Consider the following 144,179-nt stretch of genomic DNA (forward strand, 5'->3'; position numbering starts at 1 on the left):
ATTGGGGTGCAGCACAGGAGCAGTAACACTGGGGAGCAGTGATTGGGGTGCAGCACAGGAGCAGTAACACTGGGGAGCAGTGATCGGGGTGCAGCACAGGAGCAGTAACACTGGGGAGCAGTGATCGGGGTGCAGCACAGGAGCAGTAACACCGGGGAGCAGTGATCGGGGCGCAGCACAGGAGCAGTAACACTGGGGAGCAGTGATCGGGGCGCAGCACAGGAGCAGTAACTCTGGGGAGCAGTGATTGGGGCGCAGCACAGGAGCAGTAACACTGGGGAGCAGTTATCGGGGTGCAGCACAGGAGCAGTAACACTGGGGAGCAGTGATCAGGTCGCAGCACAGGAGCAGTAACACTGGGGCGCAGTGATCGGGGTGCAGCAGAAGAGCAGTAACACTGGGACGCAGTGATCGGGGCACAGGAGCAGTAACACTGGGGATCAGTGATCGGGGCGCAGCACAGGAGCAGTAACACTGGGAGCAGTGATCGGGGCGCAGCACAGGAGCAGTAACACTGGGGAGCAGTGATCGGGGCGCAGCACAGGAGCAGTAACACTGGGGAGCAGTGATCGGGGCACAGCACAGGAGCAGTAACACTGGGGAGCAGTGGTCGGGGCGCAGCACAGGAGCAGTAACACCGGGGAGCAGTAACACTGGGGAGCAGTGATCGAGGCACAGCACAGGATCAGTAACACTGGGGAGCAGTGATCGGGGCGCAGGAGAGGAGCAGTAACACTGGGGAGCAGTAACACTGGGGAGCAGTGATCGGGGCGCAGCAGAGGAGCATTAACACTGGGGAGCAGTGATCGAGGAGCAGTAACACTGGGGAGCAGTGATCGGGGCGCAGCAGAGGAGCAGTAACACAGGGGAGCAGTGATCGGTGTGCAGCAGATGAGCACTAACACTGGGGCGCAGTGATCGGGGCGCAGCAGAGGAGCAGTAACACTGGGGAGCAGTGATCGGGGCGCAGCAGAGGAGCAGTAACACTGGGGAGCAGTGATCGAGGAGAAGTAACACTGGGGAGCAGTGATCCGGGCGCAGCAGAGAAACAGTAACACTGGGGAGCAGTGACACTGGAGCGCAGCACAGGAGCAGTAACACTGGGGCGCAGTGATCGGGGGCGCAGCACAGGAGCAGTAACACTGGGGAACAGTGATCGGGGCGCACCACAGGAGCAGTAACACTGGGGAGCAGAGATCGGGGTGCAGCACAGGAGCAGTAACACTGGGGAGCAGTGATCGAGGAGCAGTAACACTGGGGCGCAGCACAGGAGCAGTAACACTGGGGAGCAGTGATCGGGGCGCAGCAGAGGAGCAGTAACACTGGGGAGCAGTGATCGAGGAGCAGTAACACTGGGGAGCAGTGATCGGGGCGCAGCAGAGGAGCAGTAACACTGGGGAGCAGTGATCGGGGCGCAGCAGAGGAGCAGTAACTCTTGGGCGCAGTGATCGGAGCGCAGCACAGGAGCAGTAACACTGGGGAGCAGTGATCGGGGCGCAGCACAGAAGCAGTAACTCTGGGGAGCAGTGATCGGGGCACAGCACAGTAGCAGTAACACTGGGGAGCAGTGATCGGGGCACAGCACAGGAGCAGTAACACTGGGGAGCAGTGATCGGGGCACAGCAAAGGAGCAGTAACACTGGGGAGCAGTGATCGAGGAGCAGTAACACTGGGGAGCAGTGATCGAGGAGCAGTAACACTGGGGAGCAGTGATCGAGGAGCAGTAACACTGTGGAGCAGTGATCGGGGCGCAGCAGAGGAGCAGTAACACTGGGGAGCAGTGATCGGGGCGCAGCACAGGAGCAGTAACACTGGGGAGCAGTGATCGGGGCGCAGCACAGGAGCAGTAACACTGGGAGCAGTGATCGGGGCGCAGCACAGGAGCAGTAACACTGGGGAGCAGTTATCGGGGTGCAGCACAGGAGCAGTAACACTGGGGAGCAGTGATCAGGTCGCAGCACAGGAGCAGTAACACTGGGGAGCAGTGATCGGGGCGCAGCAGAGGAGCAGTAACATTGGGGAGCAGTGATCGGGGCGCAGCAGAGTAGCAGTAACACTGGGGAGCAGTGATCAAGGAGCAGTAACACTGGGGAGCAGTGATCGGGGTGCAGCAGAGGAGCAGTAACACTGGGGAGCAGCACAGGAGCAGTAACACTGGGGCGCAGTGATCGGGGGCAAAGCACAGGAGCAGTAACACTGGGGAGCAGTGATCGGGGAGCACCACAGGAGCAGTAACACTGGGGAGCAGTGATCGGGGTGCAGCACAGGAGCAATAACACTGGTGAGCAGTGATCGAGGAGCAGTAACACTGGGGCGCAGTGATCGGGGCGCAGCACAGGAGCAGTAACACTGGGGAGCAGTGATCGGGGCGCAGCACAGGAGCAGTAACACTGGGGAGCAGCAGAGGAGCAGGAACACTCGGGAGCAGCACAGGAGCAGTAACACTGGGGAGCAGCACAGGAGCAGTAACACTGGGGAGCAGCACAGGAGCAGTAACACTGGGGAGCAGCACAGGAGCAGTAACACTGGGGAGCAGCACAGGAGCAGTAACACTGGGGAGCAGCACAGGAGCAGTAACACTGGGGAGCAGCACAGGAGCAGTACCACTGGGGAGCAGTGATCGGGGAGCAGCACAGGAGCAGTACCACTGGGGAGCAGTGATCGGGGCGCAGCACAGGAGCAGTATCACTGGGGAGCAGTGATCGGGGCGCAGCACAGGAGCAGTATCACTGGGGAGCAGTGATCGGGGAGCAGCAGAGGAGCAGTAACACTGGGAGCAGTCATCTGCAGTGATCGAGGAGCAGAAACACTGGGGAGCAGTGATCGGGGCGCAGCACAGGAGCAGTAACACTGGGGAGCAGTAACACTGGGGAGCAGTGATCGGGGCGCAGCACAGGAGCAGTAACACTGGGGAGCAGTGATCGGGGAGCAGCACAGGAGCAGTAACACTGGGGAGCAGTCATCGGGGCGCAGCAGAGGAGCAGTAACACTAGGGAGCAGTCATCGGGGCGCATCACAGGAGCAGTAACACTGGGGAGCAGTCATCGGGGCGCAGCAGAGGAACAGTATAACTGGGGAGCAGTCATCTGGGCGCAACACAGGAGCAGTAACACTGGGGAGCAGTCATCGGGGCGCAGCACAGGAGCAGGAACACTGGGGAGCAGCACAGGAGCAGGAACACTGGGGAGCAGCACAGGAGCAGGAACACTGGGGAGCAGCACAGGAGCAGTAACACTGGGGAGCAGTCATCGGGGCGCAGCAGAGGAGCAGTAACACTAGGGAGCAGTCATCGGGGCGCATCACAGGAGCAGTAACACTGGGGAGCAGTCATCGGGGCGCAGCAGAGGAACAGTATAACTGGGGAGCAGTCATCTGGGCGCAACACAGGAGCAGTAACACTGGGGAGCAGTCATCGGGGCGCAGCACAGGAGCAGGAACACTGGGGTGCAGCACAGGAGCAGGAACACTGGGGAGCAGGAACACTGGGGAGCAGGAACACTGGGGAGCAGGAACATGTAGTAGTGATCGGGGTGCAGCACAGGAGCGGTAACACTGGGGAGCAGTGATCGGGGCGCAGCACAGGAGCAGTAACTCTGGGGAGCAGTGATCGGGGCGCAGCACAGGAGCAGTAACACTAGGGAGCAGTGATCGGGGCGCAGCACAGGAGCAGTAACTCTGGGGAGCAGTGATCGGTGCGCAGCACAGGAGCAGTAACACTGGGGAGCAGTGATCGGGGCGTAGCACAGGAGCAGTAAAACTGGGGAGCAGTGATCGGGGCGCAGCACAGGAGCAGTAACTCTGGGGAGCAGTGATCGGGGCGCAGCACAGGAGCAGGAACACTGGGGAGCAGTGATCGGGGTGCAGCACAGGAGCAGTAACACTGGGGAGCAGTGATTGGGGTGCAGCACAGGAGCAGTAACACTGGGGAGCAGTGATTGGGGTGCAGCACAGGAGCAGTACCACTGGGGAGCAGTGATTGGGGAGCAGTGATTGGGGTGCAGCACAGGAGCAGTAACACTGGGGAGCAGTGATCGGGGTGCAGCAGAGGAGCAGTAACACTGGGGAGCAGTGATCGGGGTGCAGCACAGGAGCAGTAACTCTGAGGAGCAGTGACCGGGGCGCAGCACAGGAGCAGTAACACTGGGAGCAGTGATCGGGGCGCAGCACAGGAGCAGTAACTCTGGGGAGCAGTGATCGGGGTGCAGCACAGGAGCAGTAACTCTGGGGAGCAGTGATCGGGGTGCAGCACAGGAGCAGGAACACTGGGGAGCAGTGATCGGGGCGCAGCACAGGAGCAGTAACACTGGGGAGCAGTGATCGGGGTGCAGCAGAGGAGCAGTAACACTGGGGAGCAGTGATCGGAGTGCAGCAGAGGAGCAGTAACTCTGGGGAGCAGTGATTGGGGTGCAGCACAGGAGCAGGAACACTGGGGAGCAGTGATCGGGGTGCAGCACAGGAGCAGGAACACTGGGGAGCAGTGATTGGGGTGCAGCAGAGGAGCAGGAACACTGGGGAGCAGTGATCGGGGTGCAGCACAGGAGCAGTAACTCTGGGGAGCAGTGATTGGGGTGCAGCAGAGGAGCAGTAACACTGGGGAGCAGTGATCGGGGTGCAGCACAGGAGCAGTAACTCTGGGGAGCAGTGATTGGGGTGCAGCACAGGAGCAGGAACACTGGGGAGCAGTGATTGGGGTGCAGCAGAGGAGCAGTAACACTGGGGAGCAGTGATCGGGGTGCAGCACAGGAGCAGTAACTCTGGGGAGCAGTGATCGGGGTGCAGCACAGGAGCAGTAACTCTGGGGAGCAGTGATCGGGGCGCAGCACAGGAGCAGTAACACTGGAGAGCAGTGATCGGGGCGCAGCAGAGGAGCAGTAACACTGGGGCGCAGTGATCGGGGCGCAGCAGAGGAGCTGTAACACTTGGGAGCAGTGATCGCGGCGCAGCAGAGGAGCAGTAACACTGGGACGCAGTGATCGGGGTGCAGCACAGGAGCAGTAACACTGGGGAGCAGTGATCGGGGCGCAACAGAGAAGCAGTAACTCTGGGACGCAGTGATCGGGGTGCAGCACAGGAGCAGTAACACTGGGGCGCAGTGATCGGGGTGCAGCAGAAGCGCAGTAACACTGGGACGCAGTGATCGGGGTGCAGCACAGGAGCAGTAACTCTGGGGAGCAGTGATGGGGGCACAGCACAGGAGCAGTAACACTGGGGATCAGTGATCGGGGCGCAGCACAGGAGCAGTAACACTGGGAGCAGTGATCGGGGCGAAGCACAGGAGCAGTAACACTGGGGATCAGTGATCGGGGCGCAGCACAGGAGCAGTAACACTGGGGAGCAGTGATCGGGGAGCAGCACAGGAGCAGTAACACTGGGGAGCAGTGATCGGGGCGCAGCACAGGAGCAGTAACACTGGGAAGCAGTGATCGGGGCGCAGCACAGGAGCAGTAACACTGGGGAGCAGTGATCGGGGAGCAGCACAGGAGCAGTAACACTGGGGAGCAGTGATCGGGGAGCAGCACAGGAGCAGGAACACTGGGGAGCAGTGATCGGGGTGCAGCACAGGAGCAGTAACACTGGGGAGCAGTGATCGGGGCGCAGCACAGGAGCAGTAACACTGGGGAGCAGTGATCGGGGCGCAGCAGAGGAGCAGTAACACTGGGAGCAGTGATCGGGGTGCAGCACAGGAGCAGTAACACTGGGGAGCAGTGATCGGGGCGCAGCACAGGAGCAGTAACACTGGGAGCAGTGATCGGGGCGCAGCAGAGGAGCAGTAACACTGGGGCGCAGTGATCGGGGCGCAGCACAGGAGCAGTAACACTGGGAGCAGTGATCGGGGCGCAGCAGAGGAGCAGTAACACTGGGGCGCAGTGATCGGGGTGCAGCACAGGAGCAGTAACACTGGGGAGCAGTGATCGGGGCGCAGCACAGGAGCAGTAACACTGGGAGCAGTGATCGGGGCGCAGCACAGGAGCAGTAACACTGGGGAGCAGTGATCGGGGTGCAGCACAGGAGCAGTAACACTGGGGAGCAGTGATCGGGGCGCAGCACAGGAGCAGTAACACTGGGGATCAGTGATCGGGGCGCAGCACAGGAGCAGTAACACTGGGGAGCAGTGATCGGGGCGCAGCACAGGAGCAGTAACACTGGGGAGCAGTGATCGGGGCGAAGCACAGGAGCAGTAACACTGGGGATCAGTGATCGGGGCGCAGCACAGGAGCAGTAACACTGGGGAGCAGTGATCGGGGCGAAGCACAGGAGCAGTAACACTGGGGAGCAGTGATCGGGGAGCAGCACAGGAGCAGTAACACTGGGGAGCAGTGATCGGGGAGCAGCACAGGAGCAGTAACACTGGGGAGCAGTGATCGGGGCGAAGCACAGGAGCAGTAACACTGGGGAGCAGTGATCGGGGCGCAGCACAGGAGCAGTAACACTGGGGAGCAGTGATCGGGGCGAAGCACAGGAGCAGTAACACTGGGGAGCAGTGATCGGGGAGCAGCACAGGAGCAGTAACACTGGGGAGCAGTGATCGGGGAGCAGCACAGGAGCAGTAACACTGGGGAGCAGTGATCGGGGCGCAGCACAGGAGCAGTAACACTGGGGAGCAGTGATCGGGGCGCAGCACAGGAGCAGTAACACTGGGGAGCAGTGATCGGGGAGCAGCACAGGAGCAGTAACACTGGGGAGCAGTGATCGGGGCGCAGCACAGGAGCAGTAACACTGGGGAGCAGTGATCGGGGCGCAGCACAGGAGCAGTAACACTGGGGAGCAGTGATCGGGGAGCAGCACAGGAGCAGGAACACTGGGGAGCAGTGATCGGGGCGCAGCACAGGAGCAGTAACACTGGGGAGCAGTGATCGGGGCGCAGCACAGGAGCAGTAACACTGGGGAGCAGTGATCGGGGCGCAGCAGAGGAGCAGTAACACTGGGAGCAGTGATCGGGGTGCAGCACAGGAGCAGTAACACTGGGGAGCAGTGATCGGGGCGCAGCACAGGAGCAGTAACACTGGGAGCAGTGATCGGGGTGCAGCAGAGGAGCAGTAACACTGGGGAGCAGTGATCGGGGCGAAGCACAGGAGCAGTAACACTGGGAGCAGTGATCGGGGTGCAGCACAGGAGCAGTAACACTGGGGAGCAGTGATCGGGGCGAAGCACAGGAGCAGTAACACTGGGGAGCAGTGATCGGGGCGAAGCACAGGAGCAGTAACACTGGGGAGCAGTGATCGGGGAGCAGCACAGGAGCAGTAACACTGGGGATCAGTGATCGGGGCGCAGCACAGGAGCAGTAACACTGGGGATCAGTGATCGGGGCGCAGCAGAGGAGCAGTAACACTGGGAGCAGTGATCGGGGTGCAGCACAGGAGCAGTAACACTGGGGAGCAGTGATCGGGGTGCAGCACAGGAGCAGTAACACTGGGGATCAGTGATCGGGGCGCAGCACAGGAGCAGTAACACTGGGGAGCAGTGATCGGGGCGCAGCACAGGAGCAGTAACACTGGGGAGCAGTGATCGGGGCGCAGCACAGGAGCAGTAACACTGGGGAGCAGTGGTCGGGGCGCAGCACAGGAGCAGTAACACTGGGGAGCAGTGATCGGGGCGCAGCAGAGGAGCAGTAACACTGGGGCGCAGTGATCGAGGAGCAGGAACACTGGGGATCAGTGATCGAGGAGCAGTAACACTGGGGAGCAGTGATCGAGGAGCAGAAACACTGGGGATCAGTGATCGGGGCGCAGCAGAGGAGCAGGAACACTGCGGGGTGTCGGGAGGGATCAGGGGGGTAGATGTTCTGGGGGACACACAATGATGGTGATCGGGGGGGACGGTGATTCGGGGCGCACACTCGGGGCACCGGGGTCTCTCACCTGCGCTCAGCAGCCCCCAGCAGGTCGCACACAGCAGCGGGATCCACATGCTCCGCTCCCTCCGCTCACACGTCCATAATCCTCCCGGCCGCTCCGCTCTCCGACTATCGAGGTCTCCGCTGTCAGCCGCATCTCAGCTCTGCCGGTCCCGCCCCCCACGTCACAGGTGGGCGGAGCCTTCGGTGTCTGCATCTGACAACATGAAGAGAGCGAGTGACAACTCCCGATCAAACCGCTGCAGCCAATCATCACTATGCGGACCGGAAATTTCCCACACAAAGGTGTCTGGTGTCAGGGTTACATTATTTGGGGTCTGGTGTCGGGGTTACATTATTTGGGGTCTGGTGTCAGTGTTACATTATTTGGGGTCTGGTGTCAGTGTTACATTATTTGGGGTCTGGTGTCAGTGTTACATTATTGGGGGTCTGGTGTCAGTGTTACATTATTTGGGGTCTGGTGTCGGGGTTACATTATTTGGGGTCTGGTGTCAGTGTTACATTATTTGGGGTCTGGTGTCAGTGTTACATTATTTGGGGTCTGGTGTCAGTGTTACATTATTGGGGGTCTGGTGTCAGTGTTACATTATTTGGGGTCTGGTGTCGGGGTTACATTATTTGGGGTCTGGTGTCGGGGTTACATTATTTGGGGTCTGGTGTCAGTGTTACATTATTTGGGGTCTGGTGTCGGGGTTACATTATTTGGGGTCTGGTGTCAGTGTTACATTATTTGGGGTCTGGTGTCAGTGTTACATTATTTGGGGTCTGGTGTCAGTGTTACATTATTGGGGGTCTGGTGTCAGTGTTACATTATTTGGAGTCTGGTGTCGAGGTTACATTATTTGGGGTCTGGTGTCGGGGTTACATTATTTGGGGTCTGGTGTCGGGTTACATTATTTGGAGTCTGGTGTCGGGGTTACATTATTTGGGGTCTGGTGTCGGGGTTACATTATTTGGGGTCTGGTGTCAGTGTTACATTATTTGGGGTCTGGTGTCAGTGTTACATTATTTGGGGTCTGGTGTCAGTGTTACATTATTGGGGGTCTGGTGTCAGTGTTACATTATTTGGAGTCTGGTGTCGAGGTTACATTATTTGGGGTCTGGTGTCGGGGTTACATTATTTGGGGTCTGGTGTCGGGTTACATTATTTGGAGTCTGGTGTCGGGGTTACATTATTTGGGGTCTGGTGTCGGTGTTACATTATTAGGGGTCTGGTGTCAGGGTTACATTATTGGGGGTCTGGTGTCGGGGTTACATTATTTGGTGTCTGGTGTCAGGGTTACATTATTTGGGGTCTGGTGTCGGGGTTACATTATTTGGGGTCTGGTGTCAGTGTTACATTATTTGGGGTCTGGTGTCGGGGTTACATTATTTGGGGTCTGGTGTCAGTGTTACATTATTTGGGGTCTGGTGTCAGTGTTACATTATTTGGAGTCTGGTGTCGGGGTTACATTATTTGGGGTCTGGTGTCAGTGTTACATTATTTGGGGTCTGGTGTCGGGGTTACATTATTTGGGGTCTGGTGTCAGTGTTACATTATTTGGGGTCTGGTGTCAGTGTTACATTATTTGGGGTCTGGTGTCAGTGTTACATTATTGGGGGTCTGGTGTCAGTGTTACATTATTTGGGGTCTGGTGTCGGGGTTACATTATTTGGGGTCTGGTGTCAGTGTTACATTATTTGGGGTCTGGTGTCAGTGTTACATTATTTGGGGTCTGGTGTCAGTGTTACATTATTGGGGGTCTGGTGTCAGTGTTACATTATTTGGAGTCTGGTGTCGAGGTTACATTATTTGGGGTCTGGTGTCGGGGTTACATTATTTGGGGTCTGGTGTCAGTGTTACATTATTTGGGGTCTGGTGTCAGTGTTACATTATTTGGGGTCTGGTGTCAGTGTTACATTATTGGGGGTCTGGTGTCAGTGTTACATTATTTGGAGTCTGGTGTCGAGGTTACATTATTTGGGGTCTGGTGTCGGGTTACATTATTTGGAGTCTGGTGTCGGGGTTACATTATTTGGGGTCTGGTGTCGGTGTTACATTATTAGGGGTCTGGTGTCAGGGTTACATTATTGGGGGTCTGGTGTCGGGGTTACATTATTTGGGGTCTGGTGTCGGGGTTACATTATTTGGAGTCTGGTGTCGGGGTTACATTATTTGGGGTCTGGTGTCGGTGTTACATTATTAGGGGTCTGGTGTCAGGGTTACATTATTGGGGGTCTGGTGTCGGGGTTACATTATTTGGAGTCTGGTGTCGAGGTTACATTATTTGGGGTCTGGTGTCAGTGTTACATTATTTGGGGTCTGGTGTCAGTGTTACATTATTTGGGGTCTGGTGTCAGTGTTACATTATTGGGGGTCTGGTGTCAGTGTTACATTATTTGGAGTCTGGTGTCGAGGTTACATTATTTGGGGTCTGGTGTCGGGTTACATTATTTGGAGTCTGGTGTCGGGGTTACATTATTTGGGGTCTGGTGTCGGTGTTACATTATTAGGGGTCTGGTGTCAGGGTTACATTATTGGGGGTCTGGTGTCGGGGTTACATTATTTGGGGTCTGGTGTCGGGGTTACATTATTTGGAGTCTGGTGTCGGGGTTACATTATTTGGGGTCTGGTGTCGGGGTTACATTATTTGGAGTCTGGTGTCGGGGTTACATTATTTGGAGTCTGGTGTCGGGGTTACATTATTTGGGGTCTGGTGTCGGGGTTACATTATTTGGGGTCTGGTGTCAGGGTTACATTATTGGGGGTCTGGTGTCGGGGTTACATTATTTGGGGTCTGGTGTCGGTGTTACATTATTAGGGGTCTGGTGTCAGTGTTACATTATTTGGAGTCTGGTGTCGGGGTTACATTATTTGGGGTCTGGTGTCGGGGTTACATTATTTGGTGTCTGGTGTCAGTGTTACATTATTGGGGGTCTGGTGTCGGGGTTACATTATTTGGGGTCTGGTGTCAGTGTTACATTATTAGGGGTCTGGTGTCAGTGTTACATTATTTGGAGTCTGGTGTCGGGGTTACATTATTTGGGGTCTGGTGTCGGGGTTACATTATTTGGTGTCTGGTGTCAGTGTTACATTATTTGGGGTCTGGTGTCAGTGTTACATTATTGGGGGTCTGGTGTCAGTGTTACATTATTTGGGGTCTGGTGTCAGTGTTACATTATTGGGGGTCTGGTGTCGGGTTACATTATTTGGGGTCTGGTGTCGGGGGTTACATTATTTGGGGTCTGGTGTCAGTGTTACATTATTTGGGGTCTGGTGTCAGTGTTACATTATTGGGGGTCTGGTGTCAGTGTTACATTATTTGGGGTCTGGTGTCGGGGTTACATTATTTGGGGTCTGGTGTCGGGTTACATTATTTGGGGTCTGGTGTCGGGGTTACATTATTTGGAGTCTGGTGTCGGGGTTACATTATTTGGAGTCTGGTGTCGGGGTTCATAGAATCATAGAATCATAGAATCGTAGAGTTGGAAGGGACCTCCTGGGCCATCTGGTCCAACCCCCTGCTCAAAGCAGGATTCGCTAAATCATCCCAGTCAGATGTCTGTCCAGCCTCTGTTTGAAGACTTCCATTGAAGGAGAACTCACCACTTCTCGTGGCAGCCTGTTCCACTCATTGATCACTCTAACTGTCAAAAAGTTTTTTCTAATATCTAATCTGTGTTTCCTCCCATTCAGTTTCATCCCATTGCTTCTAGTCTTTCCTTGTGCAAATGAGAATAAAGTTGATCCTTCTACAATGTGACAGCCCTTTAGATATTTGTAGACAGCTATTAAGTCTCCTCTCAGTCTTCTCTTTTGCAAACTAAACATTCCCAAATCCTGCAACCTTTCCTCATAAGACAGGGTTTGCAGACCGGTCACCATTCTGGTCGCTCTTTTCGGAACTTGCTCCAGTTTGTTGATGTCTTTTTTAAAATGTGGTGCCCAAAACTGGACACAATATTCCAGATGAGGTCGGACCAAAGAGGAGTAGAGGGAAATAATGACTTCACGTGATCTAGACTGTATGCTTCTGTTAATACATCCTAGAATTGCATTTGCCTTTTTTGCTGCTGCATCACACTGTTGACTCATATTCAGTCTGTGATCTATTAGTATACCCAAGTCTTTTTCACATGTGCTGTCACTTAGCCCTATTCCTCCCATTCTATATATGCTTTTTCCATTTTTATTGCCCAGATGTAGTACTTTGCATTTCTCCCTGTTAAAAACCATTCTGTTAGTTGCTGCCCACTTCTCCAGTTTATTTAAATCTTTTTGAATCCTCTCTCTTCTCTAGTATTAGCTATCCCTCCTAGCTTTGTGTCATCAGCAAATTTAATCAGTTTACCCTCAATTCCTTCATCTAAATCGTTGATAAAGATGTTGAACAATACAGGGCCCAGGACAGAGCCCTGTGGTACCCCACTTGAGACATTCTTCCAACTGGATGTGCAGCCATTTACGACCACTCTTTGGGTCCGATCACTAAGCCAGTTATGAATCCACCTAACAGTTGCCTTGTCCATTCCATACTTAATCATTTTTTCAATAAGGATTGTATGAGAGACTTTGTCAAATGCTTTGCTGAAGTCAAGATATACTATATCTACAGCATTTCCTTGATCTACCCAATCAGTGATACCGTCATAGAAGGAAATTAAGTTAGTCTGACATGACTTATTAGTTACAAACCCATGCTGACTCTGTTTAATCACTTCATTCTTATCCAGGTATTGACATATATGTTGTTTAATAATTTGTTCAAAGATCTTTCCTGGTATAGAAGTCAGACTCACCGGCCTATAGTTGCCTGGGTCCACCTTCTTCCCCTTTTTGAAGATAGGAACAACATTTGCTCTTCTCCAGTCTTCTGGCACTTCTCCTGTTCTCCAAGAATTTTCAAAGATTATAGAGAGGGGTTCAAAAATTTCTTCTGCTATCTCCTTCAGTACTCTGGGGTGTAATTCATCTGGACCTGGAGACTTGAATTCATTTAGGTTAGCTAAGTGTTTCCTCACTATCTTTCTGTTTATAGATATCCTGGATTCTTCTATTCCCTTAATAGGACAGTGAATAACAGTTGATGTTACATTTCCTTTCTGAGAGAAAACAGATGCAAAATAGGAATTTAAAAGTTCAGCCTTCTCAACATCCTGTCTTACCATTTCATCATTTTCATCCTGTAAAAATCCTATAGCATCTTTGACTTTTCTTTTACTTTTGACATATCCCCAAAATCCTTTATTATTGCTTTTGACATCTCTTGCAAGCCTCAATTCATTTTCAGCTTTAGATAATCTGATTTGTGTCCTGCAGGTTCTGCAGACAGCATTATATTCTTCTTTAGATATGCCTCCCTCTTTCCATTTTATAAACATTTTTTTCTTCCTTTTTAGCATGTGCTTAAGTTCTGTGTTCATCCATCCTGGTTTCCTTAACTGCTTCCTATTCTTCCCTCTTTTCGGAATTAACAACTGTGCTTTGAGAATTTCATTTTTCAAGATTTCCCATCCTTCCTGGACATTTTTGTCTTTAAGGATATCCAGCCATTGGATCCCTCCAATTCTCTTTCTGAATGTCGGGGGGGTCTGGTGTCGGGGTTACATTATTTGGGGTCTGGTGTCGGGGTTACATTATTTGGAGTCTGGTGTCGGGGTTACATTATTTGGAGTCTGGTGTCGGGGTTACATTATTTGGGGTCTGGTGTCGGGGTTACATTATTGGGGGTCTGGTGTCGGGGTTACATTATTTGGGGTCTGGTGTCGGGGTTACATTATTTGGGGTCTGGTGTCAGGGTTACATTATTTGGGGTCTGGTGTCAGGGTTACATTATTTGGGGTCTGGTGTCAGTGTTACATTATTGGGGGTCTGGTGTCGGGTTACATTATTTGGGGTCTGGTGTCAGGGTTACATTATTTGGGGTCTGGTGTCAGTGTTACATTATTTGGGGTCTGGTGTCAGTGTTACATTATTGGGGGTCTGGTGTCAGTGTTACATTATTTGGGGTCTGGTGTCGGGGTTACATTATTTGGGGTCTGGTGTCAGGGTTACATTATTTGGGGTCTGGTGTCAGTGTTACATTATTTGGGGTCTGGTGTCAGTGTTACATTATTTGGGGTCTGGTGTCAGGGTTACATTATTTGGGGTCTGGTGTCGGGGTTACATTATTGGGGGTCTGGTGTCGGGGTTACATTATTGGGGGTCTGGTGTCGGGGTTACATTATTTGGGGTCTGGTGTCGGGGTTACATTATTGGGGGTCTGGTGTCGGGGTTACATTATTTGGGGTCTGGTGTCGGGGTTACATTATTTGGGGTCTGGTGTCGGGGTTACATTATTTGGGGTCTGGTGTCGGGGTTACATTATTGGGGGTCTGGTGTCGGGGTTACATTATTGGGGGTCTGGTGTCGGGGTTACATTATTGGGGGTCTGGTGTCGGGGTTACATTATTGGGGGTCTGGTGTCGGGGTTACATTATTTGGGGTCTGGTGTCGGGGTTACATTATTTGGGGTCTGGTGTCGGGGTTACATTATTTGGGGTCTGGTGTCGGGGTTACATTATTGGGGGTCTGGTGTCGGGGTTACATTATTTGGGGTCTGGTGTCGGGGTTACATTATTGGGGGTCTGGTGTCGGGGTTACATTATTGGGGGTCTGGTGTCGGGGTTACATTATTTGGGGTCTGGTGTCAGTGTTACATTATTTGGGGTCTGGTGTCAGTGTTACATTATTTGGGGTCTGGTGTCGGGGTTACATTATTTGGGGTCTGGTGTCGGGTTACATTATTTGGGGTCTGGTGTCGGGGTTACATTATTTGGAGTCTGGTGTCGGGGTTACATTATTTGGAGTCTGGTGTCGGGGTTACATTATTTGGAGTCTGGTGTCGGGGTTACATTATTTGGGGTCTGGTGTCGGGGTTACATTATTTGGAGTCTGGTGTCGGGGTTACATTATTTGGAGTCTGGTGTCGGGGTTACATTATTTGGGGTCTGGTGTCGGGGTTACATTATTGGGGGTCTGGTGTCGGGGTTACATTATTTGGGGTCTGGTGTCGGGGTTACATTATTTGGGGTCTGGTGTCAGGGTTACATTATTTGGGGTCTGGTGTCAGTGTTACATTATTTGGGGTCTGGTGTCAGTGTTACATTATTGGGGGTCTGGTGTCGGGTTACATTATTTGGGGTCTGGTGTCAGGGTTACATTATTTGGGGTCTGGTGTCAGTGTTACATTATTTGGGGTCTGGTGTCAGTGTTACATTATTGGGGGTCTGGTGTCAGTGTTACATTATTTGGGGTCTGGTGTCGGGGTTACATTATTTGGGGTCTGGTGTCAGGGTTACATTATTTGGGGTCTGGTGTCAGTGTTACATTATTTGGAGTCTGGTGTCGGGGTTACATTATTTGGGGTCTGGTGTCAGGGTTACATTATTTGGGGTCTGGTGTCAGTGTTACATTATTTGGGGTCTGGTGTCAGTGTTACATTATTGGGGGTCTGGTGTCGGGTTACATTATTTGGGGTCTGGTGTCAGGGTTACATTATTTGGGGTCTGGTGTCAGTGTTACATTATTTGGGGTCTGGTGTCAGTGTTACATTATTGGGGGTCTGGTGTCAGTGTTACATTATTTGGGGTCTGGTGTCGGGGTTACATTATTTGGGGTCTGGTGTCAGGGTTACATTATTTGGGGTCTGGTGTCAGTGTTACATTATTAGGGGTCTGGTGTCAGTGTTACATTATTTGGAGTCTGGTGTCGGGGTTACATTATTTGGGGTCTGGTGTCGGGGTTACATTATTTGGTGTCTGGTGTCAGTGTTACATTATTTGGGGTCTGGTGTCGGGGTTACATTATTTGGGGTCTGGTGTCGGGGTTACATTATTTGGAGTCTGGTGTCGGGGTTACATTATTTGGGGTCTGGTGTCGGGGTTACATTATTTGGAGTCTGGTGTCGGGGTTACATTATTTGGAGTCTGGTGTCGGGGTTACATTATTTGGGGTCTGGTGTCGGGGTTACATTATTTGGAGTCTGGTGTCGGGGTTACATTATTTGGGGTCTGGTGTCGGGGTTACATTATTTGGAGTCTGGTGTCGGGGTTACATTATTTGGGGTCTGGTGTCGGGGTTACATTATTTGGAGTCTGGTGTCGGGGTTACATTATTTGGAGTCTGGTGTCGGGGTTACATTATTTGGTGTCTGGTGTCAGGGTTACATTATTTGGGGTCTGGTGTCGGGGTTACATTATTTGGGGTCTGGTGTCGGGGTTACATTATTTGGAGTCTGGTGTCGGGGTTACATTATTTGGAGTCTGGTGTCGGGGTTACATTATTTGGGGTCTGGTGTCGGGGTTACATTATTTGGAGTCTGGTGTCGGGGTTACATTATTTGGAGTCTGGTGTCGGGGTTACATTATTTGGGGTCTGGTGTCGGGGTTACATTATTGGGGGTCTGGTGTCGGGGTTACATTATTTGGGGTCTGGTGTCGGGGTTACATTATTTGGGGTCTGGTGTCAGGGTTACATTATTGGGGGTCTGGTGTCGGGGTTACATTATTTGGGGTCTGGTGTCAGTGTTACATTATTAGGGGTCTGGTGTCAGTGTTACATTATTTGGAGTCTGGTGTCGGGGTTACATTATTTGGGGTCTGGTGTCGGGGTTACATTATTTGGTGTCTGGTGTCAGTGTTACATTATTGGGGGTCTGGTGTCGGGGTTACATTATTTGGGGTCTGGTGTCAGTGTTACATTATTAGGGGTCTGGTGTCAGTGTTACATTATTTGGAGTCTGGTGTCGGGGTTACATTATTTGGGGTCTGGTGTCGGGGTTACATTATTTGGTGTCTGGTGTCAGTGTTACATTATTTGGGGTCTGGTGTCAGTGTTACATTATTGGGGGTCTGGTGTCAGTGTTACATTATTTGGGGTCTGGTGTCAGTGTTACATTATTGGGGGTCTGGTGTCGGGTTACATTATTTGGGGTCTGGTGTCAGGGTTACATTATTTGGGGTCTGGTGTCAGTGTTACATTATTTGGGGTCTGGTGTCAGTGTTACATTATTGGGGGTCTGGTGTCAGTGTTACATTATTTGGGGTCTGGTGTCGGGGTTACATTATTTGGGGTCTGGTGTCGGGTTACATTATTTGGGGTCTGGTGTCGGGGTTACATTATTTGGAGTCTGGTGTCGGGGTTACATTATTTGGAGTCTGGTGTCGGGGTTACATTATTTGGGGTCTGGTGTCGGGGTTACATTATTTGGAGTCTGGTGTCGGGGTTACATTATTTGGAGTCTGGTGTCGGGGTTACATTATTTGGGGTCTGGTGTCGGGGTTACATTATTTGGGGTCTGGTGTCAGGGTTACATTATTGGGGGTCTGGTGTCGGGGTTACATTATTTGGGGTCTGGTGTCAGTGTTACATTATTAGGGGTCTGGTGTCAGTGTTACATTATTTGGGGTCTGGTGTCGGGGTTACATTATTTGGGGTCTGGTGTCGGGGTTACATTATTTGGTGTCTGGTGTCAGTGTTACATTATTGGGGGTCTGGTGTCGGGGTTACATTATTTGGGGTCTGGTGTCGGGGTTACATTATTTGGGGTCTGGTGTCGGGGTTACATTATTAGGGGTCTGGTGTCGGGGTTACATTATTGGGGGTCTGGTGTCGGGGTTACATTATTTGGGGTCTGGTGTCAGTGTTACATTATTTTGGGGTCTGGTGTCGGGGTTACATTATTGGGGGTCTGGTGTCGGGGTTACATTATTGGGGGTCTGGTGTCGGGGTTACATTATTTGGGGTCTGGTGTCGGTGTTACATTATTTGGGGTCTGGTGTCGGGGTTACATTATTGGGGGTCTGGTGTCGGGGTTACATTATTTGGGGTCTGGTGTCGGGGTTACATTATTTGGGGTCTGGTGTCAGGGTTACATTATTGGGGGTCTGGTGTCGGGGTTACATTATTTGGGGTCTGGTGTCAGTGTTACATTATTAGGGGTCTGGTGTCGGGGTTACATTATTAGGGGTCTGGTGTCGGGGTTACATTATTTGGGGTCTGGTGTCAGGGTTACATTATTGGGGGTCTGGTGTCAGTGTTACATTATTAGGGGTCTGGTGTCGGGGTTACATTATTTGGGGTCTGGTGTCGGGGTTACATTATTGGGGGTCTGGTGTCGGGGTTACATTATTTGGAGTCTGGTGTCGGGGTTACATTATTTGGGGTCTGGTGTCGGGGTTACATTATTTGGGGTCTGGTGTCGGGGTTACATTATTTGGAGTCTGGTGTCGGGGTTACATTATTTGGAGTCTGGTGTCGGGGTTACATTATTTGGGGTCTGGTGTCGGGGTTACATTATTGGGGGTCTGGTGTCGGGGTTACATTATTTGGGGTCTGGTGTCAGTGTTACATTATTTGGGGTCTGGTGTCGGGGTTACATTATTTGGGGTCTGGTGTCGGGGTTACATTATTGGGGGTCTGGTGTCGGGGTTACATTATTTGGGGTCTGGTGTCAGTGTTACATTATTTGGGGTCTGGTGTCGGGGTTACATTATTGGGGGTCTGGTGTCGGGGTTACATTATTTGGGGTCTGGTGTCGGGGTTACATTATTTGGGGTCTGGTGTCAGTGTTACATTATTGGGGGTCTGGTGTCGGGGTTACATTATTTGGGGTCTGGTGTCAGTGTTACATTATTAGGGGTCTGGTGTCGGGGTTACATTATTAGGGGTCTGGTGTCGGGGTTACATTATTTGGGGTCTGGTGTCAGGGTTACATTATTGGGGGTCTGGTGTCAGTGTTACATTATTAGGGGTCTGGTGTCGGGGTTACATTATTTGGGGTCTGGTGTCGGGGTTACATTATTGGGGGTCTGGTGTCGGGGTTACATTATTGGGGGTCTGGTGTCGGGGTTACATTATTTGGGGTCTGGTGTCAGGGTTACATTATTTGGGGTCTGGTGTCGGGGTTACATTATTGGGGGTCTGGTGTCGGGGTTACATTATTGGGGGTCTGGTGTCGGGGTTACATTATTTGGGGTCTGGTGTCGGGGTTACATTATTTGGGGTCTGGTGTCGGGGTTACATTATTTGGGGTCTGGTGTCAGGGTTACATTATTTGGGGTCTGGTGTCGGGGTTACATTATTTGGGGTCTGGTGTCGGGGTTACATTATTGGGGGTCTGGTGTCGGGGTTACATTATTTGGAGTCTGGTGTCGGGGTTACATTATTGGGGGTCTGGTGTCGGGGTTACATTATTTGGGGTCTGGTGTCGGGGTTACATTATTTGGGGTCTGGTGTCAGGGTTACATTATTTGGGGTCTGGTGTCAGGGTTACATTATTTGGGGTCTGGTGTCGGGGTTACATTATTTGGGGTCTGGTGTCAGTTTTATATTATTTGATGTCTGGTGTCGGGGTTACATTATTTGGGGTCTGGTGTCAGTGTTACATTATTTGGGGTCTGGTGTCGGGGTTACATTATTTGGAGTCTGGTGTCGGGGTTACATTATTTGGGGTCTGGTGTCGGGGTTACATTATTTGGAGTCTGGTGTCGGGGTTACATTATTGGGGGTCTGGTGTCCGGGTTACATTATTTGGGGTGTGGTGTTGGGTTTACATTATTTGGGGTCTGGTGTCGGGGTTACATTATTTGGGGTGTGGTGTTGGGTTTACATTATTTGGGGTCTGGTGTCGGGGTTACAATATTTGGAGTCTGGTGTCGGGGTTACATTATTTGGGGTCTGGTGTCGGGGTTACATTATTTGGAGTCTGGTGTCGGGGTTACATTATTTGGTGTCTGGTGTAGGGTTACATTATTTGGAGTCTGGTGTCGGGTTACATTATTTGGGGTCTGGTGTAGGGTTACATTATTTGGGGTCTGGTGTCGGGGTTACATTATTTGGGGTGTGGTGTTGGGTTTACATTATTTGGGGTGTGGTGTTGGGTTTACATTATTTGGAGTCTGGTGTCGGGTTACATTATTTGGGGTCTGGTGTCGGGGTTACATTATTTGGGGTGTGGTGTTGGGTTTACATTATTTGGGGTCTGGTGTCGGGATTACATTATTTGGGGTCTGGTGTCGGGTTACATTATTTGGAGTCTGGTGTCGGGGTTACATTATTTGGTGTCTGGTGTCGGGGTTACATTATTTGGTGTCTGGTGTCAGTGTTACATTATTTGGAGTCTGGTGTCGGGGTTACATTATTTGGGGTCTGTGTCGGGTTACATTATTTGGAGTCTGGTGTCGGGGTTACATTATTTGGAGTCTGGTGTCGGGGTTACATTATTTGGTGTCTGGTGTCAGTGTTACATTATTGGGGGTCTGGTGTCGGGGTTACATTATTTGGAGTCTGGTGTCGGGGTTACATTATTTGGGGTCTGGTGTCGGGGTTACATTATTTGGTGTCTGGTGTCAGTGTTACATTATTGGGGGTCTGGTGTCGGGGTTACATTATTTGGAGTCTGGTGTCGGGGTTACATTATTTGGAGTCTGGTGTCGGGGTTACATTATTTGGGGTCTGGTGTCAGTTTTATATTATTTGATGTCTGGTGTCGGGATTACATTATTTGGGGTCTGGTGTCAGTGTTACATTATTTGGTGTCTGGTGTCGGGGTTACATTATTGGGGTCTGGTGTCGGGGTTACATTATTTGGAGTCTGGTGTCGGGGTTACATTATTTGGAGTCTGGTGTCGGGGTTACATTATTTGGTGTCTGGTGTAGGGTTACATTATTTGGGGTCTGGTGCCGGGGTTACATTATTTGGGGTCTGGTGTCGGGGTTACATTATTTGGAGTCTGGTGTCGGGGTTACATTATTGGGGGTCTGGTGTCGGGGTTACATTATTTGGGGTCTGGTGTCGGGGTTACATTATTTGGGGTCTGGTGTCGGGGTTACATTATTTGGGGTCTGGTGTCAGTGTTACATTATTGGGGGTCTGGTGTCGGGGTTACATTATTGGGGGTCTGGTGTCGGGGTTACATTATTTGGGGTCTGGTGTCGGGGTTACATTATTTGGGGTCTGGTGTCGAGGTTACATTATTTGGTGTCTGGTGTCGGGGTTACATTATTTGGGGTCTGGTGTCAGTGTTACATTATTTGGGGTCTGGTGTAGGGTTACATTATTTGGGGTCTGGTGTCAGTGTTACATTATTTGGGGTCTGGTGTCAGTGTTACATTATTGGGGGTCTGGTGTCGGGGTTACATTATTGGGGGTCTGGTGTCGGGGTTACATTATTGGGGGTCTGGTGTCGGGGTTACATTATTGGGGGTCTGGTGTCGGGGTTACATTATTTGGGGTCTGGTGTAGGGTTACATTATTTGGGGTCTGGTGTCGGGGTTACATTATTTGGGGTCTGGTGTCGGGGTTACATTATTTGGGGTCTGGTGTCGGGGTTACATTATTTGGTGTCTGGTGTCGGGGTTACATTATTGGGGGTCTGGTGTCGGGGTTACATTATTGGGGGTCTGGTGTCGGGGTTACATTATTTGGGGTCTGGTGTAGGGTTACATTATTTGGGGTCTGGTGTCGGGGTTACATTATTTGGGGTCTGGTGTCGGGGTTACATTATTTGGGGTCTGGTGTAAGGTTACATTATTTGGGGTCTGGTGTCGGGGTTACATTATTGGGGGTCTGGTGTCGGGGTTACATTATTTGGGGTCTGGTGTCGGGGTTACATTATTGGGGGTCTGGTGTAGGGTTACATTATTGGGGGTCTGGTGTCGGGGTTACATTATTTGGTGTCTGGTGTCGGGGTTACATTATTTGGTGTCTGGTGTCGGTGTTACATTATTTGGGGTCTGGTGTCGGGGTTACATTATTTGGGGTCTGGTGTCGGGGTTACATTATTTGGGGTCTGTTGTCATGGTTACATTATTTGGGGTCTGGTGTCGGGGTTACATTATTTGGTGTCTGGTGTCGGTGTTACATTATTTGGGGTCTGGTGTCGGGGTTATATTATTTGGTGTCTGGTGTAGAGTTACATTATTTGGGGTCTGGTGTTGGGGTTACATTATTTGGGGTCTGGTGTCGGGTTATATTATTTGGTGTCTGGTGTAGGGTTACATTATTTGGGGTCTGGTGTCAGTGTTACATTATTTGGGGTCTGGTGTCGGGGTTACATTATTTGGGGTCTGGTGTCGGGGTTACATTATTTGGGGTCTGGTGTCGGGGTTACATTATTTGGGGTCTGGTGTCGGGGTTACATTATTGGGGGTCTGGTGTAGTGTTACATTATTTGGGGTCTGGTGTCGGGATTACATTATTTGGGGTCTGGTGTCGGGATTACATTATTTGGGGTCTGGTGTCGGGGTTACATTATTTGGGGTCTGGTGTCGGGGTTACATTATTTGGGGTCTGGTGTCGGGGTTACATTATTTGGAGTCTGGTGTCGGGGTTACATTATTTGGAGTCTGGTGTCGGGGTTACATTATTTGGAGTCTGGTGTCGGGTTACATTATTTGGAGTCTGGTGTCGGGGTACATTATTTGGAGTCTGGTGTCGGGGTTACATTATTTGTGGTCTGGTGTCGGGGTTACATTATTTGGGGTCTGGTGTCGGGGTTACATTATTTGGAGTCTGGTGTCGGGGTTACATTATTTGGGGTCTGGTGTCGGGGTTACATTATTTGGGGTCTGGTGTCGGGGTTACATTATTTGGAGTCTGGTGTCGGGTTACATTATTTGGGGTCTGGTGTCGGGGTTACATTATTTGGGGTCTGGTGTCGGGGTTACATTATTTGGAGTCTGGTGTCGGGGTTACATTATTTGGAGTCTGGTGTCGGGGTTACATTATTTGGGGTCTGGTGTCGGGGTTACATTATTTGGGGTCTGGTGTCGGGGTTACATTATTTGGAGTCTGGTGTCGGGGTTACATTATTTGGAGTCTGGTGTCGGGTTACATTATTTGGAGTCTGGTGTCGGGTTACATTATTTGGAGTCTGGTGTCGGGGTTACATTATTTGTGGTCTGGTGTCGGGGTTACATTATTTGGGGTCTGGTGTCGGGGTTACATTATTTGGAGTCTGGTGTCGGGGGTTACATTATTTGGGGTCTGGTGTCGGGGTTACATTATTTGGGGTCTGGTGTCGGGGTTACATTATTTGGAGTCTGGTGTCGGGGTTACATTATTTGGAGTCTGGTGTCGGGGTTACATTATTTGGTGTCTGGTGTCAGTCTTACATTATTGGGGGGTCTGGTGTCGGGGTTACATTATTTGGGGTCTGGTGTCGGGGTTACATTATTTGGTGTCTGGTGTCAGTGTTACATTATTGGGGGTCTGGTGTCGGGGTTACATTATTTGGAGTCTGGTGTCGGGGTTACATTATTTGGGGTCTGGTGTCGGGGTTACATTATTTGGTGTCTGGTGTCAGTGTTACATTATTGGGGGTCTGGTGTCGGGGTTACATTATTTGGAGTCTGGTGTCGGGGTTACATTATTTGGGGTCTGGTGTCGGGGTTACATTATTTGGGGTCTGGTGTCGGGGTTACATTATTTGGAGTCTGGTGTCGGGGTTACATTATTAGGGGTCTGGTGTCGGGGTTACATTATTTGGAGTCTGGTGTCGGGGTTACATTATTAGGGGTCTGGTGTCGGGGTTACATTATTTGGGGTCTGGTGTCGGGGTTACATTATTTGGGGTCTGGTGTCGGGGTTACATTATTTGGGGTCTGGTGTCGGGGTTACATTATTTGGGGTCTGGTGTCGGGGTTACATTATTTGGGGTCTGGTGTCGGGTTACATTATTTGGAGTCTGGTGTCGGGGTTACATTATTTGGTGTCTGGTGTCGGGGTTACATTATTTGGTGTCTGGTGTCTGTGTTACATTATTTGGAGTCTGGTGTCGGGGTTACATTATTTGGGGTCTGGTGTCGGGTTACATTATTTGGAGTCTGGTGTCGGGGTTACATTATTTGGGGTCTGGTGTCGGGGTTACATTATTTGGGGTCTGGTGTCAGTGTTACATTATTGGGGGTCTGGTGTCGGGGTTACATTATTTGGAGTCTGGTGTCGGGATTACATTATTTGGGGTCTGGTGTCGGGGTTACATTATTTGGTGTCTGGTGTCAGTGTTACATTATTGGGGGTCTGGTGTCGGGGTTACATTATTTGGAGTCTGGTGTCGGGGTTACATTATTTGGAGTCTGGTGTCGGGGTTACATTATTTGGGGTCTGGTGTCAGTTTTATATTATTTGATGTCTGGTGTCGGGGTTACATTATTGGGGGTCTGGTGTAGGGTTACATTATTTGGGGTCTGGTGTCGGGGTTACATTATTGGGGGTCTGGTGTCGGGGTTACATTATTTGGGGTCTGGTGTCGGGGTTACATTATTTGGGGTCTGGTGTCAGTGTTACATTATGTGGGGTCTGGTGTCGGGGTTACATTATTTGGGGTCTGGTGTCGGGGTTACATTATTGGGGGTCTGGTGTCGGGGTTACATTATTTGGAGTCTGGTGTAGGGGTTACATTATTTGGTGTCTGGTGTAGGGTTACATTATTTGGGGTCTGGTGTCGGGGTTACATTATTTGGGGTCTGGTGTCGGGGTTACATTATTTGGAGTCTGGTGTCGGGGTTACATTATTGGGGGTCTGGTGTCGGGGTTACATTATTGGGGGTCTGGTGTCGGGGTTACATTATTGGGGGTCTGGTGTCGGGGTTACATTATTGGGGGTCTGGTGTCGGGGTTACATTATTTGGGGTCTGGTGTCAGTGTTACATTATTTGGGGTCTGGTGTCAGTGTTACATTATTTGGGGTCTGGTGTCGGGGTTACATTATTTGGGGTCTGGTGTCGGGGTTACATTATTTGGGGTCTGGTGTCGGGGTTACATTATTTGGGGTCTGGTGTCGGTGTTACATTATTTGGGGTCTGGTGTCAGGGTTACATTATTTGGGGTCTGGTGTCGGGGTTACATTATTTGGGGTCTGGTGTCGGGGTTACATTATTTGGGGTCTGGTGTCGGGGTTACATTATTTGGGGTCTGGTGTCGGGGTTACATTATTTGGGGTCTAGTGTCAGTGTTACATTATTGGGGGTCTGGTGTAGTGTTACATTATTTGGGGTCTGGTGTCGGGATTACATTATTTGGGGTCTGGTGTCGGGGTTACATTATTTGGGGTCTGGTGTCGGGGTTACATTATTTGGGGTCTGGTGTCGGGGTTACATTATTTGGAGTCTGGTGTCGGGGTTACATTATTTGGAGTCTGGTGTCGGGGTTACATTATTTGGTGTCTGGTGTAGGGTTACATTATTTGGAGTCTGGTGTCGGGTTACATTATTTGGAGTCTGGTGTCGGGGTTACATTATTTGTGGTCTGGTGTCGGGGTTACATTATTTGGGGTCTGGTGTCGGGGTTACATTATTTGGAGTCTGGCGTCGGGGTTACATTATTTGGGGTCTGGCGTCGGGGTTACATTATTTGGGGTCTGGTGTCGGGGTTACATTATTTGGAGTCTGGTGTCGGGTTACATTATTTGGGGTCTGGTGTCGGGGTTACATTATTTGGGGTCTGGTGTCGGGGTTACATTATTTGGAGTCTGGTGTCGGGGTTACATTATTTGGAGTCTGGTGTCGGGGTTACATTATTTGGGGTCTGGTGTCGGGGTTACATTATTTGGAGTCTGGTGTCGGGGTTACATTATTTGGGGTCTGGTGTCGGGGTTACATTATTTGGAGTCTGGTGTCGGGGTTACATTATTTGGAGTCTGGTGTCGGGGTTACATTATTTGTGGTCTGGTGTCGGGGTTACATTATTTGGGGTCTGGTGTCGGGGTTACATTATTTGGGGTCTGGTGTCGGGGTTACATTATTTGGGGTCTGGTGTCGGGGTTACATTATTTGGGGTCTGGTGTCGGGGTTACATTATTTGGGGTCTGGTGTCGGGGTTACATTATTTGGAGTCTGGTGTCGGGGTTACATTATTTGGAGTCTGGTGTCGGGGTTACATTATTTGGTGTCTGGTGTCAGTGTTACATTATTGGGGGGTCTGGTGTCGGGGTTACATTATTTGGGGTCTGGTGTCGGGGTTACATTATTTGGTGTCTGGTGTCAGTGTTACATTATTGGGGGTCTGGTGTCGGGGTTACATTATTTGGAGTCTGGTGTCGGGGTTACATTATTTGGGGTCTGGTGTCGGGGTTACATTATTTGGTGTCTGGTGTCAGTGTTACATTATTGGGGGTCTGGTGTCGGGGTTACATTATTTGGAGTCTGGTGTCGGGGTTACATTATTTGGGGTCTGGTGTCGGGGTTACATTATTTGGGGTCTGGTGTCGGGGTTACATTATTTGGAGTCTGGTGTCGGGGTTACATTATTAGGGGTCTGGTGTCGGGGTTACATTATTTGGAGTCTGGTGTCGGGGTTACATTATTAGGGGTCTGGTGTCGGGGTTACATTATTTGGGGTCTGGTGTCGGGGTTACATTATTTGGGGTCTGGTGTCGGGGTTACATTATTTGGGGTCTGGTGTCGGGGTTACATTATTTGGTGTCTGGTGTCGGGGTTACATTATTTGGGGTCTGGTGTCGGGTTACATTATTTGGAGTCTGGTGTCGGGGTTACATTATTTGGTGTCTGGTGTCGGGGTTACATTATTTGGTGTCTGGTGTCAGTGTTACATTATTTGGAGTCTGGTGTCGGGGTTACATTATTTGGGGTCTGGTGTCGGGTTACATTATTTGGAGTCTGGTGTCGGGGTTACATTATTTGGGGTCTGGTGTCGGGGTTACATTATTTGGTGTCTGGTGTCAGTGTTACATTATTGGGGGTCTGGTGTCGGGGTTACATTATTTGGAGTCTGGTGTCGGGGTTACATTATTGGGGGTCTGGTGTCGGGGTTACATTATTTGGAGTCTGGTGTCGGGGTTACATTATTTGGGGTCTGGTGTCGGGGTTACATTATTTGGTGTCTGGTGTCAGTGTTACATTATTGGGGGTCTGGTGTCGGGGTTACATTATTTGGAGTCTGGTGTCGGGGTTACATTATTTGGGGTCTGGTGTCGGGGTTACATTATTTGGGGTCTGGTGTCGGGGTTACATTATTTGGAGTCTGGTGTCGGGGTTACATTATTAGGGGTCTGGTGTCGGGGTTACATTATTTGGAGTCTGGTGTCGGGGTTACATTATTAGGGGTCTGGTGTCGGGGTTACATTATTTGGGGTCTGGTGTCGGGGTTACATTATTTGGGGTCTGGTGTCGGGGTTACATTATTGGGGGTCTGGTGTCGGGGTTACATTATTGGGGGTCTGGTGTCGGGGTTACATTATTTGGGGTCTGGTGTCGGGGTTACATTATTTGGGGTCTGGTGTCAGGGTTACATTATTTGGGGTCTGGTGTCAGGGTTACATTATTTGGGGTCTGGTGTCGGGGTTACATTATTGGGGGTCTGGTGTCGGGGTTACATTATTGGGGGTCTGGTGTCGGGGTTACATTATTGGGGGTCTGGTGTCGGGGTTACATTATTGGGGGTCTGGTGTCGGGGTTACATTATTTGGGGTCTGGTGTCAGGGTTACATTATTTGGGGTCTGGTGTCAGGGTTACATTATTTGGGGTCTGGTGTCAGTGTTACATTATTTGGGGTCTGGTGTCGGGGTTACATTATTGGGGGTCTGGTGTCGGGGTTACATTATTGGGGGTCTGGTGTCGGGGTTACATTATTGGGGGTCTGGTGTCGGGGTTACATTATTGGGGGTCTGGTGTCGGGGTTACATTATTGGGGGTCTGGTGTCAGTGTTACATTATTTGGGGTCTGGTGTCGGGGTTACATTATTGGGGGTCTGGTGTCGGGGTTACATTATTGGGGGTCTGGTGTCGGGGTTACATTATTGGGGGTCTGGTGTCGGGGTTACATTATTTGGGGTCTGGTGTCGCGTTACATTATTGGGGGTCTGGTGTCGCGTTACATTATTGGGGGTCTGGTGTCGCGTTACATTATTGGGGGTCTAGTGTCAGGGTTACATTATTTGGGGTCTGGTGTCGGGGTTACATTATTGGGGGTCTGGTGTCAGTGTTACATTATTGGGGGTCTGGTGTCGCGTTACATTATTGGGGGTCTAGTGTCAGGGTTACATTATTTGGGGTCTGGTGTCGGGATTACATTATTGGGGGTCTGGTGTCAGTGTTACATTATTTGGTGTCTGGTGTCGGGGTTACATTATTTGGGGTCTGGTGTCGGGGTTACATTATTTGGGGTCTGGTGTCGGGGTTACATTATTTGGGGTCTGGTGTCGGGGTTACATTATTGGGGGTCTGGTGTCGGGGTTACATTATTGGGGGTCTGGTGTCGGGGTTACATTATTGGGGGTCTGGTGTCGGGGTTACATTATTTGGGGTCTGGTGTCGGGGTTACATTATTTGGGGTCTGGTGTCGGGGTTACATTATTGGGGGTCTGGTGTCGGGGTTACATTATTTGGGGTCTGGTGTCGGGGTTACATTATTTGGGGTCTGGTGTCGGGGTTACATTATTTGGGGTCTGGTGTCGGGGTTACATTATTGGGGGTCTGGTGTCGGGGTTACATTATTGGGGGTCTGGTGTCGGGGTTACATTATTGGGGGTCTGGTGTCGGGGTTACATTATTTGGGGTCTGGTGTCGGGGTTACATTATTTGGAGTCTGGTGTCGGGGTTACATTATTGGGGGTCTGGTGTCAGTGTTACATTATTTGGGGTCTGGTGTCGGGGTTACATTATTTGGAGTCTGGTGTCGGGGTTACATTATTGGGGGTCTGGTGTCGGGGTTACATTATTGGGGGTCTGGTGTCAGTGTTACATTATTTGGGGTCTGGTGTCGGGGTTACATTATTTGGTGTCTGGTGTCGGGGTTACATTATTTGGGGTCTGGTGTCGGGGTTACATTATTTGGGGTCTGGTGTCAGTGTTACATTATTGGGGGTCTGGTGTCAGTGTTACATTATTTGGGGTCTGGTGTCGGGGTTTCATTATTGGGGGTCTGGTGTCGGGGTTACATTATTTGGGGTCTGGTGTCAGTGTTACATTATTGGGGGTCTGGTGTCAGTGTTACATTATTTGGGGTCTGGTGTCGGGGTTACATTATTGGGGGTCTGGTGTCGGGGTTACATTATTTGGAGTCTGGTGTCGGGGTTACATTATTGGGGGTCTGGTGTCAGTGTTACATTATTTGGTGTCTGGTGTCGGGGTTACATTATTGGGGGTCTGGTGTCGGGGTTACATTATTGGGGGTCTGGTGTCGGGGTTACATTATTGGGGGTCTGGTGTCGGGGTTACATTATTGGGGGTCTGGTGTCAGTGTTACATTATTTGGGGTCTGGTGTCGGGGTTACATTATTGGGGGTCTGGTGTCGGGGTTACATTATTTGGTGTCTGGTGTCGGGGTTACATTATTGGGGGTCTGGTGTCGGTGTTACATTATTTGGGGTCTGGTGTCGGGGTTACATTATTGGGGGTCTGGTGTCGGGGTTACATTATTTGGAGTCTGGTGTCGGGGTTACATTATTGGGGGTCTGGTGTCGGGGTTACATTATTGGGGGTCTGGTGTCGGGGTTACATTATTGGGGGTCTGGTGTCGGGGTTACATTATTTGGGGTCTGGTGTCAGGGTTACATTATTTGGGGTCTGGTGTCAGGGTTACATTATTTGGGGTCTGGTGTCAGGGTTACATTATTTGGGGTCTGGTGTCGGGGTTACATTATTTGGAGTGTGGTGTCGGGGTTACATTATTGGGGGTCTGGTGTCGGGGTTACATTATTGGGGGTCTGGTGTCGGGGTTACATTATTTGGGGTCTGGTGTCGGGGTTACATTATTTGGGGTCTGGTGTCAGGGTTACATTATTTGGGGTCTGGTGTCAGGGTTACATTATTTGGGGTCTGGTGTCGGGGTTACATTATTTGGGGTCTGGTGTCGGGGTTACATTATTGGGGGTCTGGTGTCGGGGTTACATTATTTGGAGTCTGGTGTCGGGGTTACATTATTGGGGGTCTGGTGTCGGGGTTACATTATTTGGGGTCTGGTGTCGGGGTTACATTATTTGGGGTCTGGTGTCAGGGTTACATTATTTGGGGTCTGGTGTCAGGGTTACATTATTTGGGGTCTGGTGTCGGGGTTACATTATTTGGGGTCTGGTGTCAGTTTTATATTATTTGATGTCTGGTGTCGGGGTTACATTATTTGGGGTCTGGTGTCAGTGTTACATTATTTGGGGTCTGGTGTCGGGGTTACATTATTTGGAGTCTGGTGTCGGGGTTACATTATTTGGGGTCTGGTGTCGGGGTTACATTATTTGGAGTCTGGTGTCGGGGTTACATTATTGGGGGTCTGGTGTCGGGGTTACATTATTTGGGGTGTGGTGTTGGGTTTACATTATTTGGGGTCTGGTGTCGGGGTTACATTATTTGGGGTGTGGTGTTGGGTTTACATTATTTGGGGTCTGGTGTCGGGGTTACAATATTTGGAGTCTGGTGTCGGGGTTACATTATTTGGGGTCTGGTGTCGGGGTTACATTATTTGGAGTCTGGTGTCGGGGTTACATTATTTGGTGTCTGGTGTAGGGTTACATTATTTGGAGTCTGGTGTCGGGTTACATTATTTGGGGTCTGGTGTAGGGTTACATTATTTGGGGTCTGGTGTCGGGGTTACATTATTTGGGGTGTGGTGTTGGGTTTACATTATTTGGGGTGTGGTGTTGGGTTTACATTATTTGGAGTCTGGTGTCGGGTTACATTATTTGGGGTCTGGTGTCGGGGTTACATTATTTGGGGTGTGGTGTTGGGTTTACATTATTTGGGGTGTGGTGTTGGGTTTACATTATTTGGGGTCTGGTGTCGGGATTACATTATTTGGGGTCTGGTGTCGGGTTACATTATTTGGAGTCTGGTGTCGGGGTTACATTATTTGGTGTCTGGTGTCGGGGTTACATTATTTGGTGTCTGGTGTCAGTGTTACATTATTTGGAGTCTGGTGTCGGGGTTACATTATTTGGGGTCTGTGTCGGGTTACATTATTTGGAGTCTGGTGTCGGGGTTACATTATTTGGAGTCTGGTGTCGGGGTTACATTATTGGGGGTCTGGTGTCGGGGTTACATTATTGGGGGTCTGGTGTCGGGGTTACATTATTGGGGGTCTGGTGTCGGGGTTACATTATTTGGGGTCTGTGTCGGGGTTACATTATTGGGGGTCTGGTGTCGGGGTTACATTATTTGGAGTCTGGTGTCGGGGTTACATTATTGGGGGTCTGGTGTCGGGGTTACATTATTGGGGGTCTGGTGTCGGGGTTACATTATTGGGGGTCTGGTGTCGGGGTTACATTATTTGGGGTCTGGTGTCGGGGTTACATTATTTGGGGTCTGGTGTCAGGGTTACATTATTTGGGGTCTGGTGTCAGGGTTACATTATTTGGAGTCTGGTGTCGGGGTTACATTATTGGGGGTCTGGTGTCAGGGTTACATTATTTGGGGTCTGGTGTCAGGGTTACATTATTTGGGGTCTGTGTCGGGGTTACATTATTGGGGGTCTGGTGTCGGGGTTACATTATTTGGAGTCTGGTGTCGGGGTTACATTATTGGGGGTCTGGTGTCGGGGTTACATTATTGGGGGTCTGGTGTCGGGGTTACATTATTGGGGGTCTGGTGTCGGGGTTACATTATTTGGGGTCTGGTGTCGGGGTTACATTATTTGGGGTCTGGTGTCGGGGTTACATTATTTGGGGTCTGGTGTCAGGGTTACATTATTTGGGGTCTGGTGTCGGGGTTACATTATTTGGGGTCTGGTGTCGGGGTTACATTATTGGGGGTCTGGTGTCGGGGTTACATTATTTGGAGTCTGGTGTCGGGGTTACATTATTGGGGGTCTGGTGTCGGGGTTACATTATTTGGGGTCTGGTGTCGGGGTTACATTATTTGGGGTCTGGTGTCAGGGTTACATTATTTGGGGTCTGGTGTCAGGGTTACATTATTTGGGGTCTGGTGTCGGGGTTACATTATTTGGGGTCTGGTGTCAGTTTTATATTATTTGATGTCTGGTGTCGGGGTTACATTATTTGGGGTCTGGTGTCAGTGTTACATTATTTGGGGTCTGGTGTCGGGGTTACATTATTTGGAGTCTGGTGTCGGGGTTACATTATTTGGGGTCTGGTGTCGGGGTTACATTATTTGGAGTCTGGTGTCGGGGTTACATTATTGGGGGTCTGGTGTCCGGGTTACATTATTTGGGGTGTGGTGTTGGGTTTACATTATTTGGGGTCTGGTGTCGGGGTTACATTATTTGGGGTGTGGTGTTGGGTTTACATTATTTGGGGTCTGGTGTCGGGGTTACAATATTTGGAGTCTGGTGTCGGGGTTACATTATTTGGGGTCTGGTGTCGGGGTTACATTATTTGGAGTCTGGTGTCGGGGTTACATTATTTGGTGTCTGGTGTAGGGTTACATTATTTGGAGTCTGGTGTCGGGTTACATTATTTGGGGTCTGGTGTAGGGTTACATTATTTGGGGTCTGGTGTCGGGGTTACATTATTTGGGGTGTGGTGTTGGGTTTACATTATTTGGGGTGTGGTGTTGGGTTTACATTATTTGGAGTCTGGTGTCGGGTTACATTATTTGGGGTCTGGTGTCGGGGTTACATTATTTGGGGTGTGGTGTTGGGTTTACATTATTTGGGGTCTGGTGTCGGGATTACATTATTTGGGGTCTGGTGTCGGGATTACATTATTTGGGGTCTGGTGTCGGGTTACATTATTTGGAGTCTGGTGTCGGGGTTACATTATTTGGTGTCTGGTGTCGGGGTTACATTATTTGGTGTCTGGTGTCAGTGTTACATTATTTGGAGTCTGGTGTCGGGGTTACATTATTTGGGGTCTGTGTCGGGTTACATTATTTGGAGTCTGGTGTCGGGGTTACATTATTTGGAGTCTGGTGTCAGTGTTACATTATTGGGGGTCTGGTGTCGGGGTTACATTATTTGGAGTCTGGTGTCGGGGTTACATTATTTGGGGTCTGGTGTCGGGGTTACATTATTTGGTGTCTGGTGTCAGTGTTACATTATTGGGGGTCTGGTGTCGGGGTTACATTATTTGGAGTCTGGTGTCGGGGTTACATTATTTGGGGTCTGGTGTCGGGGTTACATTATTTGGTGTCTGGTGTCAGTGTTACATTATTGGGGGTCTGGTGTCGGGGTTACATTATTTGGAGTCTGGTGTCGGGGTTACATTATTTGGAGTCTGGTGTCGGGGTTACATTATTTGGGGTCTGGTGTCAGTTTTATATTATTTGATGTCTGGTGTCGGGGTTACATTATTTGGGGTCTGGTGTCAGTGTTACATTATTTGGTGTCTGGTGTCGGGGTTACATTATTGGGGTCTGGTGTCGGGGTTACATTATTTGGAGTCTGGTGTCGGGGTTACATTATTTGGAGTCTGGTGTCGGGGTTACATTATTTGGTGTCTGGTGCCAGGGTTACATTATTTGGGGTCTGGTGCCGGGGTTACATTATTTGGGGTCTGGTGTCGGGGTTACATTATTTGGAGTCTGGTGTCGGGGTTACATTATTGGGGGTCTGGTGTCGGGGTTACATTATTTGGGGTCTGGTGTCGGGGTTACATTATTTGGGGTCTGGTGTCGGGGTTACATTATTTGGGGTCTGGTGTCAGTGTTACATTATTGGGGGTCTGGTGTCGGGGTTACATTATTGGGGGTCTGGTGTCGGGGTTACATTATTTGGGGTCTGGTGTCGGGGTTACATTATTTGGGGTCTGGTGTCGAGGTTACATTATTTGGTGTCTGGTGTCGGGGTTACATTATTTGGGGTCTGGTGTCAGTGTTACATTATTTGGGGTCTGGTGTAGGGTTACATTATTTGGGGTCTGGTGTCAGTGTTACATTATTTGGGGTCTGGTGTCAGTGTTACATTATTGGGGGTCTGGTGTCGGGGTTACATTATTGGGGGTCTGGTGTCGGGGTTACATTATTGGGGGTCTGGTGTCGGGGTTACATTATTGGGGGTCTGGTGTCGGGGTTACATTATTTGGGGTCTGGTGTAGGGTTACATTATTTGGGGTCTGGTGTCGGGGTTACATTATTTGGGGTCTGGTGTCGGGGTTACATTATTTGGGGTCTGGTGTCGGGGTTACATTATTTGGTGTCTGGTGTCGGGGTTACATTATTGGGGGTCTGGTGTCGGGGTTACATTATTGGGGGTCTGGTGTCGGGGTTACATTATTTGGGGTCTGGTGTAGGGTTACATTATTTGGGGTCTGGTGTCGGGGTTACATTATTTGGGGTCTGGTGTCGGGGTTACATTATTTGGGGTCTGGTGTAAGGTTACATTATTTGGGGTCTGGTGTCGGGGTTACATTATTGGGGGTCTGGTGTCGGGGTTACATTATTTGGGGTCTGGTGTCGGGGTTACATTATTGGGGGTCTGGTGTAGGGTTACATTATTGGGGGTCTGGTGTCGGGGTTACATTATTTGGTGTCTGGTGTCGGGGTTACATTATTTGGTGTCTGGTGTCGGTGTTACATTATTTGGGGTCTGGTGTCGGGGTTACATTATTTGGGGTCTGGTGTCGGGGTTACATTATTTGGGGTCTGTTGTCATGGTTACATTATTTGGGGTCTGGTGTCGGGGTTACATTATTTGGTGTCTGGTGTCGGTGTTACATTATTTGGGGTCTGGTGTCGGGGTTATATTATTTGGTGTCTGGTGTAGAGTTACATTATTTGGGGTCTGGTGTTGGGGTTACATTATTTGGGGTCTGGTGTCGGGTTATATTATTTGGTGTCTGGTGTAGGGTTACATTATTTGGGGTCTGGTGTCAGTGTTACATTATTTGGGGTCTGGTGTCGGGGTTACATTATTTGGGGTCTGGTGTCGGGGTTACATTATTTGGGGTCTGGTGTCGGGGTTACATTATTTGGGGTCTGGTGTCGGGGTTACATTATTTGGGGTCTAGTGTCAGTGTTACATTATTGGGGGTCTGGTGTAGTGTTACATTATTTGGGGTCTGGTGTCGGGATTACATTATTTGGGGTCTGGTGTCGGGGTTACATTATTTGGAGTCTGGTGTCGGGGTTACATTATTTGGGGTCTGGTGTCGGGGTTACATTATTTGGAGTCTGGTGTCGGGGTTACATTATTTGGAGTCTGGTGTCGGGGTTACATTATTTGGTGTCTGGTGTAGGGTTACATTATTTGGAGTCTGGTGTCGGGTTACATTATTTGGAGTCTGGTGTCGGGGTTACATTATTTGTGGTCTGGTGTCGGGGTTACATTATTTGGGGTCTGGTGTCGGGGTTACATTATTTGGAGTCTGGTGTCGGGGTTACATTATTTGGGGTCTGGTGTCGGGGTTACATTATTTGGGGTCTGGTGTCGGGGTTACATTATTTGGAGTCTGGTGTCGGGTTACATTATTTGGGGTCTGGTGTCGGGGTTACATTATTTGGGGTCTGGTGTCGGGGTTACATTATTTGGAGTCTGGTGTCGGGGTTACATTATTTGGAGTCTGGTGTCGGGGTTACATTATTTGGGGTCTGGTGTCGGGGTTACATTATTTGGAGTCTGGTGTCGGGGTTACATTATTTGGGGTCTGGTGTCGGGGTTACATTATTTGGAGTCTGGTGTCGGGGTTACATTATTTGGAGTCTGGTGTCGGGTTACATTATTTGGAGTCTGGTGTCGGGGTTACATTATTTGTGGTCTGGTGTCGGGGTTACATTATTTGGGGTCTGGTGTCGGGGTTACATTATTTGGAGTCTGGTGTCGGGGTTACATTATTTGGGGTCTGGTGTCGGGGTTACATTATTTGGGGTCTGGTGTCGGGGTTACATTATTTGGAGTCTGGTGTCGGGGTTACATTATTTGGAGTCTGGTGTCGGGGTTACATTATTTGGTGTCTGGTGTCAGTGTTACATTATTGGGGGGTCTGGTGTCGGGGTTACATTATTTGGGGTCTGGTGTCGGGGTTACATTATTTGGTGTCTGGTGTCAGTGTTACATTATTGGGGGTCTGGTGTCGGGGTTACATTATTTGGAGTCTGGTGTCGGGGTTACATTATTTGGGGTCTGGTGTCGGGGTTACATTATTTGGTGTCTGGTGTCAGTGTTACATTATTGGGGGTCTGGTGTCGGGGTTACATTATTTGGAGTCTGGTGTCGGGGTTACATTATTTGGGGTCTGGTGTCGGGGTTACATTATTTGGGGTCTGGTGTCGGGGTTACATTATTTGGAGTCTGGTGTCGGGGTTACATTATTAGGGGTCTGGTGTCGGGGTTACATTATTTGGAGTCTGGTGTCGGGGTTACATTATTAGGGGTCTGGTGTCGGGGTTACATTATTTGGGGTCTGGTGTCGGGGTTACATTATTTGGGGTCTGGTGTCGGGGTTACATTATTTGGGGTCTGGTGTCGGGGTTACATTATTTGGGGTCTGGTGTCGGGGTTACATTATTTGGGGTCTGGTGTCGGGTTACATTATTTGGAGTCTGGTGTCGGGGTTACATTATTTGGTGTCTGGTGTCGGGGTTACATTATTTGGTGTCTGGTGTCTGTGTTACATTATTTGGAGTCTGGTGTCGGGGTTACATTATTTGGGGTCTGGTGTCGGGTTACGTTATTTGGAGTCTGGTGTCGGGGTTACATTATTTGGGGTCTGGTGTCGGGGTTACATTATTTGGGGTCTGGTGTCAGTGTTACATTATTGGGGGTCTGGTGTCGGGGTTACATTATTTGGAGTCTGGTGTCGGGATTACATTATTTGGGGTCTGGTGTCGGGGTTACATTATTTGGTGTCTGGTGTCAGTGTTACATTATTGGGGGTCTGGTGTCGGGGTTACATTATTTGGAGTCTGGTGTCGGGGTTACATTATTTGGAGTCTGGTGTCGGGGTTACATTATTTGGGGTCTGGTGTCAGTTTTATATTATTTGATGTCTGGTGTCGGGGTTACATTATTGGGGGTCTGGTGTAGGGTTACATTATTTGGGGTCTGGTGTCGGGGTTACATTATTGGGGGTCTGGTGTCGGGGTTACATTATTTGGGGTCTGGTGTCGGGGTTACATTATTTGGGGTCTGGTGTCAGTGTTACATTATGTGGGGTCTGGTGTCGGGGTTACATTATTTGGGGTCTGGTGTCGGGGTTACATTATTGGGGGTCTGGTGTCGGGGTTACATTATTTGGAGTCTGGTGTAGGGGTTACATTATTTGGTGTCTGGTGTAGGGTTACATTATTTGGGGTCTGGTGTCGGGGTTACATTATTTGGGGTCTGGTGTCGGGGTTACATTATTTGGAGTCTGGTGTCGGGGTTACATTATTGGGGGTCTGGTGTCGGGGTTACATTATTGGGGGTCTGGTGTCGGGGTTACATTATTGGGGGTCTGGTGTCGGGGTTACATTATTTGGGGTCTGGTGTCGGGGTTACATTATTTGGGGTCTGGTGTCAGTGTTACATTATTTGGGGTCTGGTGTCAGTGTTACATTATTTGGGGTCTGGTGTCGGGGTTACATTATTTGGGGTCTGGTGTCGGGGTTACATTATTTGGGGTCTGGTGTCGGGGTTACATTATTTGGGGTCTGGTGTCGGTGTTACATTATTTGGGGTCTGGTGTCAGGGTTACATTATTTGGGGTCTGGTGTCGGGGTTACATTATTTGGGGTCTGGTGTCGGGGTTACATTATTTGGGGTCTGGTGTCGGGGTTACATTATTTGGGGTCTGGTGTCGGGGTTACATTATTTGGGGTCTAGTGTCAGTGTTACATTATTGGGGGTCTGGTGTAGTGTTACATTATTTGGGGTCTGGTGTCGGGATTACATTATTTGGGGTCTGGTGTCGGGGTTACATTATTTGGAGTCTGGTGTCGGGGTTACATTATTTGGGGTCTGGTGTCGGGGTTACATTATTTGGAGTCTGGTGTCGGGGTTACATTATTTGGAGTCTGGTGTCAGGGTTACATTATTTGGTGTCTGGTGTATGGTTACATTATTTGGAGTCTGGTGTCGGGTTACATTATTTGGAGTCTGGTGTCGGGGTTACATTATTTGTGGTCTGGTGTCGGGGTTACATTATTTGGGGTCTGGTGTCGGGGTTACATTATTTGGAGTCTGGTGTCGGGGTTACATTATTTGGGGTCTGGCGTCGGGGTTACATTATTTGGGGTCTGGTGTCGGGGTTACATTATTTGGAGTCTGGTGTCGGGTTACATTATTTGGGGTCTGGTGTCGGGGTTACATTATTTGGGGTCTGGTGTCGGGGTTACATTATTTGGAGTCTGGTGTCGGGGTTACATTATTTGGAGTCTGGTGTCGGGGTTACATTATTTGGGGTCTGGTGTCGGGGTTACATTATTTGGAGTCTGGTGTCGGGGTTACATTATTTGGGGTCTGGTGTCGGGGTTACATTATTTGGAGTCTGGTGTCGGGGTTACATTATTTGGAGTCTGGTGTCGGGTTACATTATTTGGAGTCTGGTGTCGGGGTTACATTATTTGTGGTCTGGTGTCGGGGTTACATTATTTGGGGTCTGGTGTCGGGGTTACATTATTTGGAGTCTGGTGTCGGGGTTACATTATTTGGGGTCTGGTGTCGGGGTTACATTATTTGGGGTCTGGTGTCGGGGTTACATTATTTGGAGTCTGGTGTCGGGGTTACATTATTTGGAGTCTGGTGTCGGGGTTACATTATTTGGTGTCTGGTGTCAGTGTTACATTATTGGGGGGTCTGGTGTCGGGGTTACATTATTTGGGGTCTGGTGTCGGGGTTACATTATTTGGTGTCTGGTGTCAGTGTTACATTATTGGGGGTCTGGTGTCGGGGTTACATTATTTGGAGTCTGGTGTCGGGGTTACATTATTTGGGGTCTGGTGTCGGGGTTACATTATTTGGTGTCTGGTGTCAGTGTTACATTATTGGGGGTCTGGTGTCGGGGTTACATTATTTGGAGTCTGGTGTCGGGGTTACATTATTTGGGGTCTGGTGTCGGGGTTACATTATTTGGGGTCTGGTGTCGGGGTTACATTATTTGGAGTCTGGTGTCGGGGTTACATTATTAGGGGTCTGGTGTCGGGGTTACATTATTTGGAGTCTGGTGTCGGGGTTACATTATTAGGGGTCTGGTGTCGGGGTTACATTATTTGGGGTCTGGTGTCGGGGTTACATTATTTGGGGTCTGGTGTCGGGGTTACATTATTTGGGGTCTGGTGTCGGGGTTACATTATTTGGTGTCTGGTGTCGGGGTTACATTATTTGGGGTCTGGTGTCGGGTTACATTATTTGGAGTCTGGTGTCGGGGTTACATTATTTGGTGTCTGGTGTCGGGGTTACATTATTTGGTGTCTGGTGTCAGTGTTACATTATTTGGAGTCTGGTGTCGGGGTTACATTATTTGGGGTCTGGTGTCGGGTTACATTATTTGGAGTCTGGTGTCGGGGTTACATTATTTGGGGTCTGGTGTCGGGGTTACATTATTTGGTGTCTGGTGTCAGTGTTACATTATTGGGGGTCTGGTGTCGGGGTTACATTATTTGGAGTCTGGTGTCGGGGTTACATTATTGGGGGTCTGGTGTCGGGGTTACATTATTTGGAGTCTGGTGTCGGGGTTACATTATTTGGGGTCTGGTGTCGGGGTTACATTATTTGGTGTCTGGTGTCAGTGTTACATTATTGGGGGTCTGGTGTCGGGGTTACATTATTTGGAGTCTGGTGTCGGGGTTACATTATTTGGGGTCTGGTGTCGGGGTTACATTATTTGGGGTCTGGTGTCGGGGTTACATTATTTGGAGTCTGGTGTCGGGGTTACATTATTAGGGGTCTGGTGTCGGGGTTACATTATTTGGAGTCTGGTGTCGGGGTTACATTATTAGGGGTCTGGTGTCGGGGTTACATTATTTGGGGTCTGGTGTCGGGGTTACATTATTTGGGGTCTGGTGTCGGGGTTACATTATTTGGGGTCTGGTGTCGGGGTTACATTATTTGGTGTCTGGTGTCGGGGTTACATTATTTGGGGTCTGGTGTCGGGTTACATTATTTGGAGTCTGGTGTCGGGGTTACATTATTTGGTGTCTGGTGTCGGGGTTACATTATTTGGTGTCTGGTGTCAGTGTTACATTATTTGGAGTCTGGTGTCGGGGTTACATTATTTGGGGTCTGGTGTCGGGTTACATTATTTGGAGTCTGGTGTCGGGGTTACATTATTTGGGGTCTGGTGTCGGGGTTACATTATTTGGTGTCTGGTGTCAGTGTTACATTATTGGGGGTCTGGTGTCGGGGTTACATTATTTGGAGTCTGGTGTCGGGGTTACATTATTTGGGGTCTGGTGTCGGGGTTACATTATTTGGTGTCTGGTGTCAGTGTTACATTATTGGGGGTCTGGTGTCGGGGTTACATTATTTGGAGTCTGGTGTCGGGGTTACATTATTTGGAGTCTGGTGTCGGGGTTACATTATTTGGGGTCTGGTGTCAGTTTTATATTATTTGATGTCTGGTGTCGGGGTTACATTATTGGGGGTCTGGTGTAGGGTTACATTATTTGGGGTCTGGTGTCGGGGTTACATTATTGGGGGTCTGGTGTCGGGGTTACATTATTTGGGGTCTGGTGTCGGGGTTACATTACTTGGGGTCTGGTGTCAGTGTTACATTATTTGGGGTCTGGTGTCGGGGTTACATTATTTGGTGTCTGGTGTCGGGGTTACATTATTGGGGGTCTGGTGTCGGGGTTACATTATTTGGAGTCTGGTGTCGGGGTTACATTATTTGGTGTCTGGTGTAGGGTTACATTATTTGGGGTCTGGTGTCGGGGTTACATTATTTGGGGTCTGGTGTCGGGGTTACATTATTTGGAGTCTGGTGTCGGGGTTACATTATTGGGGGTCTGGTGTCGGGGTTACATTATTGGGGGTCTGGTGTCGGGGTTACATTATTTGGGGTCTGGTGTCGGGGTTACATTATTTGGGGTCTGGTGTCAGTGTTACATTATTTGGGGTCTGGTTTCGGGGTTACATTATTTGGGGTCTGGTGTCGGGGTTACATTATTTGGGGTCTGGTGTCGGGGTTACATTATTTGGGGTGTGGTGTCGGTGTTACATTATTTGGGGTCTGGTGTCAGGGTTACATTATTTGGGGTCTGGTGTCGGGGTTACATTATTTGGGGTCTGGTGTCGGGGTTACATTATTTGGGGTCTGGTGTCGGGGTTACATTATTTGGGGTCTGGTGTCGGGGTTACATTATTTGGTGTCTGGTGTAGGGTTACATTATTTGGGGTCTGGTGTCGGGGTTACATTATTTGGTGTCTGGTGTCAGTGTTACATTATTTGGGGTCTGGTGTCAGTGTTACATTATTTGGGGTCTGGTGTCAGTGTTACATTAATTGGGGTCTGGTGTCGGGGTTACATTATTTGGGGTCTGGTGTCAGTGTTACATTATTTGGGGTCTGGTGTCGGGGTTACATTATTTGGTGTCTAGTGTAGGGTTACATTATTTGGGGTCTGGTGTCGGGGTTACATTATTTGGTGCCTGGTGTCGGGGTTACATTATTTGGTGTCTGGTGTCGGGGTTACATTATTTGGGGTCTGGTGTCAGTGTTACATTATTTTGGGTCTGGTGTCGGGGTTATATTATTTGGTGTCTGGTGTGGGGTTATATTATTTGGTGTCTGGTGTAGGGTTACATTATTTGGGGTCTGGTGTCGGGTTACATTATTTGGGGTCTGGTGTCAGTGTTACATTATTTGGGGTCTGGTGTCGGGGTTACATTATTTGGGGTCTGGTGTCAGTGTTACATTATTTGGGGTCTGGTGTCAGTGTTACATTATTTGGGGTCTGGTGTCGGGGTTACATTATTTGGGGTCTGGTGTCGTGGTTATATTATTTGGTGTCTGGTGTAGGGTTACATTATTTGGGGTCTGGTGTCGGGGTTATATTATTTGGGGTCTGGTGTCGGGGTTATATTATTTGGTGTCTGGTGTAGGGTTACATTATTTGGGTCTGGTGTCGGGTTACATTATTTGGGGTCTGGTGTCGGGGTTATATTATTTGGTGTCTGGTGTAGGGTTACATTATTTGGGGTCTGGTGTCGGGTTACATTATTTGGGGTCTGGTGTCAGTGTTACATTATTTGGGGTCTGGTGTCTGGGTTACATTATTTGGGGTCTGGTGTCAGTGTTACATTATTTGGGGTCTGGTGTCGGGGTTACATTATTTGGTGTCTAGTGTAGGGTTACATTATTTGGTGTCTGGTGTCGGGGTTACATTATTTGGTGTCTGGTGTCGGGGTTACATTATTTGGGGTCTGGTGTCAGTGTTATATTATTTGGGGTCTGGTGTCGGGGTTACATTATTTGGGGTCTGGTGTCGGGTTACATTATTTGGGGTGTGGTGTTGGGTTTACATTATTTGGGGTCTGGTGTCGGGGTTACATTATTTGGGGTCTAGTGTCAGTGTTACATTATTTGGGGTCTGGTGTCGGGGTTACATTATTTGGGGTCTGGTGTCGGGGTTACATTATTTGGTGTCTGGTGTCAGTTTTACATTATTTGGTGTCTGGTGTAGGGTTACATGTGACGGGAGTATTCTCCAGAGCAAGGAGGCAGCAGGCCTGGGAGTAATCCAACAGATTTATTGACCAAAAAACAGGAACAACACGAAGGTAATTTGCAGAGTCCCAAAATAAGTCCACAGGAAACTGATTCGGGGGCACCTCCCGACAATCCTTGTGCCAGATCACAAAACCATAGTCCTTTAAGAGTCCCAGAAATCCACCACGATCACACAGAGGCCGAAGCTTCCTCAGACAGCCTCGTCCTTCTCTTTTAGCATCAAACTCACATCTGATCTTAAAGCAAGAATGTATTGTCAGGGCTCCTGGGATCAGTCCATCTAAAGGGGGGTAGGGGTCACACCTACTATTCAATGGGTCCATCAGAAGATTCTAGAAATGTAAGGGCTCCACTTAGTCTACAGGATGTGTATTGTAGGTTATCTTCTGCTTAGGAAAACAATAGCCAAAGTTCCACTAGCTGTTGACACAAGCCTAAATTAGATTATGGTCCAGGTACATCACAAGACATTGCAAAGTATTGGGGGAAGGAGACATGGTTATTTTACAGCAAATACAACCAGAGGAAAGTTACATGACATATTATACAAAATACAGGACAGGGCAAAAGTACAAATCATGACAATCCCTTCCCCTCCCAATTTGTGTACGTACTAGGGACCTCTACAGGTCACTGGTTAAGTACACACAGGCATGGCTGACAGGACTCAGGGCTCCTCTTGCCTGGACAGTCCATCTGCATTTTGGTGTTGGGTGCCTCTTCTATACTGTATGGTAAAGTTATAGGGCTGCAGAGCCAGGCTTCATCGTAGTAAGCGTCCATTGTCCCCAGAGACTCTGTTCAGCCAGGTGAGGGGATTGTGATCAGTAACCACAGTGAATTCTCGTCCATACAGATACGGCCTTAGTTTCCTAAGGGCCCACACTACAGCCAGACATTCTTTTTCAACAGTTGCATAGGCCACTTCTCGGTCCAGCAGTTTCCGGCTGAGGTAGGCAATGGGGTGCTCGTCCCCAGCTGCATTCACCTGGCTGAGGACAGCTCCCAGTCCATAAGCAGAGGCGTCCGTCTGCACAATGAATCTCCTCTTGTAGTCTGGAGCAGCCAGAACAGGGTCACAGACCAGAGCGTCCTTCAGCTGGTTAAAAGCCTCATCACAGGCTGGAGTCCAGATCACCAGCCGGGGCATCGTTTTCTTGGTCAGGTCGGTAAGAGGCTTGGCCACAGTGCTGAAATGAGAAACAAATTTTCGGTAATAACTGGCAGTGCCCAAAAATGCCATAACTTGTTTCTTAGTTTGGGGTACAGGCCAGTCTCTAATAGCCTGGATTTTGGCAGGTTCGGGACGGAGCTTCCCTCCTCCTACTCTATGCCCTAGGTACTGGACTTCACCCATCCCCAATTGGCATTTATCTGGTCGAATGGTTAGGCCTGCTGCAAGAAGCAGGTCAAGAATAACGGCTACTTGGTTCAGATGTTCCTCCCACGTCTGGCTGAAGATGGCGATATCATCCAAGTAGGCACAAGCAAAGTCACCACATCCCCGGAGGATCTGGTCCACCATTCTCTGGAAGGTGGCCGGGGCATTCTTCATTCCAAAGGGCATATTTAGGAATTCATACAGACCAAAGGGGGTTATAAAAGCGGACCGTTCTCTCCCCTCCTCCATTAGAGGGATTTGCCAGTATCCCTTACTGAGATCAAAGATAGTGACATATCGGGATCCAGCCAGTCGGTCTAGAAGTTCGTCAATACGAGGCATTGGGTAAGGATCACTGAAGGTATGGTCGTTTAGTCGTCGATAGTCCACACAAAATCGAGTACTCCCATCCTTCTTGGGTACTAACACCACAGGAGAGGCCCAAGGGCTATGGGAGGCCTGGATTACCCCAAGCTGTAGCATCTCCTCCAGTTCGTGCTGCATGGTGTTTCAAACTGATTCAGGTACCCGGTAAGGAGCCTGTTGTATGGGACGGATGCCCTGAGTGTCCACATGATGTTGGGTGACGGTGGTTCGACCTGGTTGGGATGAGAAAGCAGCACGTCTCTGTTGAAGCACTCCCAGCATCTGTTTTTTCTGTAAGGAATCCAGGTGATCTCCCAGAGGAACCTGTTCCACAGTGGATGGGGCTCTCGCTGCTTCCACGAGATCGGGTAGGGAGTCCTCATCCTCTTGACCGTCCTCTGAAGCTAGCCGACAGCTTGCTATCATTAGAAGGGTCCGGTCATGGTACTCCTTAATCATATTCACATGGACAGTCTTTTGTCTTAGCCCCTGATCATCTAAAGCAAGAAGGTAATTGGTGTCATTCAGTTTTCTGAGAACCCGGAAGGGACCCTCCCATGTTGTCTGCAGTTTATTCTGCCGATGGGGAACAATCATTAAGACCTGTTGTCCTTCTACAAACTCCCGGTAGCGTGCTTTACGGTCATACCATGTCTTCTGTCTGGTTTGAGCCATCCGCACATGACTCTGGGCAAAACTAGCAAGTTGGGCCAGGGTTTCTCACAGCTTTAGGACATAAGGGACAACAGGGGCCCCTGTATCTTCAACTTGCCCCTCCCAGTATTCCTTGAGCAGGGTTAAGGGTCCTCGGACCTTTCTTCCATAGAGTAGTTCAAAGGGGGAGAACCCAGTGGACTCCTGGGGAACTTCCGATAGGCAAACAAGAGATGGGGTAGGTACTTCTCCCAGTTTGAATCTCTGTCAGTGAAGGCCCTCAGCATATTCTTCAGAGTGCCATTAAATCGTTCACAAAGTCCATTTGTTTGGGGATGATACGGGGTCGTGCGGATCGCTCGTACTCCACAGGTGCGCCACAGACACTGGACCAGCTCTGACATGAACTGGGAGCCTTGGTCCGACAAGATCTCACTGGGAAATCCTACTCTGGTGAAAATGGTAACCAGGGCCTCGGCAACCTTGGCTGCAGAAATACTTGACAAGGCCACCGCTTCTGGATATCGGGTGGCATAGTCCACAACAGTGAGAATGTACTGCTTTCCAGATTTACTTGGTTTAGCCAGAGGTCCAATGATATCAACAGCTACTCTTTGAAAGGGTTCTTCTATTATAGGGAGCGGTTGCAGGGGTGCCTTTGGGTGATCTCCGGGTCGCCCTCTACGCTGACATATCTCGCAAGTTCGGCAGAAATGCGCCACTGCTTGGGAAATCCCAGGCCAATAGAAAGATTGAGTCAATCGCCTCTCGGTGCGGGTTTTGCCTTGATGGCCAGCAGTAGGAATATCATGAGCAAGGTGTAATAGGGGAATTCTGTATTTCTGAGGAACAATCAGCTGTTTGCTATAAGTCCAGGGCTTATCTAGGGAGTCTGCATTGGTAACCCGATACAGAAGTCCATTTTCTCTGATAATTCTTTCTCCATTCTCCCCTAGCTGCCCTATTTCAGCTCGAGCTCTAAAACTAGCTAGGGTGGGGTCAGTCTCCACTTCTTGTCTAAACTGAACTTTATCCCAGGTAACATTCATATTATCCCCACAAGAAGAATCACTCACTGGCTGTGACGGCGGTTCTGGTGGCCTCATTTCCATGGAAGGGTTGTACACGTCCACATTTGCTGCTCTCTTGGCTTGACTTCGGGTTACCGCACCGACAAAGTGGCAATGAAGATTCCATACATCATTTCCTAGAAGAACGTCTGCAGGGAGGCCGCTCATCACACCGACCATGCATTGTTTGGCCCCAAAGCCATAATCCAGGGTCACACTCGCTCTTGGAATATATCTCTGGGTACCTCCAGCCAATTCAATGGCAATTCCTGGTCCCTTTTGAATTGCTTCTGGTTGAATTACTCGGGGATCGGCTATGGTGAGAAAAGCCCCAGTGTCACGGAAGCCAACAACTTTTTGACCATCCAGCACGACCTCCTGTAGATGTTTGTGCTGAAGATCAGAAGAACAGGTGGCTGGGGCTCGCACCCCATAGACTCCTGGTAGGGAAGCCAGGATATCAGAGTCACTTGGCAAGTCATCAGGCACTGAATCAATCTCTTCTCCAGGTGAGGGGGTCTGTAGATAATGAACAGGCAAAGGCGGTCTGTAGGTGTTCTGCCTCCGTACACCTGGACATTGGAATTGCATATGCCCGGGCTGCCCACATCCATAGCATCTGCGCTCTGGGATTCTTCCTCCACGTCGTAGTCCCAAAGGTGGAGCAGGAGTAATGCGAGGCACAGTCACACGAAGGTCACCATGAGTTGATGGTCTAGTGGGATGGTGAATATTGGAGGCAGAAGGACCAGGGGCCGCCAGCGTTGGGGGGCTGGTAGTGTTTTTCTCCCTGAGTAGTAATTTTTTCCACTGAGGCTTGATGGTGAGAGCCTCATCAGCTAGAGCTGCAGCTTCCTCCACTGTTGCTGGTCTCCTTTCACGCACCCATTCCCGTATCTCAGCGGGGCACTTAAAATAAAACTGCTCTTTTAGGATGACCTGCAGGAACGTTTCCCAGGTTATGGCCTCCTCTGCCTCCAGCCAGCGATGACATATATGTTTGAGTTTGTGAGCATACATCTTGAAGGACACTTCCTCATCACAGGCTAAAGTACGGAACTGAGTCCTGTAAGTGTCTGGGGTCACAGCATAATGTTCTAGAATAGTCTGTTTAATCTCCGCATACTCACAGTTCAACCGAGGGTCCATAGCTCTATAGGCTGCGGCAGCTCCACCCTCTAAGAGCCCCACAAGATGTCGGACGCGCTCCCTTTCCGGGACTTCCATTAATCGACACTGATGCTCAAAGTCCAGGAAGAAGCCCTCAATGTCACCGGAAGCCTCATTAAACGGCTTGAAATCTTTGCGGGACACTCTGGGGAGTTCCTTCATGGGGGATGCTGTGGGTACAGTCTGTCTGGAGCTTCTCGCTGCCTCCAAAGCGATCTCCCTCTCCAGCATTGCCCTCTCCTCCATCCTGCGCTGCCTCTCCTTGGCTGTGCGCATGACCTCCCTCTTATCTTCTATGGTAGCCTCTTCTCCCAGCAAGGCCATCTCCTCCTCGTACCACACAACCCACTGACTTTTTTGGGTATTTACCTCCGACTGCCGCCTTTCCTCTCTTTGCTGTGAGGATCCTTCCTCAGCATCATCTTGCAGGTGAACTGCTTCCAAAGCCTCAATCAGCTGCTCCTTGGAGAGTCCCTTGTAGCTGACTCCCAGTTCACGGGCCTTTGTTTGTAGGTTCACCGCAGTCCAGTTCTTGTACTCTGCGGTGCTGGTTCCAGATGTTGATGGGCCGTTGTCCTCCATTCCTTCTGCTCTGATCCCAGCGCTGCCAACCAGTTTGTGACGGGAGTATTCTCCAGAGCAAGGAGGGACAGCAGGCCTTGGAATAATCCAACAGATTTATTGACCAAAAAACAGGAACAACACGAAGGTAATTTGCAGAGTCCCAAAATAAGTCCACAGGAAACTGATTCGGGGGCACCTCCCGACAATCCTTGTGCCAGATCACAAAACCATAGTCCTTTAAGAGTCCCAGAAATCCACCACGATCACACAGAGGCCGAAGCTTCCGCAGACAGCCTCGTCCTTCTCTTTTAGCATCCAACTCACATCTGATCTTAAAGCAAGAATGTATTGTCAGGGCTCCTGGGATCAGTCCATCTAAAGGGGGGTAGGGGTCACACCTACTATTCAATGGTTTGGTCCATCAGAAGATTCTAGAAATGTAAGGGCTCCACTTAGTCTACAGGATGTGTATTGTAGGTTATCTTCTGCTTAGGAAAACAATAGCCAAAGTTCCACTAGCTGTTGACACAAGCCTAAATTAGATTATGGTCCAGGTACATCACAAGACATTGCAAAGTATTGGGGGAAGGAGACATGGTTAATTTACAGCAAATACAACCAGAGGAAAGTTACATGACATATTATACAAAATACAGGACAGGGCAAAACTACAAATCATGACATTACATTATTTGGGGTCTGGTGTAGGGTTACATTATTTGGGGTCTGGTGTCGGGTTACATTATTTGGGGTCTGGTGTCGAGGTTACATTATTTGGTGTCTGGTGTAGGGTTACATTATTTGGTGTCTGGTGTTGGGGTTACATTTTTTGGGGTCTGGTGTCGGGGTTACATTATTTGGGGTCTGGTGTCAGTTTTACATTATTTGGTGTCTGGTGTCGGGGTTACATTATTTGGGGTCTGGTGTCGGGTTTACATTATTTGGGGTTTGGTGTCGGGGTTACTTTATTTGGGGTCTGGTGTCGGGGTTACATTATTTGTTGTCTGGTGTCGGGGTTACATTATTTGGGGTCTGGTGTCGGGGTTACATTATTAGGGGTCTGGTGTCGGGGTTACATTATTAGGGGTCTGGTGTCGGGGTTACATTATTTGGTGTCTGGTGTCGGGGGTTACATTATTTGGGGTCTGGTGTCGGGTTACATTATTAGGGGTCTGGTGTCGGGTTACATTATTTGTGGTCTGGTGTCTGGGTTACATTATTAGGGGTCTGGTGTCGGGGTTACATTATTAGGGGTCTGGTGTCATGGTTACATTATTTGGGGTCTGGTATCGGGGTTACATTATTTGGGGTCTGGTGTCGGGGTTACATTATTTGATGTCTGGTGTCGGGGTTACATTATTTGGTGTCTGGTGTAGGGTTACATTACTTGGGGTGTGGTGTCGGGGTTACATTTATTTGGGGTCTGGTGTCGGGGTTACATTATTTGGGGTCTGGTGTCGGGGTTACATTTATTTGGGGTCTGGTGTCGGGGTTACATTATTGGGGGTCTGGTGTCGATGTTACATTATTGGGGGTCTGGTGTCGAGGTTACATTATTTGGGGTCTGGTGTCGGGGTTACATTATTTGGGGTCTGATGTCGGGGTTACATTATTTGGTGTCTGGTGTCGGGTTACATTATTTGGGGTCTGGTGTCGGGGTTACATTTATTTGGGGTCTGGTGTCAGTGTTACATTATTGGGGGTCTGGTGTCGGGGTTACATTACTTGGGGTGTGGTGTTGGGGTTACATTATTTGGGGTCTGGTGTCGGGATTACATTATTTGGAGTCTGGTGTCGGGGTTACATTATTTGGGGCCTGTTGTCGGGGTTACATTATTGTGTGTCTGGTGTCGGGGTTACATTTTTTGGTGTCTGGTGTCGGGTTACATTATTTGGTGTCTGGTTACATTATTTGGGGTCTGGTGTCGGGGTTACATTATTGGGGGGTCTTGTGTCGCGGTTACATTACTTGGGGTGTGGTGTTGGGTTTACATTATTTGGGGTCTGGTGTCGGAGTTACATTATTTTGTGTCTGGTGTCGGAGTTACATTACTTGGAGTCGTGGTTACATTATTTGGTATCTGGTGTTTTGGTTACATTATTTGGGGTCTGGTGTCGGGATTACATTATTTGGAGTCTGGTGTCGGGGTTACATTATTTGGGGTCTGGTGTCGTGGTTACATTATTTTGTGTCTGGTGTCGGGGTTACATTATTTGTTGTCTGGTGTCGGGGTTACATTATTTGGTGTCTGGTGTCGGGTTACATTATTTGGGGTCGGGTGTCGCGGTTACATTATTGGGGGTCTGTTGTCGTGGTTACATTACTTGGGGTGTGGTGTTGGGTTTACATTATTTGGGGTCTGGTGTCGGGGTTACATTATTTGGGGTCTGGTATCGGGTTACATTGTTTGGTGTCTGGTGTAGGGTTACATTATTTGGGGTCTGGTGTCGGGGTTACATTATTTGAGGTCTGGTGTCGGGGTTACATTATTTGGGGTGTGGAGTCGGGTTACATTATTTGGGGTCTGGTGTCGGGGTTACATTATTTGGGGTGTGGTGTCGGGTTACATTATTTGGGGTCTGGTGTCGGGGTTACATTATTTGGGGTCTGGTGTCGGGGTTACATTATTTGGAGTCTGGTGTCGGGGTTACATTATTTGGGGTCTGGTGTCGGGGTTACATTATTTGGTGTCTGGTGTAGGGTTACATTATTTGGTGTCTGGTGTCGGGGTTACATTATTTGGGGTCTGGTGTCGGGGTTACATTATTTGGGGTCTGGTGTCGGGGTTACATTATTTGGGGTCTGGTGTCGGGGTTACATTATTTGGGGTCTGGTGTCGGGGTTACATTATTTGGTGTCTGGTGTAGGGTTACATTATTTGGTGTCTGGTGTAGGGGTTAAATTACTTGGTGTCTGGTGTCGTGTTACATTATTTGGTGTCAGGTGTAGGGTTACATTATTTGGGGTCTGGTGTTTTGGTTACATTATTTGGGGTCTGGTGTCGGGATTACATTATTTGGAGTCTGGTGTCGGGGTTACATTATTTGGGGTCTGGTGTCGTGGTTACATTATTTTGTGTCTGGTGTCGGGGTTACATTATTTGGTGTCTGGTGTCGGGGTTACATTATTTGGTGTCTGGTGTAGGGTTACATTATTTGGGGTCTGGTGTCGGGGTTACATTATTTGGGGTCTGGTGTCGGGGTTACATTATTTGGGGTCTGGTGTCGCGTTACATTATTTGGTGTCTGGTGTAGGGTTACATTATTTGGGGTCTGGTGTAGGGGTTACATTACTTGGTGTCTGGTGTCGCGTTACATTATTTGGTGTCAGGTGTAGGGTTACATTTTTTGGGTTCTGGTGTCGGGGTTACATTATTTGGGGTCTGATGTTGGGGTTACAGTATTTGGGGTCTGGTGTCGGGGTTACATTATTAGGTGTCTGGTGTCGGGGTTACATTATTTGGGGTGTGGTGTCGGGTTACATTATTTGGGGTCTGTTGTCGGGATTACATCATTTGGAGTCTGGTGTCGGGGTTACATTTTTTGGCGTCTGGTGTCGGGGTTACATTATTGGGGGTCTGGTGTCAGGGTTACATTATTTGGGGTCTGGTGTCGGGATTACATTATTTGGTGTCTGGTGTCAGGGTTACATTATTAGGGGTCTGGTGTCGGGGTTACATTATTTTGGGTCTGGTGTCGGGGTTACATTATTTGGTGTCTGGTGTAGGGTTAGATTATTTGGTGTCTGGTGTCAGGGTTACATTATTTGGGGTCTGGTGTCGGGGTTACATTATTTGGTGTCTGGTGTCGGGTTACATTATTTGGTGTCTGGTGTAAGGGTTACATTATTAGGGGTCTGGTGTCGGGGTTACATTATTTTGGGTCTGGTGTCGGGATTACATTATTTGGTGTCTGGTGTCAGGGTTACATTATTAGGGGTCTGGTGTCGGGGTTACATTATTTTGGGTCTGGTGTCGGGGTTACATTATTTGGTGTCTGGTGTAGGGTTAGATTATTTGGTGTCTGGTGTCAGGGTTACATTATTTGGGGTCTGGTGTCGGGGTTACATTATTTGGTGTCTGGTGTAGGGTTACATTATTTGGTGTCTGGTGTAAGGGTTACATTATTAGGGGTCTGGTGTCGGGGTTACATTATTTTGGGTCTGGTGTCGGGGTTACATTATTTGATGTCTGGTGTCGGGGTTACATTATTTGGGGTCTGGTGTCGGGGTTACATTTATTTGGGGTCTGGTGTCGGGGTTACATTATTGGGGGTCTGGTGTCGAGGTTACATTATTGGGGGTCTGGTGTCGAGGTTACATTATTTGGGGTCTGGTGTCGGGGTTACATTATTTGGGGTCTGATGTCGGGGTTACATTATTTGGTGTCTGGTGTCGGGTTACATTATTTGGGGTCTGGTGTCGGGGTTACATTTATTTGGGGTCTGGTGTCAGTGTTACATTATTGGGGGTCTGGTGTCGGGGTTACATTACTTGGGGTGTGGTGTTGGGGTTAAATTATTTGGGGTCTGGTGTCGGGATTACATTATTTGGAGTCTGGTGTCGGGGTTACATTATTTGGGGCCTGTTGTCGGGGTAACATTATTGTTTGTCTGGTGTCGGGGTTACATTATTTGGTGTCTGGTGTCGGGTTACATTATTTGGTGTCTGGTTACATTATTTGGTGTCTGGTGTCGGGGTTACATTATTGGGGGTCTTGTGTCGCGGTTCCATTACTTGGGGTGTGGTGTTGGGTTTACATTATTTGGGGTCTGGTGTCGGAGTTACATTATTTTGTGTCTGGTGTCGGGGTTACATTACTTGGAGTCGGGGTTACATTATTTGGGATCTGGTGTTTTGGTTACATTATTTGGGGTTTGGTGTCGGGATTACATTATTTGGAGTCTGGTGTCGGGGTTAAATTATTTGGGGTCTGGTGTCGTGGTTACATTATTTTGTGTCTGGTGTCGGGGTTACATTATTTGGTGTCTGGTGTCGGGGTTGCATTATTTGGTGTCTGGTGTCGGGTTACATTATTTGGGGTCTGGTGTCGGGGTTACATTATTTGGGGTCTGGTGTCGGGGTTACATTATTTGGGGTCTGGTGTCGGGGTTACATTATTTGGGGTCTGGAGTCGGGGTTACATTATTTGGGGTCTGGTGTCGGGGTTACAATATTTGGGGTCTGGTGTCGGGGTTACATTATTTGGGGTCTGGTGTCGGGGTTACATTATTTGGTGTCTGGTGTAGGGTTACATTATTTGGTGTCTGGTGTAGGGTTACATTATTTGGGGTCTGGTGTCAGTGTTACATTATTGGGTGTCTGGTGTCGGGGTTACATTATTTGGAGTCTGGTGTCGGGGTTACATTATTTGGTGTCTGGTGTCGGGGTTACATTATTTGGTGTCTGGTGTCGGGGCTACATTATTTGGTGTCTGGTGTCGGGTTACATTATTGGGTGTCTGGTGTCGCGGTTACATTACTTGGGGTGTGGTGTTGGGTTTACATTATTTGGGGTCTGGTGTCGGGGTTACATTATTTGGTGTCTGGTGTCGGGGTTACATTATTTGGTGTCTGGTGTCGGGTTACATTATTAGGGGTCTGGTGTCGGGGTTACATTATTAGGGGTCTGGTGTCTGGGTTACATTATTTGGTGTCTGGTGTCGGGGTTACATTATTTGGGGTCTGGTGTCAGTGTTACATTATTTGGGGTCTGGTGTCGGGGTTACATTATTTGGGGTGTGGTGTTGGGTTTACATTATTTGGGGTCTGGTGTCGGGGTTACATTATTTTGGGTGTGGTGTTGGGTTTACATTATTTGGGGTCTGGTGTCGGGGTTATATTATTAGGGGTCTGGTGTAGGGTTACATTATTTGGGGTCTGGTGTCGGGGTTACATTATTAGGAGTCTGGTGTCGGGGTTACATTATTTGGTGTCTGGTGTCGGGGTCACATTATTTGGGGTGTGGTGTTGGGTTTACATTATTTGGGGTCTGGTGTCGGGGTTATATTATTAGGGGTCTGGTGTAGGGTTACATTATTTGGGGTCTGGTGTCGGGGTTACATTATTAGGGGTCTGGTGTCGGGGTTACATTATTTGGTATCTGGTGTCGGGGTTACATTATTTGGGGTGTGATGTTGGGTTTACATTATTTGGTGTCTGGTGTCGGGGTTACATTATTTGGTGTCTGGTGTCGGGGTTACATTATTTGGTGTCTGGTGTCGGGGTTACATTATTTGGGGTGTGGTGTTGGGTTTACATTATTTGGGGTCTGGTGTCGGGGTTACATTATTTGGGGTGTGGTGTTGGGTTTACATTATTTGGGGTCTGGTGTCGGGGTTACATTATTTGGGGTGTGGTGTTGGGTTTACATTATTTGGGGTCTGGTGTCGGGGTTACATTACTTGGGGTGTGGTGTTGGGTTTACATTATTTGGGGTCTGGTGTCGGGGTTACATTATTTGGTGTCTGGTGTCGGGGTTACATTATTTGGTGTCTGGTGTCGGGTTACATTATTTGGTGTCTGGTGTCGGGGTTACATTATTTGGGGTGTTGTGTTGGGTTTACATTATTTGGGGTCTGGTGTCGGGGTTATATTATTAGGGGTCTGGTGTAGGGTTACATTATTTGGGGTCTGGTGTCGGGGTTACATTATTAGGGGTCTGGTGTCGGGGTTACATTATTTGGTGTCTGGTGTCGGGGTTACATTATTTGGGGTCTGGTGTCAGTGTTACATTATTTGGGGTCTGGTGTCGGGGTTACATTATTTTGGGTGTGGTGTTGGGTTTACATTATTTGGGGTCTGGTGTCGGGGTTATATTATTAGGGGTCTGGTGTAGGGTTACATTATTTGGGGTCTGGTGTCGGGGTTACATTATTAGGAGTCTGGTGTCGGGGTTACATTATTTGGTGTCTGGTGTTGGGGTTACATTATTTGGGGTGTGGTGTTGGGTTTACATTATTTGGGGTCTGGTGTCGGGGTTATATTAGGGGTCTGGTGTAGGGTTACATTATTTGGGGTCTGGTGTCGGGGTTACATTATTAGGGGTCTGGTGTCGGGGTTACATTATTTGGTATCTGGTGTCGGGGTTACATTATTTGGGGTGTGATGTTGGGTTTACATTATTTGGTGTCTGGTGTCGGGGTTACATTATTTGGTGTCTGGTGTCGGGGTTACATTATTTGGTGTCTGGTGTCGGGGTTACATTATTTGGGGTGTGGTGTTGGGTTTACATTATTTGGTGTCTGGTGTCGGGGTTACATTATTAGGGGTCTGGTGTCGGGGTTACATTATTTGGTGTCTGGTGTCGGGGTTACATTATTTGGGGTGTGGTGTTGGGTTTACATTATTTGGGGTCTGGTGTCAGGGTTACATTATTTGGGGTGTGGTGTTGGGTTTACATTATTTAGGGTCTGGTGTCGGGGTTACATTATTTGGGGTCTGGTGTCGGGGTTACATTATTTGGGGTCTGGTGTCGGGGTTACAATATTTGGGGTCTGGTGTCGGGGTTACATTATTTGGGGTCTGGTGTCGGGGTTACATTATTTGGTGTCTGGTGTAGGGTTACATTATTTGGTGTCTGGTGTAGGGTTACATTATTTGGGGTCTGGTGTCAGTGTTACATTATTGGGTGTCTGGTGTCGGGGTTACATTATTTGGAGTCTGGTGTCGGGGTTACATTATTTGGTGTCTGGTGTCGGGGTTACATTATTTGGTGTCTGGTGTCGGGGCTACATTATTTGGTGTCTGGTGTCGGGTTACATTATTGGGTGTCTGGTGTCGCGGTTACATTACTTGGGGTGTGGTGTTGGGTTTACATTATTTGGGGTCTGGTGTCGGGGTTACATTATTTGGTGTCTGGTGTCGGGGTTACATTATTTGGTGTCTGGTGTCGGGTTACATTATTTGGTGTCTGGTGTCGGGGTTACATTATTTGGGGTGTGGTGTTGGGTTTACATTATTTGGGGTCTGGTGTCGGGGTTATATTATTAGGGGTCTGGTGTAGGGTTACATTATTTGGGGTCTGGTGTCGTGGTTACATTATTAGGGGTCTGGTGTCGGGGTTACATTATTTGGTGTCTGGTGTCGGGGTTACATTATTTGGGGTCTGGTGTCAGTGTTACATTATTTGGGGTCTGGTGTCGGGGTTACATTATTTGGGGTGTGGTGTTGGGTTTACATTATTTGGGGTCTGGTGTCGGGGTTACATTATTTTGGGTGTGGTGTTGGGTTTACATTATTTGGGGTGTGGTGTCGGGGTTATATTATTAGGGGTCTGGTGTAGGGTTACATTATTTGGGGTCTGGTGTCGGGGTTACATTATTAGGAGTCTGGTGTCGGGGTTACATTATTTGGTGTCTGGTGTCGGGGTCACATTATTTGCGGTGTGGTGTTGGGTTTACATTATTTGGGGTCTGGTGTCGGGGTTATATTATTAGGGGTCTGGTGTAGGGTTACATTATTTGGGGTCTGGTGTCGGGGTTACATTATTAGGGGTCTGGTGTCGGGGTTACATTATTTGGTATCTGGTGTCGGGGTTACATTATTTGGGGTGTGATGTTGGGTTTACATTATTTGGTGTCTGGTGTCGGGGTTACATTATTTGGTGTCTGGTGTCGGGGTTACATTATTTGGTGTCTGGTGTCGGGGTTACATTATTTGGTGTCTGGTGTCGGGGTTACATTATTTGGGGTGTGGTGTCGGGTTTACATTATTTGGGGTCTGGTGTCGGGGTTACATTATTTGGGGTGTGGTGTTGGGTTTACATTATTTGGGGTCTGGTGTCGGGGTTACATTATTTGGGGTGTGGTGTTGGGTTTACATTATTTGGGGTCTGGTGTCGGGGTTACATTACTTGGGGTGTGGTGTTGGGTTTACATTATTTGGGGTCTGGTGTCGGGGTTACATTATTTGGTGTCTGGTGTCGGGGTTACATTATTTGGTGTCTGGTGTCGGGTTACATTATTTGGTGTCTGGTGTCGGGGTTACATTATTTGGGGTGTGGTGTTGGGTTTACATTATTTGGGGTCTGGTGTCGGGGTTATATTATTAGGGGTCTGGTGTAGGGTTACATTATTTGGGGTCTGGTGTCGGGGTTACATTATTAGGGGTCTGGTGTCGGGGTTACATTATTTGGTGTCTGGTGTCGGGGTTACATTATTTGGGGTCTGGTGTCAGTGTTACATTATTTGGGGTCTGGTGTCGGGGTTACATTATTTTGGGTGTGGTGTTGGGTTTACATTATTTGGGGTCTGGTGTCGGGGTTATATTATTAGGGGTCTGGTGTAGGGTTACATTATTTGGGGTGTGGTGTTGGGTTTACATTATTTGGGGTCTGGTGTCGGGGTTATATTAGGGGTCTGGTGTAGGGTTACATTATTTGGGGTCTGGTGTCGGGGTTACATTATTAGGGGTCTGGTGTCGGGGTTACATTATTTGGTATCTGGTGTCGGGGTTACATTATTTGGGGTGTGATGTTGGGTTTACATTATTTGGTGTCTGGTGTCGGGGTTACATTATTTGGTGTCTGGTGTCGGGGTTACATTATTTGGTGTCTGGTGTCGGGGTTACATTATTTGGGGTGTGGTGTTGGGTTTACATTATTTGGGGTCTGGTGTCGGGGTTACATTATTTGGGGTGTGGTGTTGGGTTTACATTATTTGGTGTCTGGTGTCGGGGTTAAATTATTTGGGGTGTGGTGTCGGGGTTACATTATTTGGGGTCTGGTGTCGGGGTTACATTATTAGGGGTCTGGTGTCGGGGTTACATTATTTGGTGTCTGGTGTCGGGGTTACATTATTTGGGGTGTGGTGTCGGGTTACATTATTTGGGGTCTGGTGTCGGGGTTACATTATTTGGGGTGTGGTGTTGGGTTTACATTATTTGGGGTCTGGTGTCGGGGTTACATTGTCTCGCACTGGTCATTTTTACGGCTCTCTGTACTTGATCCACTGGTTTCTGGTGACTGATGGTCAGTCCCAATTCTCGCCCCCGAACTGTCCGATGACTGGTCCCACCTCGATTACTGTGACAGCCATTCCCAATAATGCAGTTATTACTTGCATCATGACTAAGGGTCACAGAACCACAGAAAAGTGGAAATAGAGTCTTATCCGATGATAGTTTCAAAATAAATATCGTTTCCTGAGGAAGAAGTTATGTGAACTCTGAAGCGCGTTGAGAGAATAGTGAATAAAATACCATTTTTTTATCCTTGTACTGGGATTGTGATCTCTACAGAAGTGCGGTCAATGACCACGATTCCTTCTGTCTGCTACCGTGATTATCATGCATCCAAAACGCGCTGATCTTTTAAGGATTTACCTATCATGATGCACAGCTTTTTTTTCATCCTCAAGTCAACATTTGTATGCTTTTGAAGCCACACAGACCTCCTTGTGTTCCTTGCACGGATTGTGGACCTGACACTTACGTGTCGTCTAATATTGAGCAAAATATCTGATTGAAACATATCAATTCAAACTGATGAAGCTTGTTACTTGGAGAGATGGTCTCATCCATCCACTGAAAAGTCACTTGGAAGTGAAGTCTTGTGACAGAGAACAGTCCTGGTCAGCAAGGATCTACAAGTCACAGCAAGTAATCTGTGTGGACTTGCTGGGAGTTGTGGTGCACCAGTATGCATGCAGTAAGGCCGTATATTAGCTCCACGTTCAGCACTCATTTCCGTCACTTTCACTGTTGTTTTGACTCATTTAATCAAGAGCATTAAACAGTAGAATTGATGTAAGGTGAGAAGTCATTAATTTGTACACAATGAAACTCAATCAGAAAATCCATATACAGATGAGAGAGAAGTGATTGCAGCAAAGTGATCGACACAAGGAAAATAACCGCATGTCTCCTGCTGGAGCTTCATATGACAAAGGCGCCGACAAGCTGCAGATCCAGGAGGACGCATTGGTGCAGAGAGCACCACCATAAGTGCAGCGCTCCTCTGGGATCAGCGCAGTGCGCCCCCACCAGGAGCTGCATGCAGCCGCCGTACAGCGGATGGAGTGGTGTGAAACGCACGGCAGGGTTTCCCAGGATCTTGCAGGATTCCATATGGGGAAGCGGTGCAGGTGCATTACCGCTGAGTTTTGTACTTAATTCTTCACTTTCATTTAGGCCACATGCACACATTGAGTGTTTGGTGAGTTTTTTTACCCCAGTATTTGTAAGCCAAAACCAGGAGTGGGAGAGAAATGCGGAATTGGTGCAAATGTTTCTATGATGCTTTTCCTCTGACCGTTCCACTCCTGGTTTTGGCTTACAAATACCGGGGTAAAAAACTCACCAAATGCTCAATGTGTGCATGTGGCCTTAGATTCATCTGTATTTTGTGATGGACAGATCTTTTTTATGGTATGCTGTTCTTGCATCATAGTTTACATCACTATTCTGCCCACAGTGATCTTGTCTACTGCATAGACTTTCCTTACATAATCACTGCTATGCACCCTATTCTATGCACCTTTATAGTGTACATAGCCTTGGAATTTTCTCATCAGATTTGGGTAGAAACCTCTTTTTATCAGTGCTTCATTTATTTTTTATAATTCATTTTCTATACAATAATAAATTCTTGTGATTTTCTTAAATTAAGTACTCCATTTTGCCACCATCACGTAGAGTCCTGCTCCTGCACAGCCGACCACCACCATGCCTACGGACCCCACCATTCCCACCCTTCCAAGGAGAAGAAAAAGCCTTCAAGCCATGGCAAACACAAAAGGAAGAAACGGGAACCGAGGCGAGAAAGAACTGTTGTGCTCCCTCCACCACCCTCACCTCCCAATGTGTCTGTGTTGTCCAATTTGTCCCTCCCTTCTAATGTGTCTCTCCTGTCCCATGTTTCCACTCCTAATGTGTCAACTTCGACCCTTAATCTCCCAGACCCCACACATTTACTAGCCCCTTCCCCTGGAACCCCTTCATTGTCCACCCGAGCCAATCCTCCCGTCTCCACACACCCCTGGTCTGTAACATTTCCCCATCATTTTGTAAAAAGCAAATGTTTTTTTTTAATAAATAAAATTGTGTTGTTTGCCCCCTATCACTGCTTGTTATTTGTCTCTTTCGTTGCTGTCAACACACAGATCACAGTCTACACAAAGATCACAGTCTACACACAGATCGCCATCTACACACAGATCACAGTCTACACACAGATCACAGTCTACACACAGATCACAGTCTACACACAGATCACAGTCTACACACAGATCGCCATCTACACACAGATCACCGTCTACACACAGATCACAGTCTACACACAGATCACAGTCTACACAAAGATCACAGTCTACACACAGATCACAGTCTACACACAGATCACCGTCTACACACAGATCACAGTCTACACACAGATCACAGTCTACACAAAGATCACAGTCTACACACAGATCACAGTCTACACACAGATCACAGTCTACACACAGATCACAGATTGCCATCTACACACAGATCACAGTCTACACACAGATCACAGTCTACACACAGATCACAGTCTACACAAAGATCACAGTCTACACACAGATCGCCGTCTACACACAGATCGCCATCTACACACAGATCTCAGTCTACACACAGATCGCCATCTACACACAGATCACAGATCGCCATCTACACACAGATCACCATCTACACACAGATCACAGATCGCCATCTACACACAGATCACCATCTACACACAGATCGCCATCTACACAAAGATCGCCATCTACACACAGATCGCCATCTACACACAGATCACAGATCGCCATCTACACACAGATCACCATCTACACACAGATCACCATCTACACACAGATCACAGATCGCCATCTACACACAGATCACCATCTACACACAGATCACCATCTACACACAGATCGCCATCTACACAAAGATCGCCATCTACACACAGATCGCCATCTACACACAGATCACAGATCGCCGTCTACACACAGATCGCCATCAACATACAGATCACAGTCTACACACAGATCACAGTCTACACACAGATCACAGTCTACACACAGATCACAGTCTACACACAGATCACAGATTGCCATCTACACACAGATCACCGTCTACACACAGATCACAGTCTACACACAGATCACAGTCTACACAAAGATCACAGTCTACACACAGATCGCCATCTACACACAGATCACCGTCTACACACAGATCACAGTCTACACACAGATCACAGTCTACACACAGATCGCCGTCTACACACAGATCACAGTCTACACACAGATCACAGTCTACACACAGATCACAGATTGCCATCTACACACAGATCACAGTCTACACACAGATCACAGTCTACACACAGATCACAGTCTACACAAAGATCACAGTCTACACACAGATCGCCATCTACACACAGATCGCCATCTACACACAGATCGCCGTCTACACACAGATCGCCATCTACACACAGATCTCAGTCTACACACAGATCGCCATCTACACACAGATCACAGATCGCCATCTACACACAGATCACCATCTACACACAGATCACAGATCGCCATCTACACACAGATCACCATCTACACACAGATCGCCATCTACACAAAGATCGCCATCTACACACAGATCGCCATCTACACACAGATCACAGATCGCCATCTACACACAGATCACCATCTACACACAGATCACCATCTACTCACAGATCGCCATCTACACACAGATCACCATCTACACACAGATCACCATCTACACACAGATCGCCATCTACACAAAGATCGCCATCTACACACAGATCGCCATCTACACACAGATCACAGATCGCCGTCTACACACAGATCGCCATCAACATACAGATCACAGTCTACACACAGATCACAGTCTACACACAGATCACAGTCTACACACAGATCACAGTCTACACACAGATCACAGTCTACACACAGATCACAGTCTACATACAGATCACAGTCTACACACAGATCACAGTCTACACACAGATTACAGTCTACATACAGATCACAGTCTACACACAGATCGCCATCAACATACAGATCACAGTCTACACACAGATCACAGTCTACACACAGATCACAGTCTACACACAGATCACAGTCTACACACAGATCACAGTCTACATACAGATCACAGTCTACACACAGATCACAGTCTACACACAGATTACAGTCTACATACAGATCGCCGTCTACACACAGATCGCCATCAACATACAGATCACAGTCTACACACAGATCACAGTCTACACACAGATCACAGTCTACACACAGATCACAGTCTACATACAGATCGCCGTCTACACACAGATCACAGTCTACACACAGATCACAGTCTACACACAGATCACAGTCTACACACAGATCACAGTCTACACACAGATCACAGTCTACACACAGATCACAGTCTACACACAGATCAGTCTACACACAGATCACCATCTACACACAGATCACAGTCTACACACAGATCACAGATCGCCATCTACACACAGATCGCCATCTACACAAAGATCACAGTCTACACACAGATCGCCATCTACACACAGATCGCCGTCTACACACAGATCACACTCTACACACAGATCACAGTCTACACACAGATCACAGATCGCCGTCAACACACAGATCACAGTCTACACACAGATCACAGTCTACACACAGATCGCCATCAAATAATAATAATAATAATAAATTTTATTTTTATAGCGCTGACATATTCCGCAGCACTTTACATTTCAGAGGGGATTTGTACAGACAATAGGCATTACAGCATAACAATAATCACATACAGTAGATTATAACAGATACCAAGAGGAGTGAGGGCCCTGCTCACAAGCTTACAGTCTATGAGGAAAGAGGGAGACACGAAAGGTGGGTGGTAACAGTTGCCCTGATTGTATGGACCAGCCATAATGATAAGTGTGTAACAGTACAGACACAGAGGGCTAATGGATGCATAAAGCATGTGGGAACATGATGCTGGGAACCTGGTTATGGTAAAACTTTTGGCTGTGCCACACAGGGATAGGTTAGGTTAATGTGTTGGGGTGGTAGGCCAGTCTGAATAAATGCGTTTTCAGGACACGCTTAAAATTGTAGGGATTGGGGACTACTCGTATTGACCTGGGAAGTGCATTCCAAAGAATTGGCGCAGCACGTGTAAAGTCTTGGAGACGGGAGTGGGAGGTTCTGACTATTGAGGATACTAACCTCAGGTCATCAGCAGAACGGAGGGCGCGGGTAGGGTGGTATGCTGAGACGAGGGAGGAGATGTAGGGTGGTGCTGAGCCATGGAGTGCTTTGTGGGTGAGGGTAATAAGTTTATACTGAATTCTGGAGTGGATGGGTAGCCAGTGTAATGACTGGCACAAGGTAGAGGCATCGGTGTAAAGATTGGTGAGGAATATGATCCTGGCTGCAGCATTCAAGACAGATTGGAGAGGGGAGAGTTTGGTAAGAGGGAGACCGATTAGAAGAGAGTTACAATAGTCGAGACGAGAATGAATAAGAGAAACAGTAAGAGTTTTTGCAGAGTCAAAAGTAAGAAAAGGTCGAATTCTAGAAATGTTTTTGAGGTGCAGATGACAAGAGCGAGCCAGTGATCGAATGTGGGGGGCAAAGGAAAGCTCGGAATCAAGTATGACCCCAAGACAGCGGGCATGTTGCTGGGGAGTAATAGTGGAACCACACACAGAAATAGCAATGTCGGGTATAGGTACATTAGTAGCGGGAGGAAACACCAGGAGTTCAGTCTTTGACAGGTTCAGTTTCAGATATAGTGAGGACATGATATTAGACGCAGCGTTTAGACAATCGCCAGTGTTTTCTAGAAAGGCTGGCGTGATGTCAGGAGAAGAAGCGTATAATTGGGTGTCATCAGCATAGAGATGGTACTGGAAACCAAATCTACTGATTGTTTGACCAATAGGGGCAGTGTACAAGGAGAAGAGGAGGGGGCCTAGAACCGATCCTTGAGGAACCCCAACAGTAAGGGGAAGGTGAGAGGAGGAGGAAGCGGCAAAAGAAACAGTAAAGGAGCGGTCGGAGAGATAGGAGGAGAACCAGGAGAGAACGGTGTCCTTGAGGCCAATGGAATGGAGCATAGTGAGGAGGAGCTGATGATCCACAGTGTCGAATGCTGCAGAGAGATCCAAGAGAATTAGCATGGAGTAATGACCATTTGATTTAGCTGTTAGCAGATCATTAGAGACTTTAGTGAGGGCAGTTTCAGTGGAGTGTAAAGAGCGGAAACTGGATTGGAGAGGGTCGAGAACAGAGTTTTCTGAGAGATAGCGGATAAGACGGGAGTGGACCAGGCGTTCCAGGAGTTTAGAGATGAAGGGAAGATTAGAGACAGGTCTATAGTTAGCGGCACAGTTTTGGTGGAGGGATGGTTTTTTAAGTAGTGGATGTATGATGGCATGCTTAAATGAGGAGGGAAAAATACCAGAAGAGAGAGAGAGGTTAAATATTTTAGTTAGGTGAGGGGTGACAGCAGGGGAAAGGGACTGGAGGAGATGTGACGGAAATGGGTCACTGGTGCAAGTAGTTGGGTGAGAAAATGCAAGGAGCCTGCTTACTTCTTCTTCTGTGACTGGTTCAAAATCAGAGAGTGAGCTAGATGCAGTGGGGGAGGGAGGACAGTGCATGGTATGAGGGGATTTGGAGATAATTTCCTGTCGGATCTGGTCAATTTTTTCTTTGAAGTAATTGGCCAGATCGTCAGCTCGGAGCTCCGTGGTTGGGGCCTGTACTCTTGGATTGAGTAGAGAATGAAAAGTGTCAAAGAGACGTTTCGGGTTATTGGACAGTGAGGTGATGAGGGTGTTGAAATAGGTTTGGAGAGGTGAAGGGCAGTGTTGTATGTTCTAAGCATAAACTTAAAATGGATGAAATCTTCGTGTAGATTGGATTTTCTCCACAGACGTTCGGCGCACCTGGAGCACCGCTGCAGGAAACGTGTTTGCACAGTGTGCCAGGGTTGTCGCCGTCTGTGTTGTGGAGTTCTATTTATAGGGGGTGCAAATTCATCCAGGGCACTTTGAAATGTTTCATTGTAATGCTTCAATGCAGAATCAGGACATGAGAGGGAGGAGATAGGGGCCAATGAAGACTGCAAGTTCTTCATAAGTTTCTGGGTGTTAATGGCCTGTATGTTTCTATAAGTCTGGACAGTGGGGGTGACCTGAGCAGCCTGGCAGTTCTTGATAGAGAATGAAACAAGATTGTGGTCAGAGAGCGGGAGAGGGGAGTTTGCAAAATCATCCACTGCACAAAGCCGAGAGAAGACCAAGTCGAGGGAGTTTCCGTCTTCATGCGTTGGAGAATTAGTAAGCTGCGAAAGGCCAAATGAGGAGGTTAGAGATAAAAGGTGAGTAGCAGATGGGGAGAGGGGAAGAGCAATGGGGATGTTGAAATCTCCCATGATGAGGGTAGGGATGTCACAGGAGAGAAAATGTGGAAGCCAAGTGGCAAAATGATCCAGGAACTGATGGGAGGGGCCGGGAGGACGATACACCACCACCACTCGCATGGAGAAGGGGGTGTAGAGTCTGACGGCATGGACCTCAAAAGAAGGGAAGACAAGTGAGGGTAGTTGAGGGATAACCTGAAAGGTACATTTTGGTGATAGGAGCAGACCAACGCCTCCACCAGCTCTATTGTCTGATCTTGGGGTATGAGAGAAGTGTAGCCCCCCGTATGAAAGAGCAGCAGCAGCGGTAGTGTCTGACTGCTGGATACAGGTTTCAGTAAGAGCCAGGAGGTTAAGAGAATTAGAAAGGAAGAAGTCATGAATGAAGGAGAGTTTGTTATACACTGAGCGAGAATTCCAAAGTGCACAATTAAGAGAGACAGATGGCATGCAGGGAATATTAATAAGATTAGACACAAGATCTACACACAGATCGCCGTCTACACACAGATCACAGTCTACACACAGATCGCCGTCTACACACAGATCACAGGCTACACACAGATCGCCGTCTACACACAGATCACAGTCTACACACAGATCGCCGTCTACACACAGATCGCCGTCTACACACAGATCGCCGTCTACACACAGATCGCCGTCTACACACAGATCACAGATCGCCATCAACATACAGATCACAGTCTACACACAGATCGCCGCTTACACACAGATCACAATCTACGCACAGATTGCCGTCTACACACAGATCACAGTCTACACACAGATCACAGTCTACACACAGATCGCCATCTACACACAGATCACAGTCTACACACAGATCACCATCTACACACAGATCACAGTCTTCACACAGATCACAGTCTACACACAGATCGCCGTCTACACACAGATCGCCGCTACACACAGATCACAGTCTACATACAGATCGCCATCAACACACAGATCACAGTCCACACAGATCGCCGTCTACACACAGATCACAGTCTACACACAGATCACAGTCCACACAGATCACAGTCTACACACAGATCGCCGTCTACACACAAATCGCCGTCTACACACAGATCACAGTCTACACACAGATCGCCATCTACACACAGATCACCGTCTACACACAGATCGCCGTCTACACACAGATCACAGTCTACACACAGATCACAGTCTACACACAGATGGCCATCAACACACAGATCACAGTCTACACACAGATCGCCATCTACACACACATCACAATCTACACACAGATCACAGTCTACACACAGATCACAGTCTACACACAGATCGCCATCTACACACAGATCACAGTCTACACACAGATCGCTGTCAACACACAGATCACAGTCTACACACAGATCGCCGCTTACACACAGATCACAATCTACGCACAGATTGCCGTCTACACACAGATCACAGTCTACACACAGATCACAGTCTACACACAGATCACCGTCTACACACAGATCAAAGTCTACACACAGATCGCCGTCTACACACAGATCACAGTCTACACACAGATCACAGTCTACACACAGATCACAGTCTACACACAGATCACCGTCTAAACACAGATCACAGTCTACACACAGATCACAGTCTACACACAGATCGCCATCTACACACAGATCGCCGTCTACACACAGATCGCCGTCTACACACAGATCACAGTCTACACACAGATCGCCGTCTACATACAGATCGCCGTCTACACACAGATCGCTGTCAACACACAGATCACAGTCTACACACAGATCACCGTCTACACACTGATCACAGTCTACACACAGATCGCCGTCTACACACAGATCACAGTCTACACACAGATCACCGTCTACACACAGATCACAGTCTACACACAGATCACAGTCTACACACAGATCGCCATCTACACACAGATCGCCGTCTACACACAGATCACAGTCTACACACAGATCGCCATCTACATACAGATCGCCATCTACACACAGATCGCTGTCAACACACAGATCACAGTCTACACACAGATTGCCGTCTACACACAGATCACAGTCTACACACAGATCACAGTCTACACACAGATCACCGTCTACACATAGATCACAGTCTACACACAGATCGCCATCTACAAACAGATCACAGTCTACACACAGATCGCCGCCTACACACAGAGCACAATCTACGCACAGATCACAGTCTACACACAGATCGTCGTCTACACACAGATCACAGTCTACACACAGATCACAGTCTACACACAGATCACCGTCTACACACAGATCACAGTCTACACACAGATCGCCGTCTACACACAGATCACAGTCTACACACATATCACCGTCTACACACAGATCACAGTCTACACACAGATCACAGTCTACACACAGATCACAGTCTACACACAGATCGCCATCTACACACAGATCGCCGTCTACACACAGATCGCCGTCTACACACAGATCACCATCTACACACAGATCACATTCTACACACAGATCGCCATATACACACAGATCACAGTCTACACACAGATCACATTCTACACACAGATCGCCATATACACACAGATCACAGTCTACACACAGATCACAGTCTACACACAGATCGCCGTCTACACACAGATCGCCGTCTACACACAGATCGCCATCTACCCACAGATCACAGTCTACACACAGATCGCCGTCTACACACAGATCACAGTCTACACACAGATCACAGTCTACACACAGATCACAGTCTACACACAGATCGCCATCTACACACAGATCGCCATCTAATAATAATAATAATAATAAATTTTATTTTTATAGCGCCGACATATTCCGCAGCACTTTACATTTCAGAGGGGACTTGTACAGACAATAGACATTACAGCATAACAATAATCACATACAGTAGATTATAACAAATAACAAGAGGAATGAGGGCCCTGCTCGCAAGCTTACAGTCTATGAGGAAAGAGGGAGACACGAAAGGTGGGTGGTAACAGTTGCCCTGATTGTATGGACCAGCCATAATGTTAAGTGTGTAACAGTACAGACACAGAGGGCTAATGGATGCATAAAGCATGTGGGAACATGATGCTGGGAACCTGGTTATGGTAAAACTTTTGGCTCTGCCACACAGGGATAGGTTAGGTTAATGTGTTGAGGCGATAGGCCAGTCTGAATAAATGCGTTTTCAGGACACGCTTAAAATTGTAGGGATTGGGGACTACTCGTATTGACCTGGGAAGTGCATTCCAAAGAATTGGCGCAGCACGTGTAAAGTCTTGGAGACGGGAGTGGGAGGTTCTGACTATTGAGGATACTAACCTCAGGTCATCAGCAGAACGGAGGGCGCGGGTAGGGTGGTATGCTGAGACGAGGGAGGAGATGTAGGGTGGTGCTGAGCCATTGAGGGCTTTGTGGGTGAGGGTAATAAGTTTATACTGAATTCTGGAGTGGATGGGTAGCCAGTGTAATGACTGGCACAAGGTAGAGGCATCGGTGTAACGATTGGTGAAGAATATGATCCTGGCTGCAGCATTCAAGACAGATTGGAGAGGGGAGAGTTTGGTAAGAGGGAGACCGATTAGAAGAGAGTTACAATAGTCGAGACGAGAATGAATAAGAGAAACAGTAAGAGTTTTTGCAGAGTCAAAAGTAAGAAAAGGTCGAATTCTAGAAATGTTTTTGAGGTGCAGATGACAAGAGCGAGCCAGTGATCGAATGTGGGGGGCAAAGGAAAGCTCGGAATCAAGTATGACCCCAAGACAGCGGGCATGTTGCTGGGGAGTAATAGTGGAACCACACACAGAAATAGCAATGTCGGGTGTAGGTACATTAGTAGCGGGAGGAAACACCAGGAGTTCAGTCTTTGACAGGTTCAGTTTCAGATATAGTGAGGACATGATATTAGACACAGCGTTTAGACAATCGCCAGTGTTTTCTAGAAAGGCTGGCGTGATGTCAGGAGAAGAAGCATATAATTGGGTGTCATCAGCATAGAGATGGTACTGGAAACCAAATCTACTGATTGTTTGACCAATGGGGCAGTGTACAAGGAGAAGAGGAGGGGGCCTAGAACCGATCCTTGAGGAACCCCAACAGTAAGGGGAAGGTGAGAGGAGGAGGAAGCGGCAAAAGAAACAGTAAAGGAGCGGTCGGAGAGATAGGAGGAGAACCAGGAGAGAACGGTGTCCTTGAGGCCAATGGAATGGAGCATAGTGAGGAGGAGCTGATGATCCACAGTGTCGAATGCTGGAGAGAGATCCAAGAGAATTAGCATGGAGTAATGACCATTTGATTTAGCTGTTAGCAGATCATTAGAGACTTTAGTGAGGGCAGTTTCAGTGGAGTGTAAAGAGCGGAAACCGGATTGGAGAGGGTCGAGAACAGAGTTTTCTGAGAGATAGCGGATAAGACGGGAGTGGACCAGGCGTTCCAGGAGTTTAGAGATGAAGGGAAGATTAGAGACAGGTCTATAGTTAGCGGCACAGTTTTGGTCGAGGGATGGTTTTTTAAGTAGTGGATGTATGATGGCATGCTTAAATGAGGAGGGAAAAATACCAGAAGAGAGAGAGAGGTTAAATATTTTAGTTAGGTCAGGGGTGACAGCAGGGGAAAGGGACTGGAGGAGATGTGACGGAAATGGGTCACTGGTGCAAGAAGTTGGGCGAGAAGATGCAAGGAGCCTGCTTACTTCTTCTTCTGTGACTGGTTCAAAATCAGAGAGTGAGTTAGATGCAGTGGGGGAGGGAGGACAGTGCATGGTATGAGGGGATTTGGAGATAATTTCCTGTCGGATCTGGTCAATTTTTTCTTTGAAGTAATTGGCCAGATCGTCAGCTCGGAGCTCCGTGGTTGGGGCCTGTACTCTTGGATTGAGTAGAGAATGAAAAGTGTCAAAGAGACGTTTCGGGTTATTGGACAGTGAGGTGATGAGGGTGTTGAAATAGGTTTGTTTGGAGAGGTGAAGGGCAGTGTTGTATGTTCTAAGCATAAACTTAAAATGGATGAAATCTTCGTGTAGATTGGATTTTCTCCACAGACGTTCGGCGCACCTGGAGCACCGCTGCAGGAAACGTGTTTGCACCGTGTGCCAGGGTTGTCGCCGTCTGTGTTGTGGTGTTCTATTTATAGGGGGTGCAAATTCATCCAGGGCACTTTGAAATGTTTCATTGTAATGCTTCAATGCAGAATCAGGACATGAGAGGGAGGAGATAGGGGCCAATGAAGACTGCAAGTTCTTCAGAAGTTTCTGGGTGTTAATGGCCTGTATGTTTCTATAAGTCTGGACAGTGGGGGTGACCTGAGCAGCCTGGCAGTTCTTTATAGAGAATGAAACAAGATTGTGGTCAGAGAGCGGGAGAGGGGAGTTTGCAAAATCATCCACTGCACAAAGCCGAGAGAAGACCAAGTCGAGGGAGTTTCCGTCTTCATGCGTTGGAGAATTAGTAAGCTGCGAAAGGCCAAATGAGGAGGTTAGAGATAAAAGGTGAGTAGCAGATGGGGAGAGGGGAAGAGCAATGGGGATGTTGAAATCTCCCATGATGAGGGTAGGGATGTCACAGGAGAGAAAATGTGGAAGCCAAGTGGCAAAATGATCCAGGAACTGATGGGAGGGGCCGGGAGGACGATACACCACCGCCACTTGCATGGAGAAGGGGGTGTAGAGTCTGACGGCATGGACCTCAAAAGAAGGGAAGACAAGTGAGGGTACTTGAGGGATAACCTGAAAGGTACATTTTGGTGATAGGAGCAGACCAACGCCTCCACCAGCTCTATTGTCTGATCTTGGGGTATGAGAGAAGTGTAGCCCCCCGTATGAAAGAGCAGCAGCAGCGGTAGTATCTGACTGCTGGATCCAGGTTTCAGTAAGAGCCAGGAGGTTAAGAGAATTAGAAAGGAAGAAGTCATGAATGAAGGAGAGTTTGTTACACACTGAGCGAGAATTCCAAAGTGCACAATTAAGAGAGACAGATGGCATGCAGGGAATATTAATAAGATTAGACACAAGATCTACACACAGATCGCCGTCTACACACAGATCACAGTCTACACACAGATCACAGATCGCCGTCAACACACAGATCGCCGTCTACACACAGATCACAGTCTACACACAGATCGCCGTCTACACACAGATCACAGTCTACACACAGATCGCCGTCTACACACAGATCGTCGTCTACACACAGATCGCCGTCTACACACAGATCACAGATCGCCATCAACATACAGATCACAGTCTACACACAGATCACCGTCTACACACAGATCACAGTCTACACACAGAACGCCATCTATACACAGATCGCCGTCTACACACAGATCACAGTCTACACACAGATCACAGTCTGCACACAGATCGCCGTCTACACACAGATCGCCGTCTACACACAGATCGCCGTCAACACACAGATCACAGTCTACACACAGATAGCCATCTACACACAGATCACAGTCTACACACAGATCGCCGTCAACATACAGATCACAGTCTACACACAGATCACAGTCTACACACAGATCACAGTCTACACACAGATCGCCGTCTACACACAGATCGCCGCTACACACAGATCACAGTCTACACACAGATCGCAGTCTACACACAGATCACAGTCTACACACAGATCGCCGTCTACACACAGATCACAGTCTACACACAGATCACAGTCTACACACAGATCACAGTCTACACACAGATCACAGTCTACACACAGATCGCAGTCTACACACAGATCACAGTCTTCACACAGATCGCCGTCTACACACAGATCGCCGTCTACACACAGATCGCCATCTACACACAGATCACAGTCTACACACAGATCACCATCTACACACAGATCACAGTCTTCACACAGATCAAAGTCTACACACAGATCGCCGTCTACACACAGATCGCCGCTACACACAGATCACAGTCTACACACAGATCGCCGTCTACACACAGATCACAGTCTACACACAGATCGCCGTCTACACACAGATCACAGTCTACACACAGATCACAGTCTACACACAGATCACAGTCTACACACAGATCGCAGTCTACACACAGATCACAGTCTACACACAGATCACCATCTACACACAGATCACAGTCTTCACACAGATCGCCGTCTACACACAGATCGCCGTCTACACATAGATCGCCGTCTACACACAGATCACAGTCTACACACAGATCACCATCTACAGACAGATCACAGTCTACACACAGATCGCCGTCTACACACAAATCGCCGTCTACACACAGATCACCGTCTACACACAGATCACAGTCTACACACAGATCGCCGTCTAAACACAGATCGCCGTCTACACACAGATCGCCGTCAACACACAGATCGCCGTCAACACACAGATCACAGTCTACACACAGATCGCAGTCTACACACAGATCGCAGTCCACACAGATCACAGTCCACACAGATCACAGTCTACACACAGATCACAGTCTACACACAGATCGCCGTCTACACACAGATCGCCGTCTACACACAGATCACAGTCTACACACAGATCATAGCCTACACACAGATCGCCGTCTACACACAGATCACAGCCTACACACAGATCGCCGTCTACACACATCACAGTCTACACACAGATCGCCGTCTACACACAGATCGCCGTCTACACACAGATCACAGTCTACACACAGTTCGCCGTCTACACACAGATCACAGTCTACACACAGATCGCCATCAGCACACAGATCGCCATCAACACACAGATCACAGTCCACACAGATCGCCGTCTACACACAGATCAACGTCTACACACAGATCACAGTCTACACACAGATCACAGTCTACACACAGATCGCCGTCTACACACAGATCACAGTCTACACACAGATCACCGTCTACACACAGATCACAGTCTACACACAGATCACAGTCTACACACAGATCGCCGTCTACACACAAATCGCCGTCTACACACAGATCGCAGTCTACACACAGATCACAGTCTACACACAGATCGCCGTCAACACACAGATCGCCATCAACACACAGATCACAGTCTACACACAGATCACCGTCTACACACAGATCGCCGTCTACACACAGATCACAGTCTACACACAGATCGCCGTCTACATACAGATCGCCGTCTACACACAGATCGCCGTCTACACACAGATCACAGCCTACACACAGATAGCCATCTACACACATCACAGTCTACACACAGATTGCCGTCTACACACAGAACGCCGTCTACACACAGATCACAGTCTACACACAGATCACAGTCTACACACAGATCGCCGTCTACACACAGATCACAGTCTACACACAGATCGCCATCAACACACAGATCGCCATCAACACACAGATCACAGTCCACACAGATCGCCGTCTACACACAGATCACCGTCTACACACAGATCACAGTCTACACACAGATCACAGTCCACATACAGATCGCCGTCTACACACAGATCACAGTCTACACACAGATCGCCATCAACACACAGATCACAGTCTACACACAGATCACAGTCTACATACAGATCGCCGTCTACACACAGATCACAGTCTACACACAGATCGCCATCAACACACAGATCACAGTCTACACACAGATCACAGTCTACATACAGATCGCCGTCTACACACAGATCCCTGTCAACACACAGATCACAGTCTACACACAGATCGACGTCTACACACAGATCACAATCTACGCACAAATCGCCGTCTACACACAGATCACAGTCTACACACAGATCACAGTCTACACACAGATCACAGTCTACACACAGATCGTCGTCTACACACAGATCGCCATCAACACACAGATCACTGTCTACACACAGATCACAGTCTACACACAGATCGCCATTTACACACAGATCGCCGTCTACACACAGATCACAGTCTACACACAGATCGCCGTGAACACACAGATAACCATCTACACACAGATCACAGTCTACACACAGATCGCTGTCAACACACAGATCACCATCTACACACAGATCATAGTCTACACACAGATCACCGTCTACACACAGATCGCCGTCTACACACAGATCACAGTCTACACACAGATCACAGTCTACACACAGATCGCCGTCAACACACAGATCACAGTCTACACACAGATCGCCGTCTACACACAGATCACAGTCTGCACACAGATCGCCGTCAACACACAGATCGCCATCAACACACAGATCACAGTCTACACACAGATCACAGTCTACACACAGATCGCCGTCTACACACAGATCACAGTCTACACACAGATCACAGTCTACACACAGATCGCCATGTACACACAGATCGCCGTCAACACACAGATCACAGATCACAGTCAACACACAGATCACAGATCACAGTCTACACACAGATCACAGATCACAGTCTACACACAGATCACAGTCTACACACAGATCACAGTGTACACACAGATCGCTGACTACACACAGATCACAGTCTACACACAGATCGCAGTCCACACAGATCACAGTCTACACACAGATCACAGTCTACACACAGATCGCAGTCCACACAGATCGCCGTCTACACACAGATCGCCGTCTACACACAGATCACAGTCTACATACAGATCGCCGTCTACACACAGATCACCATCTACACACAGATCGCCATCTACACACAGATCACAGTCTACACACAGATCGCCGTCTACACACAGATCGCCATCTACACACAGATCACAGTCTACACACAGATTGCCATCTACACACAGATCACAGTCTACACACAGATCGCCGTCTACACACAGATCACAGTCTACACACAGATCGCCGTCTACACACAGATCGCAATCAACACACAGATCACAGTCTACACATAGATCGCCGTCTACACACAGATCACAGTCTACACACAGATCGCCGTCTACACACAGATCGCCGTCTACACACAGATCACAATCAACACGCAGATCACAGTCTACACACAGATCGCCGTCTACACACAGATCACCATCTACACACAGATCACAGTCTACACACAGATCGCCGTCTACACACAGATCGCAATCAACACGCAGATCACAGTCTACACACAGATCGCCATCTACACACAGATCACAGTCTACACACAGATCGCCGTCTACACACAGATCACAGTCTACACACAGATCGCCGTCTACACACAGATCGCAATCAACACACAGATCACAGTCTACACACAGATCGCCATCTACACACAGATCACAGTCTACACACAGATCGCCGTCTACACACAGATCGCCATCTACACACAGAACACAGTCTACACACAGATCGCCATCAACACACAGATCACAGTCTACACACAGATCGCCGTCTACACACAGATCGCCGACTACACACAGATCGCCGTTTACACACAGATCACAGTCTACACACAGATCGCCGTCTACACACAGATCACAGTCTACACACAGATCACAGTCTACACACAGATCGCAGTCTACACACAGATCGCAGTCCACACAGATCACAGTCCACACAGATCACAGTCTACACACAGATCACAGTCTACACACAGATCGCCGTCTACACATAGATCGCCGTCTACACACAGATCACAGTCAACACACAGATCGCCGTCTACACACAGATCACAGTCTACACACAGATCGCCGTCTACACATAGATCGCCGTCTACACACAGATCACAGCCTACACACAGATCGCCGTCTACACACAGATCACAGCCTACACACAGATCGCAGTCTACACACATCACAGTCTACACACAGATCGCCGTCTACACACAGATCGCCGTCTACACACAGATCACAGTCTACACACAGATCGCCGTCTACACACAGATCACAGTCTACACACAGATCGCCATCAACACACAGATCGCCATCAACACACAGATCACAGTCCACACAGATCACAGTCTACACACAGATCGCCATCAACACACAGATCGCCGTCTACACACAGATCACAGTCTACACACAGATCACAGTCTACATACAGATCGCCGTCTACACACAGATCACAGTCTACACACAGATCGCCGTCTACACACAGATCGCCATCAACACACAGATCACAGTCTACACACAGATCACAGTCTACATACAGATCGCCGTCTACACACAGATCCCTGTCAACACACAGATCACAGTCTACACACAGATCGCCGTCTACACACAGATCACAATCTACGCACAAATCGCCGTCTACACACAGATCACAGTCTACACACAGATCGCCGTCTACACACAAATCACAGTCTACACACAGATCGCCGTCTACACACAGATCACAGTCTACACACAGATCATAGTCTACACACAGATCACAGTCTATACACACATCACAATCTACACACAGATCGCCGTCAACACACAGATCACAGTCTACACACAGATCATAGTCTACACACAGAACGCCATTTACACACAGATCACCGTCTACACACAGATCACAGTCTACATAAAGATCACAGTCTATACACACATCACAATCTACACACAGATCGCCGTCAACACACAGATCACAGTCTACACACAGTTCATAGTCTACACACAGATCGCCATTTACACACAGATCACCGTCTACACACAGATCACAGTCTACACACAGATCGCCATCAACACACAGATCACCATCTACACACAGATCACAGTCTACACACAGATCGCTGTCAACACCCAGATCACCATCTACACACAGATCACAGTCTACACACAGATCACAGTCTACACACAGATCGCCGTCAACACACAGATCACAGTCTACACACAGATCGCCGTCAACACACAGATCGCCGTCAACACACAGATCGCCATCAACACACAGATCACAGTCTACACACAGATCACAGTCTACACACAGATCACAGTCTACACACAGATCACAGTCTAGACACAGATCGCCGTCTACACACAGATCACAGTCTACGCACAGATCGCCGTCTACACACAGATCGCCGTCAACACACAGATCACAGATCACAGTCTACACACAGATCACAGATCACAGTCTACATACAGATCACAGTCTACACACAGATCACAGTGTACACACAGATCGCCGTCTACACACAGATCACAGTCTACACACAGATCACCGTCTACACACAGATCACAGTCTACACACAGATCGCCATCTACATACAGATCGCCGTCTACACACAGATCGCTGTCTACACACAGATCACCGTCTACACACAGATCACAGTCTACACACAGATCGCCGTCTACACACAGATCACAGTCTACACACAGATCACCGTCTACACACAGATCACAGTCTACACACAGATCACAGTCTACACACAGATCGCCGTCTACACACAGATCACCATCTACACACAGATCACATTCTACACACAGATCACATTCTACACACAGATCACATTCTACACACAGATCGCCATATACACACAGATCACAGTCTACACACAGATCACATTCTACACACAGATCGCCATATACACACAGATCGCCGTCTACACACAGATCACAGTCTACACACAGATCATAGTCTACACACAGATCACAGTCTACACACAGATCACAGTCTACACACAGATCACAGTCTACACACAGATCACAGTCTACACACAGATCGCCATCTAATAATAATAATAATAATAATAAATTTTATTTTTATAGCGCCGACATATTCCGCAGCACTTTACATTTCAGAAGGGATTTGTGCAGACAATAGACATTACAGCATAACAATAATCACATACAGTAGATTATAACAAATAACAAGAGGAGTGAGGGCCCTGCTCGCAAGCTTACAGTCTATGAGGAAAGAGGGAGACACGAAAGGTGGGTGGTAACAGTTGCCCTGATTGTATGGACCAGCCATAATGTTAAGTGTGTAACAGTACAGACGCAGAGGGCTAATGGATGCATAAAGCATGTGGGAACATGATGCTGGGAACCTGGTTATGGTAAAACTTTTGGCTCTGCCACACAGGGATAGGTTAGGTTAATGTGTTGAGGCGATAGGCCAGTCTGAATAAATGCGTTTTCAGGACACGCTTAAAATTGTAGTGATTGGGGACTACTCGTATTGACCTGGGAAGTGCATTCCAAAGAATTGGCGCAGTACGTGTAAAGTCTTGGAGACGGGAGTGGGAGGTTCTGACTATTGAGGATACTAACCTCAGGTCATCAGCAGAACGGAGGGCGCGGGTAGGGTGGTATGCTGAGACGAGGGAGGAGATGTAGGGTGGTGCTGAGCCATGGAGGGCTTTGTGGGTGAGGGTAATAAGTTTATACTGAATTCTGGAGTGGATGGGTAGCCAGTGTAATGACTGGCACAAGGTAGAGGCATCGGTGTAACGATTGGTGAGGAATATGATCCTGGCTGCAGCATTCAAGACAGATTGGAGAGGGGAGAGTTTGGTAAGAGGGAGACCGATTAGAAGAGAGTTACAATAGTCGAGACGAGAATGAATAAGAGAAACAGTAAGAGTTTTTGCAGAGTCAAAAGTAAGAAAAGGTCGAATTCTAGAAATGTTTTTGAGGTGCAGATGACAAGAGCGAGCCAGTGATCGAATGTGGGGGGCAAAGGAAAGCTCGGAATCAAGTATGACCCCAAGACAGCGGGCATGTTGCTGGGGAGTAATAGTGGAACCACACACAGAAATGGCAATGTCAGGTATAGGTACATTAGTAGCGGGAGGAAACACCAGGAGTTCAGTCTTTGACAGGTTCAGTTTCAGATATAGTGAGGACATGATATTAGACACAGCGTTTAGACAATCGCCAGTGTTTTCTAGAAAGGCTGGCGTGATGTCAGGAGAAGAAGCGTATAATTGGGTGTCATCAGCATAGAGATGGTACTGGAAACCAAATCTACTGATTGTTTGACCAATAGGGGCAGTGTACAAGGAAAAGAGGAGGGGGCCTAGAACCGATCCTTGAGGAACCCCAACAGTAAGGGGAAGGTGAGAGGAGGAGGAAGCGGCAAAAGAAACAGTAAAGGAGCGGTCGGAGAGATAGGAGGAGAACCAGGAGAGAACGGTGTCCTTGAGGCCAATGGAATGGAGCATAGTGAGGAGGAGCTGATGATCCACAGTGTTGAATGCTGCAGAGAGATCCAAGAGAATTAGCATGGAGTAATGACCATTTGATTTAGCTGTTAGCAGATCATTAGAGACTTTAGTGAGGGCAGTTTCAGTGGAGTGTAAAGAGCGGAAACCGGATTGGAGAGGGTCGAGAACAGAGTTTTCTGAGAGATAGCGGATAAGACGGGAGTGGACCAGGCGTTCCAGGAGTTTAGAGATGAAGGGAAGATTAGAGACAGGTCTATAGTTAGCGGCACAGTTTTGGTCGAGGGATGATTTTTTAAGTAGTGGATGTATGATGGCATGCTTAAATGAGGAGGGAAAAATACCAGAAGAGAGAGAGAGGTTAAATATATTAGTTAGGTGAGGGGTGACAGCAGGGGAAAGGGACTGGAGGAGATGTGACGGAAATGGGTCACTGGTGCAAGTAGTTGGGCGAGAAGATGCAAGGAGCCTGCTTACTTCTTCTTCTGTGACTGGTTCAAAATCAGGGAGTGAGCTAGATGCAGTGGGGGAGGGAGGACAGTGCATGGTATGAGGGGATTTGGAGATAATTTCCTGTCGGATCTGGTCAATTTTTTCTTTGAAGTAATTGGCCAGATCGTCAGCTCGGAGCTCCGTGGTTGGGGCCTGTACTCTTGGATTGAGTAGAGAATGAAAAGTGTCAAAGAGACGTTTCGGGTTATTGGACAGTGAGGTGATGAGGGTGTTGAAATAGGTTTGTTTGGAGAGGTGAAGGGCAGTGTTGTATGTTCTAAGCATAAACTTAAAATGGATGAAATCTTCGTGTAGATTGGATTTTCTCCACCGACGTTCGGCGCACCTGGAGCACCGCTGCAGGAAACGTGTTTGCACCGTGTGCCAGGGTTGTCGCCGTCTGCGTTGTGGTGTTCTATTTATAGGGGGTGCAAATTCATCCAGGGCAGTTTGAAGTGTTTCATTGTAATGCTTCAATGCAGAATCAGGACATGAGAGGGAGGAGATAGGGGCCAATGAAGACTGCAAGTTCTTCAGAAGTTTCTGGGTGTTAATGGCCTGTGTGTTTCTATAAGTCTGGACAGTGGGGGTGACCTGAGCAGCCTGGCAGTTCTTTATAGAGAATGAAAGAAGATTGTGGTCAGAGAGCGGGAGAGGGGAGTTTGCAAAATCATCCACTGCACAAAGCCGAGAGAAGACCAAGTCGAGGGAGTTTCCGTCTTCATGCGTTGGAGAATTAGTAAGCTGCGAAAGGCCAAATGAGGAGGTTAGAGATAAAAGGTGAGTAGCAGATAGGGAGAGGGGAAGAGCAATGGGGATGTTGAAATCTCCCATGATGAGGGTAGGGATGTCACAGGAGAGAAAATGTGGAAGCCAAGTGGCAAAATGATCCAGGAACTGATGGGAGGGGCCGGGAGGACGATACACCACCGCCACTTGCATGGAGAAGGGGGTGTAGAGTCTGACGGCATGGACCTCAAAAGAAGGGAAGACAAGTGAGGGTACTTGAGGGATAGCCTGAAAGGTACATTTTGGTGATAGGAGCAGACCAACGCCTCCACCAGCTCTATTGTCTGATCTTGGGGTATGAGAGAAGTGTAGCCCCCCGTATGAAAGAGCAGCAGCAGCGGTAGTGTCTGACTGCTGGATCCAGGTTTCAGTAAGAGCCAGGAGGTTAAGAGAATTAGAAAGGAAGAAGTCATGAATGAAGGAGAGTTTGTTACACACTGAGCGAGAATTCCAAAGTGCACAATTAAGAGAGACAGATGGCATGCAGGGAATATTAATAAGATTAGACACAAGATCTACACACAGATAGCCGTCTACACACAGATCACAGTCTACACACAGATCACAGTCTACACACAGATCACAGATCGCCGTCAACACACAGATCGCCGTCTACACACAGATCACAGTCTACACACAGATCGCCGTCTACACACAGATCACAGTCTACACACAGATCGCCGTTTACACTCAGATCGCCGTCTACACACAGATCGCCGTCTACACACAGATCACAGATCGCCATCAACATACAGATCACAGTCTACACACAGATCACCGTCTACACACAGATCACAGTCTACACACAGAACGCCATCTACACACAGATCGCCGTCTACACACAGATCACAGTCTACACACAGATCACAGTCTGCACACAGATCGCCGTCTACACACAGATCGCCGTCTACACACAGATCGCCGTCAACACACAGATCACAGTCTACACACAGATAGCCATCTACACACAGATCGCCGTCTACACACAGATCGCCGTCTACACACAGATCACAGTCTACACACAGATAGCCATCTACACACAGATCACAGTCTACACACAGATCGCCATCAACATACAGATCACAGTCTACACACAGATCACAGTCTACACACAGATCACAGTCTACACACAGATCGCCGTCTACACACAGATCGCCGCTACACACAGATCACAGTCTACACACAGATCGCCGTCTACTCACAGATCACAGTCTACACACAGATCGCCGTCTACACACAGATCACAGTCTACACACAGATCACAGTCTACACACAGATCACAGTCTACACACAGATCGCCGTCTACACACAGATCACAGTCTACACACAGATCACCATCTACACACAGATCACAGTCTACAGACAGATCACAGTCTACACACAGATCGCCGTCTACACACAAATCACCGTCTACACACAGATCACCGTCTACACACAGATCACAGTCTACACACAGATCGCCGTCTACACACAGATCGCCGTCAACACACAGATCGCCGTCAACACACAGATCGCCGTCAACACACAGATCACAGTCTACACACAGATCGCAGTCCACACACAGATCGCAGTCCACACAGATCACAGTCCACACAGATCACAGTCTACACACAGATCACAGTCTACACACAGATCGCCGTCTACACACAGATCGCCGTCTACACACAGATCACAGTCTACACACAGATCACAGCCTACACACAGATCACCGTCTACACACAGATCACAGCCTACACACAGATCGCCGTCTACACACATCACAGTCTACACACAGTTCGCCGTCTACACACAGATCACAGTCTACACACAGTTCGCCGTCTACACACAGATCACAGTCTACACACAGATCGCCATCAGCACACAGATCGCCATCAACACACATATCACAGTCCACACAGATCGCCGTCTACACACAGATCACCGTCTACACACAGATCACAGTCTACACACAGATCACAGTCTACACACAGATCGCCGTCTACACACAGATCACAGTCTACACACAGATCACCGTCTACACACAGATCACAGTCTACACACAGATCACAGTCTACACACAGATCGCCGTCTACACACAAATCGTCGTCTACACACAGATCGCAGTCTACACACAGATCACAGTCTACACACAGATCGCCGTCAACACACAGATCGCCATCAACACACAGATCACAGTCTACACACAGATCGCCGTCTACACACAGATCGCCGTCTACACACAGATCACAGTCTACACACAGATCGCCGTCTACATACAGATCGCCGTCTACACACAGATCGCCGTCTACACACAGATCACAGCCTACACACAGATCGCCATCTACACACATCACAGTCTACACACAGATCGCCGTCTACACACAGAACGCCGTCTACACACAGATCACAGTCTACACACAGATCGCCGTCTACACACAGATCACAGTCTACACACAGATCGCCATCAACACACAGATCGCCATCAACACACAGATCACAGTCCACACAGATCGCCGTCTACACACAGATCACCGTCTACACACAGATCACAGTCTACACACAGATCACAGTCTACATACAGATCGCCGTCTACACACAGATCACAGTCTACACACAGATCGCCATCAACACACAGATCACAGTCTACACACAGATCAAAGTCTACATACAGATCGCCGTCTACACACAGATCACAGTCTACACACAGATCGCCATCAACACACAGATCACAGTCTACACACAGATCACAGTCTACATACAGATCGCCGTCTACACACAGATCCCTGTCAACACACAGATCACAGTCTACACACAGATCGCCGTCTACACACAGATCACAATCTAAGCACAAATCGCCGTCTACACACAGATCACAGTCTACACGCAGATCACAGTCTACACACAGATCACAGTCTACACACAGATCGTCGTCTACACACAGATCGCCATCAACACACAGATCACTGTCTACACACACATCACAATCTACACACAGATCGCCGTCAACACACAGATCACAGTCTACACACAGATAACAGTCTACACACAGATCGCCATTAACACATAGATCGCCGTCAACACACAGATCACAGTCTACACACAGATAACAGTCTACACACAGATCGCCATTAACACACAGATCGCCATCAACACACAGATCACAGTCTACACACAGATCGCTGTCAACACACAGATCACCATCTACGCACAGATCATAGTCTACACACAGATCACCGTCTACACACAGATCGCCGTCTACACACAGATCACAGTCTACACACAGATCACAGTATACACACAGATCGCCGTCAACACAGAGATCACAGTCTACACACAGATCGCCGTCAACACACAGATCGCCATCAACACACAGATCACAGTCTACACACAGATCACAGTCTACACACAGATCGCCGTCTACACACAGATCACAGTCTACACACAGATCGCCGTGTACACACAGATCGCCGTCAACACACAGATCACAGATCACAGTCAACACACAGATCACAGATCACAGTCTACACACAGATCACAGATCACAGTCTACACACAGATCACAGTCTACACACAGATCACAGTGTACACACAGATCGCTGACTACACACAGATCACAGTCTACACACAGATCGCAGTCCACACAGATCACAGTCTACACACAGATCACAGTCTACATACAGATCGCCGTCTACACACAGATCGCCGTCTACACACAGATCACAGTCTACATACAGATCGCCGTCTACACATAGATCACCATCTACACACAGATCACAGTCTACACATAGATCACAGTGTACACACAGATCACAGTCTACACACAGATCACAGTGTACACACAGATCGCTGACTACACAAAGATCACAGTCTACACACAGATCGCAGTCCACACAGATCACAGTCTACACACAGATCACAGTCTACATACAGATCACCGTCTACACACAGATCGCCGTCTACACACAGATCACAGTCTACATACAGATCGCCGTCTACACACAGATCGCCATCTACACACAGATCACAGTCTACACACAGATCGCCGTCTACACACAGATCGCCATCTACACACAGATCACAGTCTACACACAGATCGCCATCTACACACAGATCACAGTCTGCACACAGATCGCCGTCTACACACAGATCTCAGTCTACACACAGATCGCCGTCTACACACAGATCGCAATCAACACACAGATCACAGTCTACACATAGATCGCCGTCTACACACAGATCACAGTCTACACACAGATCGCCGTCTACACACAGATCGCCGTCTACGCACAGATCGCAATCAACACACAGATCACAGTCTACACACAGATCGCCGTCTACACACAGATCGCCATCTACACACAGATCACAATCTACACACAGATCGCCGTCTACACACAGATCGCAATCAACACGCAGATCACAGTCTACACACAGATCGCCATCTACACACAGATCACAGTCTACACACAGATCGCCGTCTACACACAGATCACAGTCTACACACAGATCGCCGTCTACACACAGATCGCAATCAACACACAGATCACAGTCTACACACAGATCGCCGTCTACACACAGATCGCCATCTACACACAGAACACAGTCTACACACAGATCGCCATCAACACACAGATCACAGTCTACACACAGATCGCCGTCTACACACAGATCGCCGACTACACACAGATCGCCGTTTACACACAGATCACAGTCTACACACAGATCACAGTCTACACACAGATCTCCGTCTACACACAGATTGCCATCTACACACAGATCACAGTCTACACACAGATCACGGTCTACACACAGATCGCAGTCTACACACAGATCGCAGTCCACACAGATCACAGTCCACACAGATCACAGTCTACACACAGATCACAGTCTACACACAGATCGCCGTCTAAACACAGATCGCCGTCTACACACAGATCACAGTCAACACACAGATCACAGCCTACACACAGATCGCCGTCTACACACAGATCACAGCCTACACACAGATCGCAGTCTACACACATCACAGTCTACACACAGATCGCCGTCTACACACAGATCGCCGTCTACACACAGATCACAGTCTACACACAGATCGCCGTCTACACACAGATCACAGTCTACACACAGATCGCCATCAACACACAGATCGCCATCAACACACAGATCACAGTCCACACAGATCGCCGTCTACACACAGATCACAGTCTACACACAGATCACAGTCTACATACAGATCGCCGTCTACACACAGATCACAGTCTACACACAGATCGCCGTCTACACACAGATCGCCATCAACACACAGATCACAGTCTACACACAGATCACAGTCTACATACAGATCGCCGTCTACACACAGATCCCTGTCAACACACAGATCACAGTCTACACACAGATCGCCGTCAACACACAGATCACAGTCTACACACAGATCATGGTCTACACACAGATCGCCATTTACACACAGATCACCGTCTACACACAGATCACAGTCTACACACAGATCGCCATCAACACACAGATCACCATCTACACACAGATCACAGTCTACACAGATCACAGTCTACACACAGATCGCCATCAACACACAGATCGCCGTCTACACACAGATCACAGTCTACACACAGATCACAGTCTACATACAGATCGCCGTCTACACACAGATCACAGTCTACACACAGATCGCCGTCTACACACAGATCGCCATCAACACACAGATCACAGTCTACACACAGATCACAGTGTACACACAGATCGCTGACTACACACAGATCACAGTCTACACACAGATCGCAGTCCACACAGATCACAGTCTACACACAGATCACAGTCTACATACAGATCGCCGTCTACACACAGATCGCCGTCTACACACAGATCACAGTCTACATACAGATCGCCGTCTACACACAGATCACCATCTACACACAGATCACAGTCTACACATAGATCACAGTGTACACACAGATCACAGTCTACACACAGATCACAGTGTACACACAGATCGCTGACTACACACAGATCACAGTCTACACACAGATCGCAGTCCACACAGATCACAGTCTACACACAGATCACAGTCTACATACAGATCACCGTCTACACACAGATCGCCGTCTACACACAGATCACAGTCTACATACAGATCGCCGTCTACACACAGATCGCCATCTACACACAGATCACAGTCTACACACAGATCGCCGTCTACACACAGATCGCCATCTACACACAGATCACAGTCTACACACAGATCGCCATCTACACACAGATCACAGTCTACACACAGATCGCCGTCTACACACAGATCTCAGTCTACACACAGATCGCCGTCTACACACAGATCGCAATCAACACACAGATCACAGTCTACACATAGATCGCCGTCTACACACAGATCACAGTCTACACACAGATCGCCGTCTACACACAGATCGCCGTCTACGCACAGATCGCAATCAACACACAGATCACAGTCTACACACAGATCGCCGTCTACACACAGATCGCCATCTACACACAGATCACAGTCTACACACAGATCGCCGTCTACACACAGATCGCAATCAACACGCAGATCACAGTCTACACACAGATCGCCATCTACACACAGATCACAGTCTACACACAGATCGCCGTCTACACACAGATCGCCGACTACACACAGATCGCCGTTTACACACAGATCACAGTCTACACACAGATCACAGTCTACACACAGATCTCCGTCTACACACAGATTGCCATCTACACACAGATCACAGTCTACACACAGATCACGGTCTACACACAGATCGCAGTCTACACACAGATCGCAGTCCACACAGATCACAGTCCACACAGATCACAGTCTACACACAGATCACAGTCTACACACAGATCGCCGTCTAAACACAGATCGCCGTCTACACACAGATCACAGTCAACACACAGATCACAGCCTACACACAGATCGCCGTCTACACACAGATCACAGCCTACACACAGATCGCAGTCTACACACATCACAGTCTACACACAGATCGCCGTCTACACACAGACCGCCGTCTACACACAGATCACAGTCTACACACAGATCGCCGTCTACACACAGATCACAGTCTACACACAGATCGCCATCAACACACAGATCGCCATCAACACACAGATCACAGTCCACACAGATCGCCGTCTACACACAGATCATCGTCTACACACAGATCACAGTCTACATACAGATCGCCGTCTACACACAGATCACAGTCTACACACAGATCGCCGTCTACACACAGATCGCCATCAACACACAGATCACAGTCTACACACAGATCACAGTCTACATACAGATCTCCGTCTACACACAGATCCCTGTCAACACACAGATCACAGTCTACACACAGATCGCCGTCAACACACAGATCACAGTCTACACACAGATCATAGTCTACACACAGATCGCCATTTACACACAGATCACCGTCTACACACAGATCACAGTCTACACACAGATCGCCATCAACACACAGATCACCATCTACACACAGATCACAGTCTACACACAGATCGCTGTCAACACCCAGATCACCATCTACACACAGATCACAGTCTACACACAGATCACTGTCTACACACAGATCGCCATCTACACACAGATCACAGTCTACACACAGATCACAGTCTACACACAGATCGCCGTCAACACACAGATCGCCATCAACACACAGATCACAGTCTACACACAGATCACAGTCTGCACACAGATCGCCGTCTACACACAGATCACAGTCTACGCACAGATCGCCTTCTACACACAGATCGCCGTCAATACACAGATCACAGATCACAGTCTACACACAGATCACAGATCACAGTCTACACACAGATCACAGTCTACACACAGATCACAGTGTACACACAGATCGCCGTCTACACACAGATCACAGTCTACACACAGATCACAGTGTACACACAGATCACAGTCTACACACAGATCGCCGTCTACACACAGATCTCAGTCCACACAGATCACAGTCTACACACAGATCACAGTCTACACACAGATCGCCATCAGCACACAGATCGCAGTCCACACAGATCACAGTCTACACACAGATCACAGTCTACATACAGATCGCCGTCTACACAAAGATCGCCGTCTACACACAGATCTCAGTCTACATACAGATCGCCGTCTACACACAGATCGCCGTCTACACACAGATCACCATCAACACACAGATCACAGTCTACATACAGATCGCCATCAACACACAGATCACAGTCCACACAGATCGCCGTCTACACACAGATCACAGTCTACACACAGATCACAGTCCATACAGATCACAGTCTACACACAGATCGCCGTCTACACACAGATCGCCATCTACACACAGATCACAGTCTACACACAGATCACAGTCTACAAACAGATCGCCATCTACACACAGATCACCGTCTACACACAGATCGCCGTCTACACACAGATCACAGTCTACACACAGATCGCAGTCTACACACAGATCGCCATCTACACACAGATCACAGTCTACACACAGATCACAGTCCACACAGATCACAGTCTACACACAGATCGCCGTCTACACACAGATCGCCATCTACACACAGATCACAGTCTACACACAGATCGCCATCTAAACACAGATCACCGTCTACACACAGATCGCTGTCTACACACAGATCACAGTCTACACACAGATCGCAGTATACACACAGATCGCCATCTACACACAGATCACAGTCTACACACAGATCGCTGTCAACACACCGATCACAGTCTACACACAGATCGCCGCCTACACACAGATCACAATCTACGCACAGATTGCCGTCTACACACAGATCACAGTCTACACACAGATCACAGTCTACAAACAGATCACCGTCTACACACAGATCACAGTCTACACACAGATCGCCGTCTACACACAGATCAGAGTCTACACACAGATCACCGTCTACACACAGATCACAGTCTACACACAGATCACAGTCTACACACAGATCGCCATCTACACACAGATCGCCGTCTACACACAGATCGCCGTCTACACACAGATCGCTGTCAACACACAGATCACAGTCTACACACAGATCACCGTCTACACACAGATCACAGTCTACACACAGATCGCCGTCTACACACAGATCACAGTCTACACACAGATCACCGTCTACACACAGATCACAGTCTACACACAGATCACAGTCTACACACAGATCGCCGTCTACACACAGATCACAGTCTACACACAGATCGCCATCTACATACAGATCGCCGTCTACACACAGATCGCTGTCAACACACAGATCACAGTCTACACACAGATCACAATCTACGCACAGATTGCCGTCTACACACAGATCACCGTCTACACACAGATCACAGTCTACACACAGATCGCCATCTACATACAGATCGCCGTCTACACACAGATCGCTGTCAACACACAGATCACAGTCTACACACAGAACGCCGCCTACACACAGAGCACAATCTACGCACAGATCGCCGTCTACACACAGATCACAGTCTACACACAGATCACGGTCTACACACAGATCACGGTCTACACACAGATCACAGTCTACACACAGATCGCCGTCTACACACAGATCACAGTCTACACACAGATCACAGTCTACACACAGATCGCCGTCTACACACAGATCACAGTCTACACACAGCTCACCGTCTACACACAGATCACAGTCTACACACAGATCGCCATCTACACACAGATCGCCGTCTACACACAGATCGCCGTCTACACACAGATCACCATCTACACACAGATCACATTCTACACACAGATCGCCATATACACACAGATCACAGTCTACACAAAGATCACATTCCTCACACAGATCGCCATATACACACAGATCACAGTCTACACACAGATCACAGTCTACACACAGATCGCCGTCTACACACAGATCGCCATCTACACACAGATCACAGTCTACACACAGATCGCCATCTACACACAGATCGCCGTCTACACACATATCACAGTCCACACACAGATCACAGTCTACACACAGATCGCCGTCTACACACAGATCGCCATCAACACACAGATCACCGTCTACACACAGATCGCCGTCTACACACAGATCACAGTCTACACACAGATCACAGTCTACACACAGATCACAGTCTACACACAGATCACAGTCTACACACAGATCACCGTCTACACACAGATCACAGTCTACACACAGATCGCCGTCTACACACAGATCGCCATCAACACACAGATCACCGTCTACACACAGATCGCCGTCTACACACAGATCACAGTCTACACACAGATCACAGTCTACACACAGATCACAGTCTACACACAGATCACCGTCTACACACAGATCACAGTCTACACACAGATCGCCGTCTACTCACAGATCGCCATCTACACACAGATCACAGTCTACACACAGATCACAGTCAACACACAGATCACAGTCTACACACAGATCGCCGTCTACACACAGATCGCCCTCTACACACAGATCACAGTCTACACAAAGATCGCCGTTTACACACAGATCACAGTCTACACACAGATCGCGTCTACACACAGATCGCCGTCTACACACAGATCGCCATCTACACACAGATCACAGTCTACACACAGATCGCCATCTACACACAGATCACAGTCTACACACAGATCACAGTCTACATACAGATCGTCGTCTACACACAGATCGCAATCAACACACAGATCACACTCTACACACAGATTGCCGTCTACACACAGATCGCCATCTACACACAGATCACAGTCTACACACAGATCGCCGTCTACACACAGATCGCCATCTACACACAGATCACAGTCTACACACAGATCACAGTCTACACACAGATCGCCGTCTACACACAGATCGCAATCAACACACAGATCACAGTCTACACACAGATCGCCGTCTACACACAGATCGCCATCTACACACAGATCGCCATCTACACACAGATCACAATCTACACACAGATCGCCGTCTACACACAGATCGCCATCTACACACAGATCACAGTCTACACACAGATCGCCATCTACACACAGATCAAAATCTACACACAGATCGCCGTCTACACACAGATCACCATCAACACACAGATCACAGTCTACACAAAGATCACCGTCTACACACAGATCACCATCTACACACAGATCACAGTCTACACAAAGATCACCGTCTACACACAGATCACCATCTACACACAGATCACCGTCTACACACAGATCACAGTCTACACACAGATCACAGTCTACACACAGATCGCCATCTACACACAGATCGCCGTCTACACACAGATCGCCGTCTACACACAGATCACCATCTACATACAGATCGCCGTCTACACACAGATCGCTGTCAACACACAGATCACAGTCTACACACAGATCACCGTCTACACACAGATCACAGTCTACACACAGATCGCCGTCTACACACAGATCACAGTCTACACACAGATCACCGTCTACACACAGATCACAGTCTACACACAGATCACAGTCTACACACAGATCGCCATCTACACACAGATCGCCGTCTACACACAGATCACAGTCTACACACAGATCGCCATCTACATACAGATCGCCGTCTACACACAGATCGCTGCCAACACACAGATCACAGTCTACACACAGATCACAATCTACGCACAGATTGCCGTCTACACACAGATCACCGTCTACACACAGATCACAGTCTACACACAGATCGCCATCTACATACAGATCGCCGTCTACACACAGATCGCTGTCAACACACAGATCACAGTCTACACACAGAACGCCGCCTACACACAGAGCACAATCTACGCACAGATCGCCGTCTACACACAGATCACAGTCTACACACAGATCACGGTCTACACACAGATCACGGTCTACACACAGATCACAGTCTACACACAGATCGCCGTCTACACAGATCACAGTCTACACACAGATCACAGTCTACACACAGATCGCCGTCTACACACAGATCACAGTCTACACACAGATCACCGTCTACACACAGATCACAGTCTACACACAGATCGCCATCTACACACAGATCGCCGTCTACACACAGATCGCCGTCTACACACAGATCACCATCTACACACAGATCACATTCTACACACAGATCGCCATATACACACAGATCACAGTCTACACAAAGATCACATTCCTCACACAGATCGCCATATACACACAGATCACAGTCTACACACAGATCACAGTCTACACACAGATCGCCGTCTACACACAGATCGCCATCTACACACAGATCACAGTCTACACACAGATCGCCATCTACACACAGATCGCCGTCTACACACATATCACAGTCCACACACAGATCACAGTCTACACACAGATCGCCGTCTACACACAGATCGCCATCAACACACAGATCACCGTCTACACAGAGATCGCCGTCTACACACAGATCACAGTCTACACACAGATCACAGTCTACACACAGATCACAGTCTACACACAGATCACAGTCTACACACAGATCACCGTCTACACACAGATCACAGTCTACACACAGATCGCCGTCTACACACAGATCGCCATCAACACACAGATCACAGTCTACACACAGATCGCCGTCTACACACAGATCGCCGTCTACACACAGATCGCCGTCTACACACAGATCACAGTCTACACACAGATCACAGTCTACACACAGATCACAGTCTACACACAGATCGCCGTCTACTCACAGATCGCCATCTACACACAGATCACAGTCTACACACAGATCACAGTCAACACACAGATCACAATCTACACACAGATCGCCGTCTACACACAGATCGCCCTCTACACACAGATCACAGTCTACACAAAGATCGCCGTTTACACACAGATCACAGTCTACACACAGATCGCGTCTACACACAGATCGCCGTCTACACACAGATCGCCATCTACACACAGATCACAGTCTACACACAGATCGCCATCTACACACAGATCACAGTCTACACACAGATCACAGTCTACATACAGATCGTCGTCTACACACAGATCGCAATCAACACACAGATCACACTCTACACACAGATTGCCGTCTACACACAGATCGCCATCTACACACAGATCACAGTCTACACACAGATCGCCGTCTACACACAGATCGCCATCTACACACAGATCACAGTCTACACACAGATCGCCGTCTACACACAGATCGCAATCAACACACAGATCACAGTCTACACACAGATCGCCGTCTACACACAGATCTCCATCTACACACAGATCGCCATCTACACACAGATCACAATCTACACACAGATCGCCGTCTACACACAGATCGCCATCTACACACAGATCACAGTCTACACACAGATCGCCATCTACACACAGATCAAAGTCTACACACAGATCGCCGTCTACACACAGATCACCATCAACACACAGATCACAGTCTACACAAAGATCACCGTCTACACACAGATCACCATCTACACATAGATCACAGTCTACACAAAGATCGCCGTCTACACACAGATCACCGTCTACACACAGATCGCCGTCTACACACAGATCGCCATCTACACACATCTCACAGTCTACACAAAGATCGCCGTCTACACACAGATCACAGTCTACACACAGATCGCCGTCTACATACAGATCGCCATCTATACACAGATCACAGTCTACACACAGATCGCCATCTACACACAGATCGCCATCTACACACAGATCGCCATCTACACACAGATCACAGTCTACACAAAGATCGCCGTCTACACACAGATCACAGTCTACACACAGATCGCCGTCTACATACAGATCGCCATCTATACACAGATCACAGTCTACACACAGATCGCCATCTACACACAGATCGCCATCTACACACAGATCGCCATCTACACACAGATCACAGTCTACACACAGATCGCCATCAACACACAGATCACAGTCTACACACAGATCGCCGTCTACACACAGATCGCGTCTACACACAGATCGCCATCTACACACAGATCGCCGTCTACACACAGATCAAAGTCTACACACAGATCACAGTCTACACACAGATCGCCATCTACACACAGATCACAGTCCACACACAGATCGCCGTCTACACACAGATCGCCGTCTACACACAGATCACAGTCTACACACAGATCGCCATCAACACACAGATCACCATCTACACACAAATCACAGTCTACACACAGATCGCTGTCAACACCCTGATCACTATCTACACACAGATCACAGTCTACACACAGATCAATGTCTACACACAGATCGCCGTCTACACACAGATCACAGTCTACACACAGATCACAGTCTACACACAGATCGCCGTCAACACACAGATCACAGTCTACACACAGATCGCCGTCAACACACAGATCACAGTCTACACACAGATCGCCGTCTACACACAGATCACAGTCTACACACAGATCGCCGTCAACACACAGATCGCCATCAACACACAGATTACAGTCTACACACAGATCACAGTCTACACACAGATCGCCGTCTACACACAGATCACAGTCTACACACAGATCGCCGTCAACACACAGATCACAGATCACAGTCTACACACAGATCACAGATCACAGTCTACACACAGATCACAGTCTACACACAGATCACAGTGTACACACAGATCGCCGTCTACACACAGATCGCCGTCTACACACAGATCACAGTCTACACACAGATCACAGTCTACATACAGATCGCCATCAACACACAGATCGCCATCAACACACAGACCACAGTCCACACAGATCGCCGTCTACACACAGATCACAATCTACACACAGATCGCCATCTACACACAGATCACCGTCTACACACAGATTGCCGTCTACACACAGATCATAGTCTACACACACATCACAATCTACACACAGATCACAGTCTACACACAGATCACAGTCTACATACAGATCGCCGTCTACACACAGATCTCCGCCTACACACATCACAATCTACGCACAGATTGCCGTCTGCACACAGATCACAGTCTACACACAGATCACAGTCTACACACAGATCACCATCTACACACAGATCGCCGTCTACACACAGATCGCCATCTACACACAGATCACAGTCTACACAAAGATCGCCGTCTACACACAGATCACAGTCTACACACAATTCGCCGTCTACACACAGATCGCCGTCAACACACAGAACACAGATCACAGTCTACACACAGATCACAGATCACAGTCTACACACAGATCACAGTCCACACAGATCACAGTCTACACACAGATCGCCGTCTACACACAGATCGCCGTCTACACACAGATCACAGTCTACACACAGATCGCCATCAACACACAGATCACAGTCCACACAGATCACAGTCTACACACAGATCACAGTCTACACACAGATCGCCGTCTACACACAGATCACAGTCTACACACAGATCGCCGTCTACACACAGATCACAGTCTACACACAGATCACAGTCTACACACAGATCACAGTCTACACACAGATCACAGTCTACACACAGATTACAGTCTACACACAGATCGCCATCTACACACAGATCACCGTCTACACACAGATCGCCGTCTACACACAGATCACAGTCTACACACATATCACAATCTACACACAGATCACAGTCTACACACAGATCACAGTCTACTTACAGATCGCCGCCTACACACAGATCGCCGCCTACACACATCACAATCTACGCACAGATTGCCGTCTACACACAGATCACAGTCTACACACAGATCACAGTCTACACACAGATCACCATCTACACACAGATCGCCGTCTACACACAGATCGCCATCTACACACAGATCACAGTCTACACAAAGATCGCCGTCTACACACAGATCACAGTCTACTCACAGATCGCCGTCTACACACAGATCGCCATCTACACACAGATCACAGTCTACACACAGATCGCCATCTACACACAGATCACAATCTACACAAAGATCGTCATCTGCACACAGATCGCCGTCTACACACAGATCGCCATCTACACACAGATCACAGTCTACACACAGATCGCCATCAACACACAGATCACAGTCTACACACAGATCGCCGTCAACACACAGATCACAGTCTACACACAGATCATAGTCTACACACAGATCGCCATTTACACACAGATCACCGTCTACACACAGATCACAGTCTACACACAGATCGCCATCAACACACAGATCACCATCTACACACAGATCACAGTCTACACACAGATCGCTGTCAACACCCAGATCACCATCTACACACAGATCACAGTCTACACACAGATCACTGTCTACACACAGATCGCCATCTACACACAGATCACAGTCTACACACAGATCACAGTCTACACACAGATCGCCGTCAACACACAGATCGCCATCAACACACAGATCACAGTCTACACACAGATCACAGTCTGCACACAGATCGCCGTCTACACACAGATCACAGTCTACGCACAGATCGCCTTCTACACACAGATCGCCGTCAATACACAGATCACAGATCACAGTCTACACACAGATCACAGATCACAGTCTACACACAGATCACAGTCTACACACAGATCACAGTGTACACACAGATCGCCGTCTACACACAGATCACAGTCTACACACAGATCACAGTGTACACACAGATCACAGTCTACACACAGATCGCCGTCTACACACAGATCTCAGTCCACACAGATCACAGTCTACACACAGATCACAGTCTACACACAGATCGCCATCAGCACACAGATCGCAGTCCACACAGATCACAGTCTACACACAGATCACAGTCTACATACAGATCGCCGTCTACACAAAGATCGCCGTCTACACACAGATCTCAGTCTACATACAGATCGCCGTCTACACACAGATCGCCGTCTACACACAGATCACCATCAACACACAGATCACAGTCTACATACAGATCGCCATCAACACACAGATCACAGTCCACACAGATCGCCGTCTACACACAGATCACAGTCTACACACAGATCACAGTCCATACAGATCACAGTCTACACACAGATCGCCGTCTACACACAGATCGCCATCTACACACAGATCACAGTCTACACACAGATCACAGTCTACAAACAGATCGCCATCTACACACAGATCACCGTCTACACACAGATCGCCGTCTACACACAGATCACAGTCTACACACAGATCGCAGTCTACACACAGATCGCCATCTACACACAGATCACAGTCTACACACAGATCACAGTCCACACAGATCACAGTCTACACACAGATCGCCGTCTACACACAGATCGCCATCTACACACAGATCACAGTCTACACACAGATCGCCATCTAAACACAGATCACCGTCTACACACAGATCGCCGTCTACACACAGATCACAGTCTACACACAGATCGCAGTATACACACAGATCGCCATCTACACACAGATCACAGTCTACACACAGATCGCTGTCAACACACCGATCACAGTCTACACACAGATCGCCGCCTACACACAGATCACAATCTACGCACAGATTGCCGTCTACACACAGATCACAGTCTACACACAGATCACAGTCTACAAACAGATCACCGTCTACACACAGATCACAGTCTACACACAGATCGCCGTCTACACACAGATCAGAGTCTACACACAGATCACCGTCTACACACAGATCACAGTCTACACACAGATCACAGTCTACACACAGATGGCCATCTACACACAGATCGCCGTCTACACACAGATCGCCGTCTACACACAGATCGCTGTCAACACACAGATCACAGTCTACACACAGATCACCGTCTACACACAGATCACAGTCTACACACAGATCGCCGTCTACACACAGATCACAGTCTACACACAGATCACCGTCTACACACAGATCACAGTCTACACACAGATCACAGTCTACACACAGATCGCCGTCTACACACAGATCACAGTCTACACACAGATCGCCATCTACATACAGATCGCCGTCTACACACAGATCGCTGTCAACACACAGATCACAGTCTACACACAGATCACAATCTACGCACAGATTGCCGTCTACACACAGATCACCGTCTACACACAGATCACAGTCTACACACAGATCGCCATCTACATACAGATCGCCGTCTACACACAGATCGCTGTCAACACACAGATCACAGTCTACACACAGAACGCCGCCTACACACAGAGCACAATCTACGCACAGATCGCCGTCTACACACAGATCACAGTCTACACACAGATCACGGTCTACACACAGATCACGGTCTACACACAGATCACAGTCTACACACAGATCGCCGTCTACACACAGATCACAGTCTACACACAGATCACAGTCTACACACAGATCGCCGTCTACACACAGATCACAGTCTACACACAGATCACCGTCTACACACAGATCACAGTCTACACACAGATCGCCATCTACACACAGATCGCCGTCTACACACAGATCGCCGTCTACACACAGATCACCATCTACACACAGATCACATTCTACACACAGATCGCCATATACACACAGATCACAGTCTACACAAAGATCACATTCCTCACACAGATCGCCATATACACACAGATCACAGTCTACACACAGATCACAGTCTACACACAGATCGCCGTCTACACACAGATCGCCATCTACACACAGATCACAGTCTACACACAGATCGCCATCTACACACAGATCGCCGTCTACACACATATCACAGTCCACACACAGATCACAGTCTACACACAGATCGCCGTCTACACACAGATCGCCATCAACACACAGATCACCGTCTACACACAGATCGCCGTCTACACACAGATCACAGTCTACACACAGATCACAGTCTACACACAGATCACAGTCTACACACAGATCACAGTCTACACACAGATCACCGTCTACACACAGATCACAGTCTACACACAGATCGCCGTCTACACACAGATCGCCATCAACACACAGATCACCGTCTACACACAGATCGCCGTCTACACACAGATCACAGTCTACACACAGATCACAGTCTACACACAGATCACAGTCTACACACAGATCACCGTCTACACACAGATCACAGTCTACACACAGATCGCCGTCTACTCACAGATCGCCATCTACACACAGATCACAGTCTACACACAGATCACAGTCAACACACAGATCACAGTCTACACACAGATCGCCGTCTACACACAGATCGCCCTCTACACACAGATCACAGTCTACACAAAGATCGCCGTTTACACACAGATCACAGTCTACACACAGATCGCGTCTACACACAGATCGCCGTCTACACACAGATCGCCATCTACACACAGATCACAGTCTACACACAGATCGCCATCTACACACAGATCACAGTCTACACACAGATCACAGTCTACATACAGATCGTCGTCTACACACAGATCGCAATCAACACACAGATCACACTCTACACACAGATTGCCGTCTACACACAGATCGCCATCTACACACAGATCACAGTCTACACACAGATCGCCGTCTACACACAGATCGCCATCTACACACAGATCACAGTCTACACACAGATCACAGTCTACACACAGATCGCCGTCTACACACAGATCGCAATCAACACACAGATCACAGTCTACACACAGATCGCCGTCTACACACAGATCGCCATCTACACACAGATCGCCATCTACACACAGATCACAATCTACACACAGATCGCCGTCTACACACAGATCGCCATCTACACACAGATCACAGTCTACACACAGATCGCCATCTACACACAGATCAAAGTCTACACACAGATCGCCGTCTACACACAGATCACCATCAACACACAGATCACAGTCTACACAAAGATCACCGTCTACACACAGATCACCATCTACACACAGATCACAGTCTACACAAAGATCACCGTCTACACACAGATCACCATCTACACACAGATCACCGTCTACACACAGATCACAGTCTACACACAGATCACAGTCTACACACAGATCGCCATCTACACACAGATCGCCGTCTACACACAGATCGCCGTCTACACACAGATCACCATCTACATACAGATCGCCGTCTACACACAGATCGCTGTCAACACACAGATCACAGTCTACACACAGATCACCGTCTACACACAGATCACAGTCTACACACAGATCGCCGTCTACACACAGATCACAGTCTACACACAGATCACCGTCTACACACAGATCACAGTCTACACACAGATCACAGTCTACACACAGATCGCCATCTACACACAGATCGCCGTCTACACACAGATCACAGTCTACACACAGATCGCCATCTACATACAGATCGCCGTCTACACACAGATCGCTGCCAACACACAGATCACAGTCTACACACAGATCACAATCTACGCACAGATTGCCGTCTACACACAGATCACCGTCTACACACAGATCACAGTCTACACACAGATCGCCATCTACATACAGATCGCCGTCTACACACAGATCGCTGTCAACACACAGATCACAGTCTACACACAGAACGCCGCCTACACACAGAGCACAATCTACGCACAGATCGCCGTCTACACACAGATCACAGTCTACACACAGATCACGGTCTACACACAGATCACTGTCTACACACAGATCACAGTCTACACACAGATCGCCGTCTACACAGATCACAGTCTACACACAGATCACAGTCTACACACAGATCGCCGTCTACACACAGATCACAGTCTACACACAGATCACCGTCTACACACAGATCACAGTCTACACACAGATCGCCATCTACACACAGATCGCCGTCTACACACAGATCGCCGTCTACACACAGATCACCATCTACACACAGATCACATTCTACACACAGATCGCCATATACACACAGATCACAGTCTACACAAAGATCACATTCCTCACACAGATCGCCATATACACACAGATCACAGTCTACACACAGATCACAGTCTACACACAGATCGCCGTCTACACACAGATCGCCATCTACACACAGATCACAGTCTACACACAGATCGCCATCTACACACAGATCGCCGTCTACACACATATCACAGTCCACACACAGATCACAGTCTACACACAGATCGCCGTCTACACACAGATCGCCATCAACACACAGATCACCGTCTACACAGAGATCGCCGTCTACACACAGATCACAGTCTACACACAGATCACAGTCTACACACAGATCACAGTCTACACACAGATCACAGTCTACACACAGATCACCGTCTACACACAGATCACAGTCTACACACAGATCGCCGTCTACACACAGATCGCCATCAACACACAGATCACAGTCTACACACAGATCGCCGTCTACACACAGATCGCCGTCTACACACAGATCGCCGTCTACACACAGATCACAGTCTACACACAGATCACAGTCTACACACAGATCACAGTCTACACACAGATCGCCGTCTACTCACAGATCGCCATCTACACACAGATCACAGTCTACACACAGATCACAGTCAACACACAGATCACAATCTACACACAGATCGCCGTCTACACACAGATCGCCCTCTACACACAGATCACAGTCTACACAAAGATCGCCGTTTACACACAGATCACAGTCTACACACAGATCGCGTCTACACACAGATCGCCGTCTACACACAGATCGCCATCTACACACAGATCACAGTCTACACACAGATCGCCATCTACACACAGATCACAGTCTACACACAGATCACAGTCTACATACAGATCGTCGTCTACACACAGATCGCAATCAACACACAGATCACACTCTACACACAGATTGCCGTCTACACACAGATCGCCATCTACACACAGATCACAGTCTACACACAGATCGCCGTCTACACACAGATCGCCATCTACACACAGATCACAGTCTACACACAGATCGCCGTCTACACACAGATCGCAATCAACACACAGATCACAGTCTACACACAGATCGCCGTCTACACACAGATCTCCATCTACACACAGATCGCCATCTACACACAGATCACAATCTACACACAGATCGCCGTCTACACACAGATCGCCATCTACACACAGATCACAGTCTACACACAGATCGCCATCTACACACAGATCAAAGTCTACACACAGATCGCCGTCTACACACAGATCACCATCAACACACAGATCACAGTCTACACAAAGATCACCGTCTACACACAGATCACAGTCTACACACAGATCGCCGTCTACACACAGATCGCCATCTACACACATCTCACAGTCTACACAAAGATCGCCGTCTACACACAGATCACAGTCTACACACAGATCGCCGTCTACATACAGATCGCCATCTATACACAGATCACAGTCTACACACAGATCGCCATCTACACACAGATCGCCATCTACACACAGATCGCCATCTACACACAGATCACAGTCTACACAAAGATCGCCGTCTACACACAGATCACAGTCTACACACAGATCGCCGTCTACATACAGATCGCCATCTATACACAGATCACAGTCTACACACAGATCGCCATCTACACACAGATCGCCATCTACACACAGATCGCCATCTACACACAGATCACAGTCTACACACAGATCGCCATCAACACACAGATCACAGTCTACACACAGATCGCCGTCTACACACAGATCGCGTCTACACACAGATCGCCATCTACACACAGATCGCCGTCTACACACAGATCAAAGTCTACACACAGATCACAGTCTACACACAGATCGCCATCTACACACAGATCACAGTCCACACACAGATCGCCGTCTACACACAGATCGCCGTCTACACACAGATCACAGTCTACACACAGATCGCCATCAACACACAGATCACCATCTACACACAAATCACAGTCTACACACAGATCGCTGTCAACACCCTGATCACTATCTCCACACACATCACAGTCTACACACAGATCAATGTCTACACACAGATCGCCGTCTACACACAGATCACAGTCTACACACAGATCACAGTCTACACACAGATCGCCGTCAACACACAGATCACAGTCTACACACAGATCGCCGTCAACACACAGATCACAGTCTACACACAGATCGCCGTCTACACACAGATCACAGTCTACACACAGATCGCCGTCAACACACAGATCGCCATCAACACACAGATTACAGTCTACACACAGATCACAGTCTACACACAGATCGCCGTCTACACACAGATCACAGTCTACACACAGATCGCCGTCAACACACAGATCACAGATCACAGTCTACACACAGATCACAGATCACAGTCTACACACAGATCACAGTCTACACACAGATCACAGTGTACACACAGATCGCCGTCTACACACAGATCGCCGTCTACACACAGATCACAGTCTACACACAGATCACAGTCTACATACAGATCGCCATCAACACACAGATCGCCATCAACACACAGACCACAGTCCACACAGATCGCCGTCTACACACAGATCACAATCTACACACAGATCGCCATCTACACACAGATCACCGTCTACACACAGATTGCCGTCTACACACAGATCATAGTCTACACACACATCACAATCTACACACAGATCACAGTCTACACACAGATCACAGTCTACATACAGATCGCCGTCTACACACAGATCTCCGCCTACACACATCACAATCTACGCACAGATTGCCGTCTGCACACAGATCACAGTCTACACACAGATCACAGTCTACACACAGATCACCATCTACACACAGATCGCCGTCTACACACAGATCGCCATCTACACACAGATCACAGTCTACACAAAGATCGCCGTCTACACACAGATCACAGTCTACACACAATTCGCCGTCTACACACAGATCGCCGTCAACACACAGAACACAGATCACAGTCTACACACAGATCACAGATCACAGTCTACACACAGATCACAGTCCACACAGATCACAGTCTACACACAGATCGCCGTCTACACACAGATCGCCGTCTACACACAGATCACAGTCTACACACAGATCGCCATCAACACACAGATCACAGTCCACACAGATCACAGTCTACACACAGATCACAGTCTACACACAGATCGCCGTCTACACACAGATCACAGTCTACACACAGATCGCCGTCTACACACAGATCACAGTCTACACACAGATCACAGTCTACACACAGATCACAGTCTACACACAGATCACAGTCTACACACAGATTACAGTCTACACACAGATCGCCATCTACACACAGATCACCGTCTACACACAGATCGCCGTCTACACACAGATCACAGTCTACACACATATCACAATCTACACACAGATCACAGTCTACACACAGATCACAGTCTATTTACAGATCGCCGCCTACACACAGATCGCCGCCTACACACATCACAATCTACGCACAGATTGCCGTCTACACACAGATCACAGTCTACACACAGATCACAGTCTACACACAGATCACCATCTACACACAGATCGCCGTCTACACACAGATCGCCATCTACACACAGATCACAGTCTACACAAAGATCGCCGTCTACACACAGATCACAGTCTACACACAGATCGCCGTCTACACACAGATCGCCATCTACACACAGATCACAGTCTACACACAGATCGCCATCTACACACAGATCACAATCTACACAAAGATCGTCATCTGCACACAGATCGCCGTCTACACACAGATCGCCATCTACACACAGATCACAGTCTACACACAGATCGCCATCAACACACAGATCACAGTCTACACACAGATCGCCGTCTACACACAGATCGCCGTCTACACACAGATCGCCATCTACACACAGATCGCCATCTACACACAGATCGCCGTCTACACACAGATCACAGTCTACACACAGATCACAGTCTACACACAGATCGCCGTCTACACACAGATCGCCGTCTACACACAGATCACAGTCTACACACAGATCGCCATCAACACACAGATCACCATCTACACACAGATCACAGTCTACACACAGATCGCTGTCAACACCATGATCACCATCTACACACAGATCACAGTCTACACACAGATCACTGTCTACACACAGATCGCCGTCTACACACAGATCACAGTCTACACACAGATCACAGTCTACACACAGATCGCCATCAACACACAGATCACAGTCTACACACAGATCGCCGTCAACACACAGATCACAGTCTACACACAGATCGCCGTCTACACACAGATCACAGTCTACACACAGATCGCCGTCAACACACAGATCACAGATCACAGTCTACACACAGATCACAGATCACAGTCTACACACAGATCACAGTCTACACACAGATCACAGTGCACACACGGATCGCCGTCTACACACAGATCGCCGTCTACACACAGATCACAGTCTACACACAGATCACAGTCTACATACAGATCGCCATCAACACACAGATCGCCATCAACACACAGATCACAGTCCACACAGATCGCCGTCTACACACAGATCACAGTCTACACACAGATCACAGTCCACACAGATCACAGTCTACACACAGATCGCCGTCTACACACAGATCGCCGTCTACACACAGATCACAGTCTACACACAGATCGCCATCAACACACAGATCACAGTCCACACAGATCACAGTCTACACACAGATCACAGTCTACACACAGATCGCCATCTACACACAGATCACCGTCTACACACAGATCGCCGTCTACACACAGATCACAGTCTACACACAGATCACAATCTACACACAGATCACAGTCTACACACAGATCACAGTCTACACACAGATCGCCATCTACACACAGATCACAGTCTACACACAGATCACCATCTACACACAGATCGCCGTCTACACACAGATCGCCGTCTACACACAGATCGCCGCCTACACACATCACAATCTACGCACAGATTGCCGTCTACACACAGATCACAGTCTACACACAGATCACAGTCCACACACAGATCACCATCTACACACAGATCACCGTCTACGCACAGATCACAGTCTACACACAGATCACAGTCTACACACAGATCACAGTCTACACACAGATCGCCATCTACACACAGATCGCCGTCTACACACAGATCGCCGTCTACACACAGATCGCCGTCTACACACAGATCACAGTCTACACACAGATCGCCATATACACACAGATCACAGTCTACACACAGATCACAGTCTACACACAGATCGCCGTCTACACACAGATCGCCGTCTACACACAGATCGCCATCTACACACAGATCACAGTCTACACACAGATCGCCATCTACACACAGATCGCCGTCTACACACAGATCGCCATCAACACACAGATCACAGTCTACACACAAATCGCCGTCTACACACAGATCGCCATCCACACACAGATCACAGTCTACACACAGATCGCCGTCTACACACAGATCACAGTCTACACACAGATCGCCGTCTACACACAGATCACAGTCTACACACAGATCACAGTCTACACACAGATCGCCGTCTACACACAGATCACAGTCTACACACAAATCGCCGTCTACACACAGATCGCCATCCACACACAGATCACAGTCTACACACAAATCGCCGTCTACACACAGATCGCCATCCACACACAGATCACAGTCTACACACAGATCGCCATCTACACACAGATCACAGTCTACACACAGATCACAGTCTACACACAGATCGCCGTCTACACACAGATCACAGTCTACACACAAATCGCCGTCTACACACAGATCGCCATCCACACACAGATCACAGTCTACACACAGATCGCCGTCTACACACAGATCGCCATCTACACACAGATCACAGTCTACACACAGATCACAGTCTACACACAGATCGCCGTCTACACACAGATCACAGTCTACACACAGATCACAGTCTACACACAGATCGCCATCCACACACAGATCACAGTCTACACACAGATCGCCGTCTACACACAGATCGCCATCTACACACAGATCACAATCTACTCACAGATCACAGTCTACACACAGATCGCCGTCTACACACAGATCGCCATCTACACACAGATCACCGTCTACACACAGATCGCCATCTACACACAGATCGCCATCTACACACAGATCGCAGTCTACACACAGATCACAGTCTACACACAGATCACAGTCTACACACAGATCGCCGTCTACATACAGATCGCCATCAACACACAGATCACAGTCTACACAAAGATCGCCGTTTACACACAGATCACAGTCTACACACAGATCGCTTCTACACACAGATCGCCGTCTACACACAGATCGCCATCTACACACAGATCACAGTCTACACACAGATCGCCATCTACACACAGATCACAGTCTACACACAGATCACAGTCTACATACAGATCGCCGTCTACACAGATCGCAATCAACACACAGATCACAGTCTACACACAGATCGCCGTCTACACACAGATCGCCATCTACACACAGATCGCAATCAACACACAGATCAAAGTCTACACACAGATCGCCGTCTACACACAGATCGTCATCTACACACAGATCGCTATCTACACACAGATCACAGTCTACACACAGATCGCCGTCTACACACAGATCACAGTCTACACACAGATCGCCATCTACACACAGATCACAGTCTACACACAGATCGCCATCTACACACAGATCACAGTCTACATAAAGATCACGTCTACACACAGATCGCCATCTACACACAGATCACAGTCTACACAAAGATCGCGTCTACACACAGATCACAGTCTACACACAGATCGCCGTCTACACACAGATCGCCGTCTACACACAGATCACAGTCTACACACAGATCACAGTCTACATACAGATCGCCATCAACACACAGATCGCCATCAACACACAGACCACAGTCCACACAGATCGCCGTCTACACACAGATCACAATCTACACACAGATCGCCATCTACACACAGATCACCGTCTACACACAGATTGCCGTCTACACACAGATCATAGTCTACACACACATCACAATCTACACACAGATCACAGTCTACACACAGATCACAGTCTACATACAGATCGCCGTCTACACACAGATCTCCGCCTACACACATCACAATCTACGCACAGATTGCCGTCTGCACACAGATCACAGTCTACACACAGATCACAGTCTACACACAGATCACCATCTACACACAGATCGCCGTCTACACACAGATCGCCATCTACACACAGATCACAGTCTACACAAAGATCGCCGTCTACACACAGATCACAGTCTACACACAATTCGCCATCTACACACAGATCGCCGTCAACACACAGAACACAGATCACAGTCTACACACAGATCACAGATCACAGTCTACACACAGATCACAGTCCACACAGATCACAGTCTACACACAGATCGCCGTCTACACACAGATCGCCGTCTACACACAGATCACAGTCTACACACAGATCGCCATCAACACACAGATCACAGTCCACACAGATCACAGTCTACACACAGATCACAGTCTACACACAGATCGCCGTCTACACACAGATCACAGTCTACACACAGATCGCCGTCTACACACAGATCACAGTCTACACACAGATCACAGTCTACACACAGATCACAGTCTACACACAGATCACAGTCTACACACAGATTACAGTCTACACACAGATCGCCATCTACACACAGATCACTGTCTACACACAGATCGCCGTCTACACACAGATCACAGTCTACACACATATCACAATCTACACACAGATCACAGTCTACACACAGATCACAGTCTACTTACAGATCGCCGCCTACACACAGATCGCCGCCTACACACATCACAATCTACGCACAGATTGCCGTCTACACACAGATCACAGTCTACACACAGATCACAGTCTACACACAGATCACCATCTACACACAGATCGCCGTCTACACACAGATCGCCATCTACACACAGATCACAGTCTACACAAAGATCGCCGTCTACACACAGATCACAGTCTACTCACAGATCGCCGTCTACACACAGATCGCCATCTACACACAGATCACAGTCTACACACAGATCGCCATCTACACACAGATCACAATCTACACAAAGATCGTCATCTGCACACAGATCGCCGTCTACACACAGATCGCCATCTACACACAGATCACAGTCTACACACAGATCGCCATCAACACACAGATCACAGTCTACACACAGATCGCCGTCAACACACAGATCACAGTCTACACACAGATCATAGTCTACACACAGATCGCCATTTACACACAGATCACCGTCTACACACAGATCACAGTCTACACACAGATCGCCATCAACACACAGATCACCATCTACACACAGATCACAGTCTACACACAGATCGCTGTCAACACCCAGATCACCATCTACACACAGATCACAGTCTACACACAGATCACTGTCTACACACAGATCGCCATCTACACACAGATCACAGTCTACACACAGATCACAGTCTACACACAGATCGCCGTCAACACACAGATCGCCATCAACACACAGATCACAGTCTACACACAGATCACAGTCTGCACACAGATCGCCGTCTACACACAGATCACAGTCTACGCACAGATCGCCTTCTACACACAGATCGCCGTCAATACACAGATCACAGATCACAGTCTACACACAGATCACAGATCACAGTCTACACACAGATCACAGTCTACACACAGATCACAGTGTACACACAGATCGCCGTCTACACACAGATCACAGTCTACACACAGATCACAGTGTACACACAGATCACAGTCTACACACAGATCGCCGTCTACACACAGATCTCAGTCCACACAGATCACAGTCTACACACAGATCACAGTCTACACACAGATCGCCATCAGCACACAGATCGCAGTCCACACAGATCACAGTCTACACACAGATCACAGTCTACATACAGATCGCCGTCTACACAAAGATCGCCGTCTACACACAGATCTCAGTCTACATACAGATCGCCGTCTACACACAGATCGCCGTCTACACACAGATCACCATCAACACACAGATCACAGTCTACATACAGATCGCCATCAACACACAGATCACAGTCCACACAGATCGCCGTCTACACACAGATCACAGTCTACACACAGATCACAGTCCATACAGATCACAGTCTACACACAGATCGCCGTCTACACACAGATCGCCATCTACACACAGATCACAGTCTACACACAGATCACAGTCTACAAACAGATCGCCATCTACACACAGATCACCGTCTACACACAGATCGCCGTCTACACACAGATCACAGTCTACACACAGATCGCAGTCTACACACAGATCGCCATCTACACACAGATCACAGTCTACACACAGATCACAGTCCACACAGATCACAGTCTACACACAGATCGCCGTCTACACACAGATCGCCATCTACACACAGATCACAGTCTACACACAGATCGCCATCTAAACACAGATCACCGTCTACACACAGATCGCCGTCTACACACAGATCACAGTCTACACACAGATCGCAGTATACACACAGATCGCCATCTACACACAGATCACAGTCTACACACAGATCGCTGTCAACACACCGATCACAGTCTACACACAGATCGCCGCCTACACACAGATCACAATCTACGCACAGATTGCCGTCTACACACAGATCACAGTCTACACACAGATCACAGTCTACAAACAGATCACCGTCTACACACAGATCACAGTCTACACACAGATCGCCGTCTACACACAGATCAGAGTCTACACACAGATCACCGTCTACACACAGATCACAGTCTACACACAGATCACAGTCTACACACAGATGGCCATCTACACACAGATCGCCGTCTACACACAGATCGCCGTCTACACACAGATCGCTGTCAACACACAGATCACAGTCTACACACAGATCACCGTCTACACACAGATCACAGTCTACACACAGATCGCCGTCTACACACAGATCACAGTCTACACACAGATCACCGTCTACACACAGATCACAGTCTACACACAGATCACAGTCTACACACAGATCGCCGTCTACACACAGATCACAGTCTACACACAGATCGCCATCTACATACAGATCGCCGTCTACACACAGATCGCTGTCAACACACAGATCACAGTCTACACACAGATCACAATCTACGCACAGATTGCCGTCTACACACAGATCACCGTCTACACACAGATCACAGTCTACACACAGATCGCCATCTACATACAGATCGCCGTCTACACACAGATCGCTGTCAACACACAGATCACAGTCTACACACAGAACGCCGCCTACACACAGAGCACAATCTACGCACAGATCGCCGTCTACACACAGATCACAGTCTACACACAGATCACGGTCTACACACAGATCACGGTCTACACACAGATCACAGTCTACACACAGATCGCCGTCTACACACAGATCACAGTCTACACACAGATCACAGTCTACACACAGATCGCCGTCTACACACAGATCACAGTCTACACACAGATCACCGTCTACACACAGATCACAGTCTACACACAGATCGCCATCTACACACAGATCGCCGTCTACACACAGATCGCCGTCTACACACAGATCACCATCTACACACAGATCACATTCTACACACAGATCGCCATATACACACAGATCACAGTCTACACAAAGATCACATTCCTCACACAGATCGCCATATACACACAGATCACAGTCTACACACAGATCACAGTCTACACACAGATCGCCGTCTACACACAGATCGCCATCTACACACAGATCACAGTCTACACACAGATCGCCATCTACACACAGATCGCCGTCTACACACATATCACAGTCCACACACAGATCACAGTCTACACACAGATCGCCGTCTACACACAGATCGCCATCAACACACAGATCACCGTCTACACACAGATCGCCGTCTACACACAGATCACAGTCTACACACAGATCACAGTCTACACACAGATCACAGTCTACACACAGATCACAGTCTACACACAGATCACCGTCTACACACAGATCACAGTCTACACACAGATCGCCGTCTACACACAGATCGCCATCAACACACAGATCACCGTCTACACACAGATCGCCGTCTACACACAGATCACAGTCTACACACAGATCACAGTCTACACACAGATCACAGTCTACACACAGATCACCGTCTACACACAGATCACAGTCTACACACAGATCGCCGTCTACTCACAGATCGCCATCTACACACAGATCACAGTCTACACACAGATCACAGTCAACACACAGATCACAGTCTACACACAGATCGCCGTCTACACACAGATCGCCCTCTACACACAGATCACAGTCTACACAAAGATCGCCGTTTACACACAGATCACAGTCTACACACAGATCGCGTCTACACACAGATCGCCGTCTACACACAGATCGCCATCTACACACAGATCACAGTCTACACACAGATCGCCATCTACACACAGATCACAGTCTACACACAGATCACAGTCTACATACAGATCGTCGTCTACACACAGATCGCAATCAACACACAGATCACACTCTACACACAGATTGCCGTCTACACACAGATCGCCATCTACACACAGATCACAGTCTACACACAGATCGCCGTCTACACACAGATCGCCATCTACACACAGATCACAGTCTACACACAGATCACAGTCTACACACAGATCGCCGTCTACACACAGATCGCAATCAACACACAGATCACAGTCTACACACAGATCGCCGTCTACACACAGATCGCCATCTACACACAGATCGCCATCTACACACAGATCACAATCTACACACAGATCGCCGTCTACACACAGATCGCCATCTACACACAGATCACAGTCTACACACAGATCGCCATCTACACACAGATCAAAGTCTACACACAGATCGCCGTCTACACACAGATCACCATCAACACACAGATCACAGTCTACACAAAGATCACCGTCTACACACAGATCACCATCTACACACAGATCACAGTCTACACAAAGATCACCGTCTACACACAGATCACCATCTACACACAGATCACCGTCTACACACAGATCACAGTCTACACACAGATCACAGTCTACACACAGATCGCCATCTACACACAGATCGCCGTCTACACACAGATCGCCGTCTACACACAGATCACCATCTACATACAGATCGCCGTCTACACACAGATCGCTGTCAACACACAGATCACAGTCTACACACAGATCACCGTCTACACACAGATCACAGTCTACACACAGATCGCCGTCTACACACAGATCACAGTCTACACACAGATCACCGTCTACACACAGATCACAGTCTACACACAGATCACAGTCTACACACAGATCGCCATCTACACACAGATCGCCGTCTACACACAGATCACAGTCTACACACAGATCGCCATCTACATACAGATCGCCGTCTACACACAGATCGCTGCCAACACACAGATCACAGTCTACACACAGATCACAATCTACGCACAGATTGCCGTCTACACACAGATCACCGTCTACACACAGATCACAGTCTACACACAGATCGCCATCTACATACAGATCGCCGTCTACACACAGATCGCTGTCAACACACAGATCACAGTCTACACACAGAACGCCGCCTACACACAGAGCACAATCTACGCACAGATCGCCGTCTACACACAGATCACAGTCTACACACAGATCACGGTCTACACACAGATCACTGTCTACACACAGATCACAGTCTACACACAGATCGCCGTCTACACAGATCACAGTCTACACACAGATCACAGTCTACACACAGATCGCCGTCTACACACAGATCACAGTCTACACACAGATCACCGTCTACACACAGATCACAGTCTACACACAGATCGCCATCTACACACAGATCGCCGTCTACACACAGATCGCCGTCTACACACAGATCACCATCTACACACAGATCACATTCTACACACAGATCGCCATATACACACAGATCACAGTCTACACAAAGATCACATTCCTCACACAGATCGCCATATACACACAGATCACAGTCTACACACAGATCACAGTCTACACACAGATCGCCGTCTACACACAGATCGCCATCTACACACAGATCACAGTCTACACACAGATCGCCATCTACACACAGATCGCCGTCTACACACATATCACAGTCCACACACAGATCACAGTCTACACACAGATCGCCGTCTACACACAGATCGCCATCAACACACAGATCACCGTCTACACAGAGATCGCCGTCTACACACAGATCACAGTCTACACACAGATCACAGTCTACACACAGATCACAGTCTACACACAGATCACAGTCTACACACAGATCACCGTCTACACACAGATCACAGTCTACACACAGATCGCCGTCTACACACAGATCGCCATCAACACACAGATCACAGTCTACACACAGATCGCCGTCTACACACAGATCGCCGTCTACACACAGATCGCCGTCTACACACAGATCACAGTCTACACACAGATCACAGTCTACACACAGATCACAGTCTACACACAGATCGCCGTCTACTCACAGATCGCCATCTACACACAGATCACAGTCTACACACAGATCACAGTCAACACACAGATCACAATCTACACACAGATCGCCGTCTACACACAGATCGCCCTCTACACACAGATCACAGTCTACACAAAGATCGCCGTTTACACACAGATCACAGTCTACACACAGATCGCGTCTACACACAGATCGCCGTCTACACACAGATCGCCATCTACACACAGATCACAGTCTACACACAGATCGCCATCTACACACAGATCACAGTCTACACACAGATCACAGTCTACATACAGATCGTCGTCTACACACAGATCGCAATCAACACACAGATCACACTCTACACACAGATTGCCGTCTACACACAGATCGCCATCTACACACAGATCACAGTCTACACACAGATCGCCGTCTACACACAGATCGCCATCTACACACAGATCACAGTCTACACACAGATCGCCGTCTACACACAGATCGCAATCAACACACAGATCACAGTCTACACACAGATCGCCGTCTACACACAGATCTCCATCTACACACAGATCGCCATCTACACACAGATCACAATCTACACACAGATCGCCGTCTACACACAGATCGCCATCTACACACAGATCACAGTCTACACACAGATCGCCATCTACACACAGATCAAAGTCTACACACAGATCGCCGTCTACACACAGATCACCATCAACACACAGATCACAGTCTACACAAAGATCACCGTCTACACACAGATCACAGTCTACACACAGATCGCCGTCTACACACAGATCGCCATCTACACACATCTCACAGTCTACACAAAGATCGCCGTCTACACACAGATCACAGTCTACACACAGATCGCCGTCTACATACAGATCGCCATCTATACACAGATCACAGTCTACACACAGATCGCCATCTACACACAGATCGCCATCTACACACAGATCGCCATCTACACACAGATCACAGTCTACACAAAGATCGCCGTCTACACACAGATCACAGTCTACACACAGATCGCCGTCTACATACAGATCGCCATCTATACACAGATCACAGTCTACACACAGATCGCCATCTACACACAGATCGCCATCTACACACAGATCGCCATCTACACACAGATCACAGTCTACACACAGATCGCCATCAACACACAGATCACAGTCTACACACAGATCGCCGTCTACACACAGATCGCGTCTACACACAGATCGCCATCTACACACAGATCGCCGTCTACACACAGATCAAAGTCTACACACAGATCACAGTCTACACACAGATCGCCATCTACACACAGATCACAGTCCACACACAGATCGCCGTCTACACACAGATCGCCGTCTACACACAGATCACAGTCTACACACAGATCGCCATCAACACACAGATCACCATCTACACACAAATCACAGTCTACACACAGATCGCTGTCAACACCCTGATCACTATCTACACACAGATCACAGTCTACACACAGATCAATGTCTACACACAGATCGCCGTCTACACACAGATCACAGTCTACACACAGATCACAGTCTACACACAGATCGCCGTCAACACACAGATCACAGTCTACACACAGATCGCCGTCAACACACAGATCACAGTCTACACACAGATCGCCGTCTACACACAGATCACAGTCTACACACAGATCGCCGTCAACACACAGATCGCCATCAACACACAGATTACAGTCTACACACAGATCACAGTCTACACACAGATCGCCGTCTACACACAGATCACAGTCTACACACAGATCGCCGTCAACACACAGATCACAGATCACAGTCTACACACAGATCACAGATCACAGTCTACACACAGATCACAGTCTACACACAGATCACAGTGTACACACAGATCGCCGTCTACACACAGATCGCCGTCTACACACAGATCACAGTCTACACACAGATCACAGTCTACATACAGATCGCCATCAACACACAGATCGCCATCAACACACAGACCACAGTCCACACAGATCGCCGTCTACACACAGATCACAATCTACACACAGATCGCCATCTACACACAGATCACCGTCTACACACAGATTGCCGTCTACACACAGATCATAGTCTACACACACATCACAATCTACACACAGATCACAGTCTACACACAGATCACAGTCTACATACAGATCACCGTCTACACACAGATCTCCGCCTACACACATCACAATCTACGCACAGATTGCCGTCTGCACACAGATCACAGTCTACACACAGATCACAGTCTACACACAGATCACCATCTACACACAGATCGCCGTCTACACACAGATCGCCATCTACACACAGATCACAGTCTACACAAAGATCGCCGTCTACACACAGATCACAGTCTACACACAATTCGCCGTCTACACACAGATCGCCGTCAACACACAGAACACAGATCACAGTCTACACACAGATCACAGATCACAGTCTACACACAGATCACAGTCCACACAGATCACAGTCTACACACAGATCGCCGTCTACACACAGATCGCCGTCTACACACAGATCACAGTCTACACACAGATCGCCATCAACACACAGATCACAGTCCACACAGATCACAGTCTACACACAGATCACAGTCTACACACAGATCGCCGTCTACACACAGATCACAGTCTACACACAGATCGCCGTCTACACACAGATCACAGTCTACACACAGATCACAGTCTACACACAGATCACAGTCTACACACAGATCACAGTCTACACACAGATTACAGTCTACACACAGATCGCCATCTACACACAGATCACCGTCTACACACAGATCGCCGTCTACACACAGATCACAGTCTACACACATATCACAATCTACACACAGATCACAGTCTACACACAGATCACAGTCTACTTACAGATCGCCGCCTACACACAGATCGCCGCCTACACACATCACAATCTACGCACAGATTGCCGTCTACACACAGATCACAGTCTACACACAGATCACAGTCTACACACAGATCACCATCTACACACGGATCGCCGTCTACACACAGATCGCCATCTACACACAGATCACAGTCTACACAAAGATCGCCGTCTACACACAGATCACAGTCTACACACAGATCGCCGTCTACACACAGATCGCCATCTACACACAGATCACAGTCTACACACAGATCGCCATCTACACACAGATCACAATCTACACAAAGATCGTCATCTGCACACAGATCGCCGTCTACACACAGATCGCCATCTACACACAGATCACAGTCTACACACAGATCGCCATCAACACACAGATCACAGTCTACACACAGATCGCCGTCTACACACAGATCGCCGTCTACACACAGATCGCCATCTACACACAGATCGCCATCTACACACAGATCGCCGTCTACACACAGATCACAGTCTACACACAGATCACAGTCTACACACAGATCGCCGTCTACACACAGATCGCCGTCTACACACAGATCACAGTCTACACACAGATCGCCATCAACACACAGATCACCATCTACACACAGATCACAGTCTACACACAGATCGCTGTCAACACCATGATCACCATCTACACACAGATCACAGTCTACACACAGATCACTGTCTACACACAGATCGCCGTCTACACACAGATCACAGTCTACACACAGATCACAGTCTACACACAGATCGCCATCAACACACAGATCACAGTCTACACACAGATCGCCGTCAACACACAGATCACAGTCTACACACAGATCGCCGTCTACACACAGATCACAGTCTACACACAGATCGCCGTCAACACACAGATCACAGATCACAGTCTACACACAGATCACAGATCACAGTCTACACACAGATCACAGTCTACACACAGATCACAGTGCACACACGGATCGCCGTCTACACACAGATCGCCGTCTACACACAGATCACAGTCTACACACAGATCACAGTCTACATACAGATCGCCATCAACACACAGATCGCCATCAACACACAGATCACAGTCCACACAGATCGCCGTCTACACACAGATCACAGTCTACACACAGATCACAGTCCACACAGATCACAGTCTACACACAGATCGCCGTCTACACACAGATCGCCGTCTACACACAGATCACAGTCTACACACAGATCGCCATCAACACACAGATCACAGTCCACACAGATCACAGTCTACACACAGATCACAGTCTACACACAGATCGCCATCTACACACAGATCACCGTCTACACACAGATCGCCGTCTACACACAGATCACAGTCTACACACAGATCACAATCTACACACAGATCACAGTCTACACACAGATCACAGTCTACACACAGATCGCCATCTACACACAGATCACAGTCTACACACAGATCACCATCTACACACAGATCGCCGTCTACACACAGATCGCCGTCTACACACAGATCGCCGCCTACACACATCACAATCTACGCACAGATTGCCGTCTACACACAGATCACAGTCTACACACAGATCACAGTCCACACACAGATCACCATCTACACACAGATCACCGTCTACGCACAGATCACAGTCTACACACAGATCACAGTCTACACACAGATCACAGTCTACACACAGATCGCCATCTACACACAGATCGCCGTCTACACACAGATCGCCGTCTACACACAGATCGCCGTCTACACACAGATCACAGTCTACACACAGATCGCCATATACACACAGATCACAGTCTACACACAGATCACAGTCTACACACAGATCGCCGTCTACACACAGATCGCCGTCTACACACAGATCGCCATCTACACACAGATCACAGTCTACACACAGATCGCCATCTACACACAGATCGCCGTCTACACACAGATCGCCATCAACACACAGATCACAGTCTACACACAAATCGCCGTCTACACACAGATCGCCATCCACACACAGATCACAGTCTACACACAGATCGCCGTCTACACACAGATCACAGTCTACACACAGATCGCCGTCTACACACAGATCACAGTCTACACACAGATCACAGTCTACACACAGATCGCCGTCTACACACAGATCACAGTCTACACACAAATCGCCGTCTACACACAGATCGCCATCCACACACAGATCACAGTCTACACACAAATCGCCGTCTACACACAGATCGCCATCCACACACAGATCACAGTCTACACACAGATCGCCATCTACACACAGATCACAGTCTACACACAGATCACAGTCTACACACAGATCGCCGTCTACACACAGATCACAGTCTACACACAAATCGCCGTCTACACACAGATCGCCATCCACACACAGATCACAGTCTACACACAGATCGCCGTCTACACACAGATCGCCATCTACACACAGATCACAGTCTACACACAGATCACAGTCTACACACAGATCGCCGTCTACACACAGATCACAGTCTACACACAGATCACAGTCTACACACAGATCGCCATCCACACACAGATCACAGTCTACACACAGATCGCCGTCTACACACAGATCGCCATCTACACACAGATCACAATCTACTCACAGATCACAGTCTACACACAGATCGCCGTCTACACACAGATCGCCATCTACACACAGATCACCGTCTACACACAGATCGCCATCTACACACAGATCGCCATCTACACACAGATCGCAGTCTACACACAGATCACAGTCTACACACAGATCACAGTCTACACACAGATCGCCGTCTACATACAGATCGCCATCAACACACAGATCACAGTCTACACAAAGATCGCCGTTTACACACAGATCACAGTCTACACACAGATCGCTTCTACACACAGATCGCCGTCTACACACAGATCGCCATCTACACACAGATCACAGTCTACACACAGATCGCCATCTACACACAGATCACAGTCTACACACAGATCACAGTCTACATACAGATCGCCGTCTACACAGATCGCAATCAACACACAGATCACAGTCTACACACAGATCGCCGTCTACACACAGATCGCCATCTACACACAGATCGCAATCAACACACAGATCAAAGTCTACACACAGATCGCCGTCTACACACAGATCGTCATCTACACACAGATCGCTATCTACACACAGATCACAGTCTACACACAGATCGCCGTCTACACACAGATCACAGTCTACACACAGATCGCCATCTACACACAGATCACAGTCTACACACAGATCGCCATCTACACACAGATCACAGTCTACATAAAGATCACGTCTACACACAGATCGCCATCTACACACAGATCACAGTCTACACAAAGATCGCGTCTACACACAGATCACAGTCTACACACAGATCGCCGTCTACACACAGATCGCCATCTACACACAGATCACAGTCTACACACAGATCGCCGTCTACACACAGATCGCCATCTACACACAGATCGCAGTCTACACAAAGATCGCCGTCTACACACAGATCGCCGTCTACACACAGATCGCCATCTACACACAGATCACAGTCTACACACAGAACGCCATCAACACACAGATCACAGTCTACACACATCGCCGTCTACACACAGATCGCCGTCTACACACAGATCGCCATCTACACACAGATCGCCATCTATACACAGATCGCCGTCTACACACAGATCACAGTCTACACACAGATCACAGTTTACACACAGATCGCCGTCTACACACAGATCGCCGTCTACACACAGATCGCCGTCTACACACAGATCACAGTCTTCACACAGATCACAGTCTACACACAGATCGCCGTCTACACACAGATCACAGTCTTCACACAGATCACAGTCTAAACACAGATCGCCGTCTACACACAGTTCGCCATCTACACACAGATCACAGTCTACAAACAGATCGCCATCAACACACAGATCACAGTCTACACACAGATCGCCGTCTAAACACAGATCGCCGTCTACACACAGATCGCCATCTACACACAGATCGCCATCTATACACAGATCGCCATCTACACACAGATCACAGTCTACACACAGATCACAGTCTACACACAGATCGCCGTCTACACACAGATCGCCGTCTACACACAGATCGCCGTCTACACACAGGTCACAGTCTACACACACAGATCACAGTCTATACACAGATCACAGTCTACACACAGATCACAGTCTACACACAGATCACAGTCTACACACAGATCACAGTCTACACACAGATCGCCGTCTACACACAGATCACAGTCTACACACAGATCACAGTCTACACACAGATCGCCATCTACACACAGATCACAGTCTACACACAGATCACCATCAACACACAGATCACAGTCTACATAAAGATCACGTCTACACACAGATCGCCATCTACACACAGATCACAGTCTACACAAAGATCGCCGTCTACACACAGATCGCCATCTACACACAGATCACAGTCTACACACAGATCGCCGTCTACACACAGATCGCCATCTACACACAGATCGCAGTCTACACAAAGATCGCCGTCTACACACAGATCGCCGTCTACACACAGATCGCCATCTACACACAGATCACAGTCTGCACACAGATCGCCATCAACACACAGATCACAGTCTACACACAGATCGCCGTCTACACACAGATCGCCGTCTACACACAGATCGCCATCTACACACAGATCGCCATCTATACACAGATCGCCGTCTACACACAGATCACAGTCTACACACAGATCACAGTCTACACACAGATCGCCGTCTACACACAGATCGCCGTCTACACACAGATCGCCGTCTACACACAGATCACAGTCTTCACACAGATCACAGTCTACACACAGATCGCCGTCTACACACAGATCACAGTCTTCACACAGATCACAGTCTAAACACAGATTGCCGTCTACACACAGATCGCCATCTACACACAGATCACAGTCTACAAACAGATCGCCATCAACACACAGATCACAGTCTACACACAGATCGCCGTCTAAACACAGATCGCCATCTACACACAGATCGCCATCTATACACAGATCGCCATCTACACACAGATCACAGTCTACACACAGATCACAGTCTACACACAGATCGCCGTCTACACACAGATCGCCGTCTACACACAGATCGCCGTCTACACACAGATCACAGTCTACACACACAGATCACAGTCTATACACAGATCACAGTCTACACACAGATCGCCGTCTACACACAGATCACAGTCTACACACAGATCACAGTCTACACACAGATCGCCGTCTACACACAGATCACAGTCTACACACAGATCACAGTCTACACACAGATCGCCATCTACACACAGATCGCCATCTATACACAGATCGCCATCTACACACAGATCACAGTCTACACACAGATCACAGTCTACATACAGATCGCCGTCTACACACAGATCGCCGTCTACACACAGATCGCCGTCTACACACAGATCACAGTCTACACACACAGATCACAGTCTACACACAGATCACAGTCTACACACAGATCGCCGTCTACACACAGATCACAGTCTACACACAGAACACAGTCTACACACAGATCACAGTCTACACACAGATCGCCGTCTACACACAGATCACAGTCTACACACAGATCACAGTCTACACACAGATCGCCATCTACACACAGATCACCGTCTACACACAGATCGTCATCTACACACAGATCGCCGTCTACACACAGATCGCAGTCTACACACAGATTGCCGTCTACACACAGATCACAGTCTACACACAGATCACCGTCTACACACAGATCGCCGTCTACACACAGATCGCCATCTACACACAGATCGCCATCTACACACAGATCACAGTCTACACACAGATCGCCATCTACACACAGATCGCCATCTACACACAGATCACAGTCTACACACAGATCGCCATCTACACACAGATCGCCATCTACACACAGATCACAGTCTACACACAGATCGCCATCTACACACAGATCACAGTCTACACACAGATCGCCGTCTACACACAGATCACCATCAACACACAGATCACAGTCTACACAAAGATCACCGTCTACACACAGATCGCCATCTACACACAGATCACAGTCTACACAAAGATCGCCGTCTACACACAGATCGCCGTCTACACACAGATCGCCGTCTACACACACATCGCCATCTACACACAGATCACAGTCTACACAAAGATCGCCGTCTACACACAGATCACAGTCTACACACAGATCGCCATCTACACACAGATCGCCATCTACACACAGATCACAGTCTACACACAGATCGCCGTCTACACACAGATCGCCATCTACACACAGATCACAGTCTACACAAAGATCGCCATCTACACACAGATCGCCGTCTACACACAGATCACAGTCTACACACAGATCACAGTCTACACACAGATCGCCGTCTACACACAGATCGCCATCTACACACAGATCACAGTCTACACAAAGATCGCCGTCTACTCACAGATCGCCATCTACACACAGATCACAGTCTACACACAGATCACAGTCTACACACAGATCACAGTCTACACACAGATCACAGTCTACACACAGATCACAGTCTACACACAGATCACAGATCGCCATCAACACACAGATCACAGTCTACACACAGATCGCCGTCTACACACAGATCGCCGTCTACACACAGATCGCCATCTACACACAGATCGCCATCTACACACAGATCACCGTCTACACACAGATCACAGTCTACACACAGATCACAGTCTACACACATATCGCAGTCCACACAGATCACAGTCCACACAGATCACAGTCTACACACAGATCACCGTCTACACACAGATCGCCGTCTACACACAGATCACAGTCTACACACAGATCACAGTCTACACACAGATCACAGTCTACACACAGATCGCCATCTACACACAGATCACAGTCTACACACAGATCACAGTCTACACACAGATCGCCGTCTACACACAGATCACAGTCTACACACAGATTACAGTCTACACACAGATCACAGTCTACACACAGATCACAGTCTACACACAGATCACCGTCTACACACAGATCGCCGTCTACACACAGATCGCCGTCTACACACAGATCACAGTCTACACACAGATCACAGTCTACACACAGATCGCCGTCTACACACAGATCGCCGTCTACACACAGATCACAGTCTACACACAGATCACCGTCTACACACAGATCACAGTCTACACAGAGATCACAGTCTACACACAGATCACAGTCTACACACAGATCACCGTCTACACACAGATCACAGTCTACACACAGATCAGTCTACACACAGATCACAGTCTACACACAGATCGCCATCTACACACAGATCACAGTCTACACACAGATCACAGTCTACACACAGATCACAGTCTACACACAGATCGCCGTCTACACACAGATCGCAGTCTACACACAGATCACAGTCTACACACAGATCACAGTCTACACACAGATCGCCATCTACATACAGATCACAGTCTACACACAGATCGCCGTCTACACACAGATCACAGTCTACACACAGATCGCCGTCTACACACAGATCGCCATCTACACACAGATCGCCGTCTACACACAGATCGCCGTCTACACACAGATCACAGTCTACACACAGATCACCGTCTACACACAGATCACAGTCTACACAGAGATCACAGTCTACACACAGATCACAGTCTACACACAGATCACCGTCTACACACAGATCACAGTCTACACACAGATCACAGTCTACACACAGATCACCGTCTACACACAGATCGCCATCTACACACAGATCGCCGTCTACACACAGATCACAGTCTACACACAGATCACAGTCTACACACAGATCACCGTCTACACACAGATCGCCGTCTACACACAGATCACAGTCTACACACAGATCACAGTCTACACACAGATCACCGTCTACACACAGATCACAGTCTACACACAGATCACAGTCTACACACAGATCGCCGTCTACACACAGATCGCCATCTACACACAGATCACAGTCTACACACAGATCACATTCTACACACAGATCGCCTTCTACACACAGATCACAGTCTACTCACAGATCACAGTCTACACACAGATCACCGTCTACACACAGATCGCCGTCTACACACAGATCACAGTCTACACACAGATCACAGTCTACACACAGATCACAGTCTACACACAGATCGCCGTCTACACACAGATCACAGTCTACATACAGATCACAGTCTACACACAGATCGCCGTCTACACACAGATCACAGTCTACTCACAGATCACAGTCTACACACCGATCACCGTCTACACACAGATCGCCGTCTACACACAGATCACAGTCTACACACAGATCACAGTCTACACACAGATCACAGTCTACACACAGATCGCCATCTACACGCAGATCACAGTCTACACACAGATCACAGTCTACACACAGATCGCCATCTACACACAGATCGCCGTCTACACACAGATCACCGTCTACACACAGATCGCCGTCTACACACAGATCACCATCAACACACAGATCACAGTCTACACAAAGATCACCGTCTACACACAGATCACCATCTACACACAGATCACAGTCTACACAAAGATCGCCGTCTACACACAGATCACCGTCTACACACAGATCGCCGTCTACACACAGATCGCGTCTACACACAGATCACAGTCTACACACAGATCACAGTCTACACACAGATCACAGTCTACACACAGATCACCGTCTACACACAGATCACAGCCTACACACAGATCACAGTCTACACACAGATCACAGTCTACACACAGATCACAGTCTACACACTCACTCTGTTTTCTTCCACCTCATAGCTCCATGACACACAATCTTGTCTTCCTTTTCTTGCTTGTGTCTGTCATGGAGCTATGAGGTGGCAAAACCACAAAGAGGACTGAAAATCCTCCCCCCAAAAAAAAGTAAAACGACACTAAGGGTAAGGGGTCAGCAATACTCACCTGCCCAGGTGTCAGTACTATTGCACTCAGGGTGCTGGGTTTTCTGCATCCTGAGTGCAGTAGTTCTGACTCACGGGCAGGTGAGTAAAGATATGAGGTGGATTTTCTCCATCATCTCTTCAGTGTGCATTAATCTATTGGACTAGCGATTAATGCAGACTGAAGAGACGATGGAGCTAATGAGAAGTCACCTACCATTGCACTGACACATATAACACGCGAAGTGTAAAGCATGGGGGAGATAAACAAAGTAAACAGGTGTTTTACTAATTTTTTTATGTAACTAAACATTTCAAGTACATTTTAAAATTTCAAGAACATTCTAAACCATTTCATCTTGACATGCCACATGTCCGATCTCAGAAACAAAGTAGTCCGCGAATATATCCCTCATTTGGGCAACTTCCCTTGTTGTCCTCAGAGGGTGATGATGGTAATCTGGCAACAGGTTACCAACAGGTTCATCAAGTTTGAAGGTTGGTCGCTCTTTAGCCATTATGTAGTTGTGGAGAACCACACACGCCTTGACCACCTCATCGACTGTCTCAATTTTGAGATTAATTGCTGTCCCTAAAATGCACCATTTCGAGACAAGAATCCCAAAGGCACACTCCACAGCTCTTCGTGCCCTGGTCAGTCGGTAATTAAAAATCCTTTTTGTGTGGTTCAAGTCCCGACTGGACTATGGCTTCAGTAGGTTTCCACACATCTGAAAGGCGTCATCACCAACCACAACAAATGGCACTGCCGGGCCTTGAGTGTTGGGAAGAGGTCGTGTGAGGGGGAAATTAAAAATATTGGTATACAAGCCTTGGTCCATGTCCGAGTTTTTAAAGGTTTGGGAGTCATTTCCACGTCCAAAAGAACCAATGTCCATGGCAATAAATCTACCGTCTGCAGCTGCAATGGCCATGAGCACTATAGAGAAGTATTTTTTATAATTAAAGTACTTGGATCCACATCGAGCTGGTTTGGTAATCCGGATATGTTTCCCATCCACTGCTCCCAAACAGTTGGGGAAATTACACATTTCCCAGAATTTTTCTGCAGTTTCCTGCCAGATTTCCGTGGTGAGTAGGGGGATAAATTCTTGACGCAGAACGTCCCACAAAGAATGGCAAGTGTCTGCAACAATCCCAGAAAGGGTGGAAAGGCCAATCCGGAACTGGAAGTGGAGCAATGATAGACTCTCTCCGGTAGCCAGGAATCTGCCAAACAGAAAAAAAAACAAAATATTATGAATAATAATGTTTACGACAGGGGTTTTGAAAAAAAAAGTAAAGACATTGCAGAACAATAAAAATTATGACAGACGTTTAGTTTTAAATATTACGCACCTTAGTGTCACCAGCAAACGATCCTCAGCTGGAATCGCTCTACAGAGCTGGGTGTCCTGCCTGCTGATGGCTCCTTGTACCTGACCCAGCAAGTCACGGAAGCTCTCTTGAGACATCCTCATGCAGTTGTGGTAGGGGGCCGGGCTTGGGGGGTGGACCACTGCTTACCAGACGAGGCACAGACGAGACGGAGACCGATTCCACTTGTAACAGTTCCAGGTTTATTCATCGTCCTCCTGACGACCACCAAACACACACCGCAGCTTCTTTACACCACTCTGTTTCCAGGCCCAGGTACCTATTCCTAAGCTCCAGTCGCAGTAACGCACCTCACGGATCTTTCACTGGGGGCTGTCCTAGACCAATCTACCCCCAGCGCTTCACCTGCCCGAGGTCGTCTTCCAATCGGTACCCCCGGGGCCTCATCTGTCCTGCGGTCCGTTGGGTCAGGGCCACCCCTGACTGTCTCTTCTGCTCGTCTGTCCTGTGGTCTGTCTGGTCAGGGCCACCCCCCCTGACTGTCTCTCCTTTGTCCGTCCCCCTGGCTGAGCACTTCTCCCTTTCCAATCTTCTTCTGAGCTCCTCCCGGGACTAAATCTTTCCTGGAGCCCCGCCTTCTCCTATTTATCCCCTCTGTCACAGGGGAATTTCCCACCCGGGCTCCTATCTCCCCGCCCCCCCATGACTAAGCGGATTCCTAAGCCCTAAGCTGATGTTAAGTCCTGTACTACTCCCCCCTGCCATCTTGTGGTCAATTCACGGTACTGCACTCCGTTTTCTGTCTTTCCCTGCTGTTACCTTTCTCACCTGTCAATCTCTGTCCCTAGTGCACAAACTGTCCCCTCCTACCAGTCACGTCTGTTCGTCAAGTCACCTACCCACACAGTCACAATATTTCTCTGGGTTTTCACAGAGCTCACTGAATAAGGAGTGATAGGCCCCACGGCTCTCCCGGAATTCAAGAATGGGGTGTTGCCAAAAGTGCCGACGCCGTCTTCTCCATCTTTGTCTTTTCTGTTCTTGCTCACAAGCAAAGGCAAGAAACAAGTTGATATCCAAATCCAGATTAAAATAGAAACTCTCCTGGCGAAGATGGCATCTTGACACAAGATACAGGATCAAAATCTAAGGAATTCAGCTCTACATGGGTCTATATAACAAATTCCCATGAGACACGCCCATTGGGCATGGCTTGTGTCCCAGAAAATCTCCTGGAAAATTTTTTCACTATGGAAAGCATGCGCATAAAAAGCGCAAACGCATGCAAAAACGTATGCAAACGCATAACAAAGCAGTGTTTTTTATGTCTTGCGTAAGATGATGCAGCTAAAAAGCTCTGCGTTTTTATGCGTTTTCATATGTTTTTGCATGCGTTTATGGTTGCGCATGAAACGCTGTGGACTCAACCACAAATATCAGCCTAGCCTTAGACTGCGGCACAAAGCTCTAACCTGGGTATAGTGTACTCTGGCTGTGGTGCGAGTTTGGCCTTACCCATAACGAACCCAACGTGGCTCTGACATTTGCAGTACAAAGTTTTGAGATAGGCAACAGCAGCAATTGCTTTGACAGAAGTGTTATGAATGAGTCACCGTAGGAGGCAAAAGCAGAAATACAAGCTAAGTCCAGAAAACCATAGAAGTTGGCAACTATCAGATTGCAGACCCCTGAACCTATCAACACAACTAGCAGTAGCCGTGGGGGGTTCCTACGATGCCCTAGACCCCTCGATCACAGCCGGAGAAATACATAGGCCTAAAGAAAGAAAGGGGAAATCTAAACTGCCCCAGAGCAGACCCCAAAGCAATAGGCAGCCCCCAACATATAATGACGGTGAAGCAAGATGAAAATACTAACACAGACAGAAAGATAGACTGAGCAAAGACGGGGCCCCAAAACTACCTAGATAGGAAAGGACAGGAAGGCTGCTGTCTGCAAACTGCCAAAACCCTATCAAAGAAATAAGCCAACCAGCTGATATGAAAAAGGCCCTGAAGCAGCTAGGCTTCAAAAACTTAATCAGCACTCAAGTATTTTCAGAAGACAGAGCTAAATGAATTCAGCACACCCCAGCAGGGAATGGCAGAAATCCAGAAAAACAAAGCAAAAACAATGTCAAAGCACAAAAGCAAAAGGCCGAGCAGCAAACTTAGCTTTGGAGGAGCAGGAATTCAGACTGGTCTCCAAGGATCCCACAGAGAAATCACCCGCAGGGCAGAAGGGCGTCGACAGCCTTATATCCAGTCCGTAACTCCACTCAGCCAGTCATAATCATCAGCCTCAGGTGTTTGACAATCAGGCTCACTACCTTTCTTTACCAGAAGAGGGAGTTCCTCGGGCCTCAGTAATGAAGGGGAAAATGAACTCACAACAGTACCTCCCCCTTGAGGAGGGGTCACCGAACCCTCAACTACGCCACCAGGGCGATCAGGGTGAGCCCGATGAAAGGCACGCACCAATCGTTTGGCATGAATATCAGAGGCAGAGACCCAGGAATTATCCTCCTGACCATAACCCTTCCACTTAACCAAATACTGGAGTCTCCGTCTAGCCAGACGGGAATCCAGTACTTTCTCTACCTCATACTCCATGTTACCTTCAACCAATACAGGGTCTGGAGGTGCCACCCCCGGATCAACAGGTTCAACAAACCTCTTCAACAAAGTTTTATGGAGCACATTATGGATTTTAAATGTGACAGGAAGAGCCAAACGAAAAGAGACCGGATTAATAATCTCCACAATCTTGTAAGGTCCAATAAATCTAGGCTTAAACTTAGGAGAAGCCACCTTCATAGCAATATTTTTTGATGATAACCACACCATATCACCAACCTTAAACTGGGACCAATGGTCCTATGTCGGTTGGAAAACCGCTGGGCCTTCTCCTGGGAGAGAGATAACTTATCCACCACTTGGTCCCAGATCTGGTGCATTCTCTCCACCACAGTGTCAACACCTGGGCAGGCAGAGGGCTCCACCTGCCCTGAAGAAAATCGAGGATGAAACCCAAAGTTACAAAAAAAGGTGACATCAAAGTGGCAGAACTAGCTCTATTATTCAAAGAAAATTCGGCCAAGGGCAAAAATGAAACCCAATCATCCTGATCAGCAGAAATAAAACATCTCAAATATGACTCCAAGGTCTGGTTTGTTCTCTCTGTCTGCCCATTGGTCTGAGGGTGAAAAGCAGAGGAGAAGGACAACTGAATTCCCAGCCTGGAACAGAAAGTTCTCCAAAATCTAGACACAAACTGGACTCCTCTGTCAGATACAATGTTCTCAGGAATCCCGTGCAAACGAACCACCTGTTGTAAAAACAGGGGCACCAACTCAGAGGAAGACGGCAACTTAGGGAGTGGTACAAGATGAACCATCTTAGAGAACCTATCACAAATCACCCAAATAACAGTCATCCTCTGAGAGACAGGCATATCAGAGATGAAATCCATTGAAATATGGGTCCATGGCCTCTTGGGGACAGGCAAAGGCATCAACAACCCACTAGAGCGAGAACACGATTTAGACCGGGAGCACGTCCCACAGGACTGCACAAAACTCCTGACATCACGAGACAAGGAGGGCCACCAAAAAAAATGACTCAACAGATCTCTAGTACCAAAAATACCTGGATGACCAGCCAAAGCAGAGCAATGAACTTCAGACATCACTCTCTTCTTCCACTGGTCAGGAACATACAACTTTCCACTGGGACAACGCTCAGGTTTGTCCTCTTGGAACTCTTCCAGAGCACGTCTCAAATCGGGCGAGATGGCAGAAAAAACTACCCCTTCGCCTAAGATGGTAGCAGGCTTGGTCACCACAGGAGAATCAGCAAGGAAGCTCCTAGAGAGGGCGTCTGCCTTGACATTCTTTGTTGCAGGAAGAAAAGAAACCACAAAATCAAAACGTGTAAAAAACAAGGCCCACCTAGCCTGTCTAGGGTTCAAGCGCTTAGCCGACTCTAGGTAAATCAAATTCTTGTGGTCAGTGAGGACCACGACTTGATGCTTAGCTCCCTCCAACCAATGTCTCCACTCCTCAAATGCCCATTTCATGGCCAACAGTTCCCTATTCCCCACATCATAGTTACGTTCAGATGGAGAGAACTTTCGGGAAAAGAAAGCACAGGGATTCATTTTAGATGTTACAGGATCCTTTTGGGACAAAACAGCTCCTGCACCAATCTCAGAAGCATCCACCTCTACCTGGAATGGAAGTGAGACATTAGGTTGCCGCAAAACCGGGGCGGAGGTGAATCTTCGCTTCAACTCCTGAAAGGAAGAAACAGCCTCCGGAGACCAATTTAACACATCAGCACCCTTTTTAGTCAAATCAGTCAATGGCTTGGCAATACTAGAAAATTTTGCTATAAATTTCCGATAAAAATTAGCAAAACCCAAAAACTTCTGGAGGGCCTTCAAAGAAGTGGGCTGAACCCAATCGTGAATGGCCTGTACCTTGGCCGGGTCCATTTCAATAGTTAACGGGGACAAAATAAATCCCAAAAAAGAAATCCTCTGTACTCCAAAAAGGCATTTAGATCCCTTGACATACAGGGAATTCTCCCTCAAGATCCGGAACACAGTCCGAATATGTTCCACATGAGAATCCCAATCCTTGGAGAAGATCAAAATATCATCCAGATAGATAATTAAAAATGTATCGACAAAATCTCGGAAAATATCGTTCATGAAGCACTGGAAGACAGAAGGGGCATTAGTGAGCCCAAAAGGCATCACCAGGTACTCAAAATGTCCCTCCGGAGTATTAAACGCCGTCTTCCATTCATCCCCATGCTTAATGCGAATAAGATTATACGCCCCCCTGAGGTCAAGCTTAGTAAACCGGCAAGCACCTTTAACTCTGGAGAATAGATCAGAAATCAGGGGTAATGGATACTGATATTTAACAGTAATTTTGTTGAGGGCACGATAATCAATACAAGGTCTTAATTATCCATCCTTTTTGGCTACAAAAAAAAAAACGGCACCCAAGGGTGACGAGGATGGTCTAATATGACCCTTCTCCAACGCCTCCTTAATATAGGATCGCATAGCCTCGTGCTCGGGTACAGATAAATTGAAGAGCCGACCCTTGGGAAATTTACACCCTGGGCTCAGTTCAATTGCACAGTCATAACTCCTATGAGGAGGCAGAGACGCAGACTCATTCTCACTAAATACATCATAAAAGTCCACCAAATAATCAGGAACATCAAGCGACTGAGGAGAGGTGGAAAACACCGGAGCCTCACTAAAGGCACACCGACAACCCCAACTCACCACAGACACAGATTTCCAATCCAAAACTGGATTATGAATCTGTAACCAGGGAAACCCCAGAACAACAGTATCATGCAGATTATGCAACACCAGAAATCTGCAATTTTCTTGATGGTCTGGGGCGACCCGCATTACCACCTGGGTCCAAAACTGGGGTTTATTTTTAGCCAAAGGAGTAGCATCAATTCCCCTCAAACGGATAGGCATCTGCAGAGGTGTCATCGGAAATCCACAACGTTTAGCAAAATCCAAGTCCATTAGGTTTAGGGCTGCTCCCGAATCCACAAACGCCTTGGCGGAAAATGTGGACAGGGAGCAGATCAGAGTAATAGCCAGAAGAAACTTAGGTTGAACACCCCCAACAGAAAACGTGTGTGCAAAGCGTTTCTCTCGTTTAGGACAGACAGAAATAATATGCGAGGCATCTCCACAGAAAAAACACAACTTATTACGCCTTCTGAACTCCTGACGATGCTCTCTGGAAAAAACTCTATCACATTGCATAGGTTCAGACATTTGTTCAACAGGTGGCAACACCTCTTGTGCAGCTTTGCGTTCGCGCAAACGCCGATCAACTTGAATGGCTAATGACATAGAATCGTCAAGACCAGAGGGAACAGGAAATCCCACCATAGTATCTTTTACGGCTTCTGACAACCCCTTCCGAAAGAGGGCAGCCAAGGCATTATCATTCCAGGTAGTAAGTACTGCCCACTTTCGGAATTTTTGACAGTACAATTCTGCAGAATCACGACCCTGGCTCAATGCCAGCAGGGTCTTTTCAGCCTGATCAATGGCATTAGGTTCGTCATACAACAACCCCAAAGCTTGAAAGAATGCGTTCACATTAGTCAGAATAGGATCATCTGGTTTCAAAGAAAACGCCCAATCCTGGGGATTGCCACGCAGCAAAGAGATGACAATTTTAACCTGCTGCGCGGAGCTCCCTGACGAGTTAGGCTTCAAGGCAAAAATTAATTTACAATTATTTTTGAAATTCAAAAATTTAGACCGATCCCCAAAAAATACATCAGGTGTAGGAATCTTTGGTTCAGCAGCATGTGAATGAGCAAGGTAGGCGGAAATTCCCCGCATTTCCGCAGCGAGCTGCTCCACACGATCAGACAATTGCTTTATCTCCATTGAGAGAAAAAAAAATTCCCCCTACGGCCTCAGAGATATAGAGGAAAAAATATACACACTTTTTTTTTTAATTCTTTCCTGCTATTGAGTACCCTAGAATCTGCGGTATGGCAGGTGATTCTGTTTTGAATGAGTCACCGTAGGAAGCAAAAGCAGAAATACAAGCTAAGTCGAGAAAACCAGAGAAGTTGGCAACTATCAGATTGCAGACCCCTGAACCTATCAACACAACTAGCAGTAGCCGTGGGGGGTTCCTACGATGCCCTAGACCCCTCGATCACAGCCGGAGAAATACATAGGCCTAAAGAAAGAAAGGGGAAATCTAAACTGCCCCAGAGCAGACCCCAAAGCAATAGGCAGCCCCCAACATATAATGACGGTGAAGCAAGATGAAAATACTAACACAGACAGAAAGATAGACTGAGCAAAGACGGGGCCCCAAAACTACCTAGATAGGAAAGGACAGGAAGGTTGCTGTCTGCAATCTGCCAAAACCCTATCAAAGACATAAGCCAACCAGCTGATATGAAAAAGGCCCTGAAGCAGCTAGGCTTCAAAAACTGAATCAGCACTCAGGTATTTTCAGAAGACAGAGCTAAATGAATTCAGCACACCCCAGCAGGGAATGGCAGAAATCCAGAAAAACAAAGCAAAAACAAAGTCAAAGCACAAAAGCAAAAGGCCGAGCAGCAAATTTAGCTTTGGAGGAGCAGGAATTCAGACTGGTCTCCAAGGATCCCACAGAGAAATCACCCGCAGGGCAGAAGGGCATCGGCAGCCTTATATCCAGTCCGCAACTCCACTCAGCCAGTCATAATCATCAGCCTCAGGTGTTTGACAATCAGGCTCACTACCTTTCTTTACCAGAAGAGGGAGTTCCTCGGGCCTCAGTAATGAAGGGGAAAATGAACTCACAACACAGAAGCATCTGCGAATATGTACAGTCTTTGGCTTTGTATATCTGTAGACGGCACAGGGGTGTATGGTCTTGGCACGTTCAGGTTGGAGAGGGCTGCTGAGTTTTTCCATCCTTCCCACTGGATTCTCTTATCAGATGGCAGAAATGCATCCCAGTCAGATGTTTCCCTAGTTAAGTCTCTTAGTAGAGCATTGCCTTGTATAGTAACAGGAGCTGCGAAACCCAAGGGATCATACAGACTGTTGATGGTGGACAGGACACCTCTACTTGTGAAATGCTTTTCTTCCTGGCTGACCTAAAAGTTGAAAGTGTCTGGGTCACCCTAGCACACCCAGGGCAGCAGTGTACTCGGTACTGGGCCGGTGTCAAGGTGGGAATGTGTCACAGCAGCGGGAACCCGGTCCGTGGCCCGGGGAGCCCAATATCAATGGCGGTGGTGTTAATGGTGTTAAAGTTTATTAGAATAGTTCGTGATGCCACCCGTGGTGTTTGGCAAGTAAGATGTTGAGCCAATGCTGCATGCAGATCAGCTGGGACTGATGGTGTGGTGCAGCAAAGATGGTGTAGCTCCCCACAGGTGAAGCTGTAGTCCCAGGGCAGTGTAGGTGCAGTGGAGTAGGAGAGGCGCAGAATGGTATAGATGCTGGTACCCAGGTGTAGTGGTGCAGGAATAACTGGAGGACACCCGAGTATGAGGTTCCAAAGCTTTACTCACTGTTTGCAGTTCACTCAACTGCCTGCCTCCGTACCGTGTTCTCCAGGTCAGGGCTCCAGCCAACCTCCCGGCAGGATAGGATTCTCCCCTCCACACTCCGCCAACATGTACCTTACTGAACGACTCCTCCATTGCGCCTTTAGGTGCGAAGCACTCCAGTACTTAGTTACCCTGGAATGCCTCTCTCTAGGTGTTCCTAGTCTTTACTTGTATGACAGACAGCTGTAGCCTGCTTCGGGGACTCCTCACTGCGTCCCGGCTCACTATCCAAGCGCTGTTGTGTCCCAAGTCTATGATGGGAGCAAGGTGTTAGCGGCTCACTACTCCTCCGGTGTCTGTTGCCTCACATAAAGATCCAATCAACCTCGGGGACCGGGCCCCGGCCTTTGCGCTCTCTGGACTGGAAGGGTTCTCTATCTTTCTTCAACCTGCTTCCCACCGTCCTTCTATTCTCCTTCGTTCCGATCTGTTCTATCTCTCTTATGGAATCTGTAGTCTCCAGTCTACGTCTCTTTCTCCTTCTCTTGCTTCCCTAGGGAGCTCGCTCCACTAAGACCAGTCCTCAGCCTCGCCTGACTCTGACTGACTGCCTTCCTCCGCCTTGAGCTCCTCTCAGGCTGACCTGCTGTCAGCCTGCTCTCTCTCAGACCCTCGTCTGACTGACCTCCATCTCTGGGACTCACCCCAGACTGACCTGAAATCCTACTCCTTCCCTCTCTTTTATATCTAACTCCACCCGCCTCTCCAGCACCTCTCGTGTTACAAAGCCAGGGACCACAAAAGGCACCCTATGACCTTTCCAGCATAAAGCATGGATGGGTCCCTGCTGAACTATCCTGTGTGTGGGGTACAGGTGTTGTAATGCGGAAAGGAGTTCCCAGCCTACCTGGATGGTGGGGCACCACAACTTAGGAGAAGGTGCAGTACCTCTGTAGCGACTGAAGCCTCAGGGGCGCCACATGTCTAACTGTAGATTCCAGAGAAGCCCGAGGCTGCATTGCATTGGTGCGGGGTCTGACCCCAAGTCCATGTCTCTGAGACCGTTACATAAGTCCTGAGAAGGGAATGCTTCCATGAGTTCTTGGTTGTTTGAGGCTATTTTGTGAAGCCTGAGGTTCGAGCAAGCAAGCATCTCTTGGGCTCTCCTAAGAAGACTGATGGCAGTCTCAATTGAAGGTATGGCTTTGAGACAGTCGTCAACATAAAAGTCTTTTGCTATGAATTGCCTGACATCTGATCCATATTCTGTTTCTCCTTCTTGAGCCGACGTTTTGAGTCCGTAAATAGGGACTGCAGGTGAAGGACTGTTGCCAAAGATGTGCACTCTCATGCGATACTCTGTGACTTAGAATCATAGAATCATAGAATCATAGAATCGTAGATTGGAAGGGACCTCCTGGGCCATCTGGTCCAACCCCCTGCTCAAAGCAGGATTCGCTAAATCATCCCAGACAGATGTCTGTCCTGCCTCTGTTTGAAGACTTCCATTGAAGGAGAACTCACCACTTCTCGTGGCAGCTTGTTCCACTCATTGATCACTCTAACTGTCAAAAAGTTTTTTCTAATATCTAATCTGTGTCTCCTCCCATACAGTTTCATCCCATTGCTTCTAGTTTTCCTTGTGCAAATGAGAATAAAGTTGATCCTTCTACAATGTGACAGCCCTTTAGATATTTGTAGACAGCTATTAAGTCTCCTCTCAGTCTTCTCTTTTGCAAGCTAAACATTCCCAAATCCTGCAACCTTTCCTCATAAGACAGGGTTTGCAGACCGGTCACCATTCTGGTCGCTCTTTTCTGAACTTGCTCCAGGTTGTTGATGTCTTTTTTAAAATGTGGTGCCCAAAACTGGACACAATATTCCAGATGAGGTCTGACCAAAGAGGAGTAGAGGGAAATAATGATTTCATGTGATCTAGACTGTATGCCTCTGTTAATACATCCTAAAATTGCATTTGCCTTTTTTGCTGCTGCATCACACTGTTGACTCATATTCAGTCTGTAATCTATTAGTATACCCAAGTCTTTTTCACATGTGCTGTCACTTAGCCCTATTCCTCCCATTCTGTATATGCTTTTTTCATTTTTATTGCCCAGATGTAGTACTTTGCATTTTTCCCTGTTAAAAACCATTCTGTTAGTTGCTGCCCACTTCTCCAGTTTATTTAAATCTTTTTGAATCCTCTCTCTCTCTTCTCTAGTATTAGCTATCCCTCCTAGCTTTGTGTCATCAGCAAATTTAATCAGTTTACCCTCAATTCCTTCATCTAAATTGTTGATAAAGATGTTGAACAGTACAGGGCCCAGGACAGAGCCCTGTGGTACCCCACTTGAGACATTCTTCCAACTGGATGTGCAGCCATTTACGACCACTCTTTGGGTCCGATCACTAAGCCAGTTATGAATCCACCTAACAGTTGCCTTGTCCATTCCATACTTAGTCATTTTTTCAATAAGGATTGTATGAGATACTTTGTCAAAAGCTTTGCTGAAGTCAATATATACTATATCTACAGCATTTCCTTCTTTAGTAGGATCATTGTCTCTGTACCAGAAGAATCTTAGGAAGTTCCTGTCTTTCTCTCTCACAAGAAAACAATGGAACATTTGCTGGATGTCAGCGATGAAGGCAATGGAATCCTTAGGGAAGCGCGTCAGTACTGTTATTGAGGTTTGGTTCTGTCAGTAGAACGTCATTCAAGGAGACATCATCAAACTTAGCACTGGAATCAAACACCACTCTAATTTGGCCTGATTTCTTAGAGTGATATACTCCAAACATGAGTAGGAACCAGCATTCTTCAGAGTCTTTGAGAGCGGGAGCTAGCTCTGCATGTCAGTTTTCAATAATCTTTGACCTGAAGGAGAAAAACTGATCTTTCATCTCTGGTTTCTTTTGCAGATTATGTTTGAGAGAGGAGAAACATTTTAATGCCTGATTTCTGTTGTTCGGTAGATGTGGTCTGTGGGTTCTGAAGGGAAGAGGTGCGACCCAGCTGTTGGTCTCATCTTTAACAAGTCCCTTGTCCATTACCTCTAAGAACAACTTGTGATCTACTGACATTGCTACTTGGTTGTCTTGCTTAGTTCTCTGGAAGACTGTGCACCCCAACTGATCCTCATAGCTTCCTGACACCGTACTGCTGTCATGAGTAAAGTCTATTAAATGATTGGGCAGTTGGATGTTGTGTGGTAGTTCTCTGACATGGAACTCGTTGTTACAAGGCTGGAACAGAGATGGGCGTCCTTTGAAGAAGGGGGCGTGCATGCGTCCCAAGCATATGTTTCATATTATGACCAATCCTAGGTCTAGCTTTTGGGAATAGGGAGCAATGTGGAGTCCATTGATATGACTTCTTACTTTATGAACCTGTAGGATATTTTCCCCCAACAGCAGGATTATCTTGTCCTGATGGTCGCGTTCCGGTATAAGGTGTGCTATGCGTTTTAATTGAGCATGATGGATTGCTACATCAGGCGTAGGGATTTCAGATCTGTTGTCTGGGATCTGGTTACACTTGATGATTGTAGATAGTGGTAGGAAGAATTGTCCGTCTAAGGGCTCAATTTGGTAGTCAGTGGCTTTCCTGCCCGATGTTGTCACAGTACCTGCACACGTCTTTAATGAGAAGGTAGTGCCTGGTCCTTTAATGTTGAATAGGTCAAAGAATGTTGATCTAGCCAAGGATTGGTTACTTTGACCATCCAAGATAGCATACAGTCTGACAGCTTTGTCTCTATGACCCTTTGGGTACACTCTGACGAGGCATATTTTTGAACAGGACCTACTGTCTATTGTCCCTTTGCAGAATTCAGTACATTGTGAAGTGATCTCTGGCATAGCTGCATCAGTGTTCCTTTCCTCCCCGCCATGCTCACTGTGAGCTGGTGTATTTTGTGTACTCAGTGGAGCTGGGCCAGGGTGTAGAGCAGTGTTATGATCTGTGGTGCCATATTCTGTGCATTTTACACTGACCTTACAATCCTTGGCAAAATGAGTTGTGGACGAGCAGCACTTGCAGCAGATACCGCTTTCTTTCAGGAAGCTTCTGCAATCTGCCATAGATTTTTCTCTGAAGGCTCTGCATTTCAGGAGAGGATGAGGTTTCTGATGGAGTGGGTGTTATAATGTGCAGGTGCTGAGTATGTCACCACGGAACAGAGACAGACCAAAAGTTAAAGGGTTTATTTACAGGGGTCAGAATCTCCTCACAGGGAGAAAACAGTGGGGGGTTAAACTGGCAAGGTAATGGTGATTTAGCAGTTTATGTAAACTAGACAAAGTTATCAAACAAGCAGGACAACGGTAATTAACAGGTATTCGTGCAACTTATCAGTCTGAAGAAATCTTGCTTGAAGGGTCGTCTTCTCCAACGTAGGTGCCAACTGCGGCACTTGTAGTCTCTGTAAGTGCTGTAGTCTCTGTTAGATGGTAACCGGGGTCTCCGAGGTTAAGGAGGGAGGCAGGGGGGACACTGGGCCAAACTTGGTCTCCCCTGCTCTGAGTCTCTGCTTTCAAACTAAAGGTACTGTCACACTTAGCGATGTACCAGCGATCCCGACCAGTGATATGACGCGGTCAGGATCGCTGGTACATCGCTAAGTGGTCGCTAGTGAGCTGCCACACAGGCAGATCTCACCAGTGTCATCGCTGGGGACGGGGGTTGCTACTTACCTGTCACACCAGGCGATCCTGCGTCCTCCCGCCCGCGTCCACGCTCGTCCTCACAGCAGGAAGCGCCGCAGGAAGCTGACGACGAGAAACAGTCCTGGACGTTCTCGCGCGATCAGCGATAACCAGCGGGGGAGCGGGTCGGAGGTAAGTATCAGACACAGAGATATCGCTAGCAATATCGCTATAACGTCACTAGTTATAGCGATATTGCTAGCGATATCTCTTAGTGTGACAGGCCCTTAACAGTCTCTCCGCTGGAACAATGCTCAGTCTTTTGTTAAGCCTCTCTGCTGGAATGGTACTCAGTCTCTTGTTAAGTCTCTCTGCCGGAATCAGGGGCTCTGACCTGTCACCGCAGGCACCAGGGCTGCACGCACGGGTCTCCGTCTCTGCTCGGTCAGGAGGACGTCTTCCTCTAATCAATGGGGACTCTGCGTTCTCATACTCACAAACAGCAGTATGTATGTCACGTCCTCCTGTCTTATCCCTCTGACTGGGAAATCTCTCTCCTCTCCTGCGCGCGGCTGCGACCTGCTCTGTCTGCTGTACACGCTGCTCTGAGCTGCGCAAGCTCTCTCTTCGCGCCCTCAGCCAGCACAGCTTCCTGTCCAGCACAACTTCCCCTTCCTCACTGCTACTGACAGGCCCATGATGCAGTTGGTCCAGGTCCAAAAGTGTTCCCCCCATCAACCCTGCTGCCCAGCTATATGGTTCTGGGTACAGAGCAGAGGAGGTAACCCCCTTCTGATTCTTCTTGTGCTTCACCCCCTTACACAGGCACTGCTTGTCAGGGCCCTGCACCTTTGTCTCTGATTGGGAGCAGCCAGTGGACCTGTAATTAGAACCTGGAGAAGAAACATAATTCTTGTACACTGCCACAGAGGTTCTGCATGGATTTGCAGCTGTGTCGGTGTGGTTTATGACATTGCAAAGTCAAAGCTGGAATCATTTCTGATTCTCGCATGTTGGTGTATAAAGTCCACAAAAACGGAGAAGGGAGGGAATGGAACACTGTGTTTGTATTTGTACGTGGAACCATGTGTGAGCCACTTCTCCTGTAGATTGTAGGGCAACTTTTGGACTATAGGGTTAACACCTCTGGTTGTGTCGAGAAATGCAAGTCCCTGTAGGTGATCTTTGTATTTGGCAACTTGGACTTCCATTAGCAAGTCGCTTAGTTCTCTAAGTTTCTGGAGAACTTTGTTAGATATTTTAGGAAAGTTATCAATTCTTCTGAACAAGGCTCTCTCTATGACCTCTGCTGAGTCATAACAATCATCCAGCTTCTTCCAGATATCTTTGAGGCCAGTCTCAGGGCGGTTCATATTAATGTCTCTGATCCTTACTGGTGTTTGACTGACTCTTCTCCCAGGTATTTAACCCTAAGAGGTCTATATCTTCCCTGTGTTGTAGCCCCAAGTCTCTAATGACATTTTCAAAGGAAGCTTTTCAGGCTCTGTAACCTTCAGCTTGATCAGTGAATTTCATGAGTCCCTTGGCAACCTGTTCATGTTGTGTAAAGAACTTAGCAAATTATGTTGTGAACCAGTTGTCAACAGAGTATCCTGGTGATGAGTTGCCTTGATAGTGATGTGAGGTGCGTTCGTACCTGTTAGAATCCTCAGGGTGGTGCCAGCCGGTGTCGTATTGCTTCGGTCTGATGTACGGTGTGTCAGCAGGGTGATCTACGTTGGTTACCTGGTGAGGGGCAAGGTAGTCATTAGGAGAGTTGTTTTGCGCAACGTTTTCGAGTTTGTATCTGTCCTGGAGCTGAGCCTCATGATGACTCTCGCTCACTACACTGGAAATGTCATGTTCTTGCTTTGGTACCGGTTCAGGGTTATAGTTTGGATCAGGAAGTTCATTAACGTACTGAGATGTGCGTTGTGATGAATCTTGCTGTGGAAACTCCAGACTCGGCAGACTGCTTCGTCTATGCAGCTCAGGGTTTTGCGTGGCTTCTAGCGATTCTGCATCGGCGAGGGCTGCGGCAGCTTCCGTTTTTGCTGCTAGGCTTTCTAAGGCGGCATCCATGCATGCCTTCTCTAACTGCATCATTCTCTCTTGGTCGTCTCTCTCTAAGCGTGACCTTCTCTCTTGGTCATCTATGCATGCTTTCTCTAATTTAAGTTGCATCTCTCGGTCAGCATAGCTTGCTCGCATTTTGGCAGCTTCAGCATCTGCACGGGCAATGGCGACCGTGCTGCTGATGAATGTTGTCTTTGAGTAGATGGAAGTAACGGATCTTGTCCTGTGTGATTTGTGGGACATGGTGTCTTGGGGAAATGCTTGGCTGTGCAGAGATACCCCACTTGCTGGATGGCTGCCGTTTCACTGTTCTGTCCTCACTAAATGAGGCAGGCTCATGTAGCTATACAGGCAGATAAACCGCTATACCGGGGTCCAATAATGAGACTGTGGTTGAGTCTGTGCTTTTATTGAACGTGATAGTATATTGGTGCAGTGAAACAGCAATGCAATCGCAAAGGGGGATATAATGGAGGAGTCTTTCCTTGAATACAGAGTGAAGGAAAATGGAGGGAAATGGACGGAGATGGAGGCTGAGATACCATAATGCATTGCAAAAAATGGAAGGAGATTCAGACATAAGAAATAGGAAAAAAACAGAAAATAGGACATGACACTGGCCACTAGAGGGAGCCAAAACACTGCAAACAAATAAAGACTGAATGTGCAAGTTTCTGTATTCTCATACTAATAAATAACAAAAAATTATGCAAACAGATAATAAGAGATAATAAATTAGATGTCAGAGACAGAACAGATAGAAATTCCAATATTCTACATTTTCTCCCAGAGACGTACTGTCTGCTGGTTTATTGTAGCTGCAGTGACCATAGCTATTTGAAAAGGGTGCGGGATCTTCCTTTGATTTATTCAGACCCTAATAACATTTTCCTGTCTCTCTCTCTGTGGACAATACATATCCTCTTCAGTTACCTGGGCATAAAGAGGAATTCTTGCATTTTAATAAATCTGCTTCACATCTCTGTACACTGCCATTTTACATAAAGGCAGCATAGAGTGCTAGCTCCTGTCTCCTCAGGTCAAATGGTAGATGAAAGAAAGAAGGGAGCTATTGTTAGCAGATCTGCATTGAAAAGGGTGAAGATGGGAGATTAAACTCGGATATCATGTTCTGAAGTAAATCTCTCTTGTGCTCTTCTGCCATTACTACCTCTTGTGGTAGCTTATTCCACAGTCTAACTGCTCTAACAGTAAAGAACACTTTCCTATTGCCACATGTATTGTACTGATTTTTTTTTTAACATTTCAGGTTCAAAACTGACGTAAGGGACACTGAGGCTGCAGGAAAGTCTGGTGTTGGGGAACCCACTGAACCATCAGGGTCTGCTGAGGTTGCTAATTCTGAAGAGCCGCATCCAAGCACCAGTGCAACTGTGCCTCTGGACTCTGGATCTACCAGCGGAA

The 144,179-nt window shown here is 48.2% G+C and overlaps 1 long non-coding RNA gene across 1 annotated transcript; it reads left to right on the top strand.

Annotated features, from left to right (window-relative positions):
- Positions 1-7,851: 7,851 nt before the first annotated feature.
- On the top strand, positions 7,852-59,627 carry LOC141077579 (uncharacterized). Its single transcript, XR_012227591.1, has 2 exons — positions 7,852-8,140; positions 59,178-59,627. It is a non-coding gene; the product is annotated as an uncharacterized lncRNA (long non-coding RNA).
- The last annotated feature ends 84,552 nt before the right edge of the window (positions 59,628-144,179 follow it).

The sequence above is a fragment of the Dendrobates tinctorius genome, unplaced genomic scaffold (genome assembly GCF_039654945.1).
Source record: "Dendrobates tinctorius isolate UK_male_01 unplaced genomic scaffold, ASM3965494v1 ptg000458l, whole genome shotgun sequence".
Taxonomy (NCBI): domain Eukaryota; kingdom Metazoa; phylum Chordata; class Amphibia; order Anura; family Dendrobatidae; genus Dendrobates; species Dendrobates tinctorius.